A 144,179-nucleotide genomic window follows, 5' to 3' on the forward strand; every position below is an offset into this window, starting at 1 on the left:
AAATTTAATCTTCTTCAGATGAACCATCTGCATAAGATCCTGAGCTCCATGGGAAATAAAGTGGGGGAGCCTCCTTCCAGCAATATAAGACACCAGCACCTCGCTAATAAAGGAGCAAACCCCAGACTGTCAGACTGCATCCCAGGCAGACTGACACATCGAGGAGCTACTCCAAAGACTATAATAAGTGGGTTGGCGTTAAAAGATGTATTTTGCACATAGGACAAAGTTTGGAAAATAAATGACCAATAAGCAGCCACCCAAGGAATAGAGAGTCCAGTTGAAATATTTTAATCGTTTTAGTTTTGAGAAGTCAAGTTGGTGCAAAGTTTTAAATGAAAAGATCAAAGGCAATTTGGATTATGATTCCTAGGTCAACAGAGAACAGAAGACAGATTGCAAACATTAAGCTCATCTGGATGGTTTGTTTTTTGGTAGTAGAACCAAGAATCTCCTCTAGCTGTTTCTTGAAAGAAGGGATAGAGCTGATTTCAACAAAAACACAGGGTATCCTGTCTTTTCCTAAAACAATTGAGCTTTCCTAGGTTGTAAGTGTATTCCTGTAAGCCTAGTACTGTGGTTATTTTCTGGACTGCTTCCAGAGCAGCAATAACTTTGGAACGTGACAAACATTGTGCAATATAAACTTAATCAGATTGTACTATTTTGGTATGTGATAAATTGTAGTGGTATCCCTTGATGTAAATTATAAGTTTTTAATTATAATGTATATCCTTAAATTTAGTTTCCCATTTTTCCCTTTTCTCAGTTCCTTACATTATCCCGAAGAAACAATGTGAAGAAACATCTTTATTAAATGATAAATTATTCAATCACCGTTTCCACTTCAATATTAATATTAATAGTTCACAATGTCTACCTACATTAATAATTTTATACATTGCTTGTCTATACCATCATGTAATAGTAGTGACAACCCTAAAATTCCTATATATAGGAGACTATGCCACCTCACAATATTAAAGTTAATAGGACCCTTCTCCCTGAACAGATGGCCATATTCCCCCAGAATCACCAATACACCCACAGACCAGCAGAAGATAAATACGCTGCATATTTGCAGTTTTTATTCCTTTAGCAACCACAATGAGTTAGCAGTGTCAACTCAATAAACAGAAAACAACAAAAAAGAATCCACAAGGGGCACAAACACACTCAAACAAATGAACTCCATAGTTCCCAGGAACCAGAACAATAATATCTCTGCAACAAATACAGGGAAGGAGGATGAATTCATTGCCTGAAACCTCTCTCCTCCTGGCCTGTACTGACTGAGGGTTATAGACCCTTTTCCAGGTCAGAACTCCAAATACTTAAATGAGAGGCTGCCTGTGTCCCATGATCACTTGTACTTTGTCACTCCTCTCTGTCTCTCTGTTCCAGGCCTGGATTAGCCTGTTCAGCAGGCTTAAGCTGGGTGCTCTCGCTGCTCCCGGCTCTGCATTGGAAGATGAACGCCTGGAGGCCCGCCTACCACCAAGTTGCCCTACGTCCGCGGCTTGAGGGCATGGGCCTCCTATCGGTGCCTGACCTCGTCATCCTGTATTCATTTCCCTGTCCCTGTACTGGATCCTATTCCAGTTTTTAACTCTGTCTTGTCTTTGTCTCGGATGGATCAACCGGATTTGGACCTTGGACTTCTCCCCGGATTTTCCCCCTGGACTCCTTGGACTTGGCCACACCCCCCAAGCACCGGTTCACTCTCGCCACGCCCCCCTGTTTGTCAACCTGCCCTGATCCTCGTCGTCTCCCCCCCGTCGTCCTACTCCACTCACTTCCGGATTATACCGTCTTGTATAACAAAATCAGAATTTCCTTTAAGCATTCAAGGGAGTTCATTTGAAGATCAATACTACACATTTTTGCCATAAAATGAGTGATCTACAGTATGACAAGCCTTGGAGAAATCTTTAAAGATTGCTGCAAAAGTGTGATTTCTGTTCAGAGCCATTATAATATCATTGAGAACTTTCAAGGTTGCTACTGTATAACACATATGCGCCCAGAACAAAAATCAGACTACATAATAATTAAAATATAGCTGCTTCCTAAAAAATTCTGAACTGTTGGATACCAATCTTTTCTTGTCTTAGAAAGGCAAGACAAATGGCTATGGGCCTATAACAGTTAGGGTCTGGCTTACCATTCCTTTGGAAAGACACACAACAAGGGCAGACTACCAGTTTTGCTGTAATTTCAGCTGTTTTGAAAGAGAAATTGGCCACAGGGGTAGATATTAGAAGAGAAACAAGTTTTATCAAAAATATTTCAATAACATCATCTGACCCGCCAACTTTAAAGTCAGTATTTTACTTAAAAGCTCAGATACAATTTTTGGTTCAGCTGGCCTGTGAACTTTGACTTCCTGAAACTCAAATGAATCAGCATTATTGTTATGTTTTGACCTGTCTAACACACAGCCAGCATTATTGAAAAGTTAATTTAATAAATTAAACATGTGTTGTTTATGTGTTACATCATTATTTTTGTAAGAGTGGAAAAGATCATACCCGTTAACTGTGTTCTCAACATAAACAACACATCTACCACATTACCTAGGTGACTAGTCAGAGAGTCTCTGTAATAAATACAGAGATTCAACGAAAAAATATGAAACCATATTTTTTGCATTCGTAATTTGACTTTTTGCATACTCCTGCTTGCTCTCCATGAGACACATAGGCGGGGAGAGAGAAGCTGGGGGTCAGAGCGCAGGGTGAGCCATTTATACGGCACCCCTGGAGCAGCTGGGGTTAAGGGCCTTGCTCTGGAGCCCAACGGGGTAGGATTCCTCTGCCACCCGCAGGGCAACCTTCCAGCCACAGGTGCAGATCCTTAGCCACAGAGCCACCGCTCCACCCCATATGGTGGAAAAACAAATTGGAAAACAAAATCCATGCCCTCCAACAGATAGGAATCAAATGGAGGGCAGAAGAGCTCTCTTGTGATAAAGAGATATATGATCTGAATGATTAAATCATCCAGTATGAGTAGATAACAATATACTGTAATTAGTAACCAGGTAAAAATCTAACTTATTTCTGTTCAGTCACAAGCCTGGCAACACACTGAAACAAATAGTAACTTAGAAATAGCTAGGCTAGTCAAAATGACATAGATGTTCTTGGATAGGCTGTCCTACCGTACCTCTAAAAACCACACATGGGTGAATTGGCTAATCAAAGATGAACATAACAATCAAGAGATTGATCAAAAAGTCCATAACTTGCAGGTTTGTGCAATTGCCAATTGTGCAATTGTGAAAGGTGAAAAAAGGTGCCATCTTGGAAATAATATTTCCCTTTCCAAAAAAGTGTCCTTAAAATTCATAATTATGGAGAAAAGTGTAAAGAAATAAATGCAAATATGAGAAGTTAAATACTGTACATACAGTATAAGAGAGGATTTGTTTTTAAAGAGATCATTCTGTGAAAACTACAGTACAATGCTAATTACAACTGAAAAATTAAATGACTATGCATGCAATATTAATATGTACAGAATGTTTTATTATTATAATATTTATACATGAAATCTACCAAGTTCAGAACATGTTTTTTCTCACCATGCATGTATTGGAATTTATCAATATAGTGTTTTACAAAACACACCACTCACTATGCTTTTTATTACATGTAAAGAAGTACCATTCTAAAACTACCAGATAGGTCATATTAAGTGTTTCATAAGTAAAAATAGATAAAAATAGGAAATCATGATTTTCATGCATGTTGAAAAATGAGTCTAAAGTTTAATGTGAATCAGAAATATTCTGATTTATTGTATATAGCAATATGCTAATAATCCAAATATAATACTGGTTGAAAAGGGACACAGTTAAATATGCCTCAAAACAATTAAAGGAGCTCATCTGTTCCAAAATCCTGAAGGGTGTAATCAGTAAAAGCACTCTTGCACTGCAACTGACTTGATACCTGTTACTTATCCAAGGTAGGGGATGAGGCGGGAATTCTTTGAAATACCCTAGGTGACCACCAATTAATAAACGCCATTCATGAAATTAAGAAAATTAAATTGCCTCCCAAATTCATTAATCTAATGCCTCCATTTAAATTAATTAATGCAAAATTATTTGAGAGGGAATTAATCCAACAGAGAATGGCCAGGTAGAACTTGGATCTTAACTCTGCATCTAGAGGGACTTTGTTGCAGGAAAGGTCAGGATTTTCTTTATCAGTAATAAACATTCTAAAATGAGAAAAAAAGTCATAAAAGTGAAAGCTACATTGTTGTTTTAAATGAGCATAGTTTAATTTGACTAAGATCCAATTGAGAGCTCTTTATAATTAAATAAAAACTGGACGATTACTACAGAAAAGCAAATCCTGTTAGAAAAACTGCTATAAAACAACTTTGATGTGAGATAGTTTGACAATTTTAAGACCTACTTAGCCTCCATTCTAAAATCGATTAATAAAATGAGTGCATTTTATCTTTTAAATACCAACAGCCAAACAAGAAAACAATTTATTCAGGAGAAAAAAAGATTACAGATTCAACTCACAGCTTTAAGGGCATATAATAATTACTGCTATTATCTTTAAACAAACAGTACCTTCATACAGCAATATTACATTCCCAGTTTAATAAATCCACAGCCTTTTCACTTCATTCTCTGGAGATGAACAAAATGTCACTTATGGGTGGATAGACGTCTGTTCTGCTTTACTTTAGAGCTAGTGGAGGGACACAGCCCCACTTCTGGAGTGAGAACATAAAGATTTTGACTAGGTAATGCACTTATGAATAATGCATTTTAATGGACTCAGAGATTGTTCAGACAGATTCCTAGAGTTACATGTTTTGGAAAGAATCCAGATCATTTAGTGTACATTTCTCTATTGCATAGTTAAATATATATAAATAAAGGAATAAAATAATTGTAAACCAGTAAAGATGTGGATGTAGCATATAATATGTGTTTTGGTCGAACTTATAGAAACTAAATTATTGCATATTACCAGATTGGGATTTTGTCTTTTGGTGCCACTGTAATACATAGTAATAATAACAAATGCCATTACTAAAGCTTCAATCATGAAGACCAAAAGGATTTCACAATATTTCATAGATTAAAGTTATTTAAAGGCACATATCAGGAGAAGGATATGGAACATTTCAAAGATACTTAATGTCTCTGTGAGCATGGTGAAGCTGATTGTTAAGAAGTGGAAGGCACCCAGACACTGCGTTGATCAAGTTGTGCAGGCAGGGAAGGATGGAACATTGTGAGATGCAGGGATTGCTGCTGGAACACATCCCCTTCTAGGGGATATAATCTTTGACTTTTTTTTGGCATCTCCCCGTGAGACCTGGCTTTCACAAATCTCCTCCCTAAGACTCTGTTACTTGCTGCCACACCTGGTAACCAAGCGTCAGGCTCTCCTGAGTTGGCCAGGATCATTCACTCACTGAGCCTCAAAAGGCAAACTGGCTGAACACAGCTGATGCCAATCCCCTAATTTCTTAATGCATATTTGGGCAGTATAAGATCTTCTGCTGCCCCATCACAGTATATATCCTTGAATGTCCATCCATCCATTAATTTTCTAGCCACTATGTCCAATACAACATCGCAGGGAAGCTGGAGCCTATCCTGTTGAGCAATAGGGACAAATCAAGATAACCCTGGATGGGATGCCAGTCCATCATAGGGCACACACAAACAGAAATGCACATACTCTCACCAGGGTCAAATTTCCATAAAGCTAATAAACCTATCACCACGTCTTTGGTCTCTGGAAGGAAACTAAATCACACTGGGAAAACTCCATGCAAACACCTGCCCTGGAATTGAACCCAGGGCCCAATTACTGTATGGCTGGAAGGCTTAACATTGTACCATCATACCACCCTCTATACAATGTGTAGAAATCAAAACAAGGGACATTATGGCAACATTTGTGAGTTTAGATCCTAAAGATACAAAACAGTTGTTGCTGCCCTGGATCAGTTCAGAAAAAAAGGTAACCATAAATATTCCTTTAATAATACCTTGACCTGATTCAAGCATTCAAAATGGTGAAAGTGAAAGTTACTGTTAAAATTAAATTCTATTCAGAATCGTTAGAAAAACTCAACTCAAGATTCATTTATATTTGAACATCAGGGAACATATTTACACAAAGGGTTATAGAAATATAGAACAAGCTGCCTAGCCAAGTTGGAACTAATACCATGACATTCTTCAGGATCGGGTCTTTGGATTATTTGGATCCTGAAAACAATAAGCAAGATGTGCCAAATGGTCTTCTCTCATTTAAAGTGGTTTATATATCCCTATGCTGTTCGTGCTCCTAGATAAAAACACATACCCTGTTAAGAATACCTTGTAAAAACAATTTCAATATAGGATATTCTATTCACGCTGGGTCCCTCAAATGATGAAAGATCAAGACAAATATGACACATCTGACATCTGCAATATGTTGTATTGCAAGTCTGATCCATTCAGCATGCCCAATTGTTTCAGCAATCACTGCCATACTTGACCTCCCAGACCTCAGAGCACCATTAATCCAGTTTATCCCTCTCTACACCTCTTCACCCACATACATAATGGACTAGGCCATGCATTAATCCCCATAAACATTTTTCATCCTTTTGTGAAAGTTAATAGCCTTCTCATCATGCTTTGCAGGGAATTTAATCACGGCTTTCTGCTCAACATTCAATTCAAACTCACTTTCCATGCATGACCACATTTTGACCAGGAAACCAATGCCCTGTAGTGCGTGAGGTAGCAAAGTCTGGAATTTGACATGTGGCATCAGATCCTTTTAACTAAGCAGTCGTCGAGTCATGACTGAAATCACAAAATGAAGGTCTGTTGGTGAAAAACAAAAGTCTTTATTATTATTCTTTGTTTATTTTTAACAGCCCTTTGCACCAGCCTTGTCAGGGCTGAGTATTATACGTTGTCGAGGACAAAAAAACACCACATCCCTCTGTGAAAAAAAAATATCGTAATATGTTCCAAAAGACCAATTAAACAACACAGTAAGCCCATTGAAACAGTTGATTTCTCTAGCCAGATGAATACCTAAAAATGCACCTTGTGTTTCATTTGTCAGACAACGATTTGTGCACACTATTCCAATGAGCAGAGCAAAGGAAAGAAGCTGTCCCCTCTGAGCAAATAAAAGCCATCTCTCTATGCGCTTGGAGTTTGCCTAATTAAAGACCTAATACTTCTTTCTTAATGAGAGGCAATAAAGGCTATTTTACCCTTAAAGTGTCTCTTTCTAGATTACCCGAAATTAAACACTGCTTAAATGGACTGGATATTTCTATTTCTATTATAAAATATTGTGATCCTCCTAAGGGATTGGTCATGGAAGGATGTTACTTCCCTTTTTAAGTCTTCTACTTTGTTGATATTTTTGACTCCACCAAGATGCTCACCAACAGAATCAAGGATGAAGGATTTCAAAGCAATGATCACAGTCATTGCTGGAACTAGACACAGGTGTGTGTCCTGTATCAGAACAGATAAAATCCCAGGAGGCTGGCTAAGTGAGAGATGATATCAAAAACAGAGGATAACATCTGTACACTGATCTGTGAGTAAAACAAACTACCACATCATAAATCTTTCAACATTTGAAAGACCACACACAGATGAAAGTGTACTGTATATTAAGTGAGGTACTCTACAGAACTGTTGGTGGTAGCACATAAGGAAGACTACAGCTAGTTAAATATTCTTTGGACACAGTGTTATGTACAGTATAGGGGAGAAGTACTGTGAAAATCAAAATAACAGAGCATTAATTAAAAGAAGGGTGTGACAGGAAAATTGAAACCAAAGGAAAGGAAGCTGAGAAAGCAAAACTGAAAAGGACAGAAGGAAGTACAGAGTACAGAAGGAGACAAGACAGATGCTGGGTAGCAAGATTCTGTAATAACAGGTAAAGACAAGCAGATTTTGTGGAAGATTGAAGTTAATAAAGAGAAACTATTTTTTTTCTTTTTCTTTAGTTTTCTCATATCTCATATAGAGATATGGAGCCAGTGTAGCTGCCTCATATATTTAGTGAGTTAGAGGCTCCATCCATGAGATAGGTTTTGTTTTCCTTGTTTTGACTTGTTTATTTTTTCAATATTGTGCATATAATAAGGTTCCCATTGAAACCTATTGTTTGCCTTCAGATGCTTTGTCTCAGACCTTGCCTACTTACTATCCCGTTTTTGATGACCGCACCCCCCGTGGCATCACAATATACAATATATATAATTAAGCAAAATATATACATTTAAAGCAGTAACCATTAGTTAAACACAAGTGTGGCATCTTCAAGATAGTTATGTTAAAAAATAGATAAGACTACAATCACATGTTAACCTTTACTTTTACCGAGGCGTCTGAGCCAACTCAAATTGGAGCTCAAATAGAAAAGTCCAATTGTTCACCATTGCTGTCCCACGTCCGGCATATGTCATAATCCAATAGTAGGGTTGAATCAGACCAATGCATTCTTATTTTCCCATGTAAAAAAGTAACTCAAAGAAACTCTTCAATCAATGTTAATAATGTGGGACAAGCATTGTGAAAAATGGTAAATGACTATGACAAGCACAGATTTTGGAGGAAGTGTGAATGTACTGTATAAAACACAATGGGAACAAGCAATGCATGATATCTTCATTTAAACCTTAAAACTTAAATTCTTAGACTAACAGTATCTTTATAAATTATGATTATGATATAATCACTGTTAGTCAGATTTCTCCTCTGTGTTTCCGATATATATGTAAGCTTGTATTTCTTTCTTGATATTCAACAGCTGCATTGTAAAGTGTCCAAGTGACTGAATAACCACCTTGGATAAATAACTGTAATCCTCTCCAGGATCCTTGATGCTGCTGATGATAGGTCTTGTGCTCATATTATCCTGTCAAGTAGCATTTGAAAGAATTTGATTTCCATAATAAGAAGGACACTGGGAAGAAGAAAGAGAGAAGCTATTGATGTTTTAGTACTTAATTCCTCAACAAATAGAGGCCTTAAACACACAAATTAAAAGATGCATCACAACACCTTGTGGACTGCGATCATGATGAGAAAATAATTTTCACCCTTTACTTTCCCTTCTTCCCCAGTAACAGAAATACTCTCTCTTCATGACAATCTTCCTTCAAAGTCTGCTTTTTTCTCCTCTTTGTGGGAACCTGTGTTGTAGCATCAATAAATCTTTAGTGGTATTGATATGATTTCCTTAGGAGCCTTTGGAAGGTCAGCGCTGGTCAGTTTCAAACCTGATTCAGCAGATTGCTTTAACTTACTCAAGGGATTGAGGTATGTAGGCCATGGGCACAGAGGCAATTTGTGTTAACCCTTTTTGTTGCTGTGAGTTAATAGACATGCCATAAAAATATGTCACAAGAATCTATTTTTGAAAGACTATAACGGTGGTTGTACATTGCTGCACTCACTTAAGACAGAGGTAAAATCTAGGGACTGGAGAGTTGCTAAAGTAATTTCTTTCCACAAAAGGGTGAGAAAACTGCATGAAGTAATAATGAATCAAGAAGTCTGACGTCTATTATCTATAAAGTAATGGAACCGATTATAAAAATGAAATGAAAGGATCACCTACAGTATATGGAAATAATATCCAAGGAAATAGAATGAAATACTTAACCTGCCTGTGAGAGTTCTTTGAACAAGCAGTAACGCTACTTGATACTGTACACATAAGACATAAGATATGATGTATTTAGAGTTTCAGAAGGTTTTTGATAATGTTCCTCATAAATGATTATTTCTCCAATTGCAGGACTTAAAAACTTCGAGAAACTCAAGAGTTTAGATTGAGAATTGGTTATTAAAATGAGCTTACAGATAAAAGATGAATACTCAACTTGTTGTGATGTAATTAGGGTAGTACCTCAGGGATCTATACTAGGACCACTGTTCTTCTTAATTAGAAAGATCTAGGTAATACCCAAGACTGGGCAAAATCTATCAGATGACATTTAATGTAGATAAGTGCAGAATATTGCATACAGATACTGTAGTTAAAAACATAAACTTCAAATGAAACATGGGATCACTGAGCTAGAAGAGGCTACTTATGAGAAGGCGTTTATATTGACATATCATTCACATATTGTAGACAATGTGTCATGCCCAGACCATCAGCAGCTTGAAGCCCATGGCTGTCACAGGAGAATGAAGCAAGCGCATTCCTCCCAGGGCTCTAATTCCAACACAATTTCCTTCTCTCTACCAAGCTAGAACAAAATCTTCAAATTAATTTAGTCCAGATTTCCAATTAAATTCCTAAAAAGCCACGAGGAAGGTGCTCTGTCATTCGAGTTACCAATGTCCTACTAGGCTCAGTCCTGCTTAGAACGCGTAACTAGTGAACGTGAATTAATACGGTAAATAACTTGACCCCTCAGACTCGAAACACATGACCAGAAGATGAACAACCTGCCTGATTCCTGACTTGCGAGCACTTTTCCAGTAGACTCTTCCCTGTCTGTTTCTGCACTCAATCCTGAACCTGTCAGTATTCCTCAGATCCTCCATTATTCACTGCTCCTCGACAAACATCTCTCTGGAAAATACTGAGACTCTGCGTTTTTATTCCTTGTTTTTGACTCCCTGTGAGACACAGTTTTAGCTACAGCAAGCTGCGTCATAACACAATGTTGGGAAACGATTTTGTCAGACATAACGTTTCTCATTGACTCCAAAGAGTTCTACCTTTGACTTGTCTGTCCAGAGAACATTGTTCAAGGAGCCTTGATCTCATATAGGGTGGAGCCCTAATTCTACCTAATTATTTAAAGACCTGATTCTAATTATGCCTTTTAATTGAGCTACTGTATGTAAATTAGGGGATCACTTAATTTATTATTTCAACATGACACTAGAGAGTGGCGATGCATTGCGTGTTGCTCCTCATATATACAGTCTTGTTCTGTTTTGTGTTGTGGGCTTTCTGTATCCAGTCTGCTTTTTCAGACTGATAAAATGTTGTCCTTTCTATCTACCAAGATCATTTTCTGTTATCATGACTGCGGTGTATATTCCGCCCCAGGTGGATTTGAAAATAGCACTCAGAGAATTATATGCCACAATTAACAACTACAAAATTGCTTTCCCTGATGCTGTATCTGTTGTTGCTGAGGAGTTTAATCAGGCCTTTTATCTGAGGAACACTGAGCTGAAGCTGGAGAAGATGTCGACAAGAATAGTACAACACTGGACGGAGGCACAAGATGAAGTACTGCAGGACTGCTTTGAATCTGTGGACTGGGTTGTGTTCATCTAAGAATGTGAATAAGTACACTATAGTCTAAACTGATTTTATTAAGAAATGAATGAATGACTGCATGCCTACAAAGACAGTTCACCTTTTTCCTAACCAAAAACCTATGTTTTACTAATGATATTCATAATAAACTGTGGGCATGATCGAAGGCTTTTAAATACGGCAATCTGGACCTGTATAAGAAGACTAGGTATGACCTGCAGCGAGCTAACAGGGACATTAAAAGTCAATACTGAAACAAACTGGTAATACAAGCTGCCTCTTCTGATGTGTGTCAGAAGTGTCTGGGTTTTCAGTCACAATCAAATGGAGTTTATTTATTTCAAGTTCGGGAGGGATGACAACAACCACACTCAGCCATTCCCAGCCGTCAGTAATTAGCAATCACCCCCTTCGTCCTTCCTCCACCCAACGCTATAATACCAAATGCGATATCTCTCTTCCTCACGTGTGACTTTTGCATCCCACTTCCACCCCAACTCCACCTCTGCAGCTGGCCCTTGGTTACCTCGCGGGGTAACTGTGGCCAGGAGGTCGGCCCTCAGCCAAGCAGGTTAAGCCAAATATTCGCTCAACTACAGTTCATTATGCTTTGATCTTTGGCGTTGTCATTCCTCGTAAAAACAAATAATAAAGCTAAAACAAGCAGTGTTACATCCAGTGATGTTGATTTCTTCCTACCAGAAGATCTGAATGCCTACTACGCTTGGTTTAAAAAAGAAATCATGAAACCACCGGCATGAGTGCTCCCAGCCTTTTACGGAATTGATTGTGTCTGTCACTGAAGTTAGGGCAACTTTTAGAAAGATGAACATTATGGAAGGCAACCGGCATGGATGGCATGGATGGTGCTGTCCAGACCAGTTGGCCACAGTTTTTACTATCTTTCACTTTTACAGTTAAAGTAATCTTCCACTTTTACACTTTTCCATTGCTGTGCAATGAGACGACCTATAGAGATAAGATTAGGAACCTAGTGGAGTGGTGCCTTGACAATCTCTCCTTCATCGCAAACAAAACCAAAGAGCTGGTTGTTGATTTCAGAAAGCAGGTGAGCACCATACCCCTGTTCACATTAATGTGGTGGCTGTAGAGATGGTTAGCAGCTTCAAATTCCTGGTTACCTTCATTACTAATGATTTAACATGGTCCCAGCATGTAACTGGAGCTAAAAAGAAGGCACAACAGTGTCTTTACTTCCTCAGACAGTTGAAATTTTTTTGATTTGTGTTCTTACTACATACTGTACTACAGGCACACTATTGAAAGTATGATCATGTGTGGTATTACAGTGTGGTTTGGCAGCAGCTCAATGTCTGACCAAAAGGCATTACAGGGGGTTATCAGGTCACCCTGTCCATTATTGGAGTACGCTGTCTCAGGAAAGCTGGGAGTATTGCTAAGGATAACAGACATCCTGGTTTCACACTTTTTTACTGCCCTGCCCTATGGTATTAACCACGGTACTGCCATTAAATATGATCATAATCATTTATAATCTTCCTTTCCTATGCTTATGTTTTACTGAATGTAAATTAAACACAAGTTTCTACATTCTGCCATTACTTACAAGTGGGCTAGATTTCTACATTTTGAATATCTTTTTCTCTCCCCCCATGATATTTGACCCACTCATAATGAAATTACCACCTCTGTCTAACAGTTCCCTTCAGTTTATTTATTTTTTGGTGGTTCTGACTCCTGACTCAGCCTAACAGTGCAATCCAAACCGCATGTTCAGGCATTCCCAAAACTCTAAGAGTCAAGCAGCACTATCCTGCTGTCTGTTTTTACACTCGCAGGAGGAAGCAACAACGAAAGGACTGCAGCACCCCTTGCATAGCACAAAATCTTAGTTGCCTTTGAAGAAACAAAATAACTGGTTGAGATAAACTTAAGTAAATATTGCTCACAATCTGAAAAGCTGAGAAAAGTAGATTTTTTTTAAAGATTTAAGTTTTTAAAAATTGAACTTCTAAAAAAACTGCTTTGAGTCCTAAGTAGCCTTCATATCATGCTCATACATTCATTGTTCTGCACTGAGCTTCAAGCGGAGATTGGAATTAGTTTATCCGAGTTATATAATATGTGGCAGGAATTATCAGAGGTAGTGTTTTTCAAAATATATGCGATGGTTTTCATGGAGTTTTTGTCTTGATGCTGTGGGTTACAGAAAATGATTAAAGCTTTTAGAAAATGTAGTGGTCATCATACAGTAGCTCACTTCACTTGTTGAAAAACAGATGAAGAAAAACACATGAAGACAAATAGAAGTGTTATGTTTAATAATAAGCCAGACAGAAAACGTATCCCGTATGCTCATATTCAGGTTTACACATTTCAATATTCAAAAATTATCAAAATTAACATGGTCGTCATCTACAGTACACAGACCTACATTTGTTGAATTATCAGTAAAGGAAGGAAGACATGGTCTTTTAAATTTGATGAAATTTGAAAAACATAAAACATTTCTTTGAAGCCAAGCTTTTTAAATGAAACCAATAAGTTCTTACTGTACATACCCTCCAAACACAGCTCATTTATACTAGGAAACCATAAATTAAATGCTCTCTAGCTTGTATTAAGAATGCATGTATTCTTCATTAACATTCTCCAGATTGCTGTGTTAAAGTCCAAATATGCACATTACATATGATTGGTTTTATTCCCTTCAGCTGTTGCCAAAGGCATTATTCTGATAATTTTATTTATCGTACATAAGGGTTTTACTTGAGTTAGGAATTTTAAACAGATTGCCACATAATGAAGCTGCATGTCTCGGTGTATCAGCAGTGGAATATTAAGCCTTTTCAAACCTGTTCTGGCACATACTTCTGTTGTGTTCTGCCAAACATGGCATTTTATTTTGTTGACACACACTCACTCATAAACACTGCCTGCTGCGCTACCATGAAATATACAGTTCATATACCAGTCTGAATTCTGAAAGAAGTGAAATTCTCATGATGCTTCTTGGTTTCGCTTGTTAATTCGCTTTGAAGAACCACTCTACAGTATTTCTGAGTAAGACAATTTTAAATTAAGTTGAAAAATATACTGTAGGATAATAAAATTGTAACAATTTCATTGAAGCACCAGCCTTTCCTTCTCTGTCTTCTGGGTTCTCAATGTGAAAAGAGTCTCACCTCACCGGGGTTTTGCACTGTACTCTATTAAACTGCCTTAGCAAAAACACTGTGCAGTACATCCTATTGTCTTGGAGGAGAAAGTTTGTTTATTGACTTGTGAAGTAAGACATTTTCACTAAGAATTTTGGTTAAATCACTGGAAACTTATTTGTTCTGGTCCGTGCTGCTTATGATAATTAATCCATGCATCTTCTAACCCCTTTATCCAGTACAGAGTCACGGGGGAGCTGGATCCTATCCCAGCAAGCAAAGGACAATGAGGCAGGATACACTCTGGACAGGACACTAGAACATTGCAGGACACAAACAGATTCAAACATGCATACCAGGACCAATGTTTGCAGAAGCCATTTGACCTCTCAGTTTGTTTTTGGACTGTGGGAGGAAACCAGAACAACCAGAGTAAACCCACGCAGACACAGGGAGAACATACAGTACAAAGAGAGAGAATTCAAGCGAAGAGAGCCCCAGGGATTGAAACCAAGGCCCCAGAGCTGCAAGGCAGTACTGCTAACCACTGCACCACCATGCCACACTGTTTATGCAAATACTTATCAAAGTTGTTCTTTGACATAATTTCCACGTCATTTTCAAAATAAAGACACAAATGCCTGTGACCACAACTATGTGCCAGTGGCAAGTGATTTATCAATATTTAAGTATTTTAGTGAAGTAAGCTTACAGCCCTCGGGTGTCTGGTTCTCCCTGTGTGTCAGTATTCTGCATTACTGTACATGTCCCCTTGATGGAATTAAAAAGGGTAAGTGGATGAAACTCTATCTCATTCATGTAGGGAGCTGTGTCAGCAGGCGCAGGCTGCAAAGGAACAAGTAGAGGTTTATTCCCTGCTGAAAAGAGAAGAAAAGAAACACAACGTTTCGGCTGTGGAAACTTCTTCGGGTGTGGGAAAAATCAGCAGTGGATAAAGCATGGATGAACAAAAGCCGTTAGTGAAGAGGAGGCAGGGGCAGGAGAGAAGCAGAGTGGACACTCAGGTGGTGTGAAGTCGAGAGGTGTGAAGTTCAAACCTGCAAATGAGTAGAGAGTAGAAGTAAAAGAGAAGAGAGAAGGGGGGAGGTTTTTTTTTTCAACAACAGCAATATATACAGTATTTAAACATATTTTAATATAAAAAAGTTTAATCCTACCAAATAACCCCATCGTTTTGACTTGCCATTGTGATATATAAATCAAACTGTAGTCAGAGACCAAGATAAGAAGACCATGGCATAGTGTAACATTATAATCCCAGTTACCTCCGAATAAAATTGCAAGAAAATACAATTTTGGCAGTTTATACCTAATATTGTGTCAAGTGAAACCAAAGTTTGTGTTTGAACTTTGTTCAAGCAGGATATGCTGCAGTCATTCTGAAAATGAATAGTTTTAGGACATCAGTGCATTCCTCAAGTAATAAATGGTTGTAATTTTATTTTTTTAAAAGAGCCATGTAATGATTTTTCCTCAGTAAATGTCAATACTCATAACTTCAGGCTCACTACATTACTGATTTATCCAGTCAACCAATTAAATCATTTCCTACAGTGAATTAAATCTCTGCTGATACACCGTACTGGTATTCAAAAACACAACAGCGAGTTTAGGGTTAAAGAAAAAGATAGGGATTTGGAGAATCTCTAAAATGAGACAGACCTATATTAACAAGGGATAAGAACGCTAATAAAACATCAAAGCTCTTTCAGGGCAAAGGTCACCTGCACATGTAATGAATGGAGAAATTTAACTCATCCAATTATAAGAAGGCAGAGAGAAAATCTATACCATAACACTGGGCAGAGCGCCCAAGGAAAATTTAAATGCAAAACTAATAATGTCAAACACTGCTCTAGATCTGCATGTGTGCAGTGCGTAATTCCAACAGCAGCTGTCTAATCACTTTTTGTACTGAAGCATTGTACAGAAATGCATTTGGAAAGGTAGGTATTTTTGTAGTTACCATACGCTGCATTCCATAAGCAAAAGTCAATAATATTGGAGTGCAACAATAAATTTGTGGATGCTAATTCAAGCGCATTTTGGAGGTCTTAGCTGATGAAATTGTACAGTATTTGTTCTTGATGTGCACATTGTTTAAACTGAGATAAACATATGTTTAAAACAATGCAACTGTAAAACCATATAAAAGGACGTGCTCTACATTTTTATAGATAGTCTATATGCTACCTCATTACTTGCCTGTATAGAAAAAAATGGTTGGGTATACTGGCAATTCCACACTATCTGAGTCTCATACAGTATGTCCAGAGTTAATGACAACACACTTTCTGAACAAAGATATTAAGAAATCCAGTAGAATAACATGTCCTATAAAATCATGTCAGGTATCTGTAAGGGGAAACAGAAGCTTGAATACCATCTGAGATTAATTGCATGATCTCCTCCCATTTCTCTCCCAGGTTAACCTACAGTACATCTGAGGTCTCACAGACCTGCATATTCAATAGGACTGATCAGGTTTTCAGTAGGACTGAGATTCTAACTAAGGACAGCAATGAACATTTGTTGCATTCTGCCATTCAGCAGTCCATTGCCAGAGACGGTGTGGTAGTAGTTTTTTGACCAGTACGTTTATACACAAAAGAAAAAAGATAGTTATTCCCATTCAAAATTAGTTGTAATTGTTGAAACATGTGCTGCTGATAATCTAGAGAGTGATTCAGCTACCATTCTTCCATCCGGATTTAGTGGTGACTAAAAACAATTACCACTAAAGCTTTCTGAGCTCAATGAATGAACAATCAATCAATCAATTATTTCCTGTTGTTTATGCCACTACATTATGTGTTTTGTCATTGTTAATACTTTGCAGCTCATTGATTGTATGTTAATTTGGATAAAGATACCAGCCAGCTAATTAACTAATCTACCATTAACTCATTACTATCCTTACACAATGGAATTTTTCCTTTAGTACTTTTTTACTGCTCTAGCTCCTGAAAAAAATGGGTTTAATTTTATCTCCCAATACAGCATTGTTTTCTCTTGCTCTTTCTGATGTCTGGCATGTTTCTTGCTTGAGAGTTTAAACTACACTCGGGCATATTTCTCTAGAGTTAGATTTGTTTATCATTTGAATTTTCCATTGTGAATATAGATTTTAATTTTGCTAGGGATTCCTTCTTCATCAGATCTCAGCAACTCGTAAGTCAATTTGTATAAAACTTTACTGTCCTGTACCACAAAATATATCATGCTGTGGTCTCCATCACTGAATGGTTTCCTCACCTATTTTACTACCCATGAACAGGATTAGATCAATTCAGCCAATGCCAATCAATAGTGCACTGATAAACTGGGCAGCAAAATTATTTTGTACAGTGTTTACCAGGCACAATTTTTTCATGTTTGACATTGTTTAATAAACTAACCCCTGGATATTAAAATTAGGTAATTTTTTCATCATAATTTCAAGTAATTTATTGACTGATCCTATATATCAGCACAAAGGTCTTGTTTTAGTGAGAGATGAGACAGTTTAAAAAGACTTCAGTTGGAAGTACTTTTTTATCATAAGAGAGTCATATGTCTCCATGCAAGTGTTACAAAGCTTGTCTCCAATAGCACATTGCACTCAAGGGTGCTTTTTTAACCCTAAGAGAGCAGCACTTTCAAACAGCATGAGGCATGAATCCATTCTGAAACCAAAAATTATAAATGCAACTGGTGCAATTACAAGGGAATAAAGCTGACATATTAAATCTTTAATAGATCCTTATGTATATTTATGTAGGAAGGGGATTTTATTTCCTAAATTTGGAACAAGGCAGGTTTCATTTCAAGTAACGCCCCAGAGGCAAGCTATAAGGCCATATATTTAGACATTCTAGCACATTAAAAATCACATTACAAGACAACAATAATCATCCAGTTCAATTACACCTAGTAATAAATGTCTATAAGATCCTGAAGAAATCTATTAGCACATCAACACTGCTCAATGGCAATATAGCCTTGTGTATTGGAGTTACACATGCAAGACACAAAGAGCATGTCATGCAGCATCTTTATGTAAATAAGGCAGTGTGCTATTCTGGGCTTTTAGACAGGTACCAGGGGAAGAAATTCCATTGTTATTTCATTGATGAGATGCCATGTGGCAGGCTGAGGACTTTGGGAAAGAAAACAAAGTTTGCATTGAAAACTACTACTTTTTAAAAAACTACATAGTTTTTTTTTTACCTTAACTCGATTATAGAGCATTGCCTAGGTTATTTTAATGCTGTTTTTTAACGTTTTTCCAAAAGTCATCTCCTGTACAGTGCATGCTGCCTGCAAGGAATTTTCTATTGTTTAAAGTGAAGTCTTATCAAGAAACACAACCCAAGTGAAAAACTTGCTTAAATTAGGAACTTTTCTGTTTTGATTTGTTTATTTTTTCTTGGAAAACCTGCATTCACATCTCAAACAGATCAGAAATCACTTGCTGCAATTCTACAACAGATCAGAGTCATTCTACATTTGTCTCTCCACAAGAAAACCCTGCTAGAATATCAAGGATATGTCTTGTTAAGCATGTCTCTGTCTTTATTTTATATTACCTAGCAGCATACATTTAAAAATAATACTTGCCTAAGACCTCACTAGCAATTGAGATAGAGTGTTACTTTAACACCAAGCAATTTTTATTATTCTGGTTTAAAAAAATCACCCAATCCATGTCCTGTATGTCTGTGCTCTTGCAGCAGCCTTCTTACCTTGTAACCTGATCTTACTAGAGTCCCATTTGGGTCTGGAATGGCAGAAATCCAAGGAAACTGGTGCTGGTGGTCTTCCCTATGGAGCAGAATTTCCTAACCAATGTCCTAGTTCAGTGACCGGATCTGCAAATCTGTGTTGCAGGAGATGCTGTGCTTTGGATAAGATGTCCATTCCAATGGTAGTGTTTGGACTGTGAAGCATTACTCTTTGTTCAGGCTAAATTTAATCTTGAACGTGAACAATCTGGTGTCTCTAAAATGATCTCTTAATTCAATTGATGGAGTCATTTCTCACTTCTCCACCAGGTATGCTGTGATTTGTGCTGGTACAACATAATGGCTGCAGTGTGCCATTTAGTGTGGATAGAGTGGGGCCCTTCTATAAGAAGGCATTTATTATCTGTCAGGATTAAATACTCTCTATGCAGTACACAGACAGAATTATTATTATTGCATCTCTGCAGTTATTATGGTGATATTGAAAATTGACAATTTTGGGATATGTAGTACTTCATCGAGAACGTAAACATTAAACGCAATATATTGCATTTATTGTTTTTAGCTTTTACTCTGCTGTTCAATACGGCTTCTCACCTTGTCATGTGGACCTCACCACATCTTTACAATTTACTCTGCTTCTACCAATGCAAGCCATAATTAACTTTTATAATGAATTGATTGAAGCCAACTGAGCATTGACCATTTTAATTATAGAGCCCCATCAAAGCGGGATTCTATTCCTGCCAAAGCGCAGAGTTTATTTCTCCAGCTGGATCAATACTTAACAAATTAAAAGCTCGATTTGTATTTTTTCCTTGTCTCTGGTGTGGGATCACTGACACTTTCCCCCCTCCCCCCAAAAACTAATAGCCCTAATCCCTTGACAGGATTCTTGGAAAGCTCTGACGATGAAATGTACTGTATGACCCCACAGGGGTTACGATATTGCAGTTAAATTGTGAATGCATTGCAGAGGCTAAGAGGAGAGGCCTTTGTAATTCAGCTAACAAATGTCGGCAAACGTTCCCAGGGAATTCATGGACAAGACATGTAACTTGAGAAAGTATCTTTCTCCAGATAAAAAAATATAATGTAAGCAGTAAGCACACAATCAAGAGAAAACATTTCATTATAAAGAATGACCTTTTTACGGTATATAGGACTGACACCGAAGTGGCGGAGTAAACAAATCCAAAATATTCTAGAAATATGTGACTGGATTATGAATCTTGATCAGCTGTGTGGTATGGAGGTAAGAGCCTTTTCGTTGCAACTGGGGTGGTGGGGGTTCATATCTCAGCTAGGAGGTTTTTCTGAGGTGCAAGGTACTTTGCTTAGATTCATCCAAAAATACCCTTCTGTATGAATAACACATCTTCTAATAAATACGAATTTGTCCTTAAATTATATATCTGGCTAAATAAAGCATTAAATAAATTAAAAGGCAAAAAGCTTTCTTTTAATTTATTACTCGTTCTCTCCTCTATTTTCTCCTCTATTTCATTGACCAACTAGTTTAATAAGATAATTTGGAAATATATTATTGTATATGTTAGTTTCTTCATAGTATTTTTCTACCTTAGATAATGGAGTGATTCAGTGAAGCATCAGTTAAAATATCCTCACAATTCTAGTGACATGTGAAAATAATTCTAAACAGAAAACGTGCAGCTTTTCAGTCTCTTGAAATCCCACCCCCACCCACATCATTTTTAAACTTGAATAAGAAGTCTGCACACTTGTCGCTGAGTTGAGTTGAGTCAAATCCAGACTTTCAGAGATGAAATAATTGCAAATAAGGGAAGTGTTCTACCCATAAGACTTCAAGGGATTCTTACTATGTACGCCTTCATAGGGTAGTGTTTCATCCAGATCTGTCCACACTGTCAAAAAAGCAGGGGTGTAAGGAAGAGACTGCAATACATGTAAAAGAAAAACAGGCAAAAAGGATGGAGCTTGCAATTTCACATGTGATAGGTGTTTGCAGCACTGACAGTCATGAAAAAGCTTTGCATACCCTTTGCAACTACCACAAAATTCAGTTGTCCTTGAGTAACACAGTACTTAGAAGTGAAGACTGTTAATGTATTTGTTCTGTTGCAATAAATATTACTATTATTTCTGTGTCCAGTATGAGCTACAAAATACTTGGCCCTAATGTCATTGTAACCAATTACAGTATACGATAAAGTTTTTGGGAAGAATGAAACAATATCCTGTAGTTCAACCTATCCCAGTAGTGGCGTTAGTAAGTGTGATTGTGATTAACATTTTATTTCCCTCGCTTTTCAGTTCATTCCTTATTTACTTAGAGATATGGAACATGCCCTAATAAACTAATTGATTCACAAAATGTTTTAATATTGCATATAATAAATCAAGTCACTATGAAGGAAATTAAATCAACGATGACAAACGATTGACTTACAGCTATACCCTTATAGCAAATTCCTTTTTAAGGTTTTTAATTGAAACATGGCAATTCGAGTTAATTGGAGTTCAGGCAATTTGAAATCAAATGTCTCTTTTTTGTCATTTTTAAAATAATGAGCAAACAATTTGATTTACGCCAGTGAAATTTTTTCCAGAAATTGCTGGGGGCTTTCCTTCAAAACTGTATCTACAGCAGAGGCAGAGCTGTGACAGCCACAATTGCATCCATTTATGTAAAGGGCTTACTTTTGCATGAAACTATTTTTTATATTGCTACATATCTGCTTCATAACAATGATTTTTCTATTTATATTGGCTTATGTGTTACATTTTGCTGTTATTTCATATTGACAAAATGAATTCCTCCAGCAATTCACATATTACAAATTTTAATATATATATACAGTATATTCCTAACATTAAAAATATCCTCAATCCAAAAGATCTAGTGCTGGAATAAATATTTCATTTTGACCTTTGAAAGATCCGCAATATTAATCTGTTTTTTTTTTTTTGCGGGGGAAAAGCCATTATATTTACATACAGTATACTGTACATTTCCCATAACATACTTTGCATGGAACAAGACTTGTTGTTTTTTTTTAATCCCATAAAAATAGATATCTATGCAGCTGCTTTTGTACTTGAGCCTGTTACAAGGTGAAAAAGACCCCCAAGAAACAGAATAGCGTCAAATTCAGCCACGGCCACAGGCCGACCTTTTCTCGACCTGAAATTCACTGCTGTTTCTAGGAGGTGTCTGAGAGATGGTGATTAAATTGCCACAGGGGACAAGCTTCCCTCACCACACATGTAATTAATGCCGCATGCCGTTCTTAGTATACAGTTTGCATGTCAGAGTGTGTAGTTTGTAGCAAACAAAATAAATGGAGCTAACATACAGTAGGTACAACAAAACCTCACAATTGTCCTTTCCATTCTTAACGCCAACAAGCTTGCGTAAAATACCAACAGTACTAATTTAAACTAAACATGCCAATATTGAAAGTGCATTGGTTGGTTCAAAATGTACAATACAGCTAGCAATGAAATGACGATTTACATATAGGACAAATATGGCTAATTAGAATTTCACCATTGGTGTCTTACAAAAGTACCCCCCCCCCCCTTTCCAATGATACAAATGATGTATGCATATTTTTCTGAAATGAATATTTGATATCACAGTGGAATGCTCAAACAGAACACTTTTATTAATGAAAGAAATAACATGTCAGCAAATCTTGTGTGAAAAAGAAAAAAAAAGAAAATATTTAGATTGCATAAATATCCCCCCCCCCCAAGTCAATACTGGTTGAAAAAATCTTTGGTACAATTACTTTTGTAATTCAACAAAAAGGGGCATTATTGGGAGAGGGTGAACACTTTTGCAACACATGGTAAAAATGTAAAACTATGAGGTTTTGGATAACAGAGAGAGATTACAATGTTTTTTTAAGAAATCCTTTATAGATAAGAATCACATGAGGTGAACAGACTTGTCCCTGTAGAACCTTGTGCTTTAAAATTGATTAAAACTCCCTTAGTCACTGGACCATATGATAGACAGATAAGGTCTTCTTGTATGCGGATGACAGCTACTAATCTTGTGGCTGATGAATAAATGCTGCCTGTTTACTGGAGTGAAATGAGCTCTTCCACTTTTACAGACTCAAAACATCTTCATCTCAAAGACCTTTTGAGAAAAAAACTTTTTTATTTTCCATTTTTCTGACATCTACGGGTTCTCGATACCTTCTTCAATGTCATTGGTGAGAAGACCGATTTAAACACTGAAAACCTTTACATTTACAAATCTAACTCTAAGTCGTACTCCACATCTATGTCTACAAAGTTATTTTAAACGAATTGTTCTTGAAATGTTTAACAAAGGTGGGAATGTACAGTAAGTGCATTACATTGTAAATTATGTATTTGTATTATTTGCCTGCGCCCTAATAGGATCTGTAAGAACAAGAGTGTCTAAGACAACAGACACACCACCACACCCATGAGGTTCAAAGAAAGAGTGCAATGTATTTACAGTGCAGGCCAAAGCATCCACCACAAATCAAAACATCCATGACATGCAGATAAGTTGCTCACCATCCTGAAAACATATCAACGTTAGACACTCTCCAAGACTCTTTTTGATTTTTTTGATTTGATTTGACTTTATTCAAAACTTTCAAAATCTTAGATCTCATAGTTTCAAAGTTCCACAGCTCCAAAGATCCTTAAGGAACAAGAAATACTGTAGGTGTATTTCATGCTGAAAAAAAGAAGAAAGAAAAAACAACATTTCTGCACATCTTTCTGGCATACCTGTGGTACAACAGGGAAGCGGATAACTGCTTGGTCACTCCTGCTCAACAGATTTCTAGGCATCAGTCCTACAATTCAATGCCGCCAAGCACCTCCCCACGCACATTCTTCCTCTGCCTACAATCTCCCATTGCACCTATTTAATACCTGTTGTGCAATTAACGTCAATCCTCTTTAGATGGAAGATTTTAAGTGAAGTTTGGGAGGGAAGATGATAACCAAGCCACTTCCATTGTAGCTGTTCTAAACCATAATTATTACTGACATCATTTTTCAAGTTATTTCTATCATACATATATCCCACTCTTTTCATATTTCACCTCGTGGATGCCTCCTTTATCCCATCACTAGTTTTGCAGTCTCAGATATCCCGACTCCACCCATTTTCACTTTGCAACTCCTCTGCAGTTATCGTTTTACTCTGCATGGGGTGTTCAAGCCTCCTTGTCCTATGGCCAGGCAGCTGGCTCTCAACCAAGAAGGTCAAGCCAAATATCACTATACAGTACCTGAAGACAACATACATCCTAAAATAGATCTAATTCTTGGGTATTATTATTCCTTGTGAACTATAGTATAAGAAACTACCTAGGAATGGTTGTTTTGTTTACATTGGTGTTTTTTACATTAAAAAACTCATGAATGCATTTAATTCGAACGAATGATGTCCGCAGTTTAGAAAGCAAGATGTTGAAAGAACTCAAACATGCAAACCCTTGGTTTTCTATTGCACAAAAATGAACACATTCAACAATTTCAGCATCTGCCCCTTGAGAATATCTTTCTCATCTAATTTTATTAAATGATGTAGATTTGCAACATGTAGATGGATTATTAGGGCTGAAGTTTTGAGCAAACCAACTGTGTTTCCTAAATATTTAAACATTATTAAAAAAAAACTAAAAACAGTGTTTGTTAATCTAAAAAAATAAATATTTGAAGAATAAATTAATAACCAGAAGAACCAAGTCTTTATTTATTTAGTCCTAGTTTATCCCTTGCAAGGGCTCTTTTCTTCATTAGTGATTTAACCTGACCTTCAGAGTCAAGGAAACTTATCATTAAATACAGCTTATTAAAAAGAAGAACCAGTTTCTTAGTGTGTCAGCAGAAGGCAGAGCAGTGTTTGTGTGTCCTGGGTTGGGTCTCCTGGATGACTTGTGCTGCTGAGTATGCAATCTGCAGATCCCCAGGCTGGAAGCAAGGAAGGGCCAGTGAATTCTGTGATGCATAAAACCACTATATGCAGTTCTCACAACACAGACAGCTAAATTAAATCAACTTATTACCAGACATCAAACCACCTGAGTTCTTTCATACCACGATTGCAATTGGTATTGCACTGATTGCATAAAATGGCGATGTTTTGGTTTTAATTATTGCATGGAAGAAACGTTCCATACAGTAGGTTTATATGGGTTCCTTTGTAATTGGTGAAACTTTCTGTAAACTTACTGTAATAACTCATAGAAATTGCTGTATATTGTAAGTGAATGTAAACATAAGAGTATTATACACAAGTATGCACAGTGCACATTTACAGTATATATCTAAAATTAATTGTGAGGAATACAAGGAAATAAAAGAACACAATTAAGTGAGAGAACTTTACAAGGGTAAATTCATCTTCCACAATCTTCAATAATCAGTGAAATAGAAGGGGTCTAACTCCTATGTCCTGGACAAACATCCCCCTGGCCCTTACCAGTCATGGCCTCCTAATAATCCCCTTGTATGAACTGGCTTCATCACTCTGTTCTCCTCACTGATAGCTGATGTGTGGTGAGTGTATTGGCACATTCTGGGTGGCATCACATCATCTGGTGTTGGTGTGTTGGTGGTGGAGGGGAGTCTCTATTACCTGTAAAGCGCTTTGAGTGGGTTGTCCAGAAAAGTGCTAGAGAAATGTCATTCTTCTTCTTCTGTTATTTGTTTTCTTTTGTTTTTGATTATTATTTTCATTAGAGGTTTTTTTTTTCTATTTTGCCATACTAAGGACCTCCAAATAAAAAAAAACCCTGAAGGCCTTTTACTCTCTGAGATCATTGAGGGGGCTTGTGAAATCATGAAACCTGCTCAATGTGATGCTGATCCCCTCACGCTAAGACACCACAATACGTTTTAGAGGGGAGATTGTGATCTTGTGAGCTGTGATTAAATTGGCCATTGCTTCTTCGAAATCTGCATTGTCACCCTGCTGAAAATAAGTGGATGAAGCTCTGCCTGCTAGTGCAAATAAGGACACTCTTTTCAGCTCCCAGGAAACAAGCTACATTAGCCTGTTGGCTATACATGAGAAAATGCAAGCAAAAATAGATGGCCTGGATAGTCATTCAAGACGTGATTTTGACTTCTTTGTGTTGTTGGGATCCCAGTGGGCTTCTAGGAAAACCGATTTTGTGTTTAATTTTGTCTTTGAAAATGCTCATCACGCTCCTTAATAGAAGCCCACATGAATTAAACAAAATCTGTGAAGCTGGATCCACAGGTTCCAGTAAAGGAGCAGCTCTTTTAGGCTAGAAAAGCATACACACAAACATATCTGATATTGCCACTGATGCCACATTTTCCCACATTAAGGTGCAGAAACCATGAAACAAAGAACCTTTTTCAACAAAGTGAAAAAACATCTGAGTTTCTATGAGGTTTGATTTGGCCTCTGCTACCCCCCCCAATCATGTACAGTATATTGTTCAATGGGGCAGTCTGAATATTTCTAACCACTGCATATGACTTTTTTTTGGAACAATATCCATCCATAGCTTAATGAAATGCCAAAGCTTGTGAAAAAGTGAATTATCAGAGGTGTGCTCAAATTAACACCATCACTTCATTCGTATGTACAACTACATTTTTAGTTATTTTTCTTATTTTTATCCACTTTGAATACTGTAGTATTTTTAAATATTCATATATTTAATGTGCGTACTTTGTTACTACAGTATATTGAGATCTTAGAGTTCTGCATTTTATGAGGTTTTTTTTTATTTCTAGCATTGAGATACTCTGGCTCAATTATTCAATATACAGTACTTGTCTCTGCTTCAATAGTAGGGCAAGTCAGTGGGTGAATATTGTGTATTGTACTTGAACTGGATGAGGTTAAATAAATGGAATAGTTACTTATTCTGAGCACAGAGGAGAAAGATGTAAAGCTAAAAACACCCAACACAAGACCCCACTCTTATGTGAATAAAGGTGAGTGAATTGAATAGTGTTGCTCTTCTATTTTTTTTCCTTCATTTTTTCTTAACCATTTGTTTCTCTAGAAATCTTGGAGCACATGAGAAAGTTTCATCTACTGCATATTGCATTTATTGCCATGTATTTTTCTGTAATTATTTTTATTTTTGTTTTATACTGTATTGTCCTGTCTCTGATGTATTTGTTTTTAAATTATTATTCTTCACTGTCGTATTACTGTACATCACTGATTCAATTAGAAAAACACTTGTTCAATATAATGGAAATGCTAATGATTCTTTACTAGTAGAATTGTACTTACATTTGCATGTATTGTTCAACAAGGAGTCTTGTTGGAGTTTTCAAACTAAATAAACTAAACTAAGGGTATTTGAGGTTAATCTAGCTGACTTGAAATGAAGGTAAGCTGCTACCTTGTTTAAGTGCTGTTAGGGAACTGGAAGATTTTTTTCTGTCTTTACCCATCTGTGTTTTTACCTCCTTTCTGCTTCTTTTCTCTTCACTGCAGCTGTCAGCCAATATGGTTCAATTTGCCCTGAGTATTACATTACAGCTGGGGGGCTATCAAACATTCCACTTCTAATATACATTAGAGTTTTGTCCATTTACATCCTTCATTATAACTCCCACTATGACTTTAATTATCGAAAGGTCAAATGTCTCCATCCCACAAAGTGCAATATAATTTTTTCCTACCTACAGAAATACATTTACTGGGTGAGTTACAGAGTAGAGGTTAGTTTCAAACAGATACAGTATCATATTAGTCCCAATTTAAGACATACCTGTATATGGGCCATCTGTATTATTATCGATTTTGGACTTAAAAAGCTTTGGACATGGCCAAATAGTTTTGAAGAGTATCACTTTGAGGTTAAGACGGAAATTTAATCAGTTTAAATAGGCAAGGGTCAATCTGAATATTTTTTTTAATAACAATCAGGCATATATCCAGACATTCCTATAAGTAACCATTTTTGGGTACATGGGTCTTTGACATGTTTCCATATGGATTTTGCGAAGATAGACACAAGAAGCTTTACATTTGCAAATCGTATGCATATACAGGAGATATACTGTATGAGGCTAAGAAAAATGAGTTTCAGTGTTTAACAGTGAGCAATATCCAGGCTTTAACCCTAACATGTAACTACTGTACGTTGAGCCACATGAATCAGTATCAACATAACAAATGTCTGTTTAGTACTGTACAGTGCATCACTCCTCAAAGGAAGGATTCTTGTATTTACAGATTATTGAATGAATGCAATATTTTAGCTTCCTGTACTTCTGAAATACAAAACCGTTTTATCAGTGTATGCTTAACTTTTACTTAATCTTTCTGAGGAATTGTAAGGAAACCCACTCACTTGTGTTAGTACCTTAAAATTGTTTACTGCTTTTTCTTATCAGTCCAGAGAGAAATTATAAAGCACAACTGGAGCATTTTTTTTACCATATTTGTTTTTCATAGGTAGCGCTTATTTAAAAAAAAAATATATAGGACTTTTTCTTGACAAAATTTTCGGTCTGTAATAGAATTGTGATGTCATTTTAGCCACAGGTGAGATGCAAAAGGAAAAAAGGTATGTTTGCTCATAAAATATGTCAAATTAATGTAATTTTATTCAGAAAACCATCTTTAGAATTTGCTTTAGTCATGAATACCTAAGAAAAGCATTTGGAAATCGAGACTTTTGAAGTAGTAAATACTATGTGTTCAGGTTTGCAGGTATTCAATTATTTGGTATTAAGAAATAACACTTAGTAATTAGTTAAACATTAAAAATCCAATATAAGTGCTTATGGCAGGCAATATTGATATAACCTTTAATTAAAAAGCAGACATTCCCTGCTCTGTGTCATCAGTTTAATTAAATTTTATGTAAAATGCCTGGCAATATTCCTTAATGACGTTTTATTTCTTATTCATTATTGTAAACATACTAATTGTTTTCATCAAATACTATCTTTTTTAATTAATACATTGAAGATGGCATTTTGTGGAAATGAACTTCAAAGTTAATAAATAATACAAGGTAAAAGAGCCATCCTGGAAATAAACAAAGCAATGTATGCAAATTAAACATTCAGAAAAATGAATGAATAATCAATTTGATTTTTTCCTATATTTCTATGAAGAAAAAGAACAATTCTAATTTAGCATCTAAACATCCTATATAGAATGTCCTTTGGTCCCAAGGGCACCAGTTTTAGTCTTTCTGTGAATCTGGTAAAGACTTGTTTATTGAGATTTAGTATTAGCTCAAAATGAACCAACAAAAAGAAAACACAAAAAGTTATACTGTATACAGTATATAGCAGAGTATTGTATCAATGTGTGTGTGTGATTTTCTGAAAGTAGCTTAATTAACTTGTAGCCCTCTCATTAGATTTCAGAAACTAATTCATAGTTGTGCCTGCCAGAGCAGCAATGGAAGATCTCCATTATGTGGATCTCTTCCTTAAGGACCAGAATTTCTAAAAAATGCTCCAACAAGGTGAGTTGGGACTATGCTATAGGATGTACCATATTTTGGATGAGACAGCGAACTAAACTTTTGTGTACTTGGTTGTTAAAGATTATATGGCATTGGTCACACTGTGCAGGGTTGTCACCCCTGGTGTCCTGTCTAAATTCCACTCCACACTTAATTCCACTAAAATTGCTGAAGTCAATTAACATTTTTTCTCATAGTCTGCTGTGTAGTGGACTCACTGGCGAGGAATTCTTGCTGTGTAGTACACTGATTATCAAAATTGGTGCCCTGTACTTCAATGGTTGATGAAGTGGGTTCTCTCCTTTGTATCTGGGAAGCACTTTGGTATCACTGTTGCCATGGTTAACACCCTGAAGAGAAACAACTGTGCTCTTACATACAGTGCTTTGAGATATTTAATGCTGTTTAAGACTCAAAACAGGAGACACTTTTTTACACAGATGATTGTGGGAATCTACGACCATCCAACAAGTCCTGTCATTGAAGCTGGCTTTATTAAAATTGAGATCCTTTTAAAAAATAAAGATGTACAGTAGTATCACCACTCATTAAGGCACTAGGAACCAGATCAAGAGGAAGAAAATGGCCTCCTCCTATTTAAAACCTTCCTTATAGTTTTTTTCTTTCTTATGAAATCACAACAGACCCTAAATTATTTGCAAACATTAACACAAAGTAGATTTTAATCCTCTTTAAACCAGCTCATTAAATGCGCTGGCCTTTCAGCTATACAGGGCAGGCCTACTGTATATAATATGGCTTATCCTATTAAATATGGATGCGGAAAAGAAACATAATACTCAGTCAAATAGTATTTTAAACATAGATACAGTATATAACAAAATCACAAGTGTGAACCAAAAATACTGAAAGAATTGTTGCACACTATTGAATACCTTACAGTAAGTACTAAATCAGGTATGACTTTGCTGAGCATTAACACAGTCCTGACAGTGTTAACACATGGACTTGATCTGCCTCTAGGTAGATTGCTTTGGGAAGTTCAGCCACTTTCCTGTGCAGCCTCAACTACACAGTTACAGTTTATTCAAAATGTCAACATTTAAAACAGCTTTGTTTCTCCAGAAATGACAATAAAGGTCATGCCTCAAATGTGTCTTTTTAGCAGAATTATATTTCCACATTGCTTTTGTGCACATAGACCTCTCTTTTGGAGAACATTATTATACTGACAGGAGCCTGGCATATACAGTAGCTGGATGTCTTCTCAAATTAAGCACCCTGAACTACAGCTTTCCATCTTCATGTAGCACACTTGTCATGCTGTGATAAGCTCTGTAAAAAAGCTTTGCAAAAATATGCAAATATGGTTGTTCACTTCCTCTATATTAGGTAAAGGAAAAAAAAAAACTTTTCTCCAGTTTTTTCATAAAAGATTACTGATTTTGAGATGATGCAGTTAACAAGGTTGTGGTAATGAATTATAAACAGTTAAAGCATAGTTATTTAATTTAAATAGACAAAATATCTTTCATGACTGTAAACTTTATATTCAAGGCAAATATAAAAAGCAATTTTGTTTGTAATTCAGAATTGTGGCAAATATTTTTAGGTACTGTATACAGTAGGAGCTGAGCACTTCAGTAATGTGCCTTTCTTTTCTCTACTCTAATATTTGAACCAGTCATTGAATAAGAAATTCCCTTTATTTATCAGCTTATGGTGTGCTTCTGTACAGGCAGTGTGTTCGTAATGATGTTCAGAAAACAGAAATTTTGCACAAAGACCTATCTGTGGCTGTAAAGTAACAACAGTATCAAAAAACAGAAACACGGTGAAATGGGTTAAATACGGTATATACTCATTCTTAATAAGTTCCTTTTGGGGAATGAATGCCAATGAATGTATGAAATACATAGGTACACATCAAATAAAGCCTCCATCTCAAAACTTGATTACAGTATTTTTTGTATTAAACTGAACTTACAGATAGAAGTTAACAAATACCCATGTTTTAGAAAATTGCTGTTTAAGATAATTTGCTCAGTGTTATTTGGATAGAACTTTAGGATATTTTCTACTGATGATTGTTTTAAAAAGCACAGGCTAAGGTTCAGAAACACATACTGTATTCCCAGACTGAATGCTGGTGCTGTGAATGGCCTACTCTCAAATGTTACCTTTCCTATGATTTTATATTCCCCTGCTGAAAATACTGTATATCCCAAAGGCTTGATCCACAAACCCCTGGAAAAAACAACAACATTTATTCAGCTTATTCCAACATACAGTACATTGCACCATCACATATCAGTATTATGCTGTAAGTGATAAAGACCTTAAGTTAGGTTGAAAATGCAGAATCACGGCACACATCTTTTATTAAATGATCTTTGTTCTTTCTGATAATACTAAAAAGAGTCAGCTTCAGCCTCAGACACCCATGACTGTCACAAATTGCTCCCATTTGCAGCTGTAAATAACTTTTCATCTTCATTTACACAGACATTTTGTAATGGTTTTTATTTTATTTTAATTTACTGACAAATATACTTAAAAATCTGATCTATATTTCAAATATGCTTGGAAAATACTGAAGTATACAAATCTATAGTATAAGAAATAGCCTACTGTTTTCCTTACATTTACCCAGAAATGTATACAGCACTGCCTTATTAACTGTCTGTACCTGTATACACAAAATGGGTGCTATAGTACAGTATATGTACAGTACGGGTTTTGCCATTGCTATTTATTTCTTTCATGTTAGCTTGTGGAAGCCAGGGTCTGGTTCTCCCTAATGAATGGTTCTGAGTGCCTTACAACAGGACTATTCAACCAGTCTTGTAAGTGACCTGTTTCTAAAGTGGGAACACCTGTGCGTTACTATCGAATGAAGCAAGCAACCTGTTCCAAGAAGAAAACTCTGCTTTTCCTTGAGGATTTAACTTTTTTGTTTATATCTTAGTCCCACCTGCTCTCTAAAATTAATTTAAGAAATCTCCTGCTTAATTGATCTGAATGATATTGCTCTAAGCCCTTAAAATTGATTATTTAAAGGTGCAAAGCTGAGAGCTAGACCGGGCGTACTGTATATTCACCCTTTGACAAGAGTGTTGTGCAGAGAACTGGGCCACACTAGTTAGTGTCCACCTTTGACAAACGTTGTGGGATGAGAACTGGGCAAGGCTAGTGGCCGTCCTTTCATGAGAGTTCTGGAATGAGTATCACGGAAGCCAAGGGCTAGCCGTGGAGAGAGACCGGCGAGAGGGGAGGACCGCATGCATACAGTAGCAGCAGGAACGGAGCAATTTTGGGGGCTTGGTCCGGGCTCAGGGAATCGGGTGGAGTCGGAACGAGACATAAGCCCTCAGGTAGCAGACGTGGGGCGACCTGGTGAGGCCAAAGGGAGATTCGGAAATACAGTGTAAAGCCCCAGGCAACAAGACACATCGGAAGAACAAGTCAAGCACAGGGAAACTAGGATCAGGACAGAGCAGGAGCGCCCTCTAGACGTGGAGGGCGTGACAATGAAAACTAGAATGGCGTAGTGCACATCTTTTGACGAGAGATACAGTATGGCACAGGGTAGTGTGACAGAGGTACTGAGATGAGATGTAGACCAGGGTAGTGTCTTCACTCAGGATTAGTGGATTGTGAGCTGAATCAGGCTGAATCTTCACCCACCGATGGGAGTGCTGGGATGAGAACAGAGCGGGCTAGCAAATCATTCTCTGACAGCTTTGCTGGGGCTCAAACAGGGTCAGTCTAGCATTAACATTCTGACGGAAGTATAGGGGCAAGCACCAGGCCAGGCTAATTTTCATTATCTAATTGGAGTGACAGTCAGCTTACTGATAATATTACCAATTTAGAAAGTGCATAATTTGGCTTAATGTTTTAAAACTGTACACCAGCAGTTTCTTATTATTGCCTTGAGCCACTACTAGTGTATGCATTGTTGTATAACTTGGGACATTGCTCCTGAGAAGGTAAAAAAAAAAAACAGGAAAGGCCTCTGTAAATTGAAAAACTGAAAAATTCCTTTGTAGATTCTTCAGGTTATCAAACTAGATATTTAGGAGTAAATGTGATTTACTGATGTGGAACACAAATAAACAGCAATTAATATATTCACTCTTTTGATATATTATTTAGGGTATTCCCTTTAATAGTTATTAAAGAAAACAGAAAAAAATGACATTAAAGCTTAGTAGTGATTGTGCTCAGTTTTTCATAAACATTATTTTCCTTTCAGAGTAGCCACAAGCCCCTGGGATATCACTGCCCATGGCAGGACATGTCCAAGTCTGCACTGCCAATAGGATAGTACTGTATAGTGCAAAAGGCTCTCAATTGAGATATAGGGTCACACAGCTCTGTCTCTTCCTCTTTCATGTTCTCACATGGGCAAGTGCCGATCTACCTGTCTTGTCTTGCTTGAATGTGCACCAGGAAGCCGAATCCACTCTCTGCTCCCTCTTCCTGAAGGCATACAGAAAAACAAACAGCTCTTTCAGAGCTACCTTTTCACCTCGGAGTGAGCTCAGATTCATACAGTAGCTCTTCTCTTGTCTGTCACAAAAGAGGCCTCTTCGCCTTGTTTGCTTTGATGTCTTCTTGTTTTTTTTCTCATCTTCTTGTTCATCTACAGGTTCTGTTGTTTCAGCTCCATTTTTTCCTCGCTTAGAATTTTCTGCGCTTTTGGAAACAACTAAACTAAACAATTCTTTCTCTTCTCTTTTCCCTGAGGACAAGCCCCTGGCTCCCGCTCTTTTCAGTGTTGTGTGCCTACTCTCTGCTTGCTCAAGCTGACACTTCTTCCTGCCTCCATTTGCTTTCTTTTCAATTTTATTGTGTTGTGTGGAAAATGACACCAGAGAGAGGAGAAGAACAAATGAGAGAGAGAGTTTTTTTTTTCAGGTTAGTACCGAGTTTGATCCTGCAGTGTGTACTACTGTCTTACCTGTGTGCTGTTTTGCAGATATACTTATGTTGTGGTAACTTTGTACTCACCGATGCACTCTTGTGCTTGTGTCCTCAGAGACCTCAACACATAGTGTACCAGGCCTCTGTGCACTCTGGAATCCTTTACACACGCTGTGAAATTGTGCTTTTCTCCACACTTGTCCAATTTGCTATATGGCCATATGAAGCACCATAACCTGAGCTCTCATGAAAATGAGCAATACTGGCCTTTCAGCTGGATGGATTACTTGAGCTGATCATGACACTGCACCAAGCCCAAATGCAGACCTCAATTGTTCAGGATGGCAATATTGACAGCTCATTACTAATTCAGAATTGATTTGTTATATTGGTTATAACACAATATTCCTCTGCAGCCCATACTGTTGTTGAATTCCAAGTATAGTTTTTAACCACTGTCGACAGAACCAGTACACATTGCATTGGAGCCCTGGAAAATGGCACTAAGGTTTTTTACAGTTAAAGTATAATTCTTAAAGCTGTTTTGCCCAGTTTGAACTGCGTTTGACGTTCTCTGAAAATAACAGTCAAAAGGTCAAAACTGCAATTTAAAAAGAAACAAGATGGTTTAAGATAAAAGTTTATCCTCTATTATGTTAACTGTTGTAAGTTGGAAAAAAGTTTAATACAACTTGGAAAAAAGCAGAACACTTTGAAGGTCATGCTTTTACAGTAATTAATACTTTACCTCATTGCAGTTATACAGAAGCAGATGCTCAAAGACCCTAATTTCTGACAAATTAGCACAAAGCACAAAACACTAAAGGCCTGAAGGTGATGGAGGTATTGGCGCTTAGTGGCAGGTGGGGGGGGGGTCTCAAAATGTTCTGCTGAAAACACAAATCCTGTCTTTCTCTGTATCCCAGGGAGAAACATAAAGAGTATTGTGGTACAGGAGGCTGCCCAGACCAAACAGAATCTTATAGAAATATGACTCTGGCCTGGGGTCATTATTCCTGACTTGGCTTAAGGGAATTTTAAACAGACACCTGCTGCTGTACATGACATCTCAGAAATAGCTGCTGGTGGGATAATATCATCAGGACAAGCCACTAGACCATAAGGGGGAATGATCACTCATAAACCCCCTTTCATGGTATTAACACAGAGTGAACGCGGCTGGACTCAGACTATAAAACCCTCTGTAACTGTCACGATTGTAATCCCTCCCCCTTAAGGGCGCTCCGGCTGTTTCACATTTTAGTTGATTATGTGCACCTGTCTCCAATCCAGCCCCTCCTTATATGCCAGACGCTCACTCTATTCCGGGCTCTGTATTGGAAGACGGATGCCCGGAGGCCAAATTACCACCAAGTGGCCCTATGCCCGCGGCTTCAGGGCATAGGCCTCCTATCGGTGTCCTGACCCAGCTGAGTCCGGGGCTCAGAGCTCCTGGTCCCATTAACCCCATTTTTATTCCCTCTCCCTGCACTGGATCCCGTTCCGGTTTTTAATTTCATCTCGTTTTGTCTCGTATGGATTTCCCGGTTTTGGACTCTTGGACTTTGCCCCGGATCTCCCCCCTGGACTCCCTTGGACTTGTTTGCCTTGGTCACGCAGTTTATCGTCGTCGCACCCCCCTGCTCGTCAACCTGCCCAGTTCCTCATTGTCTCCTCCCTGTGTCTGTTTCACTCCCTTCCCGATATTCCCATCTGTATAAGGGTCCTGCTCTACGCTTTGTGACAGTAACACTGTTGCAATTTGGGGCACTGTGGGGAATACACATTGTGTATGTGTCTCCTTCAGTGTTCTCCGGAAATGGCCATTTTCATTACAATTAAAATCATTTCAAACCTTGGACAGTGCTGTGACTCCTTGCATCTGTACAACCTGCACTGAAGCAGTGTCTGCTTCCTTGGTTTGACAGATGACATTTCACCTTCTTAACTTCTTTACTTTGTCTAAGTGTAGCCTTAGTACAATCCTCCCAAAGGCTTTCTTAGCAATCACTACCTTTAACATAACGCAGAAAAAGCCATTTTGATTCAGAATCAGTTCACCTGTTTTCAATGCAGCCAAGTTTTGTCATATTCGCTTGTTTATCCTATGTTTTAAAAATAGGTATTGTAGATGTCCTTGAATCCGCACCTGATTGAAAATGGACAGCAATAATTATTTTAAAACTACTGAATTGTTAGAACAAAAATACTGACACCCAAATGATTAACCAGATAGAATACCCACTATAGTTACAGTATATTAGTTAGGAATTAAAGTAGGTATGAAATTTAAAATATAAACAAACATTTACATACAACATTTAATAAAAAAAACAAACTATAATTTACCGTGCAGATTATTTACAAAGACAGAGCCCCTGAAGTTCCAAGCTTTATATCAATATGGATCAAACTTGCTGCACTCTAATAGAGACACAACAGTTTTTAAGAAGATAAGCTGGTCTCTAAACAACAAAAGACAATTCATAGGATGCTCTCTGAAACTGGCACTAAATTGTGAAAACTGTTCCTCTAAATTAGATTAGAAAGCATCCCAGAGACACAAGCTCTGTCTGACAGAAAGTTTGGTAAAGCAAACAAAACCTCAGCTAAATGTTAACAAACCCATAGCCTTACTGTATGTTCCTAAATGTACTTCCAGTCTCTTCAGTGCTCAGAGAAACCTCTTAGGCTGTGGTCACTCTGACTATAGGCTCAAAGGTGGAAATCACTCACATTGTCTTTTTTCCTCAACTCTGGGGGCTGAGTGAGTTATGGCTTATTCTTCTTTTGATACAAGTTTCTGGTCTTCTTGAAGCAGTCACTCACCTCTTAAATTGCTATATTTATTACTGGGGTATCAATCTAGTTGTATTTCTAAACCCAAGGAAGTTTAGCATATGTAGTTAGGGATTGTCAGCTTTTTTTCTCAACTATAACTGACCCCTTAGGCTGTCCCTTATTCCGGATCTGCTTAAATGATGTACTTCCTATAAATGCATACGTATCAAGTTCAAGTTTATTGTCATATGTACCTAAGTACAATGAAATGTTTACTTGTGTGTTTTCCTCATCTGACAAATGACAGATGACATAAAATATGACATAACATTGACAAAGAAAATGACAGGAAAAGGCTAGCAGCTATAATTTTAAAAAGCATTTAGATAGCAGGTGTGTGCAAAATTCAGCAGTGGCAGTATTTTCAGTTCAGTGCAAAACAGATAGATGTAAGTGGGGATAGGAGGATTTGAGATGTGGAGTTCAGGAGTCTTATGGCTCTGGGGTAGAAGCTTTCCTTGAACCTAGAGGTCCAGGCTTCTACTATCCTAAAATTTCTGCCAGAAGGAAGACGAGAGAAAAGTGCATTCCCGGGATGGTTTCGGTCTTTGATTATATTATGTGGCGTTCTTTAAGAGCATGCTAGACAACTCCCCAACTTCACCTAGGGCTTTCAAACTCATTTAACTCTTTAGACATAATGAAGCAGGACGTGGTCTTGCATGAACCATCAATTTGTTTAATCCTGGCAGCTGGCCCTTATTGGCCAATAGTACCCAATGTCATGTCGGTTTGTCTTACAACTACAGTATAGTATATCCTATATCTCTCAACACACAGTATAAATATATACAGTATAAATATATATTGTATACATACAGTATAAATATATATTGAGAACATATTGAAACATATTGGAAAAGTTGTGCACACATTTACCAGCAAATTCTAAGAACAACTCCTTCTGTAAAGAGAGGCTCCTGGTGCTTATGTACTAAAGACAAAGTCAAAACATGTCAAATGTGCACAAAAGTGTGCTTATACATTACTACAGGCTTAAAGCTTCAAAGCAGGCACATAGGAAGGGATAGTGGCAGGCAGTTTAATATTTTTCTCCTCATACATACTCTATCCTTGGATTCTTTTTTTCCTGTTTGAATTCAAGATGCAGTTTATTACATTTTCAATATTGTAGTGAATATTGTAATGCCAGAGGGATAGACTATATGAGCTGGTGAGCCAAACACCGGTCGGTGGCTTAGCAGGAAAGTTCGTTACTACACCACCGGAAGGCTTGGAAAGCCTGATAAGGTGGCACTAGTCTCATCTCTATCACCCACAGTGCACACAGGATGCCAGCAGATGGTATTCTCCCAGCATAGGCATCCCGGAGACACCAAAAACAGAGCTATGTAAACCCCTGCAGGCGTAAATGTTATGATACTTGGCTTTCTCTGCCGCTTTCCTATGCTTTGTTTGCAAAATTAAACGTCATGGATGATTTGGATCACCAGTATAAAAGCAGACTGACAGTCAACTCCAGCTGTGGAGGGCAGGTATGCTTCCAGATAATTTCATAAAGTACAAAGCTATCATGTTTGTTTTATAGAGTGATGGAAAAAAGAAACGCAATATTTTCTGGAATGAGAATACTATAGTAATAACTTATGTACCTTCACAAAAAGTTGCCAATTTGTTTAAAGCCATTAGACCAGCAATACAGCTTGTGCAGTGAGGCATTGCAACTTTCTAATGCTTAGCTTGTTAAGTGCACTTTTACCCAACGAGGTCCAGGTGGAACAATCCCTGATCAGGTCACCTTTAAGAAGGCTTTAATTCAAAGATCAGGTCACTGCAAAAAAAAAGACCGCACTTAGTTCTCTGTGCCTTCCATAATGCCTTGAATGTCACCAGAAGCGAGGGAGAGGGCCACTGGCATGCTGCAGGCAGGCATGTCATGTGCCAGTGTTGCCAGACACTATGGAGTGAGCCGCTCCACTGTGTCCCGACTGCAGAGAAGGTTTCAGAAGACCGGCAGGACAGATGACTGTCCAAGATCCAGTCCCCCTCGATTGACCACACCAGAGAAGGACCGACACATCAGACTGGTCCATCTAAGAGATGGTTTCAGATCTGAAATCGCCAGCAGACACAATGCCCGCATCAGTGACAGGACAGTGAGGCTCCAGGCTCCAGAGCAAGTCGACCTGTCAGAGGCCCTCTGCTCACACCTCCTAGACGTCACACCTGACTGGCTTGGGCCAGACAGAGGCTGCGATGGACTCGTCAGCAGTGGCTTCAGGTCCTCTTCACAGATGAGTCACATCGGCCTGTTCCACACAGACGGGAGAGCCAGAGTGTGGAGGAGGAGGTGTCGCATTAATTTTTTCCATCAGTACAGGTATATATCAATATGTGTTGGTATAAGAATTATACTAGCATATGGGAGCCTTTACTCTGATGATGAGTAGCACTAAAATCATCTGCTAAAACACAGTCATCTGTTAATCTCAGCATATTTTCACTGAAAAGAGGTTCACCTATGTGGCTGTTAAAGATGTTTAAAAAAATAATATAGAAATGAATATATCTATGTATTCAATTATACAGAAGAAGGAGCATGCAGTTAAATGATTTCCCTCACTGATGCAAGCAACTTTAAGGGCATTCACAGTGGTGGCTAACCTGCCAACCACATCACACCCTCATCACCATGTCAATTGGATTTAGACTGGGTCACTGAAACAATTTCAACATTTTGAGTCTTTCCCTGAAGAAATCATGATGACTAGGTTGTATGTCTATGACTAATGGATATGGTCCAGTTTCTGTCTATTTCCTTACATTTCATATTGATTGATCTTTCCTTACTTCTAGGACTGCAAAATACTTCTACTACCTTTCTATAATCTTTGCCTTTTTTCTGTGAAATCTGAACCTAATCATAATCTTTAGTCTTGCCATTATGAAAATACTCAGCTTGTTGGGGATTGAATATTTGTGGCTAGGAAATCAATCCAATTATAGCCTGTCTTTATTTAAATTACAATTAATTATATAAGTACTGATCTGTTTCAATGATTACCTTCCGATATTGTATGGAGAGGTGAACCATGTTATTGTGAGAATACAGATGCTTGTGTATGCAGTATGTTATCATAATAATGCATGATATGTTGTACTGTTTTATTATTAGGTGGCTTTATTTTTTTCTCCCAATTTAATCCAGCATTTATTTAAAGATCTGTATTATCATATATCTTTATATCATACCTATATACTGTATACACATACAGCACCTGGTTTTGCACAGATTCGCATAGCAGGGAGTTTAATGTTTTGTCTTTCCTGTGAGAATTAACCCAGATAGGACAAACTGCAGATATCACCAAAGGACTCAAAAATAAAATTAAAACATAATACTGAAAATTGCCAGCTAAACAGGACTTAGGTTTAATCTTTTCTATAGTTCTTCCTTGACTTTTCAGTTTTTTAAGGCGAGTAGCATGGCTAAGCCCATAGAGTAAACGTACTACTCCACGGGCCTGGGCTCTAATGAGAAGAGAGTTACTGAATACAGAGAAGGTGGGAAAGGTGCCTAAGGGTAATTCATGCTTGGAAGCTTCTGCCCTCAGATGGGAAAATGATGCATGGAACAGGATTTACTGAGGTGCAATTCATTCGTCGAAATCACAGAAGGGAAGTGTTGTGCAGGGAAAAGGGACGGATTCTGCTATTTATGAGTCTTTCCTATTTAAAGAAGTTGTTTTTTTATTTTCTTTTTTTTTCCCGGCTACGGTGCAGTGTTATTATCAGGCTTCCACAGGCTTCACCACGGGCAGTCTCACTGGATAAGGCCAATTCTCCTTTCTTGGGCAATTCAGCTCGGAGGACTAAAAGCAGTTGTGATTGCCTGTAAAATGCAGGTGATCAGCCATGTAAAAAACACTGAACAGAGTATCTCAGCATTCATTCTAGACTATGGAAAAAACAAGCCCTTGCAGCAAGCTTTGGTTTGTTTTTAAGTAATTTAGAGAAAACAAATAGCAAACTGATTTCTTTATAAGAGGAAAAGAGGAATACTTTGTTTCCGAAGTTCTCTATCTGACGTTTTTTGGCTCTAGTACTCTTTGACCCCATTATTCCCAAGACATTTTTTCCAAATGTAAGAGTGAAATTATGTTGTCCTCTACAGCTGGCACAGACCCCAGTATTATCTGTTATGTATGGCCCCTATCTTTATCTTCACCATAATAATTCAATGTTAATTGCTAATTCAGAAAGTAGCACCCTGCTCGGTAGACAAAAAAATACAATTAAAATATCAGAGCACAGCGAGAAGTGTTTTGGATGAGGTGTTTAAGTGCTTTATTAAAAAGAGTACGTTTTATGGCACTCCCTAGAAAAAGTAAAGGTTTTATCTTTAGTTTCTTGGGTTAAAATTAATTCAATATAACATTAACAAAATATACAATACCTACCATAGCTGCTCTGTTCCACCAGAGAGCTAGCAACAATTTTACATGTTCTGTCATCTTGGGAATTTTTTCAGCCTTATTAATCTGTACTTCTTACAAATTGTAAATTAATTAAAACTACCATTTGCAATTTTCTTGGGAAAGCATTAAAAGTTCAATTTAAAGCATTTGTTTGCATATATTTTATGCCGAGAATTGCTTTCTTCAGCAAATGTTCAGCGAGATCTTTTTAATCTATGCAAATATTTTTAAAATTTGTTTGCCACATTAAATGTGAAGCTTCAGTACAATTTATTGAGTCTCTTAAATGAAACTTGGTAATTTATTTAGCAAATAAGCAATGGATTTGTACGGCACTAGGGGGCATATTTATAGAATATCTACTACAGAGATGAGTTTACACCTGTTTGTTTGCTTCTAAGAAAGCAAAAATAAATTAGAATGTGTTACATTCTGTGGTATAATTGGAGTGTGTTTGTCAGGGAGGAGGAGCTTCAAAATAGAAGCCTGTGTTTCTATGTGACCACAGCTGAAGGGAGTTTGTTACCTGAAGAGACACAGTTGTGGGCGTGCCTATAGGAGCAGGCTGAATAGTTTTCTGAGAGGAGATCAAGTCAGCCTTTCAGTCCTGGTATAGGGCAGACAATCCGTAAGACCAGGTCCCCCTTTTACCTGGTATGAGAAAGACCATTTGACCCACTGCAGCAGAGAGTATGAGGTGCCCAACTAACTTGTGTTGATGCATGGCAGTGAGAGTGTCTGGGCCAAAGCAGTGAGAGAAAACAGATTGCTGTTTGTTTGTGTTAGCAGCAGGTTTGAGGTACTGTTGTTGCAGGTGTTGGGAGAGAATGAGTTTGCATTATGTGAGAGCAGAATAGTGGGCTGTAGCTTTAGGCCCCAAAAAGTGAAAATAATGTAAACAACAATATCAGGCAAAATCTGGAAGGAAGGCAGATTAAGAGCAACAATTCTGGGGGCGGATTGTGGTGTTTAAAAGATATGTTTATTTAAAGGGATAGCCTCTTCTGGAGTAAGAGGACAGGGCTGTCTGAGTGGAGTGCGCTGTGTGATTTTATGTTGTAAATCAGTGTGGTTAATGTGAGTTAGTGCGTGTACCTTAGAGTAGGTGTGGTAGATGGGCACTTCCCAGATATAGGGTGGAGAAAAGGGTCTCTCTGACTGCTGATCTGTGGTGGTAAGAATGCGGTGGAGACCAGACTGAGGACACCACAAATGCAGGTACTTATGAAGGTTTTTGGTGGAAAAGACTACTTTTGGCTCCTGGCTACTGATCAAGAGAATAGACGTGTAGTAGACCCTTACCCTATAAATGTGAGGCATGAAGTGGGAAGGTGCGCCTGGAGAAACTTTAAGCTGAGTGAGACAGCAAAATCGAAGTGAAAGAAAAGTGTCAGAAGCTGTGAGTAAAGTGTGAGCAAATGCAGCGATACCTGGGCCTGAGGGAAAGGTGCTTCAGCATGAGTGCACAGCCTGGGAGATGAGGATGAAGCACTGGGTGGTTGTAAGTTTTTAATGTGCAAAGGAACAAGTAAAGGTGTATTCCATGCTGAAAAGAGAAGAAAAGAAGTACAACGTTTCGGCTGTGGAGCCTTCTTCAGGTGATTGCATTGCTGTAGAAGTCTCTCTGGGTGTTACTCTGGGTGGTGTCAGAGTCAAAGGAAAAAGTGTTCAACTTCAGGTCAAGTAGTAGTAGGGGTGCAGAACCTAGTGAATATATGTCTTGTGTCCTAGTTGCTCCAAAGAGGGGACTATGTAATAGCATCACTTTTGGAGGAGAATGTGCATGAGCTGAGACTTAAAAGTTCCTCAACAGACTGAAGTGAAGGAAATGTCAGCCACAGTGGACATACTGTACCTGTTGTCTGCCCTAAAGTGATTTTCTTAAGCAGGCTGTGACATCCTGTGTTGTCACATACTGTATAACTTTTCAGATGCAAATTATCCATTGGCATTTTGAACATTTTCTCTTACATCCAATTTGTTTTTGTTTTTCACAAAAAATGTGTGGTAAAGTTAATTTTGACCAGGAATGTGGCTTTAAGATGTTTTAAAATTAGATGACTTAAAATGTAGTTTAATACATACAGTACAGTGGTGCAAAGACCACCCTATCGTGTTTCTGCGATATAGTTTAAGAAATGCTGCAAACCCAAAGCCAACCAAAACTCGAGTGGAAAGCAGCAGACATTAATGGAAGCATTACAAAAACAAGAAAGATTTGTTCATTTACTGCATTTTGCCCCGAAGGCTCTTGACAGTATAATGATGGAGACATGAAAAATGTCTAGATGATTTACATTTAACAAACTGATATCTCCCGCCTGTCATGTAATATTAATGTTTGGGAAGAATGTTGATACACAGTGCTCTTTTTAACACAGTAATAAGACAACTTGCAATACTCTTGTAATGCTGGGACAGCAGTTGCTGCTGAGAGCAATGACAATTCCACATAACGGCTCAAAGCTCGATCTCTTGATAATCCTTTAATTTATTGAAAAGCAGATATTTCAAGCTAATGCAAGAACATTCATCTGCTAACTAGGGGCTGTACCATACGTACCTGCTGCCTCTACTAGAAATGAGAACATTCTGTTATTTATATTTACTGTATACTCATCTGTGGACTTATACAGTATGTGGAAATATAAACTGTGATTAATACGTTTCCCTCTAGACTGCATTTTATTAAAAATATATTCATGCATTGTAATAAACATTTTAATGAATGCACCCACTGTGCCAAGCTTTAATTGGTCTCTCTCAAATGTAATGGAAGTTGATGATTGCCTGAAACAAGTATTTCAGGGTTTATACTGTATGTATTGCTTTGCATATGAACCTTCTGAGCAGGCATCACAGTGGAGGATAACGAAGCTGCCCTGTCTTTTCTGGTGAATGACATGGCCTGGAACAACATGGAAATGATTTCATACCTCGTTGCACCTATAGCAGATAACCCATTGAGCCCAGATGGGTGAAGATTCAAACCTATCGCTAGAGACAATGTGCATATCATTTCATTGCCACCTTCAAAGAACAGAGCCGATAATTTCCTGGGACCCACAGATTTTTTTTTCAAATTAGGAAAAAAACTGTTTTCTTCATTCCTCTTATTAACGTTTTTATCTTAAATTACTATCTTGATTGATTTTCCAGCATCATTAACAATAAAATAATTAAAGATATTTTCAAATATCCACAGGACTGTGAATCTCAAGGACAAGGAACAGTCCTGATTTATTTTTAAGGGCCAGTTTGGATCTTTTATCCTGGAATGGCAAAATGGCACTTGCCTGCAAATACAGTGTGTGTTTATTGAACAACCACGTCTGTATCCTAGTACAAATAAGAAATTATTTCTTATCAGGATCCATTTAAAAATATATATATATATATATTTTCAAGCCTTTCTGCGGAGCTTAAAATAATTAGTAGTAATACATTTCAAATGCACTGAAGAGACAAAGTAAAGGTAATTGTTAAGCAGTCTATGTACTGTACAGTATGTACAGTATATTTGAAATGTGCTGCCTATATTACTAACAAGTGGTAAATGAATGCCTGGTTACCCAAATGTATGACTACCACATATTAAAATCCATCCATGAATATTCCTTCATATTAAGTGATTTCCTGCACTCAAATCCACCTGTGGTTCTAAAGAAAGAAACAGCACTATTACCATGTGGAATGTATAGGTACAATCTCTCTTCAGTATCAGCACTTTAAAATTATCTGAATTCACTAGCTGAATATTTCATTCACTGGATAAATTAGACCTTCACACAGTGGTTATGCACATTAAAGTAATATTATTTATTCATAATGTCAGTGTAAGTTCCTCTACAGTCTTGCTGGGAATTGTGAGGTTTCATTACAAAAGGATTAGAAAACAGATAAGAACAAGCAAGCAAGCAAAATTTGTTAGAAATGACATTAAGAAACTTGGCATATCAGCACCTGAATCCCATCTTCTCTGAATAGAAAGTGACCAAATCCTAAATTTTGCAACATACTGCATTCGAATATTTTAATCTTGCAATCATTTAAAGGAAACCTTCTTCACCCCCTATATGAGAGGCCTGAAAACTATTACAGAGCTCAAATTAAACATATTACTATCTCCATCTAAGGTTATTATTATATCAGTCTTTATAGAATGGAGCTGGGAAGCCCTGCTTCTACTGTACATTGTCAGGTGAGCAAACAACCTGTAGCAGGTTAAGCAACTTACTGTACTACTTCATCTAAAGGCTGTATTAAGTATCTGTGGGTGGTGTAGAATGTAAACCACCTGGTGGGGAGTTCCAGAAGAAGTGGGACATCCCACTGAAGAGTAAGGACCTCTTTGACCTGAGAAAATGCCATATCTCTGAACTCTGCTGCAGGACCATTCCCCCAGGCAGCTCTTGTTTGTTTGTTTAGGAATGGACAGGACATTAAAGTGCAGATGGATTCGAATGGCTGGAGCGGAAGGAGCCCTAAAGTGGATTTCAACATGAACCCACAGAGTGCAAGGTCATGTTCCTCTTACAAGAACATGACAGGAAATCTATTTAATTACCTGTGAAGCAGAAGATTCTGTCCAGCCTGACAGCGTAGCACATGTACAGAAGCACTTTGCTGGCTCTCTGCTGCCTAGTGTTTCGTCTGCTGGTACTGTTGGTGCAGATTTACAGTGCTTGACTCCAAAGACTGCAACTTCCAATATAAGGTTCTACATGAAGAGTATAGATGCTCCAAATTCTCATCAGTTTCCCAATACAAAACAACGTTATGAATGAATATTACAGAAAGAAAAGGAAATAAGATCAATCTGTTTTTTACGGTCTAATTCGGCAATGTAGACACTATGCCATTCTTTAACTAATGCACAAGCTATACATTATAAGCCATGATATTATAAATGTCTGAACACACTTTTCAGATAGACCACACAATCTTTTCTTATTTTAGAGACTTACTGTATCGTACATACGAATGTATTTTGCGTATTTATCCAGTGGGCAAATTAATGAAAAGAATGGATCCCAATTATATAATATTAATAATTAATATATTTAATATAATAATATAATAGTTTGCTTGGTCCATTTGTTTTACAATATGTACCTAAGATACATTGCCTTGTGAATTGTGGTAACTTTATGAAAGTGTTTTGAAGGTAGTAGCTATTGTAGTAAGGGATGGGAAGATCTAAGGAGAGCTTGAAGAAGAGTTTAGGTTTTTGCTTTGGTGGTTTGGGTTTGTTTCCTACGCTGTAAAATAAAGATAGCTCCTTTTTTACCTTGTGGTTGTGTTTGTCTGTTTACCCTGAGATCTGTCTCTTTAAAGAAACCGTTACGGGATTAAGGCCCTGGGTCAGTCACGATACATACAGTACACTTTGCAGGTTGTACTCTGAGTCATTGTTGAAGAAAGTAAGCCTTAAATGCTCCACAGTCCTTTCTGAACACAGCTGTGGAGAGGTGATCTGCAAATCCTGTGTCTGTGTATCATGTACTTGTCTCATGTACTTGCATGTAACTTACATCTACTGACCCCTGTCATGTTCCTGCTCAGGCAATCAGATATTAACCAGCTGATACCATTTCCCCTTTCTGGTACTTTTTTAGTATCTAACTTCCTCTGTCTCCGGAAAGAGATATACTGTATAAAAAAAAAATCAAATCTTAATATGAAAATTCTTAAAAGCCAATTTTACCTTTAAGCACCTCCTCCACTGCTATGGTTGTAGAGAACAACAAAAGAAAGTGTTGCCTTGTTAAAAGACTGTGCAGAGACTTCTCTTTCCTAGTATCAAAATAGAATTTACACGTGTTAGTTGTTTCTCACATGGATTGCTTCAGTGTAAATTCATCGCTGAAGTAATCCTAAACCTCTTCTAAAATCTCTAGGAAAATGTTTTCAAATAATCTGGATCATGTTATGTGAAGGTGATGTACCAAAATTTTTAACAATGCTCTGTCTCCATGACTAGCACCCAATATTAGTGAAAATGAGTAATTTCTTCCTTCTAAATTGCTACTGTAAATATCAGTTTTTGACAGAAACTGTATTAAATATTAGGATAGATTATATGGAAGCTATACAACCTTAACAAGATATGGAAAAGCAAGACACTCACACTCAGAGCAAAAATGCAGTTAGATAACAGCATCAAATCCCCAAAGCGTCTGTGCAGTGCCAAGACTTGGATGATTACAAAATCCATTGCAACAGAATTTGGTGTTTTTGATGTCTTTTCTAGTGATAACATGAAAAGAAAAAAATTAATAATGCTATGGTACTACAAAAGACAGACACCTTACTAAAAAACAGAGCACAGATGTGTTTGGGTGACTTAATTGTGATGGAACATGAGTTGTTTCCCACCTGGAAAAGATACCATGGCAGATCTTGTGTCACTTGGAGGCAAAGGATTGACAAAGACCTGGAAGGGTTGGAAAATCCCATGCAGTTAGGCAGAAACACTGACAGAGCAGTGCAAGGAACAACTTCCTGTTTTATGTCTGTAGTAAACATCAATCAAAGTGATTGAAACATGGAGAAGAAGCTAGAGCTATTGGACTTTTTTTATTTTCTTATATAATTTTCACATGTAGTACATTTCTCAACACAGTAAATGCATTTTTGAAGAATTTCAAGTAGTACTGTAGAGGAAAATATAGTATTTCATATAACAATTTTCTAAATCAATAAAGACATCAAGTCATAGATAACTGATGATTGACTAAAAAAAAAAGCACTTTGAAGTTCAGCCATTACAGGAATCGTATTATGGGATTATAAAAGAAAGGTTAGAAGCAAATAGACATGAAATTACAGGCTTTGCTAAAAATAACTTAAACACACCTGTAGAGTAAGAGTGTGCCATATCATGGAACAACTCTTTTATGCAGAGGTGTCAGAAGACCAGAATCCATGACTGGAAGGATTAACAAATCAATGACAAATTGTCACAAATGTTGGCCATACCTCAACACCATATCTCATAGGTCAAGAATCTTGAAAATGATCTATAATAAGCAACACAAGAAAGTGCTCATCTCATTAAACTTTTGTCTTGTACCCATGCCTCACAAAGAGATTAGAGGGGTTTGGTAAGCAAAGTGTCGCAATAGTACAAGTGAGTAGAGAAAAAAGCATGTCAAAAGACCTTAACATCTGCAATGGAGAGATAATGTACTTCTACAAACAGCATGTTAAAGGTAGAGCTACTAGTACACTTGAACTACAGTGCCAGCGTTTTGACAGCTGAGGAAGGCAAATGCTTGTGGCTGCATGAGAGGAAAGGAGGCATTTTCCTCTGCTGGCGAGGTTTGCAATACTGCACTAAAAGCACAATCCTGTGGGCATACAGATGAAGAAACATTTAGCCCATCTGTACCCTTTGTTTGCTTAATAGTCTTATGAATAGTAACATTGATTTAATACTGTTTATATTTTTAATCGAATCCGTAAGAAAACAAATATATAAATGGGGTGAATGCAAAGTTTTGCATTATTTATGATTAAAAAATGAAACAGAAAGAGTGATTTTCTTAACATTGGTAGAAAATAGTCAATCATACTTCCACAAGCACAATTTGGTACAATTCAGTACTTCAGTCAGGCCCTAATGAAGGCGAAGAAGAGTTGTGATTTCAATTGTGTGCAATATTGGGGTAGCTCACTTGGCTGAAAATAGCAACAAATAGTAAGGAGAGTGCTGTAAGAAACCCCTCCAAACGTTGTTATTAAGAATGAGCCAAGGAGCCGATGAAAGGGTGAAGATGGTGTGGAGGGAGGGACACTGAAATGAGCAAGTGAGTCAGCAAGAAGCATTATATTTATACATAGGTAGGCAGAAGTGGATAAGATCAGCTTTTAACTTCCTCATGAACTTTTATTTAAAACTCTAGAATAAACCAACGACAAGCTGTTCTCTCCCACATTTTATTTGAGATCATTTTTCTTTCCTTAGCAAAATGTGGTGTGAATGACACTTTAAAGGAAGAGGCAAATATTTTGGCAAATGAAGAAGGAAGGTTTTGGAAAACAGCTTTTTCTGTATGATATATCAAACATTGGGCTGCCCTACTATTTATCTGCATTACATGATTCTTAATAGTTCTTACAAATAGTTTTTGTTTTTATTTTTGTGGTTGCTGTTATTTCTCCCAAAGACAGATTAGTTGTGGTATATTTGATAATTTGTATCTATTTTAAGTTTCCATTCTGTGAACGTTTCACAGATTTTAAATTAGAGCCTACGAAGTGGTGGATGTGAAAAGCTTTATGTGTAAAATTGGAAATCAGAATATTCACAGGTAGTCTCCATTGCTCTAACTTGGTGATCCTCCTGTTCGCTTCTGGTTATCTAAGTGTGTAATTGGCACAGCTCAAGGGAAAACAGTGTAGCAAGCCTTATCTTTCACCTTGAGAAGCAACCTTTCCAACTCAGTTCAGGATGGGTCTTTAATAAACCAGAACCTTCTGTATCTACAGGAAAGGTGCACACACATCAGGTTACAGAACTGACAGGGTAGCATTACCTATCTTTCTAGGTACTACAAAATGCATCAAGACAAATTCTAATTTTACAAACCTGGTACTTTTTAAAACACGTTGTGTAATAAATATTATGCAGATATCTGTAAGTCTGAGGAAAATCTTACAAAAACCATAAAATAATATGCACATACAAATGCTTGTCATTCATTTCCAGACTAAATCATAGAATTTTACCTGACGTACAGTACACCCATTAAATGATTACCCTATGTAGCACAGTACTTAACATTCGCATGCAAAACGTTGCAGTTTTGAGAATGTATGGAATGAAGCATTGATTGCCCTAAGTGAATTTTCAATTCATGGTGATATTTAAGCTTTAAATAAATGTAGGAAGTGTAAATCAAGAGAGGTTTGGGGTCTGGTTTTGGTCCCTACAAGGTGCTAGTAGAGTAAAGTAGGAAAGTGTTGGCTGCAGAAGGTGGGGTTAGTATCATAGCCTCACAAAGAAGACCATAACAAAGGGTTGCGTTTGCTGGAATATGCCACCAGTTACTTACCCTGGGAGTAATAGGGCTGAAACCATGGCAACAGTAACAATGGGAGCAGATTCCTTTCCTAGATGAGTCTCTTCTCTTGCGTCTCATATTTTACACCACCAGAATAGACTTTGTACCTCTGAAGCACTGCTTCCCCACCAAATTTCAAGAATAATTTTATTTCAATTAAGGTTATTCTTTTTATTAAAATTAGTTTCATTTGTATGTAGTACTTTTCATGTCAAAGTATTCCACCTTTTTCATAAATATTTCAGGCACCAAAGTTAAATCTTTAACTTGGTAACTTAGAGTGGGTATTTTGCAAAAGTTTTAACATGCTTGTTCTAACTATATAATGCTTATATACTGTACTTCATAAAAAGCCATTCTGTTTTATCCTTTTTCTAAGAATACATAGTAAAAACTCTGTAATAGGAAATATTAAAATGGAATCATGTGACTAAGCAGCTAAAAATATCACTTGTGGTTATTTTGGAAACATTTTGATGTCCGTTTTTTTTTAAAACTGCTCTGAGCTTTTTGCTCATTGTCTGTACCTCAGGCTGGGACAGGAGATCACACTCATTTTTAGTAGTACTGCATTAACTTGCAAATGTGCCCTTCACATTTCATGTTGAATTGTGTCAATTTTCTGCATTTTAGTGTGTTTGATTCAAAGAAAGAAACACTGCCCATATAATACTGTACAGTATATTATCTCGTCAGTACAGTTCACATTTATCTGTACCATTTGTCGGGACAAACAACTTTGGAACAGTTTTCAACCATGTCATTTCATAAAAAGAGTAGATATGTAAATAAGCCAAAGCCCGAACATCCAATTAAGGACCATGTCTGGAACCATGTTACTTGCTTTGAATGCGATGAGCCTCTTTCAGGTTTACATCCACATTGAGAAAATCTGGACTTTGTCTTAATGAAAATTACAGCACTATGGACACCATGGACCAAGGACCATGTCTGAGTCCATGTCATGTACTGTATATCTAGAGGAGGCCCACTTCTTACTTTCAAAGGAATAACGTAAATTCTTTGAGGAAGTCGTGGTTAAACAGCATGCTGCACCATACTGTACATCAGGGAGCACTCTGGATCTAGGTACTGTTTTTTTCAGGACAACAATCCAAAACACAGCAGCAATGGCTAGGCTTAAGGCAGAGGGAGTAAACTGGGTGAAAACTCCAGACGAATCCCCTGATTCAAATCCAATAGAGATGGTATGGCATTCACTCAAAGACTATATCCCGAAGACGACAAAGGAGCTCATCAGAGCAATTAACAGGTTCTGGGAGGAAGAGCTGACAGAACACAGTTGCAGTAATTCTATTCACAGGCTTTTTCAAATGCTTTCAAAGGCTGTGATTTCCCGAATGCTTTTGTTCTGTCTTACATTGTCAGATTGTGAATCAATAAAAGCACTCAAGTAAACAGGTTTGCAATGTTAATCAAAAATAAATATAGTAAGTAACATGAAAACAACACTGTATAATGCTGTCCATTCAAACGACTTCTCATCTTCTCGCCCCTTAGAGGTAATGGAGACTCTCCAGCACCAAAATGAACATATGGTATTAAACAGGTGTTCTACTGTACATTGACCTTGATAAATAAAAAGCAAGGCAGTGTCTTTCTCTACAAGATAGTTGAATAAGGAGGCAACTGAAAGCTTGAAGCCAAGTGGGGGCAACAACAACAACAATAATAATAATAATATAGTGTAATAATAACACACTGATAATATAGTGTGTGTTCTCCTGTTATGGTAAAAAATACAACATTATTCCATGTATACCGTTGTATACACAATATATTGGTCATACTGTATATACTGTAGATTAGCCATGGCACAAGAGTATCTCAGCGGACTGGACATCGGGAGCATCAGTCATGCAGTGGGTCGACTACCATGATGAAGATTTTCCCTCCCAAAACTCTATTTTTGATTTTTTTTATAAAACTTTCCCATCTGCTCAGCCTTAATGATCTCACCTTGTTATTAATTGCACTTCCTTCTGTCTTAATTACATCTTTGTTTCCACAATTCCTTTCTACAAAGCTTTCAATGCAGGAATTTGAAGTTATGATTTGCTATAATTTTGAAGTAACAGAGACCCTGTTCATCCTGTTTGTTATCAATACTTGTAAAATGTGTTTCCTGTTCTTGTTTGAAGTTTATTTATTCTTCGGAGCTTTTATAATAAGTATTCTAGTTATATGATTAATTTATTTATTTGTTATAAATATAAAATGACATTGTGCTGAGAGCTGATAATAGTAATGTACAGTATGCACAAATCATGATTTGGAGGGGCTCCTTTCCAAGATCTTGTCTAGGGTCCCTAAAAAACAAGAGTAGGAAATATTATTCAGTTCTAGGAAGATTATCAAACTCCTTCTCCACTTTATTTTGGCAGGTAAGAAAGGAAGTGTGAAAAACAACTCTCAGAGTTCATTTTGGTTTATTTTCTAGTTCAACTTGGCAAGGAACCACAGTTTTGAATTAGATTAAAATTGGTCAGTGCTTTGTCCTGCAGAAAAAGACAAAATTACAATCTAATGAAAAATATGAAAGATTTATTTAATAGCAAATTCAGGAATGACTCTTGTTTGACTAAAACTCACAAAATCTATTTGTTGTTCCAGAATATATTCTGATTACCTGGGTCAAAGATGATCCATCAGTTTATCTGTCAGTGGTATACTGACTTTCTGCTTAGAGAGAATGAGGGCAGTAGTACAGTATAAGGGGATGAGTCGTCTTTTCTGATAATATGGCTGCCTTTCTTGGCCTGGCTCCCTAACGATCTGACAAGTATAATTGGAAATGGGCAAAACGTCCTGATGTGGGGAAAAAACTTTTTTTTTTAAATAGCAGAAATTTGTAGCAGAAATTATCGCATGTTTCATTGGAAACAGTATGAAAAGTATCCACCTTTGGCCAGCAAAGCCTCCTCAGCTCACTGAAATACAAAAATATTGTTATTGCTTTTACCATTTATCCTTTAAAGTTATTAATGTTATAGTGATAAATGCTTCTCTGGCCCTTGGTTGATATCTTTTTGGGAAAGTGGACCTCTGTTAAAACAGCAACAGTAAATCTTACTGTACTAGAATGTTGTTCTGGATGGGCCAAATTAATATAAGGTCTACATACAGTATACTGTACCTTATATACAATGTGTTATATATAATTTAACATGATAATGTAATTATTGTCTCTGTATTTGGAGTAGTGGGAAGTGCACACTACATGTAGATAAAGAGATCATGTTAATGGACCCCAAAAGCAGTGACTGAACATTAATGTTGACAGGTCATATAAATATAACCATGGTGGCACAAGTAAATTATACCTAAAACAAAGGAAATATATATATATTTTTATTTGTTTTGTATTTTTAAGGCCTGATGGGGCACCCGTTTCCCATGCATGGAACAGTTTACATGTATGAGAGTTCCACAATTGTGGCATGTAAACACATACAGTATATTGTCTCTGATTATGATAGAATCATCTGCAAATGGGATATTTTGCAACACTTCATTCTACTCTAATTTCTAATGGGCCTAAGGTATTTAAATGTCTGTACAATTCAAGTTGTTCTCAACGGTATGTCACCACCTGTGTATGACAATCTTCATTGACGCAGAGACAGCTGGCATCGTATCTTTTTCTTGGTCTCGTGGTAAAACCTTTCTGTGATGCAGAAAGATAGGACGCTGACATTTTAAACAAATAGAATGACTATGACACAAGTTTAATTTGCATTTCCACAAAATCAGCTAATGAGCTTCAGCAGAATGTGACAGAGAGTAACTACGATTTTTTTGTTACATTGCGAGTATAATTGCTTTGAAGTGACTTGGCAGTACAATTTGTTATGCATTTATTATTTATAGTGTATCATAAAACATTCACAGTACGGGCTATCCAGTCAATTATTTAGAGCTACCTCTTGAGCTGTTTCTCCCACTGAATTAGCAACAAAAGTGAAGGTAAATATGGGCTTTACATGCTGTACGCATGTATTTCCTTTGTTTTTTGGATACCTATCTATCTAGTACTCAATTACTGTAAATAAGACCAATTTCAGACACCCATCAAAAGCAGAAAGGTGGACAAAAATGATCTTCCTGCTACTAAGCATTCCCTATTGGATAATGTCTTGATAATATGTAAATCTTCTTTTTACATGGTTTATATTAATTTGGTATATAGGAAATTCATGCATATTCTGAAAGGAATAATGCAGTTAATACACACTACAAACTACATTTGTCTCATTGTCACAGGATAGCTTTCTGAGGGGCCTAGCATCTAGCACTGGGAAGAGTTTTAGTTTTGTGGTTTAGATTCTAAGTGCACAACCCTCTCCCACCAGCTAGATTGTATGATGCATGACACCTCTATGCAGGGCAATACTTGTTCGGGCAGATGACACATCAGGCTGTATTACAAGATGCATTTTGTGTGGTGTATGTAAAAAACCGACAGTTTCAGTTTAACAGTTTACAGTACAGTTTACCTACAGTTAAAATATTTCCTTCAATTTCCAAGACTAAATCTGAAAGTATGAGTACTTTAATTGGAGGGGATGGGATGAGTGCCGTCGAGTGGTTGTAGACTTATGGCAACTCTATGGATAGTCCCCCCCGTCACTATTAATAGAGTTTTCATGGCAAGGTACGGAAGTAGATTGCCATGCCTTTATTCCATGCAGATAGTTTAGTGTTGTTGCCGATGTCACAGAAACGTGATCCTCTGCCTCCAACACCGCTCCATACTGCTGCCCAGTATGGGTTATTAGAGAACCTTGTGGCCAACATGGGACACACACCCACTACCCTGAGATTAGGGGTCTCATGTTCTACCAACAGAGCTAGTCAGGGCTCATTAATAGGAGGAGTCACCATAAAATTGATTGGATGTAAGCCTGACTTCCAAACACTTCATCCAATTCAGGTCAAAGCCTGCAAGCAACAGGTGCAAGGTGAGATACACCCAGACACAAACACTCACACCAGGTCCAATTTTCCAGAAGCTAATTTGCCTACTACTTTGTCTTTGGACTCTGGCAGGAAGCATCTGAAGGAAACCCAGAAGAATATGGGGAGAATATACAAACTCCATGCAGCTAGCATCCCAGCAATTGATCCCAGAGTCCCCAGTACTATAAAACAGCACCACTGCGCTGCCCTTGTATTGCTTATAATCTTCAATATTAATATCTTGGCATATGTGAATTGAACTCTTCAAACTTTACAAATCTCATTACTTTAAATGTACCAATGGCTTTTCTTCCGTAACTACTGTGTGTTTGGCAGTTTATTTAATACATTTTTAAAAGCTGTACATTTTGGAACTGAGATTGGCACAAGAAAATGGCAGGGACAGTAAACTGGATACTTTCCTTAAAGTAACCAGCTAAAACTAAAGCTTTTCCTTGGTCTGCTGCTGAGGATGAATATTCCTGGGACATAGGATCTAATTATTGCACAGACTCCTTTTGTCATAAAATTGTATTTGACATTGTGAGGTTAAGGGTACATATCTCAGTTCTAATCTAGTCCAAAATTAACATCAGAAAGTTTAATGAATAAAATAATTAATAACATATTTAATAAATAGCTTCTGTGCCAGTGATGTACGCAGACCATCTGTTACTGTATGGTGTTTCCCTTTATTAATGTGATACAACCACCAGATGACTTATGAAGATGACATAATAATACATGGCATCATTCAGATCCTATTTGTCTCCTCATATTCCAATCTGGAGGCCATTTTACTTTTCTATATACTGATTAATTGACCATATTTTATCCAAGTTCATTCATAAATACCTTATTCAAAAAATTACAAATGTTCCCAATTAATAATGAATTTTATAACTAATATGTACTGATGTCTTAATGAGTCTAGTCAGTTGATATCCTTGTCAAGCCTCAGTAGCACAGGTGAACTGCTTATGCGCTGGTAAGGTCCGCAGTATCTTACTAAAGGAGAAAACAAGTGTCAAGACTAACCGCTACTCCACAGTGCCCACTTGCAGTAATGCTGTGTAATTTCTAAATAATTGCTGTTATTCTAAGCTTTAAGAAATTCTTCTTCTGAACTGTTAGTTTCACCCTTACATGATGCAACTTTTGCACCTAGTACACAGGGGATGTTACAGAACTCTAAAGTCATTCAAACACTGTTTTCTGTCCCAGCCTGCAGTCAAGTGGCCAAGCTCAGGCTATTTTAGGAGCAATGTCATATTAACAAAGTCACAAAAAGATTTACACTTCAATTACATAAAATTCAAATTGCATTAAATTTTTTTTTTAATTATGAAGGTTTCTGATTGCAGAGCCTTGACATCGTTTTATGAATGTTACAGAAAGTTACTGTTTATCTTGAAATGAAACTAAAGCAATTCAAACCAATCAGGAATGAGCAGAACACCATTTCATTTCCAAACTTTTGTTTTGTTTTCCAAGCACTGTAATTTGTATTCAGTCATTATTGGCACTATCTTGAAGATAAAAATAAGAAAGAAAAATGCAATGTGTGTATGGTTTTGTTATAATATCTGCAAGTTTCTGAGGTTAACATTTTTAAAATTTGATGCAGCTTTGATTGATATTCACATGAGATTAGTTAAACTGTATATTGCTGCCTCTGTTGTGTTGATAAATGGTTAGGTAACTTACTGTCGATTGGATAGAGCCAGTTCTCCTTCCTGTGAAATGCTGAAATGCTCAGTGTACTTCTTGCCTTTGTTTCAGAGGACAAATCGGAAAGTTTCCTTGTCTGAGCCCCGTTTGGTTTCAGGTGACCTCCATTATAAAGGTAAGAGGAAATGAAAGTGCTGTGATCCAGATGACATTATCAGAGCTCGTCCTGACAAGAAGGAATAGCATGTTGCAGTGAGAATAGGTGATTTCTCGCTCCAGGGATGGTGCCTTCTCCCCATGGCACAGCAAGACGAGATGGAGTCTGAGCACTCAGAAAGGCATTTTCCACTCGCTGATTCCTTCCTGCTGCGGACCGTATCATCAAATGCCAGGCAGCATTCTGGAGGGCATCGCTTCGCTGACCTCAAATAAGCACCACTCTCTGGGATCACTTCAGCCCTGGAGGGGCAGAACTGTACAGTATGTTATTTATTTTATTGAAAGGATAAAAAAAGCAAATATATTGAATTTTCCCAATCTTGCACTGGAGGCATATTAGGAAATGCCAATCGGACCACTAGGTACTTTGCTTTTTTGTTTTCCACAGTGTGAGCAAAAGGTCTGTGTGAACTTTTATATATCAGGCAACATTCATGTGGTTTCCATTAAATCAAAGCTGACAGCAGAAGGAGTTTGGAAGTTTTTTTTTCCTTTGTTTTTAAGCATGTGCCCCAAAGAAAGTTCTAATTTTGTATTCAAAAGACTGGAATCACAGATAAGAAACTTAAATTGTTTTACTTTAAGAAGCAGTAGTAGAAAAGACACTTAAAATACTGAATCATTGCTCACAACCGAAGAAGGCTCCACAACCAAAACGTTGTTTCTTTTCTTTTCAGCATGGAATCAACTTTTTATTTTTACTGAACCATTACTGTGACACTTGTACCCTTTTTTCCCCAATCACCTAATCTGCGTAACCTTTTTGTTCCAGCTCCCTTGATTTCACACAACAATCATCCACGCCAGGCACTTTCCCCCGCAACAGAACTCTCTGCATCACCTGTAAGTATTGGAATGCAGGCAATAATCACATAGATGAGTGGTAATGGAAGTGCTCTTTTATTGATCACAAAAGTCATAGGATTACTATCCTTAAAAGGACTGCTCTCCACCAACAGCCATATTACCCTGAAACTCACAGCTGGCAACCCACTGAAGCTCAGCAGGTGTGAGCCTGGTCAGTACTTGGAGTAGAGACCTCCTGGGAAAGATTAGGTTGCTGTTAATGGGACCATCATCCTGCAGTCTATGTGGGTCCTAATGCCCCAGTATAGTGACGGGGACACTGTACTGTAAAAAGGTGCCATCCTTCAGATGAGATGTAAAACCTAGGTCCTGACTCTCTATGGTCATTAAAATTCCAGGGCATTTCTCAAAAAGTGTAGGGGTGTAACCCTAGTGTCCTGCCCAAATTTCCCCTTGGCCCTTAAAAATCATGGCCTCCTAATAATCCCTGTCCATGAATTGGCTTCAGCTATCAGGGGGGAGGAGAAGAGAGTGATGATCTGTGGTGAGCATTCTGGCGCACTATGGCTTATTTCCAGCAACCTCATTTACTGCATCTCTTTCAGAAAATGCCCTGCTGTTAATATTGGTGAGATATAGAAGAGACTGGGAAACCATTTCGGGGAACACGTCAGGGCTGTGAGGAACTCTCCAAACCTGTAGATTCCTATTTCCCCTCTAACAGCCATGATACTGATCCCTCCGTCTGCGCTCTCACAGAGGGTGTTCGGAACCCCCACTACAGAAAAAAAAATTATCCTAAAACTAGGATCACACCTTCACCCTTCTTTCAACGACAGACTCCTTTCCTTCTAATCCTCTTTATTCATTTGATCCCGTTTCTCTCCTACTCCCGCCTCCTCTCCACTCCGTTTTTTGTTCTACCTTGCTTCCTAAAATGCCTGTTTTCCTCTCCCTCACACCTGAAGAATGATCCATGTCCAAAATGTTGTCTTTCTTTTCGGCATGGAATAAACCTGTTCCAAACAGGTAGGTTAACTGGCTTCTGGAAAAAGTGGCCCTGGTGCGAGTGTGTGCATGTTTGCATCTGTGTGTGCCCTGTGATGGACTGGCTTGCCATGCAGGGTGTATTCTGCTTTCTGCCCATTGCTTGCAGGGATAGACTCCGGCTCATTGGATGGAGCAGTTAGGAGACAGATGGATATTACGTAGAAACATCTGACTAAGATCTGGTAATTTATAGTTAGATCCTAATCGTAAGTTGAAGAACTACCAATAACCTTGGCAAATTATTTCCTTCTCATGACCCAGCGAGAAAGTAGAAAGACTGAGTTGGATACCCTCACTATCAAACATTGATGGCTGTTTTGAAGCTAGAATCCACAAAAAATTCCTAACCACTGATTGTATGCAAGATCTTCCTGGCTTTCACATCCCACACTGACAATGAACCAGGAATGAAATGCCAGCCAACTTCATCAGTGGGGCATGAGGGTGTTGTTCTTATGCATGTGTGAGAACCCATAGACAATGGATTATTTCAAAATTGAATAACCTCTTCATTATTTATGAGGTCTTTCAGAAATCCCCAAGTGTACACCAGAAACCAGCCACCTTGTGTCTGGAATCATTGGATATCAATAGCATAACTCACATACAGTATGAAAGAAAAAAAATCAATAAAATTACATAGCGAAAATAGATACAGTCCTGCTCATGTTTAGCACTAATGTGAGTCCATGACCGCAGACAATTTTAATTTTTTTCAGAAGTTAAATTGTACATTTAACTTCTACAAGCTGGAAGACCAGACTGATTTGTCATACACATGCTGAAATATAGAAACAAGAGACATTGTTTTACCAATTCCACGATAATTCAGTCTCATTTTCATACTCACTTCGTAGGAAGCATGCATGGTAACAAATTTAATACAGTTTCCTATCCTGACCTGTGAGACTGCCCAGCAGCAGTTGCTGTGGGTCAGTGAGATTAATCAACCCCATTTCAATTTTCTGCATTTTCCCTTGTGCATGCATGCCAATCTTTAGAGCAACACCACCAGGACATGAGGTGGAGGTGCGGCACAGGTGCAGGGCTCACCTGGCACATCACAGACTGTACCACTGTGGAAAAGGGGAAGCTCCCAAACAGCTGGGCTTTTTGAAAGGTCATTCACACTGAATTTCAAGGAATGAAAAAATGTTTGTTGATTAAAGAGTAGCCTGTTTTTTAAAAAATATATATTCCAAATAGAAAGCACACTCCAATGTTAAAACAGTATCTCAGCAGCATGCAGATCGAAGATAAAAAATATATGCATACCCTCAGCATCTTCCAAAAGGTGGTGTTATTTATGATTAAGCAATTTGCCTTCAATTAAATTGCAGCTTTGGGAATGTCAATACACTATGTGGTGTATTGGTAAAAAAAACTAAACAGGTTTTACATTTTTCTCATAGTTGTTTAACGGTGATTAAAAATCAAACCTTGCTGCTCCCAGTCAAATTGGTACTAGCAGAAAAGGCAAACAGGAACTATTCAAATAATCCTTGTGCTAAACTGTGTTACATTGAAGGCAATTCACTGTTTTCTTGAGAATAACAGTATATAGTTTGATTTATTGCAAGGGCTTTAGGGTCATTTTAAAAATCTTGTCTGTTTTCAAGTGTAGAACAATTCTGTGATTTGAACAATTGTTGCACATCTGTTGCTTGTCAGGATAAGTTTTACAGATTTGCAGGCTTGATCTGACTCGACCTGCCTGTGACTGGAGAACAGCTCTCCAGTGTGGGTTTCTGCAAACACTGCCATTCCAGGACAGCCTGGGATTATGTCTTGATGGGCAGTATAAATTGAGAGGCCACTGCAGCAAGCAAAAGCAAAAATAATTGGCTTATGGATGTGCACTTCACACAGAACTTTTACTCTTGTTTTTTTAAGTCTACTTTAATATTTAAGCCTTGAGCATTTGGTTAGTTTGTCATTAATCCTAATCCACGGTTGTAATAAAGTTACAGAATGTGGCCTTCAAAACGTTATATGGGGATTATTATTATTAATAATAATAATAATTAGATTCTGAAATTGTATTCTTGCTTCTAAGCTTTTCAGTTAGTTATACATTGTTCAGCTATCAGCTTCTATCAAGTTCACACCCAGGTACCCATTTGGTATTGATTCATGAATTGGGTTAGACTTAAACTACAGTACGTACCATTGCTGCCATATTTTTTAAATAGGGGACTTATTGTGCAGTAGATAGAGAAATGAGCAACGAGTCATGCTTGCTGTGTTCTGTTGCTGAAGGATTTACTCTACACACTCAAGTTAACACCTGCAGTCTCTTTTCCTCATTTCCTGAACGAAGTCTCCAGTCTTCTTGCACAACAAACAGTCATCCTCCAGTAGATTCTTCTAAAACAGGTTAAGGATGACTTTCAGCTCCTCAGACCAGTCCAATCAATTGCTGTTTAACTGCTCAGATATACTGTAGGTAATCTGAGATTGCTTGGTCTGTAAACCCACCTGCAAAACATGGCTTGAATTCTGCTTTATTTAGTTTTACTTGTAAAAAAAGCAACACTGAGCGCGAAAAAAAATAAAGTAAATGACATTGACACAACTCTAATATTTTCATTAAGGTGTAAGTTTTTGCATATACAGTAGTGTAATTAACATCAGGAAATGAACAGAAAGTCGGACCTTCAGTTCAAATGTGAGAAACAGATGAGAAAGGGTGGAGAATTGAGTGTTCCCTAGTGATCGAGATCTGTGACGTGCTTAGAAGAAAAAACTGATGTTGCGTAAAGAACTGTGTAAAAGTGCCTGTTGATCAGTTGTTTGGTGACAAAATCTAAAAGTAGAACAACAAAGATAAGCGAGGAAGATATTAGACATTGTGTGGAACAGCAACATCACTTAAGGTCTCGTACATGCCTTGTGATCTGATCTGCGGACGGATTGAGGAGAGAGGGCTTAACTAGGCAGGAGCGTGGTATTAATTAGTGCACGAGTATGTACTTTGTGACAGTGTGCTGGTCTTCTGTGGGATGGTTGTCCCAACCCTCATCTATGATTAGACCCCACTCTACATTGGCCATATAAAGCAATGGTTTTAAAAAAAATATTTGAAAGTTTTCAACCCCAGCCACACTTTTGGGGGGGCTGATATTATAGAACCTTCTCATGGCATAAAAGTCAAGGATGGCTTCTCCTACTGATGCCACCACTGCTTGGTCTAAATTCCCCAATGAACTAACCTTCAAATCGAGGCATGTGTAGCTAGTTATTGTATGTAACTTCTCTCCTACACTGTCACCAGTATAAAGACAGGCAGGCATGTTGTCAGGCCAGGGGACACTCAGGGCGAGCATGAGTGTCCTGTTTCTTACTGTTATTCATTCTCTTGCATCTGTTATCTGATCTCGACAAAAATTGTTCAACTATCGTCACGTTGCTCTTAATGAATCACTATCATTATGATTAAATGTTCTTTTGCAGAATGAAAGTTCCATTGAGAGGGGTATTTTAAATTTGCTTTGTTCTTCTGAGGAGTCTCATCTCAGTACTGACCCGGCCCAGTCTTGCATAGCTCCTGAAATATGATGAGAGCAGTCTAGAAGGCGATAACACTGCTGTCAGGTGCTACAGGCCCCTTCCAGGCTGTAGTGAAGCCAGTGAGGTGTGTTCCAGTCCTCCAAGTGAAAGTCCTCCTTCCTGACAATGTGCAAGTTATCTAAAAAGATTGACTATTACAGGTGGGAGAGTAAGAGCAAGTCCACATTCTACAGTGACTATCAGGAGTTGTAGCTGAGAGACATTTTAAAATGGTGGTACCTACTGTGTAATAAAAAAATGATTTTAAATTTAAAGAAAATCCTACAATTTGAAAATTTTTTTCTTAATGTCCCCCCCCACACACACACACATTTTATCCAAAGCAAACTAACATTTTTACCAATTTATACAGCTGCAGATTTTACTGGAGCAATCTGAGTGAAGTACACCAATGTCCAGCCATTGGTTTGGGCCCCACCACCTTCTAGTTATGGGTTCAGGACTTGAATCACTGCTCTAACACTTTTTCATGTCCTGGAGTTTCACTATTTTAACACTGAATTAGTTTTTGCCTGTTTAATAATACAGTGCTTTGCTCTTCTTTCTTTAAATTAAGAGATAATGTTTGTTATCAAATGAACTGGGCATATTTTAAAAACCTGGTCTAGTTTTTGCCTTCGTATTTAATTGTACTGGTCAGAAAATGAACTTATGCTTAAATTCAAATGAACCTTATTGCACAAATACAAGACGCGGCTCACATCAGTTCACCCTGATGGTGATGAAGAAGCACCACCAGCTCATGGAAGCACAGTACGCAATGCTTTGGAGCTCTCTTAATGCACAGCAGCCTGGAAACAACAGAATGACATCTGCTGTTGGGAGCAGGAGGCTTGGCACACTGTCCACTCTGGTAAACAGACTTTTGCCTTGATCATTTTCCACAGAAGGTGCCAAGTCTGGACTAGGAGATAGAGGGATTCCAGCTCACTCTGAGCGCTGCTGAGTTTCAGACAGATGGAGGTAAAAGATGTATGAAGTAGTAGGCCCTGAAGAATAGGAAAGGATACTGTGTGTTATGAAGAGCAGGGCTTGAGAATAATGCATGCTGCAGCCTCAGATGATATGCTAATATGGACCTGGACAGGTGTTAGAAAGGAAAACAAAGGGATTTCAGGTTTCCTGTTCATAAAGGGGTCTTCGAGGACCAGTGGAGGACAATTCATCTTCTGTTCTAGACCAGACAAAGTTTGAGAAGAAAGACATGTTTTACCTTTGGATAGTGTGACAGTCATAAAACTGACGCTTTCATTTTAAAAAAAAGCCACAAACCCAAGTTCTATTGATTACTGAAAGCTGGTCTGATTTGTAGAAATCGTTCTGACTTGTTAGCTCCCTTTTAAAGTATTTTATTTTGATGGGCACATTTCAAGGTTAAGAAAAAATAACAAAAAGCCTCATAGATGGTTACAAATATATTTCAGTTCTTATGGTTGCACCTGTATTAATATATTCAAGAATACTGATCAGTCCCATACAGCTACAACAGGGGCCAATCAGGGAGCCACACAGATTCAGTCAAACTTCAGAGCTTTGTCTTTGAGATTGTAATTACATTTGTCCTAGAAATCTGTACTGTAAATATTTATATTCTATTTTCACTTTCAAATGTATTTTTATTATGTAACAATGAGAACAACATCCTCTTTTGGGACTGTCTGTGCCTTTTGTCCAGGTTTGTCATTCATTGAAATCCAACCATGAATTAGAAGAAAAGGAGTTTTACTACACACGATACTAAGCAGGATATGTACTGTATACTGTATATTGTCTGCTAGTTTAAACAACTTTGGCACTGGTATCCAATTCCATGTATGTAGAACAAAGTAAGTTTCTTCATTAACTCATGGGAAAAGTGATTAAATCAAATTTTTAATTAATGTCAAGATACAGTGTTGTCTTTTATGACTCTAAAGGCAAAATGTGCCTTTAGAAATACAGTATGTACTGTAGGTATAATTGATGTTTTGAAATAGTGATTTCATTTTGATTCTCAATGTCAGTAAATGTGTCACACACACATTAAATATAAATAACGAATTGCAAACCAGAATGAAGCTAAATCAGGAACAGAGGTTTATTTTTCTTATCACAGCCCCTTCTTGAATACTAGAGGCCCTTCTAGAAATCACTCTTTGAAGTAATACGACATACTGTATGACTTCAAAGGTAGGAATGATTATCTACAGTCTAATGTGCACTAACACCTGATAGAATGATAGGGTGTGGTGCTGTTTACAGTTTGAACGGTTATCATCAAATCAGAGCGGAGTAATAGTCATTGATTCTGTGACTCATACCCTATTTCACAGGCTGAGGTTGGTCAGTCTATCAAGTTACTGCAGGGAGAAGAAGAGGGGGAGAATACAACAAGACTCAGCGGTATGGTTATACCCTTTTATACTAATTTATGTTGGATTGGAAAATGGAAAGTGTAAGTGAGTGTGCAAATTCACACATTAGTACGGAGGCACAGTGCAGAAAAATAAATAGTTGTGCTGAAATAGCTACTGAAACATGGCATCTAAACAGTAAAACCACCACCTGTGTCCACAACAAGGAACTGGTTAAGAAAATTGCCTTTGTGTGGTAGTTTCGTGCTTTGCATGCAGCTGGATATTAATCTCTAGCATACATCACATGCTTGGTGTTCCTAGAAGACTTGCATCCCATTTGCACCACGGCACAACTGCAACTCAGGCAGTTCAAAGATGTCACACATTCTACAGGGGCCCTAGCCATTTAAATAGAGACTTCTTGTCACCACAAAATTACAATAGGTGGTCTGTCTCCTCCCTTAAAAAAGGGAAAAAAACATTCGATTTAACCCATATTAAATACAATGGTGCAAGGTTTAGTTGCTGACAAGGCTCCTAGGAGATGTGTGATATTTTGAGAAAAATGTTTTTATTTTGTGCACCTGGAAATCTGGAGTACACGGTAAGTACTTCATCACTTTTGCAAGTTACAAATATTGAGGATAAAAGAATGCCCCTAAAAAGTGCTGTTTTTTGCTTCCTAAACAGCATTTGCATTTACATTTAACAGAATGCTGAATTAATGGATTTACTGCTAGATTCTGCATAGTAGCTGTATATGATGTATATGCAAGCATTCACAATAAATGGAAAAATCCTGCAGTCTGTCTGTTAGGCAATCCTGCATGTAGCAGTCTAGGAGTCTCTGAACTCTGACCTCTTTTCCCTTTTTTTGCAAGGTCACTTCCTCTCTCCCTGCCTCTGTAAAAGGACCCCTCCCCTCTTTTAATCTCTCTTTCATTCCACCCCAAGCTGTGCTGTGGTCGCCATTACTTCTCTCCAAGCCCTCCTTCCTAAACCTCCTCTCAGTGACTACTATACCACGCCTGTGTGCTAAGGAAAGTTTATACATTCAGTGATCTCCTGTTACAGCCTCTGCAAGGGCAGACTAGGAGGAATTGCTGCAATATTATTTGGGGTGCATGGTTGGTTGAGCAGTGACTGTGGCAATAAAAGTGTTGATTTGCTAATGCATGCTGGGCACCATAGGCTGGTTCGAAACTCGCCTACAGTAAGAGCCAACTATAAACTAGGGCTCCTTCGTAAGAAGCACATGGTGGAGTGGTACTGTTTGTCTGGCTTGCATTAGCGATACCTGTGACTTACATTGCCCTGTTTGCAGAGTAGCATATGAAAGCCACTGTGGTTTCCATCTGCTGATCTAAATCCACAGCGGCAGTTCAAAGTCAAAGTGTGTACTGTATGTGTTTGTGCCTGTTTGAGCCCCGTAATGGACTGGCGTCTCGTCTACAGTGTAAACTGCCTAAGACCTGTTTTGTAGGCTCCTCTACCCTCTGACCATGTTTTGGATAAAGTGGTTAGAAAATGGATGGATGGACCTCGAAGTCAAGGGATTTTATGTTAAAACGTAGAATGCTGTGCACAATTTTGGTCACTATGTTACAGAAAAGATATTGCTGCTCTGGAATCTATTCAGGGAGGAGTTACCAGATCCGTCCTTGGTTTGAAGGGAATGTCCTACACTGACAGGTCACATTAACTGAACCTTTTTCACCTTGAAGTCTCAAAGGCAATAGCAAAGTCAACCCAGTAGATTTCTTTAAAATGAACTGTGAAATACAAACCAGAGGGCACAAGTGGAATGTCAACATTCATTTAAAACCAAAACCATCAAGCACTTTGGTATTCAAAGGGTTGGAAACGTTTGGAATATGCTACCCAGCCCAAACCCTGTGTTCATGCATGAACAGCTGGATGAGATGACTAGATGACTGTACCAATTACTAAATTGGCTATATAGGCCAAATGGCCTTCTCTCATTTGTAACCTTTCTTATAATTTTACGTTCTATGCTGTACACAAACCCGTATTGAGGTCCTGTTAGGAATTGTGAGTTACACTGTCAACTACTGTTAAAGAGTGTGAGCAGTGTGTAAATCCCAGGGCAAGAGGTTAGTGAATAAATTGCACTACACTGATTCATGAAACCTGCAGCTGAAAATTCCAGCACACACTGGATTACTTAAGTCGCTGGAGTGGGTCAAAATTGCTCAATCAGAGCAGTCACCAAATAGAGGCATCTGTACTGAGATACTCACTAAAGGAGTTAACTCACTCCGTTCCTTCCCTTTTCTCTGATTTGTCTTCCCTCACTTATTTTATTTATATTACAAATGAAAATTTACCTAGCTATAAACCACATAAATTCACAAAAGCTGACAGTGAATATTTTGGAAATGTCAGCTCCCAACAGTCCACTTAATATATTTAGAGTACTGTATTGCTGTTCTTGTAGTATAAAGAAATACTGTAGTACAGTATACCCCCTATTAATTCAGTGATTCTAAACTTACATAGGGCTGCTCATGTATGTATGATATATAACATTTTTAGATATTGTATTTTAATATTGTTCAAATACCCAAAGAAGGCTCTGTTCACCAAATGTTCAGTATGGAGGTAATCTCTACTTGATCCTTAATATTAGTGCCTTGCCATTGCCTTGCCACAATTAATGTCTTTATCTTTGCAAACTTGAAATTAAATTATTGGGTTTACTCAAATGCTTCCTTTGATGTCACAAAGGGAATAAAACAATTATTTCCCAATGACATCATGATTTGTATGCAGTACCTCTGTCATTAAGGTTTACATCCAGCTGTGTATCTTGTAGAGTTTTCAATTGTCTGCTGACAGACTGCTGGGATCTCCACTAAAAGCTGCCTGATAGTTAGTGAATATCAGGAGGGGGAGGGGGGTGTATTTTTCACTTAAACAAGATCATTTGTACTTCCAAAAGTAGAAATGGCCCAAGCCCCTCTGTAGCAGGTATTTGAAAACCTATAGTAATATCAATAACAATGGTAATACCTAAAACAAAACATGGTATAAAAGATCTAGTTTTGTACTTACAGTATGAAATAAGACTTACAGACTTCTACCATTTCTAGATATCAGTGCTGGATTATGGATTTTTTTTGTTTCTCAAAGAACAGGGAAAGCAGTTTCTCACACAAAAGAAAAAGGAAAAAAAATCAATGTGCCAAAATACAAAATAACACGTATCCAAACAGAAATAGAGCATAAAATAAATATTTGAGTAACAGATTTACAGTGACCCAGCAAGAGTCTGTCTGCTGAGTGGCAGCACTTACACTGCTATATAATGAGAAGCAAGACTGACTGAATAAAGTCAGTCCTGTAACAGGCTGGTCCAAAACTAATGGTTGTTCTCAGAGTCCTACAGGTAGCTTGCAATATGCTCTGTTCTGTCCTAGCTCTCTGTCACTAGAATTGTGTGCTTTATTTTCACTCTGACAATGACAATGATAAATTTAATAAAGGAAATGAAAGAAACCTAGACACAAGATTGTCTAGACTTTAAGACTGAAGAAAAAGAAAGCCAAACACACTGATGGACATATTGAAAATGAAACTTCCAATGAAAGGACAAAAATAGTCACTTTTATTTTTAACATAAGGAATTAACATAAGGAAAAGCACTCAGCTTCCTACACTGATTATAGTATTCATACTTGATCTGCCTACTTTGGCTCTGTTTAGATTTTCTGTACGTTTGGGCATACAAGTTTACTTAAAACAGTTCTATTTTTTTCTAAAATAAAACAAATGTCTTAACTGTGTAGACTTTCCTGCAGCAGTTGAATTGTTTTACATACAGTATTTTGTCAACTGAAATCAACCACTTATGGTTGGACATTTTAGGAAATTGATTCCAATACATTTTAGTATTAGGAAGGTCTGGAAAAGACAGCAGTGTCTGAATGCCCACTTTATGCTTTTTAGTGTAGCACACTCAACTTAAAAGATAAAGTAAGCAATCCTGCTTGAATATTTTTCCCATCAGATGATAAAATTCTCAGTAAGATGGCCTGTATCTGTCACCTGGCTTGACACTGACAATGGTTATTCTCCAGGTGACCAAATACTGTTATTCTGTAAAATCCATATCCAAAGAAGGAGGATAATGTTACGCCTTTCTCACCTCTGATATCCCTGCTTCAGGCTAAATGCCCTGATTAAACCATTTACTGCTGCCATAACATTCCTTTTAGGGGAGATTTCTCAGTAAATGTCACCCAAACCTATACTAGCCTTGAAGAAAGAAATTTAGGTTATGCAAAAATAAACACCCCCTTCACCTTGCAGTTGAACAGACAAAGACGCTGTGCATCAGCATTCATTCAGCTTGAAGAAAGTGTGAATTCATTAAAATAGGAATCTGTTGTAAGGTAGAGTGGAACCTGATGACACCGAGGTTCATTTAATCATTTCATTCATAGAAACTAGAAACTTTAATGGGTTTTCATGCTAGGTGGTGTTTAACACAAGGTAATCACCCTTTTATGAGCTGTAGATAGCAGAAAACATGAGAAAATATTAAAAGACATGTCACTGTGACTCACCTGTATCTGGGTGTGATATAGTGAGACATTTTATATCTGGAACATAAAGCATCAGAAGATATTTTTGCATATGTCCACATTTGTTTATTATAAGAGTCTTGGTTAATAGATATATATATATACTGTACCATCCTACATAGTAAATACATCTTTTAAAAAACATTCCAAACAGTACATTCCATTTCGTATTAAAAGGAAATCCAAAACTTATGACAAACTGCCTTCAATAGAACTATCTTGGTTGCAAATGCAACAGATCCTTTGTCAAGGTAAGACAAAATAACTTTGTTTTTTTTAGATAACATCAAAATGTCAAAAAATGAACTTTGAATTGTATAAAATAATGTAGCCTGAAGGGATAAATCTAATTAGATCTGAGATGTGACACCCCCGTCTCACTGCACCACATTGGCCTGTATTTGTTATGACAAGATCACACAGGGGTCTACGATTTAAGTGGCAAGGAAAATGAATTGGAATTTGTAAAGAGGACTTGTATGCTCTGTAATTGATTGTAAAAATCACTTTGAATACAGCAGTGATTAGTCATATCTTACCCACTACTCTAAAAAGGTTTGTAATTCCTATTTTTTCAGAAAAATGGCAACATCGTAACACATTATCAGGCCAATCATGAGCTGTGTCTCATTATGTCCAAATCTCCCCTGCTGCTGTCAGTTTTGCATTGCAGAACCATTTAAAAAAAATGAAAGGACTGTTTAAACATAAAAGGTCAATACATTATAGTTCTTTTTAAATATACAGTATATACCAATACTTCTGAAGGTACATCACAACATACCTTAATCATAATAATTGCTTGCACTTACAGTGCCTTGCGAAAGTATTCGGCCCCCTTGAACTTTTCAACCTTTTGCCACATTTCAGGCTTCAAACATAAAGATATAATTTTTTTATTTTATGTGAAGAATCACCAACAAGTGGGACACAATTGTGAAGTGGAACGAAATCTATTGGATTTTTGAAACTTTTTTAACTAATAAAAAAATGAAAAGTGGGGCGTGCAAAATTATTCGGCCCCTTTACTTTCAGTGCAGCAAACTCACTCCAGAAGTTCAGCGAGGATCTCTGAATGATCCAATGTTGTCCTAAATGACTGATGGTGATAAATAGAATCCACCTGTGTGTAATCAAGTCTCTGTATAAATGCACCTGCTCTGTGATAGTCTCAAGGTTCTGTTGAAAGCCCAGAGAGCATCATGAAGACCAAGGAACACACCAGGCAGGTCCGTAATACTGTTGTGGAGAAGTTTAAAGCCGGATTTGAATACAAAAAGATTTCCCAAGCTTCAAACATCCCAAGGAGCACTGTGCAAGCGATCATCTTGAAATGGAAGGAGTATCAGACCACTGCAAATCTACCAAGACCTGGCCGTCCCTCTAAACTTTCAGCTCAGACAAGGAGAAGACTGATCAGAGATGCAGCCAAGAGGCCCATGATCACTCTGGATGAACTGCAGAGAACTACAGCTGAGGTGGGAGAGTCTGTCCATAGGACAACAATCAGTCTTACACTGCACAAATCTGGCCTTTATGGAAGAGTGGCAAGAAGAAAGCCATTTCTCAAAGATATCCATAAAAAGTCTCGTCTAAAGTTTGCCACAAGCCACCTGGGAGACACCCCAAACATGTGGAAGAAGGTGCTCTGGTCAGATGAAACCAAAATCGAACTTTTTGGCCACAATGCAAAACGATATGTTTGGCGTAAAAGCAACACAGCTCATCACCCTCAACACACCATCCCCACTGTCAAACATGGTGGTGGCAGCATCATGGTTTGGGCCTGCTTTTCTTCAGCAGGGACAGGGAAGATGGTTAAAATTGAGGGGAAGATGGATGCAGCCAAATACAGGACCATTCTGGATGAAAACCTGTTGGAGTCTGCAAAAGACCTGAAACTGGGACGGAGATTTATCTTCCAACAAGACAATGATCCCAAACATACAGCAAAATCTACAAAGGAATGGTTCACAAATAAACGTATCCAGGTGTTTGAATGGCCAAGTCAAAGTCCAGACCTGAATCCAATCGAGAATCTGTGGAAAGAGCTGAAAACTGCTGTTCACAAACGCTCTCCATCCAACCTCACTGAGCTCGAGCTGTTTTGCAAGGAAGAATGGGCAAGAATTTCAGTCTCTCGATGTGCAAAACTGATAGAGACATACCCCAAGCGACTTGCAGCTGTAATCGCAGCAAAAGGTGGCTCTACAAAGTATTAACGCAAGGGGGCCGATAATTTTGCACGCCCCACTTTTCATTTTTTTATTAGTTAAAAAAGTTTCAAAAATCCAATAGATTTCGTTCCACTTCACAATTGTGTCCCACTTGTTGGTGATTCTTCACATAAAATAAAAAAAATATATCTTTATGTTTGAAGCCTGAAATGTGGCAAAAGGTTGAAAAGTTCAAGGGGGCCGAATACTTTCGCAAGGCACTGTATATAGTGCTTTTCTGGACACTCCACTCAAAGCGCATCACAGGTAATGTGGACTCCCCTCCACTACCACCAATGTGCAGCCCCACCTGGATGATTTGTCCTTAGTTTTTTCTCATTGGTCTCTGCAGTTCATTTATTTTATTTTAAGCTACTTTTCAATGCTTTGATTATAGGTTTTTTTTTTCACATTTACTGCCCGTACACCTTTTCTAAAGAGAATCTCTTCCATACCCTCACATCTCACAGCCCCCCTCTCTCTCTTTTCTCTACCAAGCAGATGAATGGCCTCCTCAGGCAGGCTTCTGCCACAGAGTGTTCTGTAAAAGTCTAATTGTAGCTAATGGTTTGTGCAGCTAATTAAAGTCTATGAATTACAGTAATCAGTCAGACACGTCAGAGTGCCTCATTCTGCTCCTTCAGGCAATGCAGGGTGAAAGAGAGGGACAGAGAGAGAGAGAAAGTGTGCCTGGCAGCATGAACAACCCAGGTGGCAATTAGAGCAGAACATAATTAAGAACATTTTTATAAAAACATTGCCAGTAAAACAATATTTACTTTTGAAACTAATGTACTATTCAGTGTATGCAAGGCTGGGCACTGAGTAAGTGCTTTGCTTGCTGTAGCACAATAACCCAAGGAGGCAAATGGCTCTCTGCTTTCACTGGCAAGAGAGAGACTAGATGCAGTTGCTTAGAAGAAATAAACCTAGAGCATGTTTCTACCCTGTACATTTTGATTTGACACAGCAAGAGTTCTTGTTTCCAGCAAAACTTTCCCGAGTTCCTACTTCCGGAATGACATCTGTATGTTGAAAGAGAAGGATCAGCTTTGACATCCATTCATCAGACAGCACTGCTAGATTCGAAAAAAAACTTGATGGGAATGTCTGCCTTCTTGGTTGAAAATATTCTTGATTTTATCAACCGAAAATCGTCAGATGTTTTTGGCATATGGCACCTGATTTGGAAAAGAAGCAGCTTGGGTTTCACCACATCTCCCTCTGTAGCTACAAACCTCACAACCACTCACAGGGAAGAATAAGGAAGCATAGGGAGACTGCTCTGATCAGCCCAGCTTTGAGCCACTTGCCTTTTAACATGTCATGTGCATCCCTCGTTCATAGCACTTAGTCAATATATTCTTCATAGGCCAAAGGGTTTGCTGTGTTGCTTAGAGCTGACTTACTAATCCCACCCTAGCCTCAGCAGTGCTCAGACACCACTATGTTGCCCCTTAGGGAAGCCCTATCACAGCAAACTAAAGCCATGGCCCAGGCTTCAACTTGTAATCATGGAGCTCAACCTGCGCTCAGCTGAGTGTCATTGCTGATGGACATACTCTTGAGGACCCCTGTTCATAAACATTTGCATGTTCGTATTTGAAGTTGGTGATTGGAGGGTTGGTCAAGACATTTTTACTACATAGCCAGTTCAGACTAGAAGAGCAAACTTGATCTCATTCACTCAGTATTTGTACACTGAAATATCAAGACATCTTTACAATGGTTATGATTGTGGTTTCCTGAAGAGCTGGTGTCATTGCTCTGAGGAGTAAGCCGAATGATGAGTCCTTCTAAACAGTATCCAACAGCTACCTGGAATGAAGGTGGAGCAAAACATTGTTTGAAGAGAGATTCCTGTATATCAAAGCAGAACTCTGTGTAAGAAGGAATCTTCTTAGGAATCAGTGGCAGAAGCATTATTTTCCTTTATCCAATCTGGATGAGGGACTGTCACACAAAGTTAGTTTACCTAACACTATGTGGACAGCCCTGTTGTTAACAATGGCAATGACTTCTTTACCCAAGATCTGCTGCTCTGGTTCATTCAGGGGCAACTACAGAAGCCCTGAAGATCAGTCAACACACATTGAAGGACTGTAACTGTTCCTTATTCAAATTACAAGATTCTGAAAATAACTAAAGGGATACATCTCCGTTCACACCACTTCATGGTGGCTCTGTGTATCACTTTTCTGGGATATACTGTATCGTTTTCTAGCTAGATATGAAATATATGGCTTGTGCTTTTACTACACTGTAATGCTTGCTTGAATCTGGGATTTGAGCTTGTATGCTACATTGGTGTCACAGCTTGGATAATATGGATTGATGCCATCCTAGGTAAGCTGCTCTCACTCTAGAAGTTCAAAGAAAAAAACATTTTTAACTTATTTCATTAAATATGTTATTTTTAAATTAAAACACTAACCAAATAATATACTGAACTTCTAATAGTCTCTGTTAAAAGTCAGTGTATTGTCACTGCATTTTATATTCACATGAGTTTCCATTGCTGTGTCATTGATGAGATATGTTGAGAACTTTCTGAACATTCATCACTGGTGGGGAAAAAAAATGACCAATTTATGTAGAGATTTAAAAATTTATTATGTATTTTATGTGCTCCTGGGTGAAGTGCACATTTCAGAGATTATAAACTTTTACTATGGCAGTAATCGTCGTGTATTTGCTAAACATCCTCCAAGCATAGGGGGGCTCTTGGAAAATTAACCAAGCAAACGAATAAAAAAGTCCCATAAATCCAAGTTATCTGATCTTACCATAGACTAATGGATATGTCACAGTCATTTACAAACTCTCATTATAATAATTTATTGATATCATATGCTGTTGAAAATGATGCCGTACATATGTCTATATACAGTGGGATTTCATCTACAATCTGTGATTTTTATGGTTTGATGAACATCACAATAAAACCGGATCATAAACATCCTCACAAAACAAACAAGAGTTTATGTATGCAGTATGTGTGGCTAATGATTTAAGCAGAAAAGATACACAAGTTAACATGATCTTCAAAAACAGTGTTTGTGTAAAATCCTACATTGGCCTACTGTATCTAGATTTTCACATTAAAGATAGACAAACAGAAGCACAATTACTGTAGCATTTTTCACAAAAGTTATGATGTTGCATGTTGTGAAGAGAGAAGCTGGGAAAGACAATTGGAGTCAAAGCAACCAGAGAAAACTCCTCCCTCATTCTTCTGTCTACCCTGTATGACATCATCTGTATGGTTCTCTACCACAGGGACAGTCTTACTCAGCTACTGCTGTACCTGTCCTGTATGGGTTTACTTCTCCTTTAAAGCTTTTCTCTCCACTCTGTGATGCTCCCTGATCTTAAAGCCGAGTGCGAACCCCAGCTTGAAGAATTTCAATGTTAAACCTTTCAATAGTGAGGCTTTTCCTTGGATGAGTGATGTGGCAGATTTCCAGTTTCTCTATATTTTAATAGCTTTTAAATACAGTAAATAAAGCCTCCTCCCAATTCAATGTCCCACATTTAGGTTTAATTTTCAAATGGAATGCCATTTATCTGATGCCTCTCCTGAGCTAACCTACTGTATGCCGCCATTAAAAAGTCTTAGACATCTTAGAACTAATCAGAAGTCAGTACATATTGTACATATTGTATGTTATAAAGGTCAACAATTTACTCAAAGCCTCAACTAGTTTATCAACTATAACAAATTGAGCCATTTTAATACAGCTTATATTGAATAAGAAAAAAGATCTCTTTATTGGCCATATACAATTTCTTGCCTTAGGAATTTGTCTTTTCACATACCCCAGCTTGCTCTCCATGAGACACACAGACAAGGAGAGAAGCTTGGGGTCAGAGCACAGGGTCAGCCATTTATATGGCGCCCCTGGAGCAGTTGGGGTTAAGGGCCTTGCTCAGGATTCCTCTACTAGCCACAGGATACGAACCAGCAACCTCCCAGCCACAGGCACAGAGCCTTAGCTACAGTGCCACTACTCTGCCTGAATTAAAGAACTATTTAATTCATATAATAAATATCACAACAACTCAAGGTAAATTATGTATGAACAGTCATTATGATGCATTGTAGTAACTAATCAATCTTATTTTCCAATCAAATCTAATTGACACACTGCCACACATTCCTTGTCATTAACATCCTATCTTTTGTTTTTCTTTTCCCGTATATCATGACCAAACATTAACTTTAAGATTACTAGAAAATGTTGATTCAGCATACAGAAGGAAAATCAGAGTGAAAAGAATAGAAAAATGCAAAATATGTGACTTTAGACAGCAGTGCGTATGCATATATAATATCCACTTTAGGCTGTGTATGATACAGGATGTAAGCTATAGGTTTAATTTAAAAACATTTACTGTTCTTTTTTCCCCCAATAGAGACCATATGATTGAAATTATATGACAAAAACAGTAAAACATGAATTCTTAACCTTCATACTCCAGCTTGCTCTATTACTTTCTTTCCCCCCTCAGGCATTATTTTCATGCATGTTATTAAAGATTTGAAATAACGGGGGGAAAAAAAAAGACTTCCAGCTCTCCAGACCATGACAGACCTATATCTAATTGGCATTCAGTTTTTAAGATGCAAGTCATCTGATCTTGTCCATCAAATATGTAAATCCAGTGTATCAATAGATTTGTACTTTGTAGGCAAGTAAAATAAATGCAGTGATCATTGCGCCAAAACAAATGCATCTGTTTGTCTGCCTGTGTCCCATGGCCGATATTAACCCCCCAATCTAGGACCCACGTACAGTATATCACTAGTGTCCAGTGTCCCTGAGTAATAAGTATGAAGATGCCAAGCTCTGTCCCTACTAAAAAAGCTGATACCAGTGTACCAAGCTATACTGAGAATTCTAGGGCCTGCCTGAAAACTATTGCTTTGAGCCTTGGGCACTTTATTAAAAAGAGCATAGAAACCTTTCCTGGTTTGCTCATTTGTCTTACAACGCGACCAGCATTTGCCAGTACAAATATCTTTCATCTCAGGACAGACTGAGGTGTGTGACCATGGGCTGATTTTAAAGCAGGGTTTTGAAGGTCAGTGCAGGGCAAAGCAGTTATTTCCTGGGCATATTCCTTCTTCTCTGACTAATGTAGAAGTAAAAAACTTCTTGGACTATGTAAAATGAAAAAAAAAATAATTATCAGTTGGTTAGAACCTGATAAACTGAACAACACCGGTTCTCAGACTGAATAATGTGTTTATTGATTTTGTGCTCTGAAACTTGTTTTCACCGTGCCACTGCCAGAAAAGTACACTAGCTTGTCTCTTTAGCGCTTAAAACCTGAAATCTTCATTTACCTCTAAAGTTTCCTTCATCCTTAACTTGTTTTCAGCTGTAATCCTGAAATGCAAATGAAGAATGGAACAACATTTTTACTCCACAAATTCTGTCCATCCATCTAAAAAATACGTTTTTTTTCCCAGTGTCATTTAGTTACCTTAAAAAATGGATAAACTTAACTACAATGTAATGTGGAGTAGGATACAGTACATACATGAGTTGGTCATGCAATTGTTGTTTTTTTGTCACTGAAGAGTAATCTTAAATAACACTCCCCACACATGAATGTGCCTGCATAAAAATGAAATCATAGTGGAGTGGTGCCCCCCCAGAAAAATCACGCTGTTTATGACTGGCAAGGTGACAGTCATTATGAGACTCTTTTAAAAGGAATCTTGAATTTTAAACCAGTTTTAAAAGCAAATTAGTCAATGTAATGTAGCGCCACTCGGAGCGGTACAGCCAGGCGCACACAAAGCAAGCTGGGAAAACCGCGGGAGGGGTGGGACTTGGGTTACGAGACTGTGTATAGTGGGACAGGGGCTGGGAGATGCTCCCTTTTCCCGTCCTATGTCAGTGTGGTGTCATCCCTATCCTAGTGTGTACCTTTCCCCTGTTTTGTTAATAAATGTGTCGTTTAACCCCTTTCCTGAGTCACCACCCTGCTCCATTCTGTGCGGATCCGCCGCAGTCGTTACAATAACGTACTGTACATTTCCAGGTGCTGTCCGTGCTAAAGTAGTTACAGGTAACAAACATTAGTGGAAATGCTTCGCAACATGGAAATAGCTTTGCAGAGAAACAAAAGTTAAAGAGATAAATGTTAGAGGTTAAAATAAACGCATGATGCCATCATTACAGTTATGCAAATGCCATATTATTTCTCAATAAATCCGTCTTCCATTAAAGCTTAGTAGCAGTTACTGTCCCCTAGCCAAAAAGGGTGTGGAGAACATGACCTGCCTCCTTGACTTACTCGGTCAAATTAAAGGAAAGGAAATGAATTTAAAATAAAAAAACGAAAGGCTCATTTTCAAGTTTTAAGAGATTTTCATAGATAATCTCTGTGTAGTGTCAGGAATAACACCTAAAGTATAAATTTAAATACTTTAGTCACGTGCACATTCTAAGTGGGACATAATGTAAAAATCACCACCCTGCGATCCTCAATAAACACATGAAACATGAACATATTTTATTTAAATGGACATGCAAAAGCAGTATGTACAGAATGTACAATTCTTTCAACAGTGTACTGCTCTCGGTTGAGAGGAAAAAGCCATGGACAATAAAGATTTTTTTATTTGATTTGATTAGAGCTCTTCAGATGCTTTACAGTAGAACAAAAAGTTGTTTTTATTTTATTAAAGTTTTAGTAAAAAACGTATTATAGTGTTTTCTGAAAGTCCTTACCGACTAGCAAGATCTTATAGGGGCTGTGAGATCATTCCATAGGCTTGGAGCAGCAGTGCAGAAAATGGGTCTCCCAGTGTTCAGAGCCTTGCTTTGGGAATCCAAAGAAAGCCAAAGTCCATAAAGTACAAACAAACCCTTCAGGCTCTTATTGGTGTGCAATAGCATTTTGAATTTTAAAGTTTATCATTTAAGCACTGTGACGAGGTGGATAGTGCTTTATTAACATCAGATTTGGTTGTCATCAGCATAGTGTACATAGAGATACCTACAAAGAATGACCCAATGATAATATGAATACACTAAAACGTACAGAGACTTGTGGGATGCCACACATGACTAACTTTGTAGAAAAGGTACAATCTCAATTTGAACAGTTTATCATGTCTATTAACAATTTAAACAAAACCATTCCAGTGATATTAACACCACTCTAATCTATTTAGTAAGATGGTGCAATCAACAGCATAAATGCAGCACTGAAGATCAACACACAAGGAAGGATAACATAACAGTCTTCAGGAATTCATTACAACCCTAAAAAGTGATGTTTCTACACTATGCATCGATCTGAACCCAAAGTGAAATAAATACAATTTCCTGTATATAATTGAGTATATACCTGAGCATCCATAGCCTTTTCTAGAACTTTTGATGAAAATGAGTTAAGTTTGATATTGGTCAATAATTACTAAGCAGGAAAGAGTCTAAATCTTTTTCAGCAGAGGGAGAACTACAAGCTTGAGGGCTGAGGGAAACATTCCAGATCCTAATGATTCATTGATGATATGGTATGCAATGCAATGAGATGGAGAACTGCAAAATGTGAACACAGCAGATCAGTAGGAATAGGATTTAAGAAACATGTGGAATGTTTCATTTTAGCAATCATTTCAAATGAGAGTGGCTGTGGAGAGACATTATGAAACTTTGTAAGATGAGATAGATCACAATAGAGGTATTGAATGCAGCATGTACTCTATATGAGGCACATACAATATTCTCAGAAGATGATACAATCTGACTCTTGACGTTATCAATTTAAGATTTAACAAACTGGGAAAAATGACTGTAAATTATTGCAATTCTAAAAGTATAGCAGAATATTCAGTAGAATTGTGCACCAGGAAAGATGAAAGATTTCTGTTTTGGTGACCTGAATAGGAGCATAATTGCCAAAGACAGGATATTAATAAGCACCAATGGCATGCATTGAAACAATTTAGAAATTACTCCATAAAATGATCGCAGAGTAATGTTGAGTCAATGTACCAGCCCACACCCTCTGCCTGATGTATGAGATTTCTCTAAACAAAGATATTCAGGAAAGGAACCTTGTTTAACGAAAACCTGAAGTTTCAGATGAATGGAGTCTATAACGAAAGATCAGGAGTATCACTGACAACAGCCAAGTGCAATCAGCTTCAAACAGTACAGTATGTCAGTCATTTGCAAATCAATCTTGATGTCATGTCCTCACTTAAACATTATACATACTGTATGTAATTCCCTTTTCTCCCTTGCACATGTCATTTGCATTGCACCCCTCCACCACCCCATCCCTGCAGCTGTCGTTGATCACTCCTCACTCTGCATGGGGGCTCTAGCCTTCTCGTCCTATCGTCAAGAGGCAAGCCCTCAGCCAAATTATTGGAACTTAAAATATCCCAACATTTTAGTAAACCTATGTTGTCATTCCTGACAAATCATAAAATGCCTTTCTCTGTAATAAAATAGATAAGATCTATTTGGTCAAGGAGGGAGTACCAGAGTATATTATACTGCTTTAACTGTTTCTGTCTAGATTTCTGCACAGTGCATCATTAGGAAAACCGTAATGCAAGCAGCTAAAATTGATACTGGCACAGCTAAACCAACCAGAATGCCAACGGTATCTGGGCAAAATGAACGGTTATTGCCATTCAATTAAAGCTATGACCAGACTCCCCTGTGCAGTGTCTTCCTGTGGATCATCCCTAGCTGTGTATTTGCTAACTGCAGAATTTAAAAGTCAAGATGTGATGGTCACAGGTTTATTACAGAAGTACAGGATTAAGGCTCATTCTCTGTGATTCCAGCTGTGAGTGAACTTCACATTTGACAAAAAAAAAACCTTTCAAAACCAGACGTACAGGGCAGATTTGTAATCAGATTGATTCCAGCTCATTAAAGATCAAAAGAATCATGAAGGTTAATTAGGCATGGTTTTGAAGAGAAAGCTGTAGGGTCGTTTCAAAGCTTTTCTGCTTCTAAGCTAAATTTGCTTATCTGTTTCTGAAAAAATCATTCAATGGAAAATAGAATTGGCAATACAGTATTTTGCTTAATCATACTTGTAGTAGTTTATTTGGCATGAGACAGAAATTGAGATACTGAGATTTACAAACTTAAAAAGACCAGTTAATAATCTAATAACATTGAGTGTAAAGCATTACAATTTTCAATAAATACACTGATTGGACATATTGAAATTAAATTCCTTATATTATTAAACCAAAGTTAATAGAGAACTGCATAATGGCTTTGATTTTAAACCAGCTTCCACAAGATCCCTTCTCTGTTAAAGAAAACCAAAAAGTAAACCATACAGTACCAATTAATCCTATGCACCTTTGTGCACCAGCATAATGTCATACATCTGATACACAAGTGCAACACATTCTTGTTTTAGTAAACTATTTTATTTCACTTGTCTTATGTCTAATCAGAGATAAGAAAATAGTTCATTTTCTTTCACTCTTGATGCACTCTTTGTATAATTTTATTTAAAGTCTTCAATAAAAAAACTATTTTAAAAGTATTAAAAATACTATAATCCTAGATTATCATTTATATAAGTTCCCCTCATTTAACATTAATGAATTAAAGCATGACGTTGAATAAATGGAGTTTAAAACGCAAACAAAAGCTCAGGAGGAGGTCAAATTCTAATGTCGCTCACTCTGAGGGAGGACTCAGAGAACAGCAAGGCAGATGAAGTCCATTTTCTATGTGAAAAAAATGTATTTGCAAGGTAGCAATTCGTGTTTGATTGCCTTTAAACAAACAATTTACCTGTTGTTTTGACTGATTGATGACCATTAGAATAGACTCCACTTAATTTCTCTGCTGTCAGTGATAACACTCCAATCCCTAGTTTTAACTTTTCTCTGCATTGTGCAATTGGCCGTGCTACTGTATATCTGTTCAAAACAGTACCCTTCCTCACAAAAACCCTCTACAAAATGTTGCATTTCAACTGTTTTGATGTCCTTATTTCACACTTTAAGAAGCTCCTTGCTGGTTCCTCCTACATATTACAGGTGTAGGCGACTATAGATGTCTCTCAAAAAAATCTAGAAGCAATGGGTAAAGCCTAGCTATTGTCACCATTTTCAGCTTAAAAGCAAAGGGGACATTTGCTGAGATATAGGTGGTTCAGATTCAGTAATCAAATAATTGTCAAGTTTACCTTGGTTTACCTTAATTAATTAAGTTCTGGGTAAATGATTATGCGTCAAGAATCCAGAAAGATGCCATATAAGATCTGATCAAGACAGAACAGAGGAAAAAAGACCACAAGAGAGAGGAGACAGTAAAAGACAGAACAAAGTGTGTGTCAGGTGAGAGGTTCTTGTTTGAGATCACTTGAAAAAACCTGATTGAACCTTGCTAAGAAAGCTTGCTGTTTTGTAGCCTTTAGGGAATGTGGATTTTCTGAGTTAAAAACAGCCTCTGCTCTGTCATCTCCACCACATAAGTTGAATATAAAAGACCCAACAGACTGTGACTCTCCAGGAACATGGTTGACCACCCCCATATTATATGATAATTAAACAATAATTTTCAGTGAAATTTAGATTTAAAAATTCACAGCATTTGGGTTGGCAAACATACACATCACACCAGGCCAACTCAGTTACTGTAACTTACCAGCATATCTTGGGACTGGGAGGAAACTGGACAACCCAGAAGAAACCCACACAAACATGCAAACCCCATGCAGGTAGCACCCCAGGAATTGAATACAGAGCCCTACCACTGCAAGACAGCAATGCCAACCATATTGCCACCATGTTACCCCGTTATTTTGTCTCTTAGGTTTGTACGATACAAAATGTTTTTGTCTAGTATGTTTCCAGAATCTAAATCAGTAATGTTACATCCCAGTGGGTGGTCCATGTGTGTTTTGTTGCCGTGTTCCACACTTTCTGACCTTGATTGTTCTCCCTCCCCCATTGGTCATCATCAATCAGCTTTTCAGCCAATCAGAGTGCAACTTTTAGTATATAAGTTGGAGGTTTTCAGAATGATGGGGCCTTTCGTTTGACTTCGGTCCCGTTCAGCTTAGCTTTGGTTTTGTTTCGCTTTTGGTTTTTGCTTCGTCTTCGTTCGTGTGTGTATTTTCGTGTAGCTCCGGCTTTTGTTGGTTGCTGTTCGTCTCTTTGTACTTTTGTTTGCGTTTATCTTTGTTTAGCCATTTCCTTGCCCAGTCGTATTGTATCAATCTCTGTGTTCTTTTGTAGCCTTTTGTGTATAGAGTTAATTAAGGTTGTTGCGTTGTATCCGAACATACAGTTACTTACAGCAGGAACGGGTCCGAGAGTAGCACAGTTTTTATTATGGATTCTTTGTGTTGAGGGTTTGGTTGGGAGAGCAACAAAAATATGGATTTCCACAACTGACAATACAAAACTTGAAACGTCAGAGTAAGGGGAAAAAATGTATATTGTATCTCTTGTTAGGATGGACAGGCTGTCAGAGTTCAGCAGCAGGAAATACAGGCTTGCGATTGACAGTCCATTTTCTTAAATCTATAAATCTCCACTTCAGCACATTGTTTTCCAAAAGAACAGTTGAAAATCCTACTCGTGAAGCTTTAATAAGTTCCTCAGGTTTCACCATCATTTTGCAGTTGAAACTTCATAAAACCAAAAAAGAAAAGACAGCACTTATCTTCTGGAGCACTGAGAGATGTGTTTCTTTGGGATCTTGTAGTCTTTCCATTCAGAAATGATGAAAGCTTTAGAGCCTATTCTTATAATTCAGTACAGAAATTGCAGAATTGGCTCTGTTTGACAATACAATTAGCTGCTGTAACAAATATTGTGTCTTAGCAAAGCAGAAGACCAGTTTTGTTATGCCAAACTGTAAATAGAGCTCTCTCTTTATAAGGGCACGGTCAGTGAAAAACACTGAAGAGGAGCAATGTAAAATTCTCTTTGGACATACAGTTAAAGTAACCAGACTACATCATTGATGTAGTTAATAAGAAAATGAATCAGAATAGATTAATATGGCCCTGCCAAGCTCTCTGTTAAGCAATTAAATATAACAGACGGCATGCTTATTGTGCCATGACTATGTAGTTGGTGCTACATGATTTCTGTAAGTAAATATATCATGTTGTATGATTCAGTGTTATCAACTGTCCTTGTGGCTTGCTCAAATTCTAGTAAGCTAATTAGAAAAGTTCCAAATGTTCAGTCTTTTACAATTCTAATGTTTTGTAGACGTTCTTGTACTTAATTTAGCTCCGACTCTACATATCTTTTCTAGTAACGGAAATAGAATGATTGGTCTAATTTTCTGGTATATCTTTCCCCTCCATTTTATGAATGAGTGTTATATTTGCAGCTCTCAGATCTGTGGTACTGTATACCATCCTAACTTAAAGTTGCAATGTTAAAAATATGATCCCTTGATTCCTTAAGTTCAGCAAATACCTTCAGACCACTGTAGATTTTATATTTACCTAGCCCCAGTAGAACTTCAATAGAATTTTTTTTAAATTCCCAAAACGCTTTCTTTGAATGTACAGTCCTTTCACACAAACTGTTTCTTCTTTTTTTTATCCCCTTCTGCCTACCTGCCTGCCTTTCCAAAAATGTGTGTAGTTCTATATTAATTTCCCATCAAGCTTCAATTTTTCTTACAGGATCAAACTAGGGGAGCCAGCATTTTATTTTCTCTTTGACTCTGCTGTTAAAGAAGAAACTGTATTGGATCCAAGTTTACTGAAATTACTTTTGCAGGTACCGGAAATAATGCAATGCATTTATTGACTATGTAACTAACCTTGCTTTATTCAACAGCTTAAGAATGAGGTGATGGTATGTAGCTTTACAAGGAAATGTGTTGCCACCTTTACTTCTGCCCCGGTCACACCAATGACTTTCACACAGCTTCTGCTATCCAGTCCATCCTGCTGTCCAACAAGGGCTTCAACAAGCCAGAGCCTTTCACAGAAGACAAGGCATCACAGCACACAAACACATACAGAGACAAATCAGAGACACCATTTAACCTGCATGTCAATGGGAAGTAGAAGGAAACCCATGTGAGGAAGGAGACAACATGAGGACTTCACAGAGATGAATCCCCATTCCAGAACTAAACAGAAAAACCAACTGAGTTACACCAGTGTGTTCTCCTTCTTTCCAGCTCCTCTGCACAAACAGCACATTTTTGAATGACGATCCAGTAAAGGTTCATCTACATAGATAGTGCTGCAATATGTAGGCACTGTTGCTACAGGACGCTAAATCTTCTTTAAAATAATTAAATTAAAAAAGTACTCATAGATATACATATAGAATTGTACTTGAATGGACAAGACAGCTGTGTTGATTGATAAAATGCACATTAGTATTTAGAAACGGTATTATGACATCTTAAACTATTTTTGGACATCTCTATCTATAATATCCTAAGCTAAAAAAAGTAAACACTTTTGGTATTTTAATATATGCATGCTTCAAGCTACAATACATGGTCTTACAAAACATTATAATGATAATATGGCTTGTCAAAAGCAATGCGTAAGTATTAATTAGGAGCTGTTGATTTATTGCTATCAGCCCCAGTTACCATACTAATTTGGTTCTGTTCCGAGGTCTGTTCTCATCTAGATAAAATAACAAAATAATTGTTTCTAAGACTGTTCTTTTTAACATAAAATAAGCCCAAATAAAAATGTGAGTTAAGCAGGAAAATATATGACCCTTGATTTTCCAGTGGCATTTTGTTTTGTCCAAATCTTAAGAATAAACTTTACACTGGAACCTATCTCCTTTTGTCATGTTCATCGCCCAAAAGACAGCAGGTGTTCCCTATCTAATACTCTCACTTCATCAGCCATGACCATTCTTATGGTATCACTTGAAGCCATGTTACAGACATTAAAACATCTCTAGACCACATTAATATTCATGAGCACATTTACTGTTCACTGAAAAGAGAACAAGAAAGTAGGAGGAAAAAGTAGTGAGACTTTTAACAAGGGGCCTCTCCATGCAGTGTAGTTACCCACATGGCCAAGTAAAATTGAACTTCAAAATCCGCCCTGATTACTTAATGAATGTTAAAGTCTCTTCACTACTTCCAGTATCTCTAACCACATCCTGCTCACTCAGGCAGCTCCAATAAAATTGACTTAATCAATACACACAAAATCAATGCATTAGCTTCCGTCTAATTATAATGTATTACTTGATAATGAAGGTCAGTTTTGACCATTTGATTGATATGTTTAGCTTAGCAGCCAGATACAGTATTTAATATTTAAATAAAAAATAAAACCGCACATCTGATCATTTTTTAGCAGGTGAACATTGATAGAAATACAGACATTTCCTCTATACATTTATTTTTTTAACTTACTAATTATTTGACATCAATACACAAAAGTGCTAAAGCTTAAGCGACATACTCCGTCAAAGCAATTACTACATTCTGTCAGAAACCATTAAAGTTTAAAATCCTCATGTCTTGTTATAAAGAATAGATTGGTTTTATAAATAAATCATGAGCAGATTTCTCCTGAGGAGTACTTAGTATTTACTAATTTGATTCTGTTTCAACAGAACAACTGATTTGAAAGATAGAAAGTGACTTTCAATAATTAGATAAATATTTATAACACTTAATCTTTGTTCCCATATATTGCTCTTTCAAACAAACATGTCTAGAAGTAAGACTACTCATGGTCTTGGAAAGCGTTTTTAGCATTTGGTTTCAATGTTTCAAAAAAGTAAACAAGTCCGAAACAAATATACTATGAGATCACAACAAAGATTTGGCGTGTAAATGCACTTCATATGTCATTTCAGAAACCTTTTTTATCCAGTACATTTTATCCTAATTGTGGTTCACCAAGAAATGCCAGAGGAATATAAAGTACCTTTGTTCTTTAATAATTATACATTCAAAAACCGTTTCATGGTAGCTGAGGAAAGCACCAGGTAAATTTCATGAGCCAATCAGTCAATAAAGTCACATTACAGTTTTAATTTACACTTCATCACTTAAAGTACTTTAGAATGAGTCATGCTAAAATTGGACACCATAAACTCAGTAGGAGAGTTTCAAATTAAACAGAAAGTACAAACAAACAAGTGAAAAGTTTCAAAAATCAATTACATGAAGAAATAAAACCAAATTCAGAACACTTCAAGCATTAAGTTAAGAAACTAGAGTTTTTAAGGAAAAGTCCCAGCACAGATGGTAAGCTGAAAAATTGACTAAGATCAGAAAAAAGAAGCTAAAACATAACAAATGCCAGCCTTTCTAAAACAAAAGTTGGTTCCAGCCCCTCCAGATTTAACCATGCTTTATCCTATTCATTCTTTAAAGTTGAATTTCTAACTTGTCTTCTCCCCTCTCCATTTACCCCTTACTCTTCCTCCTGAATCTGTCTTTAATATACAGCATAGTATATTGCTATACAGTAATGCTTAAACTAAAAATCAGATGGATGGCCTAGCATCCAATATATATAAAAATGCTTCCTCTTGTGGGTTTCCAGAGGACTTTCTTGAATTATTTTTTCATCAAATTGTTCACAGCATTTGCATGATATGTATTTATGTATGTCAGTTTTTTTTTAAATACAGCATACATATCTTGGATATTGATTGAATATGTTTGTGTCATTTTGATTGATTGATCATTCACAATTGACCATGATATAGTTGAGTGAATTTAGCTGTTAATGAATAAATCATGCCATGTCATAAGCAGATTGGACACAGGTGACGAGGTGACCTGCCATTGTGTCATGCATGGTGAAAATCAAGAAAAATACAGTAAGGAACCTCTCTTTTATCAACGGAACAATGCCTTTGTACCTTTGATTTGTAGAAGGATGGAATAGGTCCTCTCTGTGTCCTCTAGTAGAGTCAAACCTTTAGTGATGAGTAAGGCTTTGCGTCAACCAGCCTGATAGGTAATGGTGAGTGTGGTGCAGATGGCATAATGATACAAAACTTCTTGCGTATAATAGACCAGTTGATGGGGAGGCCCATGTGTAACAGTCTGGGCATGAGTGTCAAGTCCCGAAAGAACTCCACTTCTAGTGACTGATGATAACCTGGCTACAAGAAGCCACATTGAACATCTCCTGGAACCTCACTTTCTTCCTTTCTTTTGGGACCGCTGCTCATCTGTTGCAAAATGAGAATGTAACATACAGTATTTTGGGGGTACCCTGCCTTCCAGACTTGAGTCCCATTTGTGGGATAAATCGAGTTAACATGTGACATCTAGGGTTCAGAGACCAGTGAAAAAGACTTGTTCAGGATCTAACAGAGATAAGACAGAATCCCACAGGTTAGCATCTGCAAGCTGGTATGAAGCATGTATTGCAGAGGTGCAACTTGTTTTGCTGCCAATAGTGGCCCCACACACTACTAATTTGTGAGTTCCTCAGTAGACTCACTGTTGCATAACCCTGCTGACAAGTGTTAATCAGCACATTTAAAAGTGCAGCATGTTTGCACAACAAAATATTAGTGTACGTGTTACACAAAAAATTAGATAGCTTTGTTCGTTTATGTTAGAAATGATAGGTTTCTCTGACACACAGTATGTATAGATATCAACTTGTAATTTAATATGAAGATACTGTAGTACTGTATACAAGAAAAAAAGAGCTGCTTTGATCCACAAGAAATACAGAAACTCAGCTAAATCTTCTAAAGCAAAGCAGCAGAAAAGGGATAAAGCTGTACTGTTCTAAAATTCAATTAAAGTGTTAAATATGTTCTATTATCTCTACTCCATTCTTTAGTCAGATTTAATGTTCACATCACAATTTTACTTAGAAAATCAAACCAACATGAAATCAACACCAAACATTAAAACATAAGGAGCAGGGATCTCATACTGAACTGGCATCTTCTGCATTAGGTATAGTTTATACTGCAGTATAGAGTATACACTGCACTAGTCAGGGATCCTACTCAAAACAGTAGGGATTCAACATACCAGTAAAACAGTTCTCAGTGTTATGATTAATAATAATGTGAATTTGTTATATATCTATACATTTTCAAATGAATACTTTGTTGTCTGATGCATATACTGTAAATGTGAACATAAAAGGAAATCAAGAATAATGCTCAGACTCAATGCAAGAGGATAGGATGGTGCACATGAAACTACAGTATATGACCCACCATAGCTAAAGGCATTAACAGAGGCAAAACAATGTTCATAATTACCATGATATTCTGGAGTAAACCACTAGACTACTGTATCATTCTTTAGCTTTTTCAGGTAATGATACACAAGCATTAATATCATTGGAATAAACAACTTTTGTCCTATTCTCAAGGTACACATGCCTGCATTGTAGCAACCAGTTTACATACATAACTTATGATCTTACAATGAACTGTCAGATTTATGAGTTCACTAAATAGTGTTTTTGACAGAGGTACTGGAGGTCAAATTTTAATCTCACAATTCTGCTCTCTAATGTATAAATACTCACTGGATGCCCACTCTGTGTGCATCTATATTGTTTAGTTCCCCTCCCTCCACCCCAGCTTCACTCTTGCAGCTGCCTCCCAGTTTCATTCCTCATAAGTGAAGGGGGTTCATTGTCATTCCCTGCTCCAGGCAAGTTAACACATCACATTTGATATTTAAAAAAGTTAAATATCAAGTGTGGCAGAGGAGCCTATCACAAGGTACAGGTTTCACAGGAAAAACACTATTCATGTACCTTCCAGTGAGCAGTTGCTAGATAAGTTCCTGAGGGTGCACACTCAGGGCTTGACTAGTAACTGTTATTACTTCATATCACATACATAAAACATATACATACATATGGGTATGAGCGAGTATTGTGGCATGAATGGAGAGAGCTTTCAAAGTGAATGATACTTACTGTTTGTTTGGCACTCATGACACCCAGGACAGGTCAACCTATGGTGGCCTCAGAAGGCCAAACCTAACCCCAGTTCCAAGGAGTATTAATGGAGATGGTTAAAACCATATTCATGTGAAGAGGGTGACATTTTATTGTTTATGTCTACTGTATGTCTATTGAACTGGGATAAAAGGGAAATGTAAACTGTGTGTTATTAAGATATATTTGATTATGTTCTTTTGTAAGAAATTGAATGAATTATGCATGCATAACTTGTGAAAATTTGATTATGTAAAGGAGAAATGGTTTGTTCCAAAGAGGGGATGGGCTTACATACTATATAAGCCAAGGAGCATGGGGCATGGAGCACTTTTGTTCCTTGGGGGGGACTTTGTGGTGGAGATGTTCTTTCATAAAATTGACCTACTGTACTTTGGCCTTTGTTAGGCCACTGTGTGATGTCAAGTCTTAATATTTCTCTTAGTCCATTATTATTAATAGAAACAGACTGCTGAATTGTTTTTAAAAGTGGCAGAAACAGAGATGTCAGATTTTCCAGTTACTGGTCAGATGTGAACATGGTACTGTATACACTCCACTGCAGACATGTGCTGGTGGGGAGGTTGTTTGTCAGAAGCATAGACTTTGATGTACTTTATGTACCTATGACAAGAAAACCTTTATAGTTTCTTGCCTGTCTGAGGCTAATACAGTGAATCTTCAAGAACTAGTAGATGGCCTAATGTAGCTAGGAGATTCCACTTCTCACTGGAATTGGAATAAATTACAATGACATTAGAGTAAAAGGCCCTGGTGAAAGGGGTTATGTAAGATGGATTTAATAAAAATAAAATGTTTTTAATGTAACCACATATGTGGAATATGTGGAATGAGTACCATCTCCTGTTTACAATAATAAATTGGAAAAGAAATACAGCTCTTCCTGCTCTCTAGTCACTGTAATGACTAACATAATGTGGTGTTTGAGTGAATAAGTATATACAGTAGCAGGCTGTACAGCAGACTTTACACAGCAGAAATGTTCCAATGTGATCTACAAATACAATTAAATTGTATTTGTCTGCAAAACTGTAGAGAGCAATATTTCTATTGGATTAAAAGAGATGTGCTGTATGTACAAACCTGCTTGTTTACAATGCAACAGGGCCACGTCACCTCACCAGAGGTTTGGTTGCCTTGTTTTGAAGCTCAGAATATGGTACTTCACATACCTGGAAATTTGGTCTTTTTTGTGTTGTGTATTGGAGGGTTTTAAACGTTCCTGTACATTTTACTTTCATTGTAGTCTGAAATGCACTAATTGATGCTGAATCTAAGTCTAAAATATAAAAATAATGTTTCAGTTCTCCTTTAAGTGTCAATGATATATGTGCATCACTTAAATGTTTATGAGTTTGACACCTTTTCCAATAATTCCATTTAACAATGGAATGTGTGTTAGCATAGTATTGTATGGTGTCCGTTTTCATTTGGTATCAGAGGTTCAGTTCACTTCTCGTCTGGTCTGAGAAACACTTTAATAACTTTGCTTTACTGGTAATGTTTTAATAGTAACAAAGCCATGCACCAATGACATGTGTCAAATCCACTGATCCAGAACACCAGTCAGAAGAAAACTGGCTCAGAGAGCTTGTAAGGCTCCAAAGGGTTATGTCACTACAACAGGCTCATATACTGAAGGAGTCCTTTTACAGGGAATATCTGTGTTTTTCTCATCAAAAATTCTGAAAAGGCATCATAGTCATTGGACGATTGCAGCAATTCATTCAACTTAAAAATAATGTTTTGTGTTGCATATCTGGGAGCACATTGGCATTACAAGCAGATTATAAACAACGATGTGACACCCCTAGGAGTGGAGTGTCAGAGTGATTGATCTTTTTATAGGCAGGTCCCAGGAAAACAGACAAATGCAGCCATAAGGTACATAAAATGTGTTGCTTTGTTTTTATTTATCGAAAACACAAAACATCTAAAACCAGACGAAAAGCCTAAACTCTACTTTGAGCTTCTGCCTACTCTTCTTCTCAGTACATCTCTATTTAAACCAGGCAGCTAAGCTGTTTACTGACTTCAAAACAAATGCTCAAAATGAAAACCCAGATCACACAATGTCCAATCACACACAGGCTCAGCTTCCCGGTTTTAAAATATTGCCTGAACAATTGTTTTCTTTAGCAAACAGACAGGTGACTGAGGGCAACAGGTCATTCCCCACAGGTAGCAGGGGTATGTAGTTCAAGCCAGAACTGCCATCTTTCCTGAAGCTGCTGTCCTCACAAAGAATACAGCAGTCTGATTTACAGTACCAATACTGACGTTTACGCAAAAGGCACTAGCCAAAATTAAAAATGATTGATTCATTCATTGTTTTTGGTATAATGAAGCCAGAATAAAATCCTCAGTTTTATGGTTTACCCCTGGGTGAATTTTTACCACAAATTGTATAAATATTGCCCTCCAGAAGTAATAATGTACTGTAACAAAGAACAATGACAAAAATGATATTTTTATGTTACAGTTAGACAATGTGTATTTGTCATCATGCGATTAATAAGAATGGTATGTACGATATAATAAACATTTTATTTTTGGCAACATTTTTCATCATACTAGAACAAAAACCTACTTTGTGTGAGTATGGGACATACATTTTAGAATATGAAAGCCAGCGTTTGTTTGGATATCCCTTTGAGGTATCAGAATGAAATCTGCAACCTATTGAGCTCACTAAACTCACTCTGGAACGTTTCAGTTTTGGACTTGTTTAAAAAAAAGTCTTAATTTAATTCAGCAAGACTTACTGTATCTTTTCTAAATCCATGTTGACTTTCCCTTGGAATCCCCTCACCATACAGATGTTCACGCAGTTTAGTTCTAACTCTTACTTCCTTATCCTTACATTTAATAGAATAAAGACTTACTGGCCTATAATTACCTGCTTCACTTTTCTCACCGTTTTTTATGGATGGGCGCTATATTCGTTCTTCTTTCTTTATTTATTTGTAAGCCCGAGCTGCCAATCTAATATCTAATTACAGTTCATTCTTTGGTGTAATTGAGTTTGACACCCTGCTTCAGAGAGATAATGTGATCAATCATTCTCTCCACTCATGAAGAGGCAGGTTCTTAATAGAGTTGAGCTGGCAGAGTAAGCTAAAGTCAATATAGAAGTATAGACAAAACAGTGTTTTACTTCATTCAGTGTAAAATTTCCCTACAGTGTATTCTGGGTTATTTTCTGTGTGACCTTTGAGTGTCTACTGAGTTAGCATTAGTCTTTCCAAATGATTTCATACCAAAGGGTAAGTGACCTAAAGCTGTTAAACACAATTAAGTAAGTACATTGTTTTATTTGGTTTAACTTTCTGGTGTTGTTCATCTTGACTTTAGGAATGTTAAGCTATTCATGACACGGAATTTAGAGGAATGTATTCAGATGCACCGATCTCCTGAATGGGTAGATGAATAGACTATATAAAAAAAGTTTACACTTGTGTATTAGCTTGGAAAAGAACTGAAAAGGGAAAAAAATGTTAAACGTTCAAGGTTTTTACAGTTCTCCTGTAAGAGTTAAGTTGATGAGGGTCAAGGACGCATCACCCATAAGCTCTTAGAGTTTTGCAGACTGTGGAAAGTTCTCCTACAACATTAAACATGGGAATTTATATTAAATAGTACTGTTGAATCTTCTAAATGTTTATTTAATGCAAAACTGCATATCAAACATATTACTAGTAAAGGTTTTTTTTATCTTTCATTTTTGTAAACCATGTTTGTATCCTCAATGAGATTTTGATTCAAAATGTTAATAACTCCCATAGTTACTGTGCTTTTTAAAACAATAGTTTCAAGAATATTACACAAGCATAAACTGAGCATTAAAAATATCACTTACAATTGCAAATGTACAATTGCACAACACATTTCTTTTTTGCAGCAGGTGCACTGATGTTTTATTGAACAGTCATGACATATGCAAGTTCATTATGGTGATTAACATTTATCATTAACAGAGCTGATTAACAGGGGGGTCTCCTCTTAAAGTCACAGGCTAGTGGCATGTGTGGCCACCATTAGAAGCAATTCATCTGTACATCTGTGAAGCATGCTTTACACTGAGCTGCACATGCTGTGTCTTAGGATTCTGTCCCATTTCTCTCATAGATCCTGGAAAAGGCGTGTACTGTACACTGGTCTCTGAACCCTAGACACCACATGTCATCCCAGTTCATCTTCAATAAACAACCATTGTTACAAGAAAACCGACAAGAAAACCATTGTTACATGAGAATTATGAGGATGTGTGTTGTCAAATTCGAATGAGCTCACAGGAAGGGTGGTCCCACGATTTGATTAACATAAAGCCTTGTGGGTGAAGCTGCCTTCAATCTCTGTAAGTGGAGTTTCCTATCATCTAGACACGTGTACCTCACCCATCGCATCATCATGTTCTGCTGTGCACAACTACTGCATCACTCTGCATGTCTGCACCAAACTAACCTCCCCATCAAGGTAGTTTACATAAATCCTTGATGCATTGCTAAAAATGACTTTTGGCACCACCGGAGGTATTGTGTAGCAGGGAGTGAGTGTATCTTTTTCGCAGGATAAATAAGAATAAAGCATGTTTGTTTGTGGAATGAAGCTGTGAATCTCACAAATTTGGGAAAAGGAGGGACATACAGTACCATTAGTATTGTATACAGGTGGTATTGATCATTTTTATTTTGTGTTATTATTGTGACACACCATCTTAGGACAATAAATTGATCTTCCTTTGTTTATTGTTGTGTATTATTGATTATCAATCTGTACACACAGCAATCCAAATAATTAAGAGTCTAAAGTAATTGTTTGTTACAACATGGAATGATCTGTGTGCCGCCAAAAAGAACCAGCATTTTTTTCTTTTCTTTTTCTGTGTGACCAATGCCAACAGGTAGATATGAATGCAGAGCTTCTGTTTTCTTTTTTGTGTGCTAACCAGTCTTGCCATTACATCATCTTTAATACCATCAAGCACAACACAGAGTGCACATGTTACACTTTCTTCCAAAATACTAATGACACAAAAGCATTTTTCTTTTGTTATACAGAGCATATTGGTAACTTTCTTGATTTTCACCAGGACTGATACTCCATCTTTTTTTTGCAAGCAATGGGTGCAAGGCAGGATACACCCTGGACAGCATGCCAGTCTATCACAGGGCACACACAAGGACATAAGACAAGGCAGCAATGCTAACCACTGTGCCACTGTGCCACCAGGGCTCATTCTCCTCAACAGATCAAATCACCCTGACACCTGTGCCCAATCAGCTCTCTCACTGATGAAGTTATTCAGTGCCTATATGACTGTCAAAGCCAGTTTATGAATAGACTAAATAAAATATATTATGGTTAATTGTGAATGATCAGTTCAATCAAAATTATACCAAAAATGTTTATCAATATACAAAATCTCTATATTTAATTCTTCTAAAACATACAGAAATAAATAGTGTGATACAACTCTTTTGATTCTCTGTATATGGCTTAATCATTTGTAGTGGCTGAAAAAAGGGATTCAGGTCTAACAAATGTTGTGTCAGGAGGGATTGAAATTGAAGCTGGTTCAAAGCACCTGCCCTTCAGCCTTCTTTTTTCACATTTTCTTTTTTCCCGATTAAATATTTTAGCTGCTGGGTTCTCTATTTGCCTTGAATTACCCAAGCGCACTAAGCAGCTCTCTCAGGGGCCTCTCTCTGTAACAGCGTAATAGGTTCTCGCTAATAGCTGCAACTGGGCAGCAATATGGGTTTAAAATACAACACAAATCTTTATCTAAAACCACTCAACCACCCTGTCTTGACTCGCTCTTTCATTTTACTTCTTGCTGTCTCCTCTCCTTTGCTCCTGTGTACACTGAAATTCTTCTCAATCTCACCCTGTAAACTAATTTTTGGAACCATGCAGGAGTGTGGGATAGTGTGTTTATTTTTTTCTGCCCACAAAAAGTGATCTTTCATTTGTTATGATACTCCATCAAAACGTTTTTGCTGTGCCATTTATCAAGTGATCATGAGTGTGGTGGAAGTAGCAGACTTCACTGTTCCAGGACTCGACACGAATATTAAAATAAACAAAGTTTAAAGCAGATTCACATAGTACTGAACTGAACAAAAGTAAAATGTCTTTGCCATTTTTCTTTCATCTGAAGGTTGTACCAGTGACATTCTAAATTTCGTCCTCGACTTTCAAATAGGCAGGATTTCAAACACTCCCGTGAGGCAAGAATTGCCTGTCAGTTACAAACAGCATCTTTTTTATTGAGAACATCCATTTGCCTGCACATGCTTTCTGCCAGTTTATTATCAGAATGTAGGAAGATTCATCGAGACTAATAAAAATGTAGGAAGCCAGGCTTCTTAAAAACACCTTCCATCAAATGATACATGATGTGTAATCCACACAGGGGGACAATTCTGTAAAGGGAGGGTTGTGACTGAGCCACAGATTCGTGCAGCATATTTTTTTTTCTTGTTCATTCACCCCATTGACTTTGGAACTCACCAAACAGTAAAACAACAATATACAGTATACTTGGTCTGGATATGGCAATAGGTCATTAGCCCATGATTCAAGAGCCCAGAAAAAACTGAATCTTTTGACAATAAATACAGTAAAGTGAAGCTATAGAGGACAATACAAACATATGAAGTTAAACTTCTTTCTGCAAATGCAGACAGATTGCTAGAGAATCCATTTGAAAAATTTACCAACAACCGTGCACAGTCCCAGAGAATTCAAATTGCAAATTGCAAAATTTCCTGCACATTTGCTGTACAAAGCATGAACTCACATTCCTTTACTGTGTTTTTTCTTCATCTTTTTCAGAGCACAGTGACCCACAAACACACGTCTTTCTCTTTCCCATTCTCATTGACAAGAGGTGATGTTTATTAATGTGACACCTTTTGATCACTGTTGTTGGTGCTTTGCAAGGGTTCTGTGCAAATGGAACACCATCTGTTTTGATAGCTAGAGTTCAGGAATCACTTTTCAAGTTGACTTTGAAGATGGTATAAAGAGCGCATGGTGAATTTGAAATGAATTTTTTGTCAAACGTATTTTAAATGTATTTTTGCTGTAATGAATGAACAACACAACCAAAGATTTGTAAAAACTGCTGAGGAAGATACACTGCTTCTGTCCTTAGAGTGTAGAAAACATTAGACCTGAGAGTTCAGCTACAACAGCAACAGCACATTTTGGAAACGCAGAAAAAATACCTGTTACTCACATATCAATCTGAATAAAGATGCAAGGAGAAGATCAGAGCAAGAGATGTTTGACAGGCTTATCTGCATTATTTTCGGAGGCACTCATTTCTCCAACATCAGCTAGAGCGCTTTCTGTGAAATGTTAATTAAATCCTCCCTATAGATAATGTTACTAATAATGAGAAAGGAAGCACTGTCAAAGCCAGATAATAAAAATTAAACAGCTAAATAAACTTCCATTTACCCCTTTTTAAATGCAAGTATCTTCACATTTATGGCAAAAATAGGTTCCATAGTAAAACACTTGCATTGTCACTTAAGAAATTCAAAACAAAGAGTTAATTTTTTGTTAGCTTCACTTTCTTCTTTAATGGTGTTTTGCATGTATTCTTTCTGCATGGTGGTCCTGGTTGACACTGAGTGTAGGAACACTGCAGATGTAAACATCTTTCATCTATAATATTTTCTTTAAATGACAACAATTAAAACACCTGCTTCAAAATAAACCAGATGTTGCAATGTAATAATAATAAGAAAACCCAATTCCTTGGGTAAGCTTTTCGAGAAAATTGTAGCTGATCGGCTGCATCACTTCCTTCTTTAAACAAAACATTCGTCTTTCAATCTGGTCACAGCAGGGAATATGCTATATAATTTGCTCATTAAGTACATCAAAATAATTTATTTTACTGAGTACTGTTCTGTACAGTATGTGCTTTAGAATACCTGCGAAGTGCAATGCAAAATTAAGCCATAGTGCTTTGTGCAGAAGTGTAGGATTATCAGTCAGAGCACAACTAAAAAAACTGCATGCGTGATTTAAGACACTTTTTCATTTCTGTTACATTGTGTGTATTTCTGAGTGTGTTACCTGTCCTTTAACGCAGCCTTGGGTTAAGAGACTTTAGATTTAATGTATTATTCCAAAATTTTAAGGAAAGCATTGGCTTTCAGTATTGAACATTTTCTGTAATTTTACAAATTAGAGAAAACGGGAGCTGAAGGTTATTCATAATTTAATAATAATATATTTTATTTAGTGTATTATTCATGCACTTTTTACACATCATTCATAAAACCACCATCAGGATAAGTAACATGATGCTGTCATTGTGGCCCATTAAAAATTACTGACAAGTGGCCAGCAACCAATTAAATTCAGTATTGAAATGAAAGAGCCCACTTCAGCTGATAGAGATGACAGTAAAGTGTGCTGTGGTAACAGCTTGTGGAATTCAAATTTATTCTGCAAAGGAAGGCAAAGGAGGTCAGAATTCTTCTTCCAACATCTTCTTATTCTAGAGAGACGCTTGTGGAAAAGACAAATAACCTGAAATTATTTGTAAGAGAGACAGTTTTTAGCTAAAAGAATACTGATAGGCATTTTAGTTATTCTCTTGTTTTGTTATGCTAAAACGGTGGAGTTTTTTTTTTAACCACAGACTCAAATTATGGAAAAAACAAGCCTGGGATTTTTTTTCTTTCAAATTTCCATGCTCCTTTCATTTACAACAAGAGAAAGCTTACAATACAAGTGGCAGGCATTCAGCCCATCTAAGTCACTGGGTTGCTAGTAGCCAAATGATCAGTGGAGCTCATCCTGTCATCATCTGATACAATCCAGTGCATCAGTTCTGACAATATGACTGGATAGTTTTTTTCAGACTCCCACAATACTGTAGAATAAAGAGCCAAATAATTGTCAGAACAAATATGAACAATTTTAGAATATCATGAAGTTTTGAGTTATATGAAAACTTGAGGAAAAAACGAATTAACAAAGAGTTACACAGACATACAACTGTTCGGTACAAGGATGCTTTTTTAACATACATGTAAGGTGATAGATGGGGGAACTAGGAAACGTTTAACTACATACCCCCAGAGTCCACTTTTGGCAATGAAATTGAAACTACAGTATAAACTAGATGGCAAAAACAGGTAGTACGTAATACACAAATCGGCAATGTGCTTTTTAATAATCTTACACTTGGGATTCATTATGCGAGATGATCAAAGGCCATAACCTAACATTACAATTTGTAAGCAATATTGCAAAGGTAATTAAATTGAATAATTGCAAGATCAATAGCAGATTGACTGTGTTGAAAAATGATATCACTGAATGGAACAGAAATGTAAAAATCTCATGCAAACAATGACAAAGAGCAATAGATGATAACTCAGAATGAAATCATTTTTCTATCTACAGTATATCTAATTCTATTCTATCTGCAGAAATCTATATATTTCTATAAAATACGCGTATTGTACACTGTATTTCCAACAGCAACGAAACATAACATAACATATCACCCTGCAACTCACAACTGGCAACCCACTGAAGCTAAGCAGGTGTGAGCCTGGTCAGTACCTGGATGGGAGACCTCCTGGGAAAAACTAAGGTTGCTGCTGGAAGAGGCGTTAGTGGGGCCAGCAGGGGGTGCTCACCCTGCAGTCCATGTGGGTCCTAATGCCCCAGTATAGTGACGGGGACACTATACTGTAAACAGGCGCCGTCCTTCGGATGAGACGTAAAACCGAGGTCCTGACTCTCTGTGGTCATTAAAAATCCCAGGGCGCTTCTCGAAAAGAGTAGGGGTGTAACCCCGGTGTCCTGGCCAAATTTCCAATTGGCCCTTACTAATCATGGCCTCCTAATAATCCCCCTCTATGAATTGGCTACATTACTCTGTTCTCCTCCCCACTGATATCTGATGTGTGGTGAGCGTTCTGGCGCACTATGGCTGCCGTCGCATCATCCAGGTGGATGCTGCACATTGGTGGTGGTGGAGGGGAGTCCCCATTACCTGTAAAGCGCTTTGAGTGGAGTGTCCAGAAAAGCGCTATATAAGTGTAAGCAATTATTATTATTATTATTATTATAAGCAAGTGAACTGAACAATTCCACAAGGCCTTGCCCTGTTTCTCTGTCCAGCTACTGACAAAGATTTAAAGTTATTTTGTCTCTTGAGCTGAGGCCTTTTGTCTTTGTGTCATGATCAGAAAGGGAAAAAATAATCATTTCGCAGTTTAAAGGGAAGGGCTGACAAAATCAAGTTGAAAGATTTGATAAATCCCCTTTCTCCTGACACCAACCTTAACAATCTCACTCAAGCTGATTTCTGTTTGCTACCAGCAGAAATGAAAGTTGCTCAGAGATTTCAGTTTAATATGGTATAAATGTCTTGACACGACAACACACATACTGCATACATACAATTTACTGACATCAATATAATTGTCACGTTAAACATTGGCACACCGATCTGTGAAAATAGAATAATAATGCAACATTAATTTTTCCCTTTGTGAAGTTTATACTATAGCATTTTTATTTTGCATTCAGCTATTTTACCCGGTTAACCTGGAGACCTATCACAGCATGACATTCGTAGGAACTGGGTGAAGTACCTTGTAGCTGAAGGGTACAACAGCTGCATCCCACCCAGGATTCACCCAAAGTTTCTGCCTTCACTACTGCTAGCAGCTCAGAATGGGCTTTTTTCCATGCCACTAGAAGCTGTTCCATAACGAAGTTTTGGGAAATGCAAATGGGGGTAAAGGGAAGTTTTGACAGAATTACTTTCTGTCATGTTAAAGCCACTTTCATTCCAGTAAATACTATTTCGGATTCAGAAAAATGCCCAATAGCAGCCTTTCCCACCATGATAAAAAAGGGAATAGGTTTTACAGTACAGTATGTATTGTATATCCCCATTGTCTTCTTTTTTGCTTTGCTTTGGGCTTTAAAGTACAGTCAAAACCAAATAATAAAAGCAAGGTTGGATGCTTTCTAAATCACCACCTTATTATTTGCTGTGATGACAAATTTTCAGCTTTAACCCAGGCAGGCCACATAGAATAGCCTATATTTAATTTTAGTGGACATCTGTCAAGAGTGTCGAGTTTCACCAAATCTCTGAGCGCTTTAGCTTGAGAGATGTGCCCCCAAATTCGCACATAACCAGCACCATGCATCACTGTAAATGATGATACTACTGTGCCATGCGGCCCCTCTCCTTGTCTTTAAATAACCTGCCATTGAGTTCTGCCAACAGCATCAAACACCACAACCCAATTACCAATGAACCTTCCCCGCAATTCTATACATCATCACACTCCCGAGTGCCGCCTTCCTCATAACTTACGCTCAGCTGGTGAACCAGTGTTGAAGTATGTGCTGTATTGTCTCTGCAGTGCTGTGTCAATAAGGACAGCCAGGAACAAAGCAATAACCCTAATGGGTGAATAGAAATGTGCCTTTAATAAATACAATAGGTTCAATACTGTCCATACAATAGAGGTCTAGTGAGCCACAGCGAATTAAGATGCTTCAATTTGCTTCAGCTCTCTCTGGGGTTGAGATATGAAAAAAAACCTACTGGGCTCTCTGAGAATCCTGCTTGTTTCTCCATGATCGTATCTTCATACCTCAGTTATGAACACATCTGTCCTCCCTGTGTTGTTTTAATCTGTTGCCTGTATTATAACTGTGCTGTTTGTTCTCCTTCAGCTGATATTTACTGTCAAACTGTAAAAACTTGATTCTCTCTCCCATTCTCCTACTGCATTATGCCATATTATAACGTGACTTTGTAAAATTCTCAGAGGTGGGAGGTACTAGGAAAATGTTAAAATGGACTTGGTAATTTATTGCAACCAGTAATAATACTACCAGGTAAACCAGATCAGGGGAACATAAGAAAGATTAGAGGAGGCCATTCAGACTGTCTTTAATCCTGTTTTGTAAAGTTTGGAGTGCACTCTGAGAGCAGGATGTTATGCATTTACACAGTAGATTATCGATAATTCAGTGACCTCTAATCCAGCTTCCTTGATTTTTCAGTGTTTTAGGACAACTCAGCAAAAGTCTTTGTTGGGAAACTGCTCATATTTTTCCCGTTTTTCGTGACTCAGTCCAATGTTGTGTAAAGGAATTACGGTGACATGCAGAAACAAATGCATTTATTCCTAAATGTCTGTTTTTATAATAATAATAATAATAATTAATAATTGCTTATACTTATATAGCGCTTTTCTGGACACTCCACTCAAAGCGCTTTACAGGTAATGGAGACTCCCCTCCACCACACTGGATGATGCGACGGCAGCCATAGTGCGCCAGAACGCTCACCACACATCAGCTATTAGTGGGGAGGAGAGCAGAGTAATGTAGCCAATTCATAGAGGGGGATTATTAGGAGGCGATGATTGGTAAGGGCCAATGGGAAATTTGGATTTGGGATTTTTAATGACCACAGAGAGTCAGGACCTCGGTTTTACGTCGAAGGAAGGCGCCTGTTTACAGTATAGTGTCCCCATCACTATACTGGGGCATTAGGACCCACATGGACCGCAGGGTGAGCGCCCCCTGCTGGCCTCACTAACACCTCTTCCAGCAGCAACCATAGTTTGGTTTTTGGTGATATAAGGTCAGTGTTTATTATTATTCCAGACGTGCACACTTGCTTTTAATTAAAGTACTGTATTCTATGCAGTATTTACAAACAACATTTTGTCATTAAACGCATACTGTAGTGAATGTAATGTAATGTATATTGCCACGAACAAACTAAAGTAATGTGTTCTGTGCAGAATTGATTCTGCAATACTGCAGGTAAAAGTTGTCTCTTTGTTTCTAAGTACTCCATGTTTTATTTATAGAATATATACTGTAAACAAATTCAAAACATTAAAAAATTATACAAAATCCCAAAACACAATGGAGTGCAAATACTTATGTGTGTTTATTTCAGTGCTGAATGCTCTAAGAGCATATAAGAGTGAGACTAATAAGACATTGAAACAACTGGCACCTATTCTTGATTTTTAAATCAGAAATTAACCTAATCAGTCATACAGGGTTTCTCAAGCCTTCTTGGCCAGAGCACCCCTTTTTCAAGAAACCCCCAAAATATATCTAAAAGGTCTAACTGAAATATTTCAATAATGCTGCATTTTAATGACATGACCACTCTGATCTTGTGTTAAGTCTTTTGGTTTTCATTTTAACTGAGCTGTGGCTCACTAATGCTAATTGATGCCTTCAATTAATCTTATGTAGACTATCGTATACCTATTTAGCATCCATTCCTTTGTTTCAACTTGACCTGACTTCTGGAATATTGATTTCTGACAATTTCAGCACACAGAAGTTCATGCAGTCCCATCTCAGCTTGTAAGGTAAGGTTGGCTCCCCTATTTCTATCTCAACCATTCATAGGTGATCAACTGTGGATGAACACATACAGCTGGGAATGAGAGTGTATCAAACACTCCCAGAGTGAATGTTATTTCTCTTGTTAGTGGTCCAAGTGGCTGCGTTACAAAGTGGGTTAGAAGGGACAAATGGCCTCCTTTTGTTTGTAACTACTCTTGTATACTTATGCCCAGAAATTGGTAAGGGATTGATACCAATTATAAATTCACTGTTTCCAGAACTGAATGTCTCATTTAGAAAACTGAAATTGCTTTAGCCTGAGAATAAGAAAGTTACTGGAACACAAACCACATGTTACAGGGCTCCCCCAGGACCAGTGCTGATTTTCTGGTAAAATCATTTTGTTCCTCATTACCAGGCCACATCCACTTTGCTCAAGTGTGGATTTTATACAGTGCTGGAACTGGGCGTGAAGCATTTTCCCATGTTTCTGAGGATTCATGATCCAGTACAGCATGTATCGCTTCCAAAAACAGAGAGATTACAATTTTATACGGTATAAACACAAACATATATTATACAGTAAAAGGAACAAGTAATAGGTTTATTCCATGCTGAAAAGAGATGAAAGAAAACACAATGTTTCAGCTGTGGAGCCTTCTTCGGGTGTGAAGAAGAAGGCTTCACACCTCTCACCCAAAGAAGGCTCCACAGCCGAAACATTACGTTTTCTTTCTTCTCTTTTCAGCTTGAAATAAACCTGTTACTTGTTCCTTTGCAGCCTATTCATGCTGACGCAGCTACCCACCTGCTATATTATACGGTATATGTATACTGAATTGGTGTCGGGGCAATGTTGTCTTACAGTGCTGAGGGCATGGCTCCAATTCCATACCTCTGGTGCTATGAGCATGGAGTTTTTTGTGGGCTCCCTCTGGGTGCTCTGGTTTCCTACAATCCAAACAAGTGCTGATAAATTAATTGGCTTCTGGGAAAACTAGCCCTAGTGTGACTGTATGCATGTGTGAGCCCCGTTAATGGACTGGCATCCTGCCTTGCGCCTGCCACTTGCTGTGGCTCCCCAACGACCTTGCATTGGACAAAAAAAACGATTAGAAATTGGAAGTATATGTGTGTTTTTTTCTGACATATTAGCACTGTACCAGGATGGCTCTGTGATAACTTTGTCCAATTTTCAGTTCCTTGTGGAGCGGCTTTTTGCAATGCTATGAGATGCATGAAAATAAAAGTTTTCGCTTTTTTTTGTGTAGATAAGTGACATCGTTCGCTGTGTACACACTTCAGGGTATCCATTGGCAGCATGAAATTACCTGTGCTGTTCTTGAAAACTGAGGTTGCTGGAACAGACAGTTTTGTTTTTGTTAGTTTGTGGTATATTTTCAGAAAGTGTGTTATTTCTACATAGAATGTTTTTGGCGGCCAGGGAAGTGGCATCTGTGAGCTTGGAGGCCAATTAAAACCAAACCTAGCCCTGTCGAATTTCCATTCTCCTTTTCTCCTTTCCCTTTCTATTCTCTTTGTACATCGTCTGGTCATTCCACAGGTTGGCCTTTATCACAAATTCCATGTATTTAAATCTTTGTTCAGAAAACACAAAAAATGCTCCATGAGTCTGGCACATGCTTATTGTGCTTTATTTATGTTATGTCTTCCATTCTGTTCCTGACATCACTGCGATGCATCGCCGGTAAGTGCTCATTATGTTGCAGTGTGACAGTGCAGACAGTGGCCGTCAGGCTGAGGAAAAGAGACGCTTTCAGCCACAGATAAAATCCCAGACAGCAGTCTTCCCTCAGGGATGCTAGGGCAGCACAATGAATTGTCTGTCCTGCAATTATATCTGTCATTGAAAAATATTTGGAATTTTCTTAGTTAAGTGAAAGCATTCTTTCGAGTATGCAAGTGTAATCGATGACTTTGTATTTTTAGATTGCAATAACTTACTTCCTTTCTTTTGTAACTATGCTGTCCTTTATACTGTAGCTTTGTAAATTGTTTTTGAGTGATTCCTTCTTCATTAAATGTGTTTGTAATGTCATTGATTTTGTTCTGAGATTAGTCCTTGTCTTATAAGAGACTAGCGCTGCATCAGGTCAGTTTGTAGGAAGCCAAAACACGATCATGAGAAGTAATTTATCCAATGTAGACTGAACCTGGGAATGGACAGTCTTGTTCTGATCACCTATTGGTTTTTTAACTGTTAATACATGGATCCCACAAGGGATGCAAACCAGGCAAGTATGTAAATTAAGAGAGAGCTCTTTTTGGATATGAAAGTTATGAAGCTTGGCTTAGTGAAAATAGCTCCTCTATAAACAGGCAAGAATTCACTCAGAAAGGACTGTGCCTACCTGCATCATTAAGCTAGTGCCAGTTCTTAAAAAGCCTGATGCCTGTTGGAATTGTAGGAGATTAAAAGAAAGAACCTTAGGATCTGAACCATAAGCCGAACACATAAGCTAATGACAAAGCCAGTGGGATACGAATGGGATGCTGTGACTCATACTGGATCTGTGCCATTTAACAGCTCATTTCCTGCAGTCGTGATAACTGCTTTCTTTCGTCTGTGTATGTGCCTTGGGCTTCTGAAGACAATGGTCTGGGTGAAGTGGAAAGCAAGAGACCAAGACCACAGGTGGTGGCAGGCAGGCTGTGACATTATCTCGGCTGGCAAGGGGCATTGCTTTCTGAAACTTGGATAAACACCAGGGCCCTTCTCTCAAAAGCATAATTTAAAGCATCCCCGTACCTCTTCCCTTCAAAAATATTTGAAATCCTTTTGTTTTAAAGATTTTTAACTTTGAGGCTAGAAAAAAAAGCAACAGGATGCTGTTAAGCCTACTAAAATAATGGACAGAGTTCTTCTCATGCCCCCTGCAGAATTCTTTAGCTATTCAAAATTCCTCTCCCCTTGATAAACTCTCTGAAGCAGTTTTCACGCTGAGTTATTTTTATATTCAGAAACTCCTTTTTTCTCTCTTTTCTTTTGCTCCATTCCATTTTCTTCTAGCGGTTGTCTAAAGAAAGAGTTACAGCCCTTGAGAATCGTCTCTGTGCTGTATACAAAAAGCGTTTACCCGTCTACTACGTTGGTAAGATTTTTGTAAATGCTATCATTGTAAGGGCACATACACACAGTACACTAATTGAACAAGGTGATGCAAGGCTTACACTATCTAAAGCAGAACAAAACACTGTGTTGCAAAAATATGTTTTGTGTGGTATGGCATGATAAATGAAGAATAAATGCTGCAAAATGTGGGGAAATCAAGACTGACGATAGGCAGTGATGCTATACCACAGATTGATAAGAAAGTAAAACATTTTAAAATATATACATATTTCTTTTCTTACACTGTCCTGTTCTTCCTTCAGACATTCGATCTGATTATCCACCACATACTGTACCCTGGCCTTGCCTTTGCTGTTCAATGTCTTGTCCTCCTCTTCTCTTCTCCTGAACCTCTGGGCTGGGTCAATAAATCTGCATACCGGCATACAGCTGGACAGCTTGATCCCTGATCTTATTATTGCACCTTCTCAAAACTTGTCTTTTCAGAAAGGACCTGAGTTCCGACCTCCTTCCTATTCCGATACCTGGACTTCTGTTCAGTACTAGCTTTATGATTTCTACTGCAGAAGTATCTTTAAGGTTTTATTCTGGATTCTTCTGCCACAATCATTACACTTTTGTTTTTGAGAGTAATTGTTTTTCATTTCTTGTATTTCCTGTTCTGCACCTTGACTTGAACTATATTTCTTTTTTTGCTGTGTTGTGACATGAGCTTTCTTATTTCGCTCTACTTGTTGCTCTGGCTGACATCTAAGTGTGCTGACATCTAATTTCTTTCACCCATAAAATTTTCATTTGGAGCATTCACATTTTGACTAACAATTCACTGGGAAAATGTGTACAGTGCATATCTCTTGCAGTTGAATCAAACAGGATATCATTGGAAGGGTGAATACTTTTGCAAGATGCTGTATGTTAAATAAAGACATCTGCAAAATAAATTACAACAACTGATATTATAATATTGTCACATTTGGAATATATGGTATCAAATTAGAAGTGGCAATTTCAAAGATCTGTTTGCATTGTAAAGACAATTAAATAAGTTCCTAGCCCAGGAAATTTAGAGATAATTACTACTAAAGGTAAAACAATGTAGTAGTGAGTTTAATATGTATAATCATGTATAACTAGATACATAATATAGAATTACATGTTATTTGTTATTTGGGGGCTGAATTCAGATTCAAATTCAAATTCACATTGAAAGAGCCTTTTGGCATGACTGATGAAGAAGCATGTTCCTCTAATCGTTGAGTACTTTACGCAATATAGCGAAAAGTGCATCATTATCTCTGCCTCATTATCATTATCTGTGCTCTCTGGGTAGCCAGGTCTTTCTGCACCACCAAGTTTCTATGGCTAAGCTGCAGTCATTGAGCCTGAAGTTCACAAGTGTCTGCTTCATCTTCTCTCTCACTGAGGTCTGAAACAAGGCCAGTGTGTATTATCTTTTGGGACTCAGTAAGCTGGTATTATTGTTTATCTTCTTATGTTAGCGCCCTTTCCACTCCAGAAACTTCATTTACTGCCAACGCGTGAGTAAGGTGAGGTGAGCAATGTGAACAATAATTCCCTTCCATTTATATGCACACTGTGAACAAAAAAACATGGTAACCTTATAAAAGTTTATAGTATTAAATTTATACTATTTTTCATTGTCTTCCCATGGTTTCACAATTAATTTGCTTTGCTTTGACAGTTTGCTCTGGTTTCATCATGCCTTACCAAGCATGTACATGATTTACTGTGGCAGAGAAATTAAATGCATACCTAAATAACTTCAGTTTTCTGCTCCAGTGCAGCATACAGTCATGGTAACTCAGTTATAGCATACCTAAATCTAAATAAACTCCATAAATCAACCAATAAAATCAAGGTTTAAGCAAATGTAGAGAAATATATATTAGAATTCTATCACATGAAAGATGTTTTTAGGCCTTGCATTTGTGATAAATGATTCTGGAGTTGGTAGACAAGGGATCAAACAAACAAGCAAAAGAATGATTGAAATATACTGTATCTTGAGTGTTGGTCCAGAGTAATGTCACCATGGCAAAAAAAATCTCGACATTTTCCTACAGTATGTTTTCAATGCTAAAAGGTATTTTTACTACCACAACAGAAATGTGAATCTGTACATGCTATACGTATATGTACAGTATATTCCACTTCTAAATCAAGAAATGAAGGCGCTTTATGCAGTAGTGTTCAACGTTGTAAGAAAACTACAAACCTTTGGAAGAATTGTTAAATATAGAACATGAATAATCATATTTCCCAAGTAGTAACAAAGTAAAATTTGATATCTTTCAAAGTGGAAAAAGATCCAATAATTCTTATGGTAACATTAAATGTTCTGTACTGATATTAACTTTAAATGCCATAAGGGAGCCTTAAGAACATTAAAATAAGAAAGGTTACCAGAGAGACTTAATTGACTTGAAGGATCCCAATCAGCTGTTTCTTCAAAGACATCTGGGTATTAGCTCCAACAACAAGGCTGGGTGTCTTGATCCCAACACCCACAATCCTTTGAATAAAGTAATGCCTTCTGTTCTGGTTTTAAATGCACTTTCATGTAGTTTTCACTTGTGTTTCACTGCTCGTATTTCACTGTTCATTTTGAAAAAAACAACTGCTGGGTTGACTCTGTCAATGCCTTTGAGTCTTCAAAACTAGGTTCTCCGGGCTGTCAGTGTAGAGCATTCCCTTAAGCCCTGAAATTTATGTAGTTGGTCTTCTTCTACAAATTCCAGAACAGCAATATCTACAATGCGGTGACCAAAATTGAACATACTGTATTATTCTAAATGAGGCCTTACTAGTTTGAAGTGCAAAAGTCTAGGAGGTGATCACTTCAGATACAAATGAGAAGCAGCTACAATGTGCTAATTTAATCTTAATCGCTTAAATCATTATCTCATGATGTATCATGTTGGGCTAAACCTGTCACAAGCTATCATCTTTTCAAATGATTTTCATTGTGTGCATAGAAAATGGGCATTCGTTTGCATTATAATAAAAAATACAGTACAGTACAGTATGTTGAGTAGAATGGTCTGGAAAAGCACCTCACCTAATCTATAGCACAACAGTATAAAAAGAAAAAAATGAAACATTATTTATTTCCTATGACATCTTAGTGTTTATCAGACTTTACCATGCTATGCAGTTGTTATACACTTCCAGTTAAGGATAACTATTTACACACCCTCTCATCTTTTCTTTACATATTCATGTTGATATATTATTCTGACTTTGTTGTGGCAGTCTGATAATGGAGCAGCTGGATTGCTACTGTAGATATGTTTAGAGTGGACTTTTATCAGTTTGTCTAGTTCCAATTGCACTTTGGAGATGACCGAGTAAAACATTGTGGAATAACCAAATTTATTAGGTTCAGGAAAGAGAAAACAAACTGCCATCCTCCATACATCCCTGGTCACCCTGTTATAGGAAAGACATTGCTGCTGTGGAATCTGTCCAGGGCACAGCAACCAGATACATTCCGGGGCTGAATGGAATGTCCGACACTGACAGGCTGAAGGAACTTGACCTTTTTAGTCTTGAACAGAAAAGACTACGAGGTGCTTGATACAAGTATACCGAATCCTCAAAGATTTAATCAAATTCAGTCCAATGTTTTTCTTCAGAATTAACACTGATTACCTCTACCCAGCCAATGAGCTACTAACTACCAAATAGGTTACCAAATGGACCGAATGACCTGCTCTCATCTACAATACAACGTTTCTTATATTTGATGCTTTATGCAGACCTGTATTGCTTTATGCAGACATGTATTGTATTGAACTGTATCTGTTTGGAATTATGAGCTACATTAATTTACACGGTTGCAGATATACCTGTGCTGAAAGTCTAGTTGATATTCAGGTGTACTCCTCTCCATATTTTCAGCTACACTCCAGTGTGTTGGTTTTCTGGAATGCTGTCATAAAACTCAAGGGAAGTTTGCCCTTCAGTAAGCACACTTCTCTTTGATGTACCTGTGTGCAGATTTCTGCTTTTTATGTTCTGCTCCTATGGATTGCTCCCAAGGGTATGTTTTGTCTCAGCAATGGATCAAGCTCTTTGTTTGAAGTATCAAATCGCCTGTCTCTATTATGTCAGAACTCCTAACATATTTTCTAAACAAGGATTTGGCTATCTTGTCACCCTTCTATTATAACTTATGGCTTATTTAGACTGCAATAAAAAGTCAAATAAAAAACCTACAGTAAGAGTCATACTACATGAAGTACATTTTGTTTCAACAAAATCATATCTGCATAATACCCTTTAAATTCAAAGAAAGTAAATTGGATAGATCCTTTCCTAGTCTATTTGTATTATTTTATTATTTATTATTATTTTTATTATTTTATTTATTGACAACTTTCCTTTAGTATGTCAGTGTTTTTCTAGCTTAGAAAATGGGGCTTTGCTTAATTATTATTTTTTCAGGACGTTTTACAGATATTTGTTGGATACAGAACCCTCAACTGTGTGCAACACATGATTAAGTTGCAGAACATAAATAAATATTTATGTTTCCATTTTTGTGGAAACATAAATTAAACCTCCATAAAATATGTATTATCATTATGAGAAGCAAAACAACTAGTGTATATGTCAAATATACCCAATACATAAGTGTAATTACAGCTTTAGCTATCCCTTTAGGATCTGTACCCATGTCGCCGAGAATATGTAATTATTTACTTAGATGGCTTTCATCAAAAACATATTCAAATCCATTGTGTTTTGTCTGACTGCTATGATGACTGAGAATTCCCTCCACAACTCTAACCAAGCCTGACATGAAGGTGAAAGCGGCTGTTTATTAGCTTGAACTAAAACAAAAAATATTCTTGCCTCAGTCTCTCAGTTCTGCAGTACATGTCAGCCCGTATATCTCAGAACACAGACCTAAATTTCTTTGGTTTGGAAGTAGCTGTTTTAGTGGTTTACATTTCTTAAAATCGGAATGCAGCAAAAACATTACAATAAAACACGACAGAATCTGCTCTACCCCGAACTTGCAGAATAATTTTTCCTTAACAGCCCAAAACAGATTCAGATTATAATTGAATAATGTATAATTATGAAAAATTCACAGTTATACCTATACCAATCATTATTGTTTTATCATCATGGTTTATTTTGGTTAGAATTAGCAGTAACAACACCCAAGAATCAAGCTGAATGAAAGGTCTGTGGAGTGTTATAACTGCAATAAATATAGCTTAACCAGCTTGGCTGAGGGCTCACCTCCTGGCCATATGACCAGGAGCCTGGGACACCTCTACAGAGTGAGGAATGACCAAGGGGCAGCTGCATAGGTGGAGATGTGGTGATAGGGAAATGCAAAAGGTATACAGTATGTGAGGGTGAAAAGAGGGTTATGTACAGTATTTATGTTTCAGGTGAAGCAATAATGTCAGGATTGGTGACACATTATTCACAGCTGACTGGCTGAACTTGTTTGTTGTCATCCATTCTGAACTTTCATTAAAAACTTCATTAGCCTCTTACTGACTGGAAGGTTGTGAATGTAATGACGGTCCAAAATAAGCATGGTAAAACTGAACCAAGTAATTATGGACCATTAAGTCCTACTTCTATTACCTGTTAGGTTATTGAAATTAGAATTATAAGTGGGTTAAGAAATGGTAAGTCACGTTTAACCAACATGTTAGTTGTTAGAGTTTTTTGAATGAACAATACCAGTATTGGATAAATAGCGTGAACATAGAGCACATGATATGATATAGTTGGACTTTTAATACAGTTAGAGAGGCACAGCTGATATACCCTTGAGCAAAGTACTTCACTTGAATTGTTCTCATAGAATACCAGCTGTATAATGGGGTGCAAATCTAAGTTGTTTGGGATAAAAGCATCAGCCAAATATAATTAGTAATTAGTCAAAATAAAACTCACGGATGAAACTGGTGGATTGCTAAACACCATTATGAAACATAATGCTTCTTTATGCTATAGAAGCAACAAAGGAATTTCAAAAAGGATTCAGATAAAATTCAGGACTGGTCAAACAGATGCCAGATGGCAGTTAGATCTGAGACAAATGCAGAGTGTTACATACAGTACAAGCAACAAAAAGATACAAAAATGGCTAGCTTTGAGCTTGAAGTGGCGACTTCTGTGGTATGTAAGTTTATATCTTCAAGACTATATGGTAAAGAAGTCAAATTTCAAGAAATGGCTGAGAGCCTTGGATTAATTATTTGCTAACTCCCAAATGGGCTAGATAGCTGAATGTAATCCTCTCTTTAGTATTTTTATATCCTTTGTAGATTATTCTGTGTGTTACGGGCAGATACCAGAAATATTGACTTACAGTAGGTGTTTAATTTGATACATCCTCTAGGCAATTTAAGGAAGTAATAAAAAGATAGCAAGATGTTAGGATGTTTAGTCAGATGCAGAGAACATTAAGGGATGATATGACACCATTATCTAATGCCATTGTACAGTGTGTATGACTTCATTTGAAAAAATGCACACAATTGTGGTCACCACATTAAAAAAAAAACATTGTTGTTCTGGAATCTTCAAATCAGTGTGAGCAAATACACCCCTGATCTTAAATGAATATCCAGCACTGACAGGCCAAAGGAACTGACCTTTTACATTTGAAAAGGGAAGTAAGAGGTGACCTGAACCACATTTCAAAACCATTCTTATGTTCTTATTTTCTTAGCTTTAGCTTTTAGCAACTAAGTGATATAGATGGGCTGATTTGTCTCCTCTAATTTGTAACCATTCTTACATTCTTATTTATGTGCCCAGGCTCTGCTGTTGAAAAAAGGTTAAGGCAAATACTGAATTGTTTTTTACAATATTATAAACAATCTGAATTGTATACATAATATATCTTACTCAGTAATAGTGGTCTTTCCTAGCTTTTGAAATCCTTTTCCTTCTGGCACAATAAAACCACATAAAACCACATACAGTATTTTGGTCTGTTTCTGTTTTTTGGGGGGTCTTTCATGGAGCCAGTAAGTACTTTATATGTTGTTATGTATAAGAGTCTGTGCTAATTTGTAAGAACTATGAAGACCTTTGTTTCTACATTGTGTTTATCTTTGAAAAACTCAATCAAACCAGCTCTCATCTAAGAAAGTTAAAAAGGTCTTTTGAATCCCAATAGAAACTCACATGTGTTTCACATTCATACTTGTACAACATGATCTGAAAATAGTATTGTTGAAGTGATCTGAAAAGGTTTCATCTGGGCCTTATCTAAAATTTTGCACCCTGTTTTCAATGTTCTGAATATCTGAAACCATTATTGATGTGCCATTGGCAGCACCTTATCCAGAGTAATCACCATTTGCAGACACGGGATGACTTGACTAACTGAACAGAAGTGACAATTACTGAAAAGAGAGGTTCGTTGTCATTTTATGTAACAACCAGCTGTACAACTTCTAAAGTATTTCAGAAAAATGTTATGATTGAAGTAACCTATGGCATACACACTAAGACATGCGTCTGCAAAATGTTCTATGCATTAAAAAAACAGCACAGGGAAACAATATTAATTATATTGAGCTATTTCTGATGCTTTTTTGTTGATCAATTGAGCCAGGAATTTACAGCTGGAATTAATGAATATTGCCTAGTGCTTGCAATTAGTCACTTGTATTATTGAGCTGTCTTATTTCATTATCTAATTTGTTAGTGCACAGAACATCCTCCCTAGGGCTATCTGGCATACAGTATCATTCCTGGAATGTATTGATGGTATAAAATATTTCTCTCTCACACAGATCATAGCATGTTACAGAATTATGCTGTACATCTTCATTTTTTAAATTATTGTAGGTGCTGCTGTAGAAAACCCTACCTATTTATCTATTGTGTTTGTCAATTTTCATTAAGAAAGCTGATGATAGGATTAGAGTAGAGCCCAGAGAATGGCCATGACACAGTGGCTACAATACAGACTGCCCAGCTCTTCACCCTCATAAATTGCAGAGGACTGATGTTTCTTTTTTTCGATCTCTTGTTCAAAGCATCTTTCAAGTTCTTCAGTTATGAAGAAGTAGGCTACTACAAAATGTATTTTTCCTTATACAACACAGATGATCGCCAAACAATCAGACATACACACCACGCTGTGGGAAGCAGAGTATGAAAAAAATGTTTATTTTCTGTTACATTTTCACATACAGTATCAAAAACTTTCCTTAAGCAAGCTGGGCTTATTTGTTGTTGTTTATCAAGAGTTTGCTTCCATTTACCCAGTTATGCAGATTAATGTTTCATTGTGGTACATTTTCAATGAAAGGTTAGCAGCTGAGAAGACTTATAGGCAGATTGACAGGCAATTAAGAGCATACATTTCACACATGCTCATGCTAATTGATCTGATAATTAGCACCTTCAACACAAAAGAACCACTCCCAGCCCTTTACAGAATAGCGCCACAATTAAATTGAGTCCAGCTGTGCTCCAAGGTACAGTACATTGACTAGCCAGAAGCATACAGTACAGTATATATTTTCACAGTCCCAAACTGGACTGAGCAGTGATTAGAAAGAGTTAATTAAACTTAGTATTGTTTCCAACAAGGAAAATAACCAAAAAATGGGTCATAAAAATAATTTCTGTAGCCGGTTGACTTTATCTGCTCTTTATCCACTGGCAATGCCCAGCAATATAGTACTATTGTACAGTACATCATCAGCTTAGCAGGAAGGAGTATACATTTCTTGAATAGATAACTAATCGAGGAACAGAGATTGGGAGAGAAAAATCTGTACAACTGATTATTTAGGGGTGGTGTTTTGTGATTTCTTGTTGATTCTTTTGGCACGTGATGTTTCTTTAAAATTTCCTTTGGCCAATTCAGTCCTGCAGTTAAAAATCCTAAAATTTCTGTTCTGCCTCATCAGCCCCTCGTAAACAGTTTATACTGTAGATAGTTCTGGGCACTAATCCCAAATCACATTTAATTCGCTTTTGCAGTTTGTTGCAATTACCACATATATATTCAAATTGTTTTTCTAGCCGTTAGCCTGGCTTCATTGATTAATTGGTATCCTCTGAGGTGTTTCAGTTGACTAATTATTATATGATTAGCCAGTGTTCAATCATTGGCTTTTGTTATAATCTGGTACAGTCGGCTCCTTATAATAGTAATTGGTCAACAGCTTCTCGAGGGTGAGGTGTAAGCTAGCTGAGGAGATCACCACAGGGAGTGAGAGTCATTGGGAATCATCAGAAATGAAATGAAATGAAATGAAAGGAAGTGAGATGTAAAGGGCACATCAGCGCTGGCTAAGAATAATGTTCTCAAGTTAATCAGTTGTGAAGTTCTTCGGAAACTGTTGAATACCGCAATGCTACAATTAGTTACTGTAGTTACTACTTAGTATTGTTCTTAATAGCTTGAATTTTTTTAGAGGATTTACAGTATATGTTTTAACCTGGAGAGTTAATTGCACACCTGAAAAAAGGCTACTGTTGAAAATCAATGGGATTTTTTTGGAATTAAAGAATTGGGGTTATGCAAAATCTGAGGGTCTAAACTTTTGAAATACTTTTTGTGAGAACTACTCCAACAGTATATTGTAGCAATGACGGCTGCAATCTACCCATTAATGAACTAATAAATATTGGCATGAGTATTTAATGCATTTTGCTGTATATTATTGGGAAGAAATTCTCAGATTCAAAGAGAGATTCATAGGTTTGGTATTTTTAATTTACCAACTCGTCCTGTTCCTTATTTTTCTTAACTTAACTTTGTGTGTAAGAATGCATACTTATTTTGTATATTATTCTTCTTGGGAGCAACCAGACACATCACCCTGCAGCTCTCAACTGACTAACCACTGAAGCTCAGCAGGGTTGAGCCTGGTCAGTACCTGGAGACGGGTACCAGTACCTGGTCAGTATTTCTCGATAAGAGTAGGGAGTTATTCGGTGTCTGGGCCAAGCTTCTCAGCCTCGGACTTTACTGTGGCCTCCGAATTGTCCCCGTGTATGATTGGCTTGCACTTGCCCTGCAATGGACTGGCGTCCCATCCAGGGTGTACCCTGCCTTGCGCTCGTTGCTTGCCAGGTAGGCTCTGGCATCCCGCGACACCGTTTGGTATAAAGCAGTTTGGTAAATGACATGACATTAGTCTTCTTGGAAAAAGTGTTGCTAATACCAATGTTAAGTCCTACAACTATAGACATCCTCTTGTCCTCCTAAAATTATTGACATACTTTGTAAAGAATCTCATCGTACTTTTTAAGAGTGTTAATGACAGTCAAGTTCAATTATTCAGGTTATTTAAGACTTTCTGGGGATGATGCACTGAAAAGAGGTGTGTTCACTTAATCAAGTCTTGTTTTTGAGTTGTATATATTTTACCAGACCCCTTTGTATTTATACAGATACAGTGTACACAAAACAAATAGTAAGGGTGACCTTACTATTTACTAGTGACTTTGTAGGCACTAGGACTCTTGTACAGGTTGATATTTTAAAGGTTTTATGAATACACTATTTTCAGTAACTCTCTGTGCTTGCATACAGATTTGTGTATAAGTGTATCAGATTTCATATTTGCTATCATAGGTGCTTATTTTATTATGCTAATTTATTTTTCTTAAATCTGGAAATCTTATCAGGTGTCAATGTTAAGCAACAAAGTCAGATACAGTAGGAAATTAGTGGGGTTACTATTTTCCTGTCTGTAATTCTACTAGTGGCTCTCTATTTTTTTAACTGTACCAATAAGTGATGTGTACAATGCTGATGCAGGACAAGAAATGTTGTCTATGCTTTTTGTTTGATTTAGCATGGCCAGAGTCAGGGACTCTGATGCAATCACACAGACAGTGGAAATGAGGAATTCCATATCTACATGCCTTTTTAAGAATTTCCTGGGAGTGTTGACTACTAGAAGTTATGAATCCTCTTTGTTGTTCACAATAACATTATTGATTAAATTAGTAAAATATGTATCATTAAGGAAAAGGCTACATGTTTTCTACCCTGATCATATCAGATCTCCAAAGCCAAGGTCAGGATTGGAATGGAAGACCTCCGAATAAAACCAGGTGTAGTGTTGGTAGCGCAGTAGGTGAAACTCTTCATTCTTGATTGAGAAATTCCTAACTCATGTCTTAGTATGCTGACCAGGAACAGTGTTATAGTGACTGCCATATTTCTAATGAGACTGTGTACCAAAGTTTAAACTACTTGGTAATTGTTCAGTGTTGCTGCTGGCACAGAATGGCTGCAACACTTTACCCTTCAGTGGGGGATGATGTAGCTTTCATTTGGTTGATAATTGCCATATAAATACCATGTATTAATCACTGTCTGGTTATCAGCGCCCAAAACCTTCACAGCCTTTTAATATCAGGAATGTTCTTTTCACCTAATGGATGTAATTTGTAGAATTCCATACACCTGAATTAATGTCAATTAGTAATACTGTAAAATTGAAAACAAATTAGTCAAAAAATAGATAATTGGTAATTGTTACTAAAATGCAGAGGTTAAGAAACATCATAATGTTAAGTTTAGACCTAATTATCTAAGCCAGGCTCTAAAATGTCTTCAGACCTCAACGTGAGAAAATATCAGAACCCAAGTCGCAGACAAAAGTTCACCTCAGGAGTGAATGATTTCTCTTTCCACAGTGTCTCAGCGATTGAAACAGTCATTCATTGTGCACTGACATCTCCCATCTCAGTAGCAGCAGCTCCTTTTGTTTGGGAGAGATTTTATGCAGGGGTTTATTGTAGAATGTATCATTGTTAAACCATCCAGGATACTATATCTCGGTAAATGGCTTCCAGCATAAATATTTGGAGGGGGGGGAGAAAACATTTGGACAAAGGCTTTCTCTTGGATATCTGCTGGGTGAAATGGGATGAGCAGAATATTAAGGGGCTGAAGCCGAGCTAAAGATGACACATGGTGCCGTCAACTGGGAACCCGGGGGTTTATCAAATATTGACAGCCATTAAATAACGTCCATCCGTCGCTGTCATCCTGGTGCGGGCAGCCTCCTCCCCCTTACAAATGATCAAATTAAAGGAAACACGCTGGCTATAAAAGTCAAAATCAACACCGAGCAGCTGAATGACAGCCCATCTGACACAGGCCCATCGATCGTTGGCTGGGCTCCCAATCCAGCCTGGAGCCTCTGCAACACAGGTCTCTTGTCTCTTACTCAGATATGACACCCTGGTGCTTATCGACCTCCTACCTCATCAGCCTGCTTGGGCTTAAGGAGAGATAGAAAATGTATTTGAGAGAGATAGAGGAAGAGCCTTTCATCTTCAAGTGCTGCAAAAGTATTTCTAAATACAAAAACAGTCAATTAGGCTTTTTCTGCAATCTTCAATTTGTTCTCTGCAAATTTACCAAAAGGGAATTCACATTACTGCAAGATCTAAAGTGTCATTCTCAGTGTTAGAAGTGAAGGTGGCAGTAGATGGTGGTTCTGATTAAGTAACACATAACATTGTAGAGGCAAATGAGAGCCTTGGGGTTCATGTTTCAGAGACACAAACTTAATTTCTTAGTGATATTGTTTAATCGTCTGGACCTTACAATGCTGTGCCAAAGCTCCTCTCTAAAACAGTGCTTGTTTTTCAGGGCAGAAAACAAAGTCATCTTCATAAAAGTGTATCATTCTAGTGTGTCCTCATAATCATAAACTCATTTATAAAACTAAATTAAAAGTAATTTCCTTTAGATTTCCTATTTAATCAACTATAAAGACTCCCAAAGAATCCTTTTAAGAACTTCCCTTCATTATTGCCTCCTCTCAAACTCAGTGAGTGTAATATTGACTTGATGGCTAATTTGGCAGGCTACACTGTATTTAGATTACAGTACCTTCTTCAAACTGTGAACTCAGTCCCACTGAGATGGTTTGGAGCCAAGCAAGATGCTATTTGGTTCTTTGCAGAACATCTTGCAAAATGAAAGAAGTTAAACAGCTTGTTAATACTGTCATTAAACAAGTGTCCCCCGACAAATGTTATTGTGTTATTAAAAACACAATAAAATAAGATACAAAGCTGTGGGAAATGGATATTAGGGAAGATAATGTACAAAAAGCAGTCATTGTAGCATTTAATGATGGCAATAGTGGCAGTTCATCGGATAATGAGGAAGTCATTTCTTATAGCTGCAAAATAATGACAACTCATGGATCACATAACAGTTACATCTCCATCTGATGTAATTTAAGGTGCAAATACCATATTATCCAACCCAGAACACAATGATAATTATTGCTGAGGAAACAACACACTTTTCTTCTCATGTATTTACACTCAAAATATGTAAACACAGGATATACAAGGAATCAAAGATTTATAATGCTTAATGGTGTTATAAAATATAATTTAGATTAGATAATGTAGATTCAGTACAGCAATTTGAGATAAAATGAGATGTCAAACTGTAATAATTAATAATTAATTCAGCATTAGACTTATGTTCAGTCAACTACACAGATACAGTATAAGACATTAATAAAATATCAAGTACAATGAAAGCTAACAATACAGTACAACTAATAAACTAACAAAAATTGCTGAACTCAGAAACTAAAAATAAATAATTTTTGTGTAGTGTAACATTACTACACTCCACAGCAAATCACATGGAGTCTTGAGAAATGACCAGTTGAATTTAAATGGATATCTAAAAAGGTCAGATTGTACAAACCCAAAATAGAATTTAGCTAGGACACAGAGATTAAAAAAAAATAATTCCATAGCTTTTTCTCCAAAAAAGTAATAATAATAATAATAATAATAATAATAATTGCTTATACTTACAGTATAAAGCGCTTTTCTGGACACTCCACTCAAAGCGCTTTACAGGTAATGGGGATCCCCTCTACCACCACCAATGTGCAGCATCCACCTGGATGATGCGACGGCAGCCATAGTGTCACGACCACCAGCCAGCGGAGATCAACACGTAAGCGAGCCAATCAGCACCAGCAGCGGATTACTTCTAACAAGCGCCGCCGCACGAGTTAACACACCTGCAATTGCTCTACCGTGCGGCACGCCGGGTTATTTATACCATTCGTACCTGAGTCCCGTTGCTCGGTATTGAGTTCTCTTCTTGTTGCTCAGCCTAGCGTTCTCACCCCTCTTTTGCCTTCCTGGAATTCTGCCTGCACCTTTTGCCTTCGGACTTCGGATCTCGTCTCGCCCCTTTGGATTGTTTGCTAACATTGCCTGTTTTGGAATTGACCCGGCAGCTCTCTTTTCGACTACGATTCTGTCTCACGTTTTGGATTGTTCGCCACCAGTGCCTTTACCGGATCTCGACTTACTTTCGCCTTCGGACTACGGCTCAGCTCCTGGATTTGCTCGGTACGTTTACTTACCTCCCTGCGACTCCTGCATCTGCATCGGATCCTTTTCACCTCTACAGAGCATCGTTACAGAATACCGAGCCCGATTATGGATCCCGCAGACGCACAGACCCTTCGTTCCCTTCTCCCGCAGCAATCCCAGACCATCGCCCAGCTTCAATCTTCTCTCCAACTGCTCACTAACCAAGTCGCCTGGCTTTTTTCTTCCCCTGTTTCGCCGGCTCCCGCACCGATTCCTACAACGCCTTTTTTCCAAACACCTGCTCCAACCACCGCGGCCCCACCCACCACTCCCTCAACTTTACCATTTGTTCTCCCGGAGAAGTATGACGGCAATCCTGCAGGCTGCAGGGGCTTTATTGCCCAGTGCTCCCTGGCTTTTCAGCTGCAGCCTGAGCGTTTTTCTACTTCTCGACAGAGGATCGGATTCGCACTTTCCTTGCTCACAGGCAAAGCATTGGATTGGGCTGCAGTATTGCTTGCTAGAGGAGAGCAGCTGTTCTCTGACTTTCAGCTTTTTGCTGACCGTCTCCAGGCGCGTTTTTCTCAAAGCAACCCGGATTTGACTTGCCTTCGGCTTTCCTCTCTTCGCCAGGGCGACAGACCACTGCAAGATTATGTGGCTGAATTCCAAGCCCTCGCCACGGAGTCTGCCTGGAACCCGGAAGCTTTGGTTTGCCTCTTCGCTAAGGGTCTCTCGGAGGATCTAAAGGACCACCTGGTGCTCATGTCCTTACCAACCTGGTCTCTAGAGGCGGCTATCGCTGTGGTAGTTGAATTGGACACTCGCATTCGGCTGCGGAGAGCGGAGAGACACCCAGGAAGCAGACCTGTGCGGCCCATGGGTCCTCCCCTCGTGGCGCCCACCCTGCCACATGCACCCCTGACCTTGGAGGAAAAGGAAAGGCGCCGTCAGGAGGGGCTGTGTCTGTACTGCTCTGCGTCCGGTCACCTGCTCGCTACTTGTCCTTTGAGACCCCCACATCCACCTCGAGCTCCCCCACTGCCTACTGTTAGTGTCAGTAGTGCTGTTTTTTCACAATCCTCTTCAGGGCCTTTATTCCCAGCTGAGATTTCCTGGATGGACACGCACCTTCCCCTTTCGGTTTTGGTGGATTCAGGGGCAGCTGGGAATTTTATGGATGCCTCTTTTGCCAAGAAGTGGGATATTCCTCTTGCTCCGCTTTCACCCCCTATCTGCATTCAAACGTTGGATGGGTCACCAATCGCTCCTGGACGTATTTCCTGGCAGACCATTCCCCTATCCCTTACTGTTGGTGCCACTCATGTGGAGGACATTTCACTCCTTCTCCTGGACTCCCCTGCTTACCCTGTGATCCTGGGCCTTCCCTGGCTCAAAAAGCATGATCCCCACATCTCCTGGGCCAGGAATGAGATCATTGCCTGGAGCCAGGCCTGTCGTGACAACTGTTGTCGCCCTCCACTCAAGGTTGCTGCTTCAGTAAACCTCTTGGAAGAACACTCTATTATTCCCCCCCAATATGCACATTTGAAGCAAGCCTTTGACAAACAGAAAGCTCTATCGCTCCCCCCTCACCGCACCTATGACTGTGCAATAGATTTGCTTCCAGGAGCACTCCCACCCAAAGGACGGATCTACCCGCTCACTCAGACGGAGAATGAAGCCCTGCAGGATTATATCAAGGAGGCCCTGAATTCTGGTTTTATTCATCCCTCCTCGTCCCCAGCCTGTGCTGGGTTCTTCTTCATAGGGAAGAAGGACGGCTCCTTGAGGCCGTGTATTGATTACAGAGGCCTGAACTCCATTACAGTCAAACATCCCTACCCCTTGCCTTTAATCCCAGCCGCTCTGGAGTCCCTACGTGGAGCCTCCATTTTCTCAAAACTAGATCTACGGGGGGCTTATAATTTAATCAGGATCCGTGAAGGGGATGAGTGGAAGACAGCCTTTATGACCACGCACGGCCACTATGAATATCAGGTGATGCCTTTTGGACTCGCTAATGCCCCGGCAGTCTTCCAATCCTTCATAAATGACATCTTCAGGGACATTATTGGAAAATTTGTCTTGGTATACTTGGATGACATCCTCATTTTTTCCACCGACCCTCAGAAACATGTCCATCACGTCCAGGAGGTCTTGTCCAGACTCATCGACAACCAGCTCTACGCCAAGCTTGAGAAATGCATTTTTCATGCTTCTAAGATTCACTTTCTGGGTTACATTATTTCTCCTCTTGGAGTCGAGATGGACTCAGCCAAGGTGGCAGCTATCAATGATTGGCCTGTGCCACGTAATTTGAAGCAAATCCAACGCTTTCTAGGTTTTGCCAACTTCTACAGGCGATTCATCCGGAACTTTAGCTCCGTGGTGGCGCCCATTACGGCTCTGACCCGCAACCGTCCTAGTCGGGGTAAATGGAATCTGGAGGCTAACCAGGCATTCCTGCGCTTGAAACGTCTCTTCAGCTCCGCTCCTCTCCTACGGCATCCGGATCCCTCCCGGCCTTTCATTGTTGAAGTTGACGCCTCTGCCCATGGGGTTGGTGCAGTCCTCTCCCAGCGCCTCGAAGAGGATCGCCTCCCTCATCCATGTGCTTTCTTTTCCAAGAAGCTCTCTCCTGCTGAGGTTAACTATGATGTGGGCAATCGGGAACTCCTAGCTATCAAGCTGGCCCTCGTGGAATGGAGACACTGGCTGGAGGGGGCTCAGCACCCCTTTGTCATCATTACGGACCATAAGAACCTGTCCTATATTCAATCTGCCAAGCGCCTCAACTCGCGTCAGGCCCGTTGGTCACTTTTCTTTTCTCGTTTCAATTTTGTTATCACTTACACTCCTGGCTCGAAGAATGGGAGGGCTGATGCACTCTCTCGGCTCCATGACCCCCCAGACCTGGACGACACACCTGAACCAATCATCTCTCCTAACAGAATCGTGGCAGCGATTCATTGCTCCATTGAAGATCAGGTCAGGCGTGCCCTCAACGGAACTACAGTTCCTCTGTGCTGCTCCCCGGATAAGCTTTTCGTCCCGAACAACTTACGTTCTGCGGTTTTGCAGTGGGGACATGATTCCCGGTTTGCCGGCCACCCGGGATGCAGACGCACTCTGGACCTCCTCACCAGGGACTTTTGGTGGCCTTCCATGCGATCTGATGCAGGAGAGTACGTCCGGGCTTGCCCGGTCTGTGCCAAGAGCAAGACTCCGCGCTCTAGGAAGGCTGGCCTCCTTCACCCCCTTCCAATCCCACACCGCCCTTGGTCCCACATAGCTGTTGACTTCATTACGGACCTTCCTAACAGTCAGGGTCATACGGTAATCATGGTGGTCTCCGATCGTTTTTCCAAAGCAGCCCATTTTGTCCCCCTCCCAGCATTGCCCACAGCCCAGGAAATGGCATCTTTGTTTGTACAACAGGTCTTTAGGATTCATGGTTTGCCTGATGACGTTGTCTCGGACAGGGGACCGCAATTTATCTCGGCCTTTTGGAAGGCTTTCTGTCAAACTCTAGGGACTCATGTATCTTTGACTTCTGGTTATCATCCTGAGGCCAATGGTCAGGTGGAAAGGACCAATCAAAGCCTCCTGACCTTTTTGAGAGCCTTCACCTCCAGCTCACAGGATGATTGGTCATCACTACTTCCCTGGGCAGAATATGCCCACAATTCTCTTACCTCCTCCTCCACAGGTCTCTCTCCCTTCCTTTGTTCTTTAGGTTATCAGCCCACTCTCATCCCTGTCACACCTCCACTCACGGCAGTGCCGTCCGTGCAACAATATATTGCCAAACTGCGAAGGACCTGGAAAATGGCGAGGACAGCTCTTACTAAGTCAACCCAGCGCCACGCCAAATTCGCCAACCGACACCGCAGACCAGCCCCTCGTTTTCGGAAAGGACAGTTTGTTTGGTTATCTACACGGAACCTACCTATACATCAGCCTTCCAAAAAGCTTGGGCCTAGATATATTGGTCCCTTCCGGATTCGTTCCCGGATCACCCCGGTTACCTTCCGTCTTGCTCTCCCCCCTACCCTCAGAATCCACCCCTCATTTCATGTCTCCCTCCTGAAACCTGTTTACCGCTCGCCCCTTGCGGCTCCCCAACATCGCCCGCCACCTCCTCGTCGCATTCAGGGGCGCCCGGCTTATACGGTCCACAAGATTATTGACTCCAGATGGAACCGCGGTACCCTGCAGTATTTAGTCGACTGGGAAGGTTTTGGTGCCGAGGAGAGATCTTGGGTTCCAGAGAAGGATATTTTGGACCCTACACTAATCAGTGACTTTCACAGGGACTATCCTAATCGGCCGTCTCGGGCGTCGGGAGCCGCCCGTGAAGGGGGGGGTACTGTCACGACCACCAGCCAGCGGAGATCAACACGTAAGCGAGCCAATCAGCACCAGCAGCGGATTACTTCTAACAAGCGCCGCCGCACGAGTTAACACACCTGCAATTGCTCTACCGTGCGGCACGCCGGGTTATTTATACCATTCGTACCTGAGTCCCGTTGCTCGGTATTGAGTTCTCTTCTTGTTGCTCAGCCTAGCGTTCTCACCCCTCTTTTGCCTTCCTGGAATTCTGCCTGCACCTTTTGCCTTCGGACTTCGGATCTCGTCTCGCCCCTTTGGATTGTTTGCTAACATTGCCTGTTTTGGAATTGACCCGGCAGCTCTCTTTTCGACTACGATTCTGTCTCACGTTTTGGATTGTTCGCCACCAGTGCCTTTACCGGATCTCGACTTACTTTCGCCTTCGGACTACGGCTCAGCTCCTGGATTTGCTCGGTACGTTTACTTACCTCCCTGCGACTCCTGCATCTGCATCGGATCCTTTTCACCTCTACAGAGCATCGTTACACATAGTGCACCAGTACACTCACCACACACCAGCTATCAGTGGGGAGGAGAGCAGAGTAATGAAGCCAGTTCATAGATGGGGATTATTAGGAGGCCATGATTGGTAAGGGCCAATGGGAAATTTGGCCAGGATGCCAGGGTTACACCCCTACTCTTTTCATGAAACACCCTGGGATTTTTAATGACCACAGAGAGTCAGGACATCGGTTTAATGTCTCATCTGAAGGACAGCGCCTGTTTACAGTATAGTGTCCCCATCACTATTCTGGGGCATTAGGACCCACACTAACCGAAGGGTGAGTGCCCTCTGCAGGACCCACTAACACCTCTTCCAGCAGCAACCTTAGTCTTTCCCAGGAGGTCTCCCATCCAGATCAGGCTCACACCTCCTTAACTTCAGTGGGCTGCCAGTTGTGAGTTGCAGAGAGATATGGCTGCTGGCAAGTAATGATGAATGCCCAAGTAGTGAGGACTTTGGGTTAACATCCCTTCAAAAGGATAGCTCCTCCTACAGCATAGAAACCACATAGTAGATATTCCATCTATAATGATCAGTATGGATCAGGCTCATCCTTGCTTAACCTTTAACATTTGCCAAGATCAAGTTACAAGGTGGTAAATTCCAGATACTGCAATGATGCAGCTGGTGATGTATCATTAATCATTGAGCCATTTTACTGTTCATTGCATACTGGTGGGAGTATAAACCTTGTTGACAGTGTTAAATAACAGACAAAAAAAAACAACGACAAGGAATACCCCTACATTACAATAGTTTGGTTGTTTCATTCGTAAACTAATGCAAACTGTGTTTTGTTGTGAAAATGAAGCTGGAACACCATTGTAGTCTATTCTAAGACCTTTAAAAATATATTACAATCAGCCGTATCAAAAACTGCACAAAGTATGTCAAGAATAAAGAGAGACATTGAATCATCATCTATTTTCATGGTATGTTAGAGATGAAAAGCAAATTGAAATATCTGGGCTCATTATTGCTCATATAGTCACAGACACAGGATTATATTAATTGAGGTGTAAATTAAAGGGGAGGGATCACAAAAACAGAATTTACACTGATTTTTTTTTCTGATAATGAAGAGTGTAAGGACACATCTGCAAAACAAATACAGACTAGCCCATCCGTCTTTGGGTGAACAGTTTCTTCATGTTCAATTTAAGAAAACAATTTTTCAATTTAGAGTTTTAAATGATTTAAAAATAATTCCTCGGCCCTCATTAGAATATAATTTAATACAATACAAACCATCTTGAGAAGTGCTTAGTTCTGATGGTAGCAAGTAATTTTCATTAAATGTCAATTTGTTATTAATTCAAACCAAAGCTTAAATAAAATTGTGTTCATTAATCACTGTTCCGTCCACAGGCTTGCTAATTAAAACATTGTTGGCCTAGCTCGTTATTCATTGGAAGACCTGATTGTTAATGTCTTTTCATTGTCCTCATTTTCACTGCTATCATTTATTTTCTTTGCTGTTCTTGTAAACTCTTGTTAATTATTTAATTACTTTTTTTGTGTGACATTTTTCAGATAACTATCAAACAGTCGCAGTAAAATAAGAGAGATACTTTAGGGAGGGTTGAGCATTTCTGTGGAGGAATAAAAATGATTAGATTAACAAATGACCAAATTTGTGGTAATTCATAGTTGTGTTTGGATATATTTATTAACATTTTGTTTTTCATTTGTAGCAGCAAAATCCCAAATAATTTGAAATCTAATACAATAATCTGAGGTAGGACAGCATTTTATTTCATCCCTGTCAATAAATAAGATAACAGATGATCAAATGTTTGTTACCAGAGGATGGTCATTTGACTTCACCTACAAGCTCAAATATGATATGATTGAATTCCATTTTCATGCAAGGTGACATCATAATTCTGTCTTCCATTAATGTTTTATCTGTGTTGCCAGAATGCATTTTAATTAGGTGACAAGATCAGGATACTGTCACGCCCTCTGCAGCCAGAGGGTGCTCCTACTCTGTCCTGTCCCTAGTTTCCTGTGCTTTGCTGTCCTTCCGGTGTCTCTCTCTCTGGGGCTATATATTTCCAGGTCTCTCATTCACTTTCGCTCAGCATTGACGTTCAGATGTCCTGAAACCCACCTAGCATCCAGGTCGCCCCACGTCCACTGCCTGAGGGCATTGGTTTCTATTCGACTCCTGAACTGCTGAGCCCGGGCTTTTTCCCTGTTTCACCGCTACGCATATGGGTCTTTTTCCACTCTCCTGCCTCTCCATGGTTTGTCCCTTCTGACATCCGTGACAGATACATCCAAATAAATTCAGTTCATCCCAATCATCACCTCTGTAATGTCTTCATTAGGGTGATATTCTATCATGACTTTAAAACTCTTTGAGCTCATACTATACTTAAAGAGTAGAAGAGTTACATAATTTGTACCAATTTCAGGAATCTTAGCCTTCTCCTGAGAATACTCTGGTATGTTCATACAGTACGTTGTGCCTTGTTTGCTAGGAATCTAGTGCTCTGCAAGCTTTATTTGAATTCACTTATATGACTAATCAAGGTTGATTCATCAAGGACTGTTTCAGGCTGAATGGTGATGATATTCTGAAGTGTAGCAATAATTAAAAGTGGCTCAGAAAGAACAGTGAATCCCAGAACGATAGAAGAAAATTCCACATGCGCCATGCCAAGAAATAACCCACTTTTAAACCTTCAATTATGCAAGTTGTCTGCAGTGTGCAATATGTCACTGTCAATATAATTTTTCCATTTTCTGGGATATATATATATATGATTTGTATATGTTTAATAATGCAATATTGAAAGGTCAGGTAATGGCAAGAAAACCGGCACCTTGGTAATTTAATACACTTCAGTGACATATCACCAATGTGTTATTCTGTTAATTTACAGATCAGTAAAAATAATGGAATGCATACAGTAAATGTCAAACACTAACAGTTGCAGAGTAATCCATCTCCACAGGAGGTAATGGATGGCTTTCACGGAATTACACTTATTCTATTCTACACGTATACTCTCTTGAAAAGTCTTTCCCAAAGTTCCTGAAAATTCCCCCTTCAAGTTGTTTCATTAGATACTCTGTAAGCCTTATATTGTGTTCGCATTTTATTGGTAGGGTGCAATTTGTTTTCTTTTATGGCTATTATTCCATAATCTTGAACGGGTTCCTGTTTTGGAGTGCTTAATCAGGTTGATCATATCTGATCCATTTCTCTTACACCACTTATTCCTATTCAGATGTAATCATCAGATTTTAATTACAATATGTAGGTAGGTATTAAAGCACCCCACTAATTTTGAGGTGGACAATTAGAATAGAAATCACAAAATATTGTTGACTTCCTAAAAAGAAATGAAATCGGATTTAACTAAGTTATCCTCTATACAGTCTAAACTACATGGCATGATTTAAAATTTTAATTTTTAAAATATGTTTTCTTCCTGCTTTCCATGATCCTTGTTTCACTAATGGAAAAATAGAAAAGACTTCTGTATTTAACTGATAATAATAAAACATCCCTGATATGAAAGTAAAACCAAATAATATTTTTCCCTATTGAACACTAGAAAAACACTGCAGTACTGTAAACTTCAGCATAGAATGCATACTTCGGTTTGATTTGTCTTCATCCCTCTGGAGGTGCAGTTTTAAAGAAAATTGTGCTTCTCTTTTCCTGACATGCATACTGTATATCGTATCCATCTATTCTGAGTATACAATTTCAACTTCATTAAATATTGTACAATAGATACTAATCATTGAAAAAATCTTATAACTTACTGTATAACTCCAGCAAATTCACAATATTAAAACTGCCATTTGTGGCCACTGTCAGCAACAATCCACACCGTACAGCTATGATACAGTAGATGCATTGTACAATATATCAGATGCTGACATCTGCGATTCTTATTTTTCTCATACAGCATATTATTAGCATGCATGTTTTCTTTGGTCTTTGATGTCCAAGTGCTACATATCATCCCAACTCATCCCACAAAGTAACAAAGGGGCTCAATAATGGTAAATAGTTTATATATGGGAAAACAGAATGCTTTTGCTACATGAGTAGTATGAAGATGTGTGTTGTCATGTTGAAATATCACATCAGGATTAGCCCACAGGATGGGTATCAAGTGCGGTCCCAGGACTTTGATTACCGCAGCATCATGTGGTCAGGTAACCATCAATCAGTGCACCTGGAGTCCTGTAGTGTCTAGATCAACAATCTTTGATATGTCGACCTCCCCATCATTTAGCATATTGTTCACAGTAATTGGCATATTCTTCTGGACTTCAACACCACACTTGCTGCTGTCCATTCAGGCAGTTGAAGTAACTTATTCTGGTCATAAAACACAGTGGTGTTACGAAGACACTGGTATTTTGATACAATGTACTGTCATACTCTTCCCCACTGGAGAGCTGAGGAGTGAGCTAGAGTTACCATGGCCACTGGTCACGCCTCTACTCACCTGTCAGTCAGTGATGGTTGCCATGGTTATAACTGGACAGGAGATCTGTACCACCTATGGCCAATTTTTGACCACGCCTTTCTCAGGTGGTTCAGGCTACTTAAGGCCTTCTTTCACAATGCTATGTTATAAAGTTTGCTTTTTAAAGTTTTGCTCTGAGCCACAACTAAGTCTCAAGCTTCGTTCCCTGTCCGCGTTTCTCTCTGCACTGCTAATTGTACTACAGTACATTCTGACCTCACAATTGGAAGTCCCTGGTGCTCTGGCTGGCTATGGACTTGTTTCTGGACTTGGATTGCCTGGGTGCTTTGTTTCAGTGTCTGTTCAGTGACAAACTTTGCTTTGTTCCTGCACCATGCTTGCCCTCATGCTCATCAAGGTTCTCTCTGTTTTCATTGCCTGCTACCCAGACCATGCTGTCTGCTGTTTTGTATCCTTCCCGTAATTGGATTCACCTTAAGATTCATGGCCACTGCTTCACTCTAACATAAGCAAACTAATCTATCTAATCTAACTATGTCTTTAGTCTGTGGGAGGAGATCCATGTAAACACAGGTAAAACATACAACTTGCCCAGCCCTGAATTTGATCTGAATTTCTGTTGCTTCCATAACCTTACATGTGATAGAAAAAAGTGTGACACTTCACTGTGCCATTAGAAAGGGGAATGCTGATTTCAATAGATAATTTAACACAGTGGGTTCACACATGCGTATTAAAGCACTGTGATTTTAATGTACTCGATTACTCCAGTCTCTGCTTGATTTTATGATCTTCATAATCAGGAAAGAGTACTTTAACCTTGGTTTAACATACACACATCCCACAGCCCCTGGACAAGGTGTCAGCAAATTATTATATCATTACCAGCAGCAGAAAAGGAGTTCAGTAGATCTTTCAACTGGAAGCAATTTTGAGGAAACAGAAAGTAGTGGAAAACCATTGTACATCGTCCACCTGCACAGCTCACTCTATACATAATAAATAAAATACAGCATGCTTACATCTACTGACTATTTAATGCATGAATGTATGGATGGATGGAGAGAGACGAATTATTAAAATGTTGACTGTGCCAAGTATGGTTTAGTGCAGATTAAATTGCACTTGCAGGGATATGAGTTTTAAATACAGCAATATGAAATATCAACAATGCAATATGGGATACCTAAAGCACAAACAAACAATAAACAGGAGGAACATAGCTAATGGATCTACAGCCTGAATGATGATAGAAGAGTGTATTGCAGTCGCACAAGGTTTGTGATTTACCTTTGAGCCTAAATTGAACCATTTTGGTTCATCTTACAAAGGCACATACTGACAAATAAGACTCCACGGGATTTGATTCAGCCTGCAGTAGTACGGCATTTCCATTATTTAACACCCAGCATTCGTTACTTAGAGAAAAAAAAAGTTGGTCATGTTTCCTAATAAATAATCATAGCACATTACATAGCTCTATCATTTTCTCCTAACATTCTGCTCAGGCTGTACTTAACATGTTTTCCATTTTTTTTATTTCACCAGGTAAGTCAATTTCAAACATTGTTTTACATTTTCCACATCCTAGAGACCTATCTTTACAGGAGGGCATTTACCTTAGCAGTTTCTGTGAAATACCTGGCTCAAAGGTACAACAGCAGTATTTTGCCTCTGATGTGAATCCTTGACCCTCCAGGTCACAGTCTAGAGCCTTTACTGCTACTCCATGCAGTTACCTAATGCCACGTGTTACAGAAGGATGAATATTTTATTCATATATTTTTTTTGTTAGTTTTGAATTCCAAAAAGACTTCCAAGAAGGGCTTCCTTCAGGCAATGTTGCAAGGATTTAGACGGACCTCCGACTGCTGAACCCTCTCAGTCAGCATGCTTGTTTTCTAGATGGTGGGAATTAGCACATACCTGTAGATTTACAGTTATTGACTCTGTGATGAGAAAGTTTGTTGTGTATGGCAGGTCAGCAAGAACATCCTGCAACAAGGAATCGCAGGGCCTGTGCAGAGCAAAGGGAAAACAGCAGTTTGACATTCAACTTCAAAGAGTGTGGTGGAGAAAGTTAGAGAACAGCCTGTGGATACAAAATAGGCTATTTGAAGAAGATGAGACGGGTTTGTATTAATGATGCTTTAAAAAGTAAATAATTAGCTTACACTCTTTGACAGCATCCACAAATGGGCAGCTAACTTTGCTAATTAAAAACAAATCTGGGAAGTCAAATTCTTCAGGATTGCAAAAGAAGGCTAGTATAACCCTATTATAGTACTTTCAGTGCTTTTCAAAGAATTCTTGTCATCTGTCCTGTGGAAGTTTCCTCCATTACTCAGCACAAGGAAGAAAGGACAGCAAATCGGTGGGTTTACTGGCAGCTACACCTATCATCATAAGGTCAATCCATAATGTCTGAGGTGAAGGTCAAGTGATTGCAATGTTTCATTCAACATTTTGATCTTTCATTGCCCTAAAAATCCTGCTGCTGGCCTGCAGAAGTGTGCTTTTGATTGTTGTCCTGCTGAATTCTGAAACCCCGTCAGGTATCCATAACTGGAGGGTATCATTTTCTGCAATGTAGTTATGTCAAGCAATTTAGAACCTGAGTGAGAACGAAATTATTAAATAACATAATGTTAGCAGGCACACCATCTGGGGTGGTGCAATGGCTCTGTGGCTAAGGATCTGCGCCTGTGGCTGGAAGGTTGCTGGTTCATAGCCTGAGGCCGGCAGAGGAATCCTACTCTGTTAGGCCCCTGAGCAAGACCCTTAACCCCAACTGCTTCCCAAATTCTCCACAACAATCTAAAGGAAGTCATGCTGGATGATTGCAGTCAGGCTCCATTACAGAATGTATTCATAAGACCAGATATTAACTGTGTCTCACTAATAATATTTCTGATGAAAGGGAATTTTGTTTAAAGTATACAGAATGACCTGCTTGCAAGTCAGTGTGGGAGATTAAACTCTGTGATATTAGTGCTATGCTTCAACTTCAAAGTAGTTGTAGTTGCAGATACAGACACATCTGCATATTTATGAATAATTCAGAATTACTGTATGCTACAAAATTTACAACATACTGAAACAGTGACAAAGCATATACTGTAAAATGATAAGTCTGGCAGGTAACTTATGGTATTTAATATTTTATTTTTTTATGATGACCAAAATCTGCAGTGTTTTTATTTACCAGCAATGCACTTTACATTTCCTTATGACGTCTCTGGTGTGCCAATAACTGTGGATTGTCTTCAAGTAGAACAGAAGTTTAAAAATGAGTAGTTCATCATAGCTTCCTTCATGTGTGATGGTACCTATTCATTTTGGAGAGTGTCTTGAAGTCATAGACTTGGTGACTTTCCATCATGCAATACAGGCTGCAAAACCTATAGGATCATAGTAGCTGGGTGCTGAAACAGGCCTTGACCACTGTCTAGACACTAACCTCTGAGACGCGTGTGGGTTAATGAGCAGGAATACCTCCAGATTTCCACTAATTTTCTCCTGACCTGCTCCACAGATGGATGAAAAGCATTCAGCAGAATGTGCCTGTCAGCTCAAGCCAAAGTTAGCAATGAAGTGGAGATTCTTTGATTCAAAGAGATCTACATCAGCCGGGCCAAAGTGCACCCAAATGAGATCTATCACTGTGGTAGAGATTCCAAGGCTAGTGAACCTCTGCCCCATGAGATCTGCTGTCTGGTTGAGGGTTCCTGGTAGAGCATACTGCAGACCTATCAAGGTTGCTTATGTTACTGTTAAAATTGTCTAAATGATATTTAGATTAGAAGAATATTTAGAAACCAAGGACTTTTTAAGTAACAGCCAAAACAGGTTTAGAAAGGGAAGGTCTTGTCTAACTTTGTAGGATACTTTGAACAAGCAACAGGGACATGAGATGACACCATAGCTACTATATTCTGCATGATATACCTAGATTTACTGAAGGGGTCAGATAAGGACCTTCACAAAAGCTTGATTCTGAAATTAAAAGCCATATGAATCCAAGGTAATGGATGTACATAGAATAAGAACCGGTTAACAAACAGGAAACATGTTAACAGCATGTTATCTTAAGGGACGTAACGTCTAACTGGGCAGATATGGTTAGTGATGTCCTGCAGGTATTTGTTTCTAGAGCTGATCTAGTGTCTGATTTAGGTAGCAAAATTGTCAAGTTTGCTGAAGATACTCAAACAGAAACAGTGGAAAAAGCATTTACTTTAAGATGTGGGCAAAATCATGGATTGTGCTGAAACTTGGTACATTAAAAACTGAACGGTGAATATTTACAGTATACATTCAGGCACAATTCTGATGAGATTTTTAAAAAGATCTCCTTTTGCTACAGTTAGAGAATAGTTCTGCTATGCATTGTGCTGAAGTCAGCTTCCAGTGGAATGCGCACTTAGTCTCAGCACATGGGGACACGGCCTCAAGTGACTCAGATGAGAAGAAGGGTGACTTTATTTTGTAGCAGCTGCACTGAATATTCACTAATACTCAATGCTGTCAACAATTGTCCAGCTGCATTATTTCAGTGATCAGGTGAGATTACATTTGACTGCTAACCACAAACCTTGTGGCAGAATTGGGGTTTATGTACAGATTCCCAGCCTGGCAGCCACTTTTGGTTAAGCTTGTTTCAGTGGTGATTGGGCAGCAGTTGACACAGTCGTGTGGTTCGTATGCTATCAAGTTACCATACTTTCAAAGAGCATTTCAAATTGTTGTGCAGAGACTTTTAAGTTGGATGGCTTGGATTGTCACATTGTCAGGTGTAGTGGACATCCTCACTTGCCATGTTCCTAATTTCTGGATCACTCTAGTCCTGTTAGTAGATTTATAACAGGTAACCTCTATCTGGGATGCAAGTTCAGATGTGCTTCCCTCTTGGAGAGAGGCCAATTTATGCACTTATTCACTGGAGGTGTCATGAGGAGCCCAATTCATGGAGGCCTGGTTTTAGGCATTGGAGAGCCCACACCCTGCTTATTAGTCTCATCAGTTAGGTAGAGCCAGAACTGTATCTTCCGCTCTGAGCACTTAATTCTAGCTATATTCATAGGCTTGCTGCTGCACCATCATTAGACCCAGAAATGTCTGATAGAACAGTCCCCACCACGAACAAAGTTCAGAAAGGTGAACCTCCCTTGAGACAGGGAGGCTCTCATTCCATGACAGTCCAACAAATTCAGGAAGGTTGTTTTCGAAGACCTTGATAGCATATTTTGCAAGTGGCACTTTTATCAGGGCAATAGTGGAGCTGAGAAGTGGAGTGAGAACCATCAGCTACTCAAAAGGCGTGGAAACCAAATGATTTAGTGTGCCCATTTTTTTCTGAGTGTTTCCTATTCCCTAAAAGAATATCCTGAGTAACAAAATGTCAAGTTCCGGACAGTGCAAAGCAGGAAATGAATAACTTGGCCCATTCACTCATAGTACCAGCATTAAAAGATAACAGTGGAAAGCCTGCATCATAGGGAAATGTAAAAGTATCTACTTTACATTAACTATGGTAAATGACATCATTTTTCTTTTTTTTTCATAGAGGCTATTTATCTCCTGGTAATTACTCTGTAGTAATTACCACGGTGCAGAAAGATTTTGAGCTTCATTGGGAAAGGTTATTGTACATAGCTCTGTTGTAGCCACAAAAGAATGAGGACATGGACAGACATTTGCTTTACATTACAAAATCCTACACAAGCTATCTCACTTATGAGGGGGATTAAATTAATGTCTTCTGCTAATCTAGTATGGACTGCATTGTAGCCAAGTACTGTAGAAACTTAAAGCACTCACTGTGCAGTTGTCCATTTTCTATAGTAAACAGACAAAGCAATCAGCAATATACAGAAAGTAAAATTGTAGTGTAGTTTTTTTTCAATAAGCATTTTTGTATATTTCAAGAATGCGGTTTTACATAGTTTAGAGTTAATATACCATGGAATGAATTGTCACCTTCATGTGGTTCATTCAAATGCTGTCAAATATAACTACATTCTAAAATATGTTTACATTAATGATAGGTAGAAGCAATTCATTCTTCCATGTGCCTTTAAAAGCCATTTATTATTAATTCATAACTCAAAAGAAGTGCTATTAGAATACAAACCAAATTACAGTAAAGTCTTAAACGGGTTAGATAGAAAAGCAGCCAACATAAAGTATAAAATAAATACAAATAAGAAATAAATTGTTGCATGAGATTAAGATGCAGATCAATTGCAACTCTCATCAAATATGCTATAAAATCAATCAAATCTAGGACAATGGGATTAATCTGCTTCTGCAAAATTGGACATTGGCTGGATTATTTTCACTACACTTAGCTACGATAAAAACAAATGGCATAGCACTTCTGGTACAAAAAAAACCTCCTTAGAAATGTGGAGGAGAGCTGGACTTTTTAGTTTAAAAAAGATTAATTTGTGTGCTGGAACATTCTTGTCTGACATGCACTCTTTATTAGACTTGCAAATTATTAATCATATGCAGCCAATTACCAACATCAATTATGGGACAAGGTAAAAGACGGAGTAGCAAAAAAGCCATGAATCTTCTGTCAAGGGTATTTTGGAAGCAGCCAGAGAAGGACTCCATATATCAAAGTTACAGATGCACATTTGTTGCTGCCAAGCCACAGCTGAGATATGTGGCACCCTCTGTGACCTTAAGTTATTACAAAACAGGGAGGAAACTGCCTAGGTGCAATGACCTTGTGTATCACAATCCATACTCTTATGTTCTCTGTATATGTGTTTATAGTCCTTACAGATTGACACTTGCACACATTTCTTAGTTTAAAGACATTTTAAAAGTGTCACTTGTGCTTGTAAGAAATAGTTTGGAGGCAGAGTGGTGTTTTACACGAAAATCTGTTTTGTATTTAAAGATGTTACAAATAATGATATTGCAAGGAATGGCCATCACTGCGTTTATACAGTGACATTCCAAGAGAAATAAGTGCTTAGGACTAAAAAAGGGGCTCAAAAACATTCAACAGTTGATGTTTTGCTTCTCTGAATTCTCTTAACTGAGATACAATTTCAATACACTTTTAATACAATACAGACAGGAAGGTGTTTTACCTTCTGTCTTTCTCAATGCACATTTTGTTAGCAGTGTAACAACAGAGTGCCAAGGATAAATTGGTTATTTTATTTTCCATTAGGCTTTATTTATTTCAAGATAACTTTATCGAAGGTGACCTACTGCACACAAGACAATCACGATTTTTGTACGACAAGGTATGACAATTTCATATTCAGTTTTATTGTGGGAATGTTTAATGTGGGAATTTATTTGTCAGTCCTTGGGCATTAGTTCATTTATCAACAAATCTCTAAAAATCTTCAGTGGTGGAGGTATCTGTAACAGGTATATCTTTATTAACCAGCTTTATAAATTATTAATTTAAAACGTAATCCATTTAGTGCATATTTTCAACAGCAATTCTGCTACTATCTTATTGGCTTTTGTGCCACTGTCATACTGCAAAAATCTTTGGAGGATTATGCTTAGTACTCATTACAGTGTTCCTTTTTTATGTCCCATTAGGTGTTTATAATACCTTATCCTAATGCTAAGATTGTTTTTTCAAATTTATTTTTCATGATCACAATTGCTGTATATACAATAGCCAGCAGGATGCTCTCTTTCACCTTACATTATGTGAAAGCAATATATTAAGCTACTGGCTACACTTTCCGGGTGGGCATAGGTTAGATTTTGGGCCCAGGCATCCTCACTGATAACAAATTGTTACTGCCAGTGGTATCAAAGTCTAATGTTTGCAGTTCACATCTTGCTTCACTAATCAAGGCCTAAAGAGACAATCAGGGAACAACGGCTAAAGACATTCTCTTCTATCTGGTGAGGTGATGCGTTTTTAGAGAAGGGAGATAGATTGCCATCTGCTTTTTGGTATCCTGGTTGAAGGAAAGGAGATGTTGTGCACTGTCATATTCTTTTATTTATTTTTTTCTCGTTGCCCTGTAAGGCCATTGCACAGGAATTTAGGGATAATATGTTGTGTTTCTGGGTCTGTAGAATGCAGGCCTTCAAAATGCATAGTTTGTGGTAAATGCATGTAGTGGTAAATTGAATGTTGTATCTTGTGTAATTTTGTGTGCCCTTTAGTTGATGCTAATTTTCTTTTAATGAATATCTGTCTATCAAGCTTTGACTCTGAAATTATCACTCTGTTGCAAGAGCTGTACCAAAGAATAAAGAACTCATGTGCCTCAAACAACACCCACCATTCAGGTATTCAGGTTTGTTTTATTTGACTTCCAGCCCTCCCCGAGTTTGTAACAATATCTTTGCATTACGAAGCATGCACCTCCTGATTTTCTATCACCATATAAAAAGCTAGTATTCTTGCAACAGCAGTTTTCCTGAAGTATAATCTAATGTTTTAGGCATCACTGTTTTGAAAAAGAGTTCAAATGACAAAATGCTATAGCCATGAGTCTATAGTCATAAAGTATTTATATATTTATAGATGAGAGACAAAGATAGATATGGACAGATGCTGGATAAATTCAGATTAGCAGACTTTACAGATGTCAGGTCTTGTCTGTTGGCTTCAAACACACACACAAAAGATCAAATCTCATTTATATTCATTGAAAGAATAGAACGGTTAATAGTCCCAGCATTCCATCTAAACTAAATGTCTCAAAGACAAAGCCCCCCTGTGCTCTCACAAAATGTATCTCCATTTCACATCTCCTTGTCCTCAGCCAGGTTGCTGTTAAACCGTAACAAATTGCTTTGAGTTCCGTCTACCTATTTAAGCAAAAGAAAAGACTGTTCACATCCTGCCATTTGCTGCTAGACTATGCAACTATGAAAGAGTCTCTAAAAACCGTATTTTGTTGTATTTTAGTATTTTGTTGAATAAAACAACTTCTCTGTCCATTCCCTGTAAATAACAGAGATGTTATTATTATCAAACACCTTCTAAAAATCTTATTAAACCATAACATCAAAGTTGTATCCATTACTACTGTTGTTCCAATGCAATGGACCAGGGGTCACAATTAAGAGGTGACACTGTACATGTAGGATTGCAAATATTAAGATAGTGCAAGGAAAACATTGCTGATGGCAAGTGGTAGATTGCTGTTGTAAATGGTACTGGTGAGTCAATAGGTGGTACTCTTCCTCTTGGACCAGAACTGACCACAAATGAGTGGCCCATAATGAAGAAAGTGCGTATTGTCATCTGTCAGATGCGCTCTTCAACCAATGTCTTGACTACTTGTGTATTGAAGTTACCACGCCACTGTTTGAAAGAGTAGAGGTGTTAACCCCAGTGTCTTCACTAAAAATCTACTCTATTCTTATATAGTCTAGCTTTCCTGCTTTATACTCTTAATTCAATTTCTCACCTGTGGGAGAAATGTGTAGCATTTAATGATTGTCATGTGTCAACCAAGTGGGTGTCGCACTTCAGTGGCTGATGAAATGGGTCCTCATTATATGCATTATATGAAAAGTGCTTAAGATCCTTTGGGATAAAATGCTGCTATATAAATCCAAGGAATTATTTTTATCATACAGTATATTCTATATTCCTGTATTTGAACAGCCACCTTCTGAAGTAACTAAGCAGTATTTTTTAAAGTGTGTTTTCTAAGATCAAAAATGTATTTTTAAAGTATGTCAGAATAATAATTTTCCAACTATTTAAGTAAAAACAAACATCTGAATCACTGCAGCCTAATTATTCTAAAGGGAAATATCTGTTTATACTGCAGCATGTATTTTGGAATGTTGATATGAATTGTTTTATAATGATGATTTCATCTTGACCAGGCTAAGCAAGATACTGTATATATTAAACTTGTGGATATTTGCATAACATTTACATTTGAAGAACACACAAATTCTTTCGTTATTATATATTCTAACACAAAACAGTCAGAATAATTAATGAAATAAATTAGCAGAAAAGAACAAACAACAAGCCAACTAGGGGTCCCACCAGCCTTCAAAATAAATTTGTTGTAAGAATAAAAACATGTGAGAGCAGTAACGACAAAGCATTTTCCTCTAGAGGATCTCCTTTGAAAGTAGCTCCCAGCATTTTAAGAAACAGAAATGCGTGTGTGTGTTTATTTTATTACAGATCACACAGTTCATGCATACCATGAGGAACATGAGAGGGGCATCACAACACTTTCTCATAAGCCTTTTTTGTCTTGTACTACTTTTGTCAATACACTAAGGGAAAGACAGAGCTAGCATTCATAATTTAGAGTTTAAATGGCTCTTCTTTTTTGTATGGTTTGACTTACAAAAGCCACCCTCTGTAAAAGAAACTTGTGGATCCAAAGAGACTTTGCCTGTGACCAAATAGCTGTATACAGTATGGGATTGCTTCACATTCTTTTGACCTCTTATGCAATGCCATTAATATAATTAGATTGGCATTCCCTCTGCTGATGCATCATCACTGCAGATTAACTGGGAGTGATCCTGACTCATCTTGACCTCTTGGGAACTGCTCTGATTAATTTATAGGATCAATTAGCCATGAGGATCTAAAGAAGCCTTGATACACAAGAAGGGATTCTGTCAATTTTCTTCGGGTCTTAAAGTGTGGAATTATGAATATCCTGCAGTTCATCATCATTGAGGAGAATTAAATGGTAAAAAATGAGGAACATTGTAATCTGAAGGAATTCCCCTTTGATGATGTCACCATCAGGTATTTCAGATGCATTGTTCTATTAATTGCATTCCAGTGTGTAAATTTAATTAAACAGTAAGTGCTTAATGTAATTATCTTCTTTGCATGGATTCTACCCCATGACACTTACAAAATTACAGTACAAAAGAGTTTGTCCAAAGATTGAAGAGACATAGGTGGGAGCACAGGGGAGGGGAGTTAATAACAACTGCAAGGTGACTTAACCATTGGTAAAGAGATTATTTTATGCTCTTTATCACCCTGTGCCAGATTCAACTTTCAGATAATCTTTTTGCTGGTGTTACCACAGGTTGTTAAGATGTTTTCATTAATTGCTGGATTTGAACTGATGACAGTAACATGCGCCAGGAAATTGGGAATGCTTTACAGACAAAATCTATCTGTCCATTTATTCATCCATTTTCTAAACATTCTATCCAATAGAGGTTCACAGGGAATCTGGAGCCTATCTTGGCAAGCAATAGGCAGAAGGTGGGATACACCTTGGAGGGGAAGCACACAGAGACAAGCATGCACTTACTCTCACCAGGGCCAATTTTCCCAAAAGCCAAACACTAGCCTACCGGTGTGTCTGTGGACTGTAGAAACCGGAGCACCTGGGGGAGACCATACAAACTCAACACAGGTACAGTAGGACCCCAGGGTTTCAACCCTGGGCCACAGCACTGGGAGGGAGAAGTCCTAACCACTGTGCCATCTACTGTAGTGGCATTGAATAAAAAATGAATCTACATTACAGCTGGGACATCAGCAAATTATGTGCCGAAAGTGCCAGATCGAATTAGTAAAGCAGGAAAATGGTTCTATGCATATTTCCTGCAACGCAGAGAAAGTTAATTCAAATAAATCAATGTACTGTATGTCTGTGCTAAGAAGTGTCACAGTTAAAGTAACATTTAAAGTAAAGTTTTAAATTTTGAAAACTGTGGACTTTTGACAGATTTTAGGATTCATGCTGTTCCCTGAAAAGGGATAATTATTAGTTGTTTTAGTAATTAAATCATGTAAAGAAAATACTTCATGTGGCTCCTGAGAGGCTCACCCAGTAGAAGTGTTCACTGATCTGACTGGGCAATTCAGGCTTTAACTCTATAGCTTAGACGCTGGTCACATTTTGACCTAGTCCTTCAGTGGACTCACATTGGAGGATGATAATGATTATGTTTATGTACTTTGACAACAGTTCTTCAGCTTTCAGCACAACAGCAACTCCTTGGACCTGCTGAAAGCTGTGATGCCAAGAACAAATAAACAACACTTCCAATTAATGCTAATTGTTCAGTAAGACAAGTGGAGCATATAACATATTAAACAAAAAATGGCTTGACACATACTGTAAGCATGTGACAGAGCATTGTCACATACAGGGGTTATCACTGGAAAACGATTTGGCAATTCCAAACTGGCACAGATTATATGCAGCATATATTAGTTTGTTCACAACTGGAAAAAAAGAGGTTATTTGCAAAATATGTAACTCTAAAATACAATTTTTAAAATGTCTTCTCTTCTTCAGTCAGCAATGTTGTATAGAAAAACATACCGTGAAAACAGAAGCACAGTATGTCTACAGATAGGAGTGCATTGATAATGGGGTTCACAGCATTCAGCTCTACAATGACATTTTCTTTTGCTGTTATCATCACAGGCTGGAGAATGACATGAGCAAGTAGATTCAGAGCAGGTGGGACTGCCTAGGCTAAGCTCAATGTGCCCATAACTTGTAAAGTACACAAGCACTGTTTATAGTCATCCTGAGACACAGCTTAGTATCTCTTTTGTTTTGTTTTTTTAAAAAAACCTTTTAGGTTAAATTAATATACATAGGGAAAAGGAAAAATTAAATACAGAAAAGGGTAATCTTACACTAGAGATCAAAAATACCCAGTGGAATGTTTTGTTTTTATTGTTGTTGTTTTTGTTTTTCAATTTAACATTATTTACATACTTCCTCACTAATGCATTTCAGCCAATAAAGAGATGGACTGATTATCAATGAACACCTCCTAATCCCAACGTTTGGTCAGGAACGTACTTCATCCACTTTGTCAACATTTCCCAGACAATTATTTAGTGCAAATCATCCAACAGTAAATATGAATCTTTGCTGTCTGTTTTTTCAGTACATGACATGATATTGCACATTACGCATTCTACCTAACAAATGAAATTATACAGTTCTAAGGGCATCATATCTTATGACAGTAAACTGAAAGTTAGCATTAATTCAAAAATTACATGGTAGTTAATTGTGTACTGGTAATGATTTTAAGGTACTGTTGCATCATTTGCAGTCTTAAACATACTTCACTGGTTTTTAATGAAAAGTTTTTTATTTTATTTTTCATAGTTACTATCCTTCAGCTTGAATCCCCTAATTACTGTATATAGATTTGTTTGGCATGTTATACAGTTCTTCCTTCAAAATATAATTAAAATGTGCATGTAAGTAACTATGTAGATGTATCTAGTATTTATAATAATAGTTTTATTATTATTTCTATCAAAGATAAATGATGCGCTTGGGAGTCAGGCTTGTGGGATGTGTAACATTGTGAGATGAAGGGTGGAGAAGCTATTAAAGTAGTGAAGAAACTGCAATACAGCCACAGGGACAAATTCTTCATGACGACATGACAGATTGCCAGCTCTGATCAGACTCCAGCTCGGCATTAATTAGAGAAAACATTTGTCTTCAGGAGAAGGGAAAAAGGGGAAGGTAATTACAAGAACATGAATGTCAGAGGATGAAATAAGAGAAGGCTTGCTTTCTGCAAACCAGAGATGATATCTGTTTAAATCAGAATCGCTCGGTTCCTCTCTCCTCTATGCAGCCCTGTGACCGTAAAACGTCTTCAGAGCTGGAGGTAGCACTGCCTTCACTTCCACTCTAATTAATCCTTTTGCTCTGGCAAAGACACGCAGGGAAATTATATGATTAGGAAGCCA

Source organism: Lepisosteus platostomus, chromosome 4 (assembly GCF_059453375.1).
Source record: "Lepisosteus platostomus isolate fLepPlt1 chromosome 4, fLepPlt1.hap1, whole genome shotgun sequence".
Taxonomy (NCBI): Eukaryota; Metazoa; Chordata; class Actinopteri; order Semionotiformes; family Lepisosteidae; genus Lepisosteus; species Lepisosteus platostomus.